The sequence below is a fragment of the Lingula anatina genome, unplaced genomic scaffold, assembly GCF_051362555.1.
Source record: "Lingula anatina isolate TDL-2025a unplaced genomic scaffold, LinAna3.0 unanchor82, whole genome shotgun sequence".
Classification (NCBI taxonomy): domain Eukaryota; kingdom Metazoa; phylum Brachiopoda; class Lingulata; order Lingulida; family Lingulidae; genus Lingula; species Lingula anatina.
Window position 1 is genome coordinate 4,566,991 of NW_028257603.1, and position 144,179 is coordinate 4,711,169.

The 144,179-nt window shown below is 39.9% G+C and overlaps 2 protein-coding genes and 1 long non-coding RNA gene across 3 annotated transcripts; 2 read left to right on the top strand and 1 right to left on the bottom strand.

The window, feature by feature from the left end:
• The first annotated feature begins 49,715 nt into the window (after positions 1 to 49,715).
• Positions 49,716 to 53,047, top strand: LOC147759252 (uncharacterized). The gene is made up of 2 exons (XM_086998606.1): positions 49,716 to 50,034; positions 50,293 to 53,047. The coding sequence occupies exons 1-2, from the start codon at positions 49,971 to 49,973 to the stop codon at positions 53,040 to 53,042; spliced, it is 2,814 nt and encodes a 937-aa protein (XP_086854732.1). The 5' UTR covers positions 49,716 to 49,970; the 3' UTR covers positions 53,043 to 53,047.
• Positions 53,048 to 114,870, top strand: LOC147759253 (uncharacterized). The gene is made up of 5 exons (XM_086998586.1): positions 53,048 to 53,689; positions 53,844 to 55,565; positions 109,772 to 109,896; positions 110,365 to 110,437; positions 114,301 to 114,870. Exons 1-5 carry the CDS (start codon positions 53,048 to 53,050, stop codon positions 114,868 to 114,870), a joined length of 3,132 nt encoding a protein of 1,043 aa, XP_086854712.1.
• A 5,013-nt stretch (positions 114,871 to 119,883) lies between these two features.
• On the bottom strand, positions 119,884 to 123,359 carry LOC147759254 (uncharacterized). Its single transcript, XR_015331610.1, has 2 exons — positions 121,941 to 123,359; positions 119,884 to 120,926 (listed from the first exon to the last, which is right to left on the bottom strand). It is a non-coding gene; the product is annotated as an uncharacterized LOC147759254 (long non-coding RNA).
• Positions 123,360 to 144,179: the final 20,820 nt, after the last annotated feature.

Here is a 144,179-nt window from a genome sequence, read left to right on the forward strand (position 1 = left end):
AATCGACCCGTGTCCGATTTTTCCAAAAAGTGACGAAAATCAATCTACCACACCTGTCATTCATAAAAAATGTGGAAACGCGCCCGGGTCACTTCATCAAGGCCCCCAATTCTAGCTTTAAAGATGATCCAAAAATAAGCTCTGAGAACAGAACATGAAAAGGGGGGGGGGGAGACAGAGTTTTTGCTCTATTTCTTCCTTAATGTTGACACCACCACTCTTCCAGCACTTTATTCTTACTACAAATGACCGAACACACCTACCTGACACTATAATGAAGAAAAAAAATTTTCATCCCTACCTGGCCAAAATTGAAGAACTCTCACAGTGCCGGCACTGTTCAAAATCACTCAAAATCACCAAAAATCGACCCGTCTCCGATTTTTCCAAAAAGTGACGAAAATCAATCTACCACACCTGTCATTCATAAAAAATGTGGAAACGCGCCCGGGTCACTTCATCAAGGCCCCCAATTCTAGCTTTAAAGATGATCCAAAAATAAGCTCTGAGAACAGAATCTGAGAGGGGGGGGGGAGACAGAGTTTTTGCTCTATTTCTTCCTTAATGTTGACACCACCACTCTTCCAGCACTTTATTCTTACTGCAAATGACCGAACACACCTACCTGACACTATAATGAAGAAAAAAAATTTTCATCCCTACCTGGCCAAAATTGAAGAACTCTCACAGTGCCGGCACTGTTCAAAATCACTCAAAATCACCAAAAATCGACCCGTCTCCGATTTTTCCAAAAAGTGACGAAAATCAATCTACCACACCTGTCATTCATAAAAAATGTGGAAACGCGCCCGGGTCACTTCATCAAGGCCCCCAATTCTAGCTTTAAAGATGATCCAAAAATAAGCTCTGAGAACAGAATCTGAGAGGGGGGGGAGACAGAGTTTTTGCTCTATTTCTTCCTTAATGTTGACACCACCACTCTTCCAGCACTTTATTCTTACTACAAATGACCGAACACACCTACCTGACACTATAATGAAGAAAAAAAATTTTCATCCCTACCTGGCCAAAATTGAAGAAATTTCACAGTGCCGGCACTGTTCAAAATCACTCAAAATCACCAAAAATCGACCTGTCTCCGATTTTTCCAAAAAGTGACGAAAATCAATCTACCACACCTGTCATTCATAAAAAATGTGGAAACGCGCCCGGGTCACTTCATCAAGGCCCCCAATTCTAGCTTTAAAGATGATCCAAAAATAAGCTCTGAGAACAGAATCTGAGGGGGGGGGGAGACAGAGTTTTTGCTCTATTTCTTCCTTAATGTTGACACCACCACTCTTCCAGCACTTTATTCTTACTACAAATGACCGAACACACCTACCTGACATTATAATGAAGAAAAAAAATTTTCATCCCTACCTGGCCAAAATTGAAGAACTCTCACAGTGCCGGCACTGTTCAAAATCACTCAAAATCACCAAAATTCGACCCGTCTCCGATTTTTCCAAAAAGTGACGAAAATCAATCTACCACACCTGTCATTCATAAAAAATGTGGAAACGCGCCCGGGTCACTTCATCAAGGCCCCCAATTCTAGCTTTAAAGATGATCCAAAAATAAGCTCTGAGAACAGAATCTGAGAGGGGGGGGGGGGAGACAGAGTTTTTGCTCTATTTCTTCCTTAATGTTGACACCACCACTCTTCCAGCACTTTATTCTTACTACAAATGACCGAAAACACCTACCTGACACTATAATGAAGAAAAAAAAATTTCATCCCTACCTGGCCAAAATTGAAGAAATCTCACAGTGCCGGCACTGTTCAAAATCACTCATAATCACCAAAAATCGACCTGTCTCCGATTTTTCCAAAAAGTGACGAAAATCAATCTACCACACCTGTCATTCATAAAAAATGTGGAAACGCGCCCGGGTCACTTCATCAAGGCCCCCAATTCTAGCTTTAAAGATGATCCAAAAATAAGCTCTGAGAACAGAATCTGAGGGGGGGGGGGGGGGGAGACAGAGTTTTTGCTCTATTTCTTCCTTAATGTTGACACCACCACTCTTCCAGCACTTTATTCTTACTACAAATGACCGAACACACCTACCTGACACTATAATGAAGAAAAAAAATTTTCATCCCTACCTGGCCAAAATTGAAGAACTCTCACAGTGCCGGCACTGTTCAAAATCACTCAAAATCACCAAAAATCGACCCGTCTCCGATTTTTCCAAAAAGTGACGAAAATCAATCTACCACACCTGTCATTCATAAAAAATGTGGAAACGCGCCCGGGTCACTTCATCAAGGCCCCCAATTCTAGCTTTAAAGATGATCCAAAAATAAGCTCTGAGAACAGAATCTGAGGGGGGGGGGGGAGACAGAGTTTTTGCTCTATTTCTTCCTTAATGTTGACACCACCACTCTTCCAGCACTTTATTCTTACTGCAAATGACCGAACACACCTACCTGACACTATAATGAAGAAAAAAAATTTTCATCCCTACCTGGCCAAAATTGAAGAACTCTCACAGTGCCGGCACTGTTCAAAATCACTCAAAATCACCAAAAATCGACCCGTCTCCGATTTTTCCAAAAAGTGACGAAAATCAATCTACCACACCTGTCATTCATAAAAAATGTGGAAACGCGCCCGGGTCACTTCATCAAGGCCCCCAATTCTAGCTTTAAAGATGATCCAAAAATAAGCTCTGAGAACAGAATCTGAGAGGGGGGGGGGGAGACAGAGTTTTTGCTCTATTTCTTCCTTAATGTTGACACCACCACTCTTCCAGCACTTTATTATTACTACAAATGACCGAACACACCTACCTGACACTATAATGAAGAAAAAAAATTTTCATCCCTACCTGGCCAAAATTGAAGAACTCTCACAGTGCCGGCACTGTTCAAAATCACTCAAAATCACCAAAAATCGACCCGTCTCCGATTTTTCCAAAAAGTGACGAAAATCAATCTACCACACCTGTCATTCATAAAAAATGTGGAAACGCGCCTGGGTCACTTCATCAAGGCCCCCAATTCTAGCTTTAAAGATGATCCAAAAATAAGCTCTGAGAACAGAATCTGAGGGGGGGGGGGAGACAGAGTTTTTGCTCTATTTCTTCCTTAATGTTGACACCACCATTCTTCCAGCACTTTATTCTTACTACAAATGACCGAACACACCTACCTGACACTATAATGAAGAAAAAAAATTTCATCCCTACCTGGCCAAAATTGAAGAACTCTCACAGTGCCGGCACTGTTCAAAATCACTCAAAATCACCAAAAATCGACCCGTCTCCGATTTTTCCAAAAAGTGACGAAAATCAATCTACCACACCTGTCATTCATAAAAAATGTGGAAACGCGCCCGGGTCACTTCATCAAGGCCCCCAATTCTAGCTTTAAAGATGATCCAAAAATAAGCTCTGAGAACAGAATCTGAGAGGGGGGGGGGGGGAGAGACAGAGTTTTTGCTCTATTTCTTCCTTAATGTTGACAACACCACTCTTCCAGCACTTTATTCTTACTACAAATGACCGAACACACCTACCTGACACTATAATGAGGAAAAAAAATTTTCATCCCTACCTGGCCAAAATTGAAGAACTCTCACAGTGCCGACACTGTTCAAAATCACTTAAAATCACCAAAAATCGACCCGTCTCCGATTTTTCCAAAAAGTGACGAAAATCAATCTACCACACCTGTCATTCATAAAAAATGTGGAAACGCGCCCGGGTCACTTCATCAAGGCCCCCAATTCTAGCTTTAAAGATGATCCAAAAATAAGCTCTGAGAACAGAATCTGAGAGTGGGGGGGAGACAGAGTTTTTGCTCTATTTCTTCCTTAATGTTGACACCACCACTCTTCCAGCACTTTATTCTTACTACAAATGACCGAACACACCTACCTGACACTATAATGAAGAAAAAAAATTTTCATCCCTACCTGGCCAAAATTGAAGAACTCTCACAGTGCCGGCACTGTTCAAAATCACTCAAAATCACCAAAAATTGACCCGTCTCTGATTTTTCCAAAAAGTGACGAAAATCAATCTACCACACCTGTCATTCATAAAAAATGTGGAAACGCGCCCGGGTCACTTCATCAAGGCCCCCAATTCTAGCTTTAAAGATGATCCAAAAATAAGCTCTGAGAACAGAATCTGAGAGGGGGGGGGGGGGGGGGGGAGACAGAGTTTTTGCTCTATTTCTTCCTTAATGTTAACACCACCACTCATCCAGCACTTTATTCTTACTACAAATGACCGAACACACCTACCTGACACTATAATGAAGAAAAAAAATTTTCATCCCTACCTGGCCAAAATTGAAGAAATCTCACAGTGCCGGCACTGTTCAAAATCACTCAAAATCACCAAAAATCGACCCGTGTCCGATTTTTCCAAAAAGTGACGAAAATCAATCTACCACACCTGTCATTCATAAAAAATGTGGAAACGCGCCAGGGTCACTTCATCAAGGCCCCCAATTCTAGCTTTAAAGATGATCCAAAAATAAGCTCTGAGAACAGAATCTGAGAGGGGGGGGAGGGAGACAGAGTTTTTACTCTATTTCTTCCTTAATGTTGACACCACCACTCTTCCAGCACTTTATTTTTACTACAAATGACCGAACACACCTACCTGACACTATAATGAAGAAAAAAAATTTTCATCCCTACCTGGCCAAAATTGAAGAACTCTCACAGTGCCGGCACTGTTCAAAATCACTCAAAATCACCAAAAATCGACCTGTCTCCGATTTTTCTAAAAAGTGACGAAAATCAATCTACCACACCTGTCATTCATAAAAAATGTGGAAACGCGCCCGGGTCACTTCATCAAGGCCCCCAATTCTAGCTTTAAAGATGATCCAAAAATAAGCTCTGAGAACAGAATCTGAGAGGGGGGGGGGGGAGACAGAGTTTTTGCTCTATTTCTTCCTTAATGTTGACACCACCACTCTTCCAGCACTTTATTCTTACTACAAATGACCGAACACACCTACCTGACACTATAATGAAGAAAAAAAATTTTCATCCCTACCTGGCCAAAATTGAAGAAACCTCACAGTGCCGGCACTGTTCAAAATCACTCAAAATCACCAAAAATCGACCCGTCTCCATTTTTCCAAAAAGTGACGAAAATCAATCTACCACACCTGTCATTCATAAAAAATGTGGAAACGCGCCCGGGTCACTTCATCAAGGCCCCCAATTCTAGCTTTAAAGATGATCCAAAAATAAGCTCTGAGAACAGAATCTGAGAGGGGGGGGGAGACAGAGTTTTTGCTCTATTTCTTCCTTAATGTTGACACCACCACTCTTCCAGCACTTTATTCTTACTACAAATGACCGAACACACCTACCTGACACTATAATGAAGAAAAAAAATTTTCATCCCTACCTGGCCAAAATTGAAGAAATCTCACAGTGCCGGCACTGTTCAAAATCACCAAAAATCGACCCGTCTCCGATTTTTCCAAAAAGTGACGAAAATCAATCTACCACACCTGTCATTCATAAAAAATGTGGAAACGCGCCCGGGTCACTTCATCAAGGCCCCCAATTCTAGCTTTAAAGATGATCCAAAAATAAGCTCTGAGAACAGAATCTGAGGGGGGGGGGGGGGGGGGAGACAGAGTTTTTGCTCTATTTCTTCCTTAATGTTGACACCACCACTCTTCCAGCACTTTATTCTTACTACAAATGACCGAACACACCTACCTGACACTATAATGAAGAAAAAAAATTTTCATCCCTACCTGGCCAAAATTGAAGAACTCTCACAGTGCCGGCACTGTTCAAAATCACTCAAAATCACCAAAAATCGACCCGTCTCCGATTTTTCCAAAAAGTGACGAAAATCAATCTACCACACCTGTCATTCATAAAAAATGTGGAAACGCGCCCGGGTCACTTCATCAAGGCCCCCAATTCTAGCTTTAAAGATGATCCAAAAATAAGCTCTGAGAACAGAATCTGAGGGGGGGGGGAGACAGAGTTTTTGCTCTATTTCTTCCTTAATGTTGACACCACCACTCTTCCAGCACTTTATTCTTACTGCAAATGACCGAACACACCTACCTGACACTATAATGAAGAAAAAAAATTTTCATCCCTACCTGGCCAAAATTGAAGAACTCTCACAGTGCCGGCACTGTTCAAAATCACTCAAAATCACCAAAAATCGACCCGTCTCCGATTTTTCCAAAAAGTGACGAAAATCAATCTACCACACCTGTCATTCATAAAAAATGTGGAAACGCGCCCGGGTCACTTCATCAAGGCCCCCAATTCTAGCTTTAAAGATGATCCAAAAATAAGCTCTGAGAACAGAATCTGAGAGGGGGGGGGGGGGAGACAGAGTTTTTGCTCTATTTCTTCCTTAATGTTGACACCACCACTCTTCCAGCACTTTATTCTTACTGCAAATGACCGAACACACCTACCTGACACTATAATGAAGAAAAAAAATTTTCATCCCTACCTGGCCAAAATTGAAGAACTCTCACAGTGCCGGCACTGTTCAAAATCACTCAAAATCACCAAAAATCGACCCGTCTCCGATTTTTCCAAAAAGTGATGAAAATCAATCTACCACACCTGTCATTCATAAAAAATGTGGAAACGCGCCCGGGTCACTTCATCAAGGCCCCCAATTCTAGCTTTAAAGATGATCCAAAAATAAGCTCTGAGAACAGAATCTGAGAGGGGGGGGGGAGACAGAGTTTTTGCTCTATTTCTTCCTTAATGTTGACACCACCACTCTTCCAGCACTTTATTCTTACTACAAATGACCGAACACACCTACCTGACACTATAATGAAGAAAAAAAATTTTCATCCCTACCTGGCCAAAATTGAAGAACTCTCACAGTGCCGGCACTGTTCAAAATCACTCAAAATCACCAAAAATCGACCCGTCTCCGATTTTTCCAAAAAGTGACGAAAATCAATCTACCACACCTGTCATTCATAAAAAATGTGGAAACGCGCCCGGGTCACTTCATCAAGGCCCCCAATTCTAGCTTTAAAGATGATCCAAAAATAAGCTCTGAGAACAGAATCTGAGAGGGGGGGGGGGAGACAGAGTTTTTGCTCTATTTCTTCCTTAATGTTGACACCACCACTCTTCCAGCACTTTATTCTTACTACAAATGACCGAACACACCTACCTGACACTATAATGAAGAAAAAAAATTTTCATCCCTACCTGGCCAAAATTGAAGAACTCTCACAGTGCCGGCACTGTTCAAAATCACTCAAAATCACCAAAAATTGACCCGTCTCTGATTTTTCCAAAAAGTGACGAAAATCAATCTACCACACCTGTCATTCATAAAAAATGTGGAAACGCGCCCGGGTCACTTCATCAAGGCCCCCAATTCTAGCTTTAAAGATGATCCAAAAATAAGCTCTGAGAACAGAATCTGAGAGGGGGGGGGGGGGAGACAGAGTTTTTGCTCTATTTCTTCCTTAATGTTAACACCACCACTCATCCAGCACTTTATTCTTACTACAAATGACCGAACACACCTACCTGACACTATAATGAAGAAAAAAAATTTTCATCCCTACCTGGTCAAAATTGAAGAAATCTCACAGTGCCGGCACTGTTCAAAATCACTCAAAATCACCAAAAATCGACCCGTGTCCGATTTTTCCAAAAAGTGACGAAAATCAATCTACCACACCTGTCATTCATAAAAAATGTGGAAACGCGCCCGGGTCACTTCATCAAGGCCCCCAATTCTAGCTTTAAAGATGATCCAAAAATAAGCTCTGAGAACAGAATCTGAGAGGGGGGGGAGGGAGACAGAGTTTTTACTCTATTTCTTCCTTAATGTTGACACCACCACTCTTCCAGCACTTTATTTTTACTACAAATGACCGAACACACCTACCTGACACTATAATGAAGAAAAAAAATTTTCATCCCTACCTGGCCAAAATTGAAGAACTCTCACAGTGCCGGCACTGTTCAAAATCACTCAAAATCACCAAAAATCGACCCGTCTCCGATTTTTCTAAAAAGTGACGAAAATCAATCTACCACACCTGTCATTCATAAAAAATGTGGAAACGCGCCCGGGTCACTTCATCAAGGCCCCCAATTCTAGCTTTAAAGATGATCCAAAAATAAGCTCTGAGAACAGAATCTGAGAGGGGGGGGGGGGAGACAGAGTTTTTGCTCTATTTCTTCCTTAATGTTGACACCACCACTCTTCCAGCACTTTATTCTTACTACAAATGACCGAACACACCTACCTGACACTATAATGAAGAAAAAAAATTTTCATCCCTACCTGGCCAAAATTGAAGAAACCTCACAGTGCCGGCACTGTTCAAAATCACTCAAAATCACCAAAAATCGACCCGTCTCCATTTTTCCAAAAAGTGACGAAAATCAATCTACCACACCTGTCATTCATAAAAAATGTGGAAACGCGCCCGGGTCACTTCATCAAGGCCCCCAATTCTAGCTTTAAAGATGATCCAAAAATAAGCTCTAAGAACAGAATCTGAGAGGGGGGGGGAGACAGAGTTTTTGCTCTATTTCTTCCTTAATGTTGACACCACCACTCTTCCAGCACTTTATTCTTACTACAAATGACCGAACACACCTACCTGACACTATAATGAAGAAAAAAAATTTTCATCCCTACCTGGCCAAAATTGAAGAAATCTCACAGTGCCGGCACTGTTCAAAATCACCAAAAATCGACCCGTCTCCGATTTTTCCAAAAAGTGACGAAAATCAATCTACCACACCTGTCATTCATAAAAAATGTGGAAACGCGCCCGGGTCACTTCATCAAAGCCCCCAATTCTAGCTTTAAAGATGATCCAAAAATAAGCTCTGAGAACAGAATCTGAGAGGGGGGGGAGGGAGACAGAGTTTTTACTCTATTTCTTCCTTAATGTTGACACCACCACTCTTCCAGCACTTTATTTTTACTACAAATGACCGAACACACCTACCTGACACTATAATGAAGAAAAAAAATTTTCATCCCTACCTGGCCAAAATTGAAGAACTCTCACAGTGCCGGCACTGTTCAAAATCACTCAAAATCACCAAAAATCGACCCGTCTCCGATTTTTCTAAAAAGTGACGAAAATCAATCTACCACACCTGTCATTCATAAAAAATGTGGAAACGCGCCCGGGTCACTTCATCAAGGCCCCCAATTCTAGCTTTAAAGATGATCCAAAAATAAGCTCTGAGAACAGAATCTGAGAGGGGGGGGGGGGGGGGGAGACAGAGTTTTTGCTCTATTTCTTCCTTAATGTTGACACCACCACTCTTCCAGCACTTTATTCTTACTACAAATGACCGAACACACCTACCTGACACTATAATGAAGAAAAAAATTTTTCATCCCTACCTGGCCAAAATTGAAGAAACCTCACAGTGCCGGCACTGTTCAAAATCACTCAAAATCACCAAAAATCGACCCGTCTCCGATTTTTCTAAAAAGTGACGAAAATCAATCTACCACACCTGTCATTCATAAAAAATGTGGAAACGCGCCCGGGTCACTTCATCAAGGCCCCCAATTCTAGCTTTAAAGATGATCCAAAAATAAGCTCTGAGAACAGAATCTGAGAGGGGGGGGGGGGGGGGGAGACAGAGTTTTTGCTCTATTTCTTCCTTAATGTTGACACCACCACTCTTCCAGCACTTTATTCTTACTACAAATGACCGAACACACCTACCTGACACTATAATGAAGAAAAAAATTTTTCATCCCTACCTGGCCAAAATTGAAGAAACCTCACAGTGCCGGCACTGTTCAAAATCACTCAAAATCACCAAAAATCGACACGTCTCCATTTTTCCAAAAAGTGACGAAAATCAATCTACCACACCTGTCATTCATAAAAAATGTGGAAACGCGCCCGGGTCACTTCATCAAGGCCCCCAATTCTAGCTTTAAAGATGATCCAAAAATAAGCTCTGAGAACAGAATCTGAGAGGGGGGGGGGAGACAGAGTTTTTGCTCTATTTCTTCCTTAATGTTGACACCACCACTCTTCCAGCACTTTATTCTTACTACAAATGACCGAACACACCTACCTGACACTATAATGAAGAAAAAAAATTTTCATCCCTACCTGGCCAAAATTGAAGAAATCTCACAGTGCCGGCACTGTTCAAAATCACCAAAAATCGACCCGTCTCCGATTTTTCCAAAAAGTGACGAAAATCAATCTACCACACCTGTCATTCATAAAAAATGTGGAAACGCGCCCGGGTCACTTCATCAAAGCCCCCAATTCTAGCTTTAAAGATGATCCAAAAATAAGCTCTGAGAACAGAATCTGAGAGGGGGGGGGGGGGAGACAGAGTTTTTGCTCTATTTCTTCCTTAACGTTGACACCACCACTCTTCCAGCACTTTATTCTTACTACAAATGACCGAACACACCTACCTGACACTATAATGAAGAAAAAAAATTTTCATCCCTACCTGGCCAAAATTGAAGAACTCTCACAGTGCTGGCACTGTTCAAAATCACTCAAAATCACCAAAAATCGACCCGTCTCCGATTTTTCCAAAAAGTGACGAAAATCAATCTACCACACCTGTCATTCATAAAAAATGTGGAAACGCGCCAGGGTCACTTCATCAAGGCCCCCAATTCTAGCTTTAAAGATGATCCAAAAATAAGCTCTGAGAACAGAATCTGAGAGGGGGGGGGAGACAGAGTTTTTGCTCTATTTCTTCCTTAATGTTGACACCACCACTCTTCAAGTACATTATTCTTACTACAAATGACCGAACACACCTACCTGACACTATAATGAAGAAAAAAAATTTTCATCCCTACCTGGCCAAAATTGAAGAAATCTCACAGTGCCGGCACTGTTCAAAATCACTCAAAATCACCAAAATTCGACCCGTCTCCGATTTTTCCAAAAAGTGACGAAAATCAATCTACCACACCTGTCATTCATAAAAAATGTGGAAACGCGCCCGGGTCACTTCATCAAGGCCCCCAATTCTAGCTTTAAAGATGATCCAAAAATAAGCTCTGAGAACAGAATCTGAGAGGGGGGGGGGGGAGACAGAGTTTTATCTCTATTTCTTCCTTAATGTTGACACCACCACTCTTCCAGCACTTTATTCTTACTACAAATGACCGAACACACCTACCTGACACTATAATGAAGAAAAAAAATTTTCATCCCTACCTGGCCAAAATTGAAGAAATCTCACAGTGCCGGCACTGTTCAAAATCACTCAAAATCACCAAAAATCGACCCGTCTCCGATTTTTCCAAAAAGTGACGAAAATCAATCTACCACACCTGTCATTCATAAAAAATGTGGAAACGCGCCAGGGTCACTTCATCAAGGCCCCCAATTCTAGCTTTAAAGATGATCCAAAAATAAGCTCTGAGAACAGAATCTGAGAGGGGGGGGGGAGACAGAGTTTTTGCTCTATTTCTTCCTTAATGTTGACACCACCACTCTTCAAGTACATTATTCTTACTACAAATGACCGAACACACCTACCTGACACTATAATGAAGAAAAAAAATTTTCATCCCTACCTGGCCAAAATTGAAGAAATCTCACAGTGCCGGCACTGTTCAAAATCACTCAAAATCACCAAAATTCGACCCGTCTCCGATTTTTCCAAAAAGTGACGAAAATCAATCTACCACACCTTTCATTCATAAAAAATGTGGAAACGCGCCCGGGTCACATCATCAAGGCCCCTAATTCTAGCTTTAAAGATGATCCAAAAAGCTCTGAGAACAGAATCTGAGAGGGGGGGGGAGACAGAGTTTTTGCTCTATTTCTTCCTTAATGTTGACACCACCACTCTTCCAGCACTTTATTCTTACTACAAATGACCGAACACACCTACCTGACACTATAATGAAGAAAAAAAATTTTCATCCCTACCTGGCCAAAATTGAAGAACTCTCACAGTGCTGGCACTGTTCAAAATCACTCAAAATCACCAAAAATCGACCCGTCTCCGATTTTTCCAAAAAGTGACGAAAATCAATCTACCACACCTGTCATTCATAAAAAATGTGGAAACGCGCCAGGGTCACTTCATCAAGGCCCCCAATTCTAGCTTTAAAGATGATCCAAAAATAAGCTCTGAGAACAGAATCTGAGAGGGGGGGGAGACAGAGTTTTTGCTCTATTTCTTCCTTAATGTTGACACCACCACTCTTCAAGTACATTATTCTTACTACAAATGACCGAACACACCTACCTGACACTATAATGAAGAAAAAAAATTTTCATCCCTACCTGGCCAAAATTGAAGAAATCTCACAGTGCCGGCACTGTTCAAAATCACTCAAAATCACCAAAATTCGACCCGTCTCCGATTTTTCCAAAAAGTGACGAAAATCAATCTACCACACCTGTCATTCATAAAAAATGTGGAAACGCGCCCGGGTCACTTCATCAAGGCCCCCAATTCTAGCTTTAAAGATGATCCAAAAATAAGCTCTGAGAACAGAATCTGAGAGGGGGGGGGGGAGACAGAGTTTTATCTCTATTTCTTCCTTAATGTTGACACCACCACTCTTCCAGCACTTTATTCTTACTACAAATGACCGAACACACCTACCTGACACTATAATGAAGAAAAAAATTTTCATCCCTACCTGGCCAAAATTGAAGAAATCTCACAGTGCCGGCACTGTTCAAAATCACTCAAAATCACCAAAAATCGACCTGTCTCCGATTTTTCCAAAAAGTGACGAAAATCAATCTACCACACCTGTCATTCATAAAAAATGTGGAAACGCGCCAGGGTCACTTCATCAAGGCCCCCAATTCTAGCTTTAAAGATGATCCAAAAATAAGCTCTGAGAACAGAATCTGAGAGGGGGGGGGGAGACAGAGTTTTTGCTCTATTTCTTCCTTAATGTTGACACCACCACTCTTCAAGTACATTATTCTTACTACAAATGACCGAACACACCTACCTGACACTATAATGAAGAAAAAAAATTTTCATCCCTACCTGGCCAAAATTGAAGAAATCTCACAGTGCCGGCACTGTTCAAAATCACTCAAAATCACCAAAATTCGACCCGTCTCCGATTTTTCCAAAAAGTGACGAAAATCAATCTACCACACCTTTCATTCATAAAAAATGTGGAAACGCGCCCGGGTCACATCATCAAGGCCCCTAATTCTAGCTTTAAAGATGATCCAAAAAGCTCTGAGAACAGAATCTGAGAGGGGGGGGGAGACAGAGTTTTTGCTCTATTTCTTCCTTAACGTTGACACCACCACTCTTCCAGCACTTTATTCTTACTACAAATGACCGAACACACCTACCTGACACTATAATGAAGAAAAAAAATTTTCATCCCTACCTGGCCAAAATTGAAGAACTCTCACAGTGCTGGCACTGTTCAAAATCACTCAAAATCACCAAAAATCGACCCGTCTCCGATTTTTCCAAAAAGTGACGAAAATCAATCTACCACACCTGTCATTCATAAAAAATGTGGAAACGCGCCCGGGTCACTTCATCAAGGCCCCCAATTCTAGCTTTAAAGATGATCCAAAAATAAGCTCTGAGAACAGAATCTGAGAGGGGGGGGGGGAGACAGAGTTTTTGCTCTATTTTTTCCTTAATGTGGACACCACCACTCTTCCAGCACTTTATTCTTACTACAAATGACCGAACATACCTACCTGACACTATAATGAAGAAAAAAAATTTTCATCCCTACCTGGCCAAAATTGAAGAAATCTCACAGTGCCGGCACTGTTCAAAATCACCAAAAATCGACCCGTGTCCGATTTTTCCAAAAAGTGACGAAAATCAATCTACCACACCTGTCATTCATAAAAAATGTGGAAACGCGCCCGGGTCACTTCATCAAGGCCCCCAATTCTAGCTTTAAAGATGATCCAAAAATAAGCTCTGAGAACAGAATCTGAGAGGGGGGGGGGGGAGACAGAGTTTTATCTCTATTTCTTCCTTAATGTTGACACCACCACTCTTCCAGCACTTTATTCTTACTACAAATTACCGAACACACCTACCTGACACTATAATGAAGAAAAAAAATTTTCATCCCTACCTGGCCAAAATTGAAGAAATCTCACAGTGCCGGCACTGTTCAAAATCACTCAAAATCACCAAAAATTGACCCGTCTCCGATTTTTCCAAAAAGTGACGAAAATCAATCTACCACACCTGTCATTCATAAAAAATGTGGAAACGCGCCAGGGTCACTTCATCAAGGCCCCCAATTCTAGCTTTAAAGATGATCCAAAAATAAGCTCTGAGAACAGAATCTGAGAGGGGGGGGGAGACAGAGTTTTTGCTCTATTTCTTCCTTAATGTTGACACCACCACTCTTCAAGCACATTATTCTTACTACAAATGACCGAACACACCTACCTGACACTATAATGAAGAAAAAAAATTTTCATCCCTACCTGGCCAAAATTGAAGAAATCTCACAGTGCCGGCACTGTTCAAAATCACTCAAAATCACCAAAAATCGACCCGTCTCCGATTTTTCCAAAAAATTGACGAAAATCAATCTACCACACCTGTCATTCATAAAAAATGTGGAAACGCGCCCGGGTCACTTCATCAAAGCCCCCAATTCTAGCTTTAAAGATGATCCAAAAATAAGCTCTGAGAACAGAATCTGAGAGGGGGGGGGGGGAAGATAGAGTTTTTGCTCTATTTCTTCCTTAATGTTGACACCACCACTCTTCCAGCACTTTATTCTAACTACAAATGACCGAACACACCTACCTGACACTATAATGAAGAAAAAAAATTTTCATCCCTACCTGGCCAAAATTGAAGAAATCTCACAGTGCCGGCACTGTTCAAAATCACTCAAAATCACCAAAATTCGACCCGTCTCCGATTTTTCCAAAAAGTGACGAAAATCAATCTACCACACCTGTCATTCATAAAAAATGTGGAAACGCGCCCGGGTCACATCATCAAGGCCCCTAATTCTAGCTTTAAAGATGATCCAAAAAGCTCTGAGAACAGAATCTGAGAGGGGGGGGGGAGACAGAGTTTTTGCTCTATTTCTTCCTTAATGTTGACACCACCACTCTTCCAGCACTTTATTCTTACTACAAATGACCGAACACACCTACCTGACACTATAATGAAGAAAAAAATTTTCATCCCTACCTGGCCAAATTTGAAGAAGTCTCACAGTGCCGGCACTGTTCAAAATCACTCAAAATCACCTAAAATTGACCCGTCTCCGATTTTTCCAAAAAGTGACGAAAATAAATCTACCACACCTGTCATTCATAAAAAATGTGGAAACGCGCCCGGGTCACTTCATCAAGGCCCCCAATTCTAGCTTTAAAGATGATCCAAAAATAAGCTCTGAGAACAGAATCTGAGAGGGGGGGGAGACAGAGTTTTTGCTCTATTTCTTCCTTAATGTTGACACCACCTCTCTTCCAGCACTTTATTCTTACTACAAATGACCGAACACACCTACCTGACACTATAATGAAGAAAAAAAATTTTCATCCCTACCTGGCCAAAATTGAAGAAATCTCACAGTGCCGGCACTGTTCAAAATCACTCAAAATCACCAAAAATCGACCCGTCTCCGATTTTTCCAAAAAGTGACGAAAATCAATCTACCACACCTGTCATTCATAAAAAATGTGGAAACGCGCCTGGGTCACTTCATCAAGGCCCCCAATTCTAGCTTTAAACATGATCCAAAAATAAGCTCTGAAAACAGAATCTGAGAGGGGGGGGGGGGGAGACAGAGTTTTTACTCTATTTCTTCCTTAATGTTGACACCACCACTCTTCCAGCACTTTATTCTTACTACAAATGACCGAACACACCTACCTGACACTATAATGAAGAAAAAAAATTTTCATCCCTACCTGGCCAAAATTGAAGAAATCTCACAGTGCCGGCACTGTTCAAAATCACTCAAAATCACCAAAAATCGACCCGTCTCCGATTTTTCCAAAAAGTGACGAAAATCAATCTACCACACCCGTCATTCATAAAAAATGTGGAAACGCGCCCGGGTCACTTCATCAAGGCCCCCAATTCTAGCTTTAAAGATGATCCAAAAATAAGCTCTGAGAACAGAATCTGAGAGGGGGGGGGAGACAGAGTTTTTGCTCTATTTCTTCCTTAATGTTGACACCACCACTCTTCCAGCACTTTATTCTTACTACAAATGACCGAACACACCTACCTGACACTATAATGAAGAAAAAAAATTTTCATCCCTACCTGGCCAAAATTGAAGAAATCTCACAGTGCCGGCACTGTTCAAAATCACTCAAAATCACCAAAAATCGACCCGTCTCCGATTTTTCCAAAAAGTGACGAAAATCAATCTACCACACCTGTCATTCATAAAAAATGAGGAAACGCGCCCGGGTCACTTCATCAAGGCCCCCAATTCTAGCTTTAAAGATGATCCAAAAATAAGCTCTGAGAACAGAATCTGAGAGGGGGGGGGGGAGACAGAGTTTTTGCTCTATTTCTTCCTTAATGTTGACACCAGCACTCTTCCAGCACTTTATTCTTACTTCAAATGACCGAACACACCTACCTGACACTATAATGAAGAAAAAAAATTTTCATCCCTACCTGGCCAAAATTGAAGAAATCTCACAGTGCCGGCACTGTTCAAAATCACTCAAAATCACCAAAAATCGACCCGTCTCCGATTTTTCCAAAAAGTGACGAAAATCAATCTACCACACCTGTCATTCATAAAAAATGTGGAAACGCGCCCGGGTCACTTCATCAAGGCCCCCAATTCTAGCTTTAAAGATGATCCAAAAATAAGCTCTGAGAACAGAATCTGAGAGGGGGGGGGGAGACAGAGTTTTTGCTCTATTTCTTCCTTAATGTTGACACCAGCACTCTTCCAGTACTTTATTCTTACTACAAATGACCGAACACACCTACCTGACACTATAATGAAGAAAAAAAATTTTCATCCCTACCTGGCCAAAATTGAAGAAATCTCACAGTGCCGGCACTGTTCAAAATCACTCAAAATCACCAAAAATCGACCCGTCTCCGATTTTTCCAAAAAGTGACGAAAATCAATCTACCACACCTGTCATTCATAAAAAATGTGGAAACGCGCCCGGGTCACTTCATCAAGGCCCCCAATTCTAGCTTTAAAGATGATCCAAAAATAAGCTCTGAGAACAGAATCTGAGAGGGGGGGGGGGGGAGACAGAGTTTTTGCTCTATTTCTTCCTTAATGTTGACACCACCACTCTTCCAGCACTTTATTCTTACTACAAATGACCGAACACACCTACCTGACACTATAATGAAGAAAAAAAATTTTCATCCCTACCTGGCCAAAATTGAAGAAATCTCACAGTGCCGGCACTGTTCAAAATCACTCAAAATCACCAAAAATCGACCCGTCTCCGATTTTTCCAAAAAGTGACGAAAATCAATCTACCACACCTATCATTCATAAAAAATGTGGAAACGCGCCCGGGTCACTTCATCAAGGCCCCCAATTCTAGCTTTAAAGATGATCCAAAAATAAGCTCTGAGAACAGAATCTGAGAGGGGGGGGGAGACAGAGTTTTTGCTCTATTTCTTCCTTAATGTTGACACCACCACTCTTCCAGCACTTTATTCTTACTACAAATGACCGAACACACCAATCTGACACTATAATGAAGAAAAAAAATTTTCATCCCTACCTGGCCAAAATTGAAGAAATCTCACAGTGCCGGCACTGTTCAAAATCACTCAAAATCACCAAAAATCGACCCGTCTCCGATTTTTCCAAAAAGTGACGAAAATCAATCTACCACACCTGTCATTCATAAAAAATGTGGAAACGCGCCCGGGTCACTTCATCAAGGCCCCCAATTCTAGCTTCAAAGATGATCCAAAAATAAGCTCTGAGAACAGAATCTGAGGGGGGGGGGGGGGGGAGACAGAGTTTTTGCTCTATTTCTTCCTTAATGTTGACACCACCACTCTTCCAGCACTTTATTCTTACTACAAATGACCGAACACACCTACCTGACATTATAATGAAGAAAAAAAATTTTCATCCCTACCTGGCCAAAATTGAAGAAATCTCACAGTGCCGGCACTGTTCAAAATCACTCAAAATCACCAAAAATCGACCCGTCTCCGATTTTTCCAAAAAGTGACGAAAATCAATCTACCACACCTGTCATTCATAAAAAATGTGGAAACGCGCCCGGGTCACTTCATCAAGGCCCCCAATTCTAGCTTTAAAGATGATCCAAAAATAAGCTCTGAGAACAGAATCTGAGAGGGGGGGGGGAGACAGAGTTTTTGCTCTATTTCTTCCTTAATGTTGACACCACCACTCTTCCAGCACTTTATTCTTACTACAAATGACCGAACACACCTACCTGACACTATAATGAAGAAAAAAAATTTTCATCCCTACCTGGCCAAAATTGAAGAAATCTCACAGTGCCGGCACTGTTCAAAATCACTCAAAATCACCAAAAATCGACCCGTCTCCGATTTTTCCAAAAAGTGACGAAAATCAATCTACCACACCTGTCATTCATAAAAAATGTGGAAACGCGCCCGGGTCACTTCATCAAGGCCCCCAATTCTAGCTTTAAAGATGTTCCAAAAATAAGCTCCGAGAACAGAATCTGAGAGGGGGGGGGGGAGACAGAGTTTTTGCTCTATTTCTTCCTTAATGTTGACACCACCACTCTTCCAGCACTTTATTCTTTCTACAAATGACCGAACACACCTACCTGACACTATAATGAAGAAAAAAAATTTTCATCCCTACCTGGCCAAAATTGAAGAAATCTCACAGTGCCGGCACTGTTCAAAATCACTCAAAATCACCAAAAATCGACCCGTCTCCGATTTTTCCAAAAAGTGACGAAAATCAATCTACCACACCTGTCATTCATAAAAAATGTGGAAACGCGCCCGGGTCACTTCATCAAGGCCCCCAATTCTAGCTTTAAAGATGATCCAAAAATAAGCTCTGAGAACAGAATCTGAGAGGGGGGGGGGGAGACAGAGTTTTTGCTCTATTTCTTCCTTAATGTTGACACCACCACTCTCCCAGCACTTTATTCTTACTACAAATGACCGAACACACCTACCTGACACTATAATGAAGAAAAAAAATTTTCATCCCTACCTGGCCAAAATTGAAGAAATCTCACAGTGCCGGCACTGTTCAAAATCACTCAAAATCACCAAAAATCGACCCGTCTCCGATTTTTCCAAAAAGTGACGAAAATCAATCTACCACACCTGTCATTCATAAAAAATGTGGAAACGCGCCCGGGTCACTTCATCAAGGCCCCCAATTCTAGCTTTAAAGATGATCCAAAAATAAGCTCTGAGAACAGAATCTGAGAGGGGGGGGGGAGACAGAGTTTTTGCTCTATTTCTTCCTTAATGTTGACACCACCACTCTTCCAGCACTTTATTCTTACTACAAATGACCGAACACACCTACCTGACACTATAATGAAGAAAAAAAATTTTCATCCCTACCTGGCCAAAATTGAAGAAATCTCACAGTGCCGGCACTGTTCAAAATCACTCAAAATCACCAAAAATCGACCCGTCTCCGATTTTTCCAAAAAGTGACGAAAATCAATCTACCACACCTGTCATTCATAAAAAATGTGGAAACGCGCCCGGGTCACTTCATCAAGGCCCCCAATTCTAGCTTTAAAGATGATACAAAAATAAGCTCTGAGAACAGAATCTGAGAGGGGGGGGGGAGACAGAGTTTTTGCTCTATTTCTTCCTTAATGTTGACACCACCACTCTTCCAGCACTTTATTCTTACTACAAATGACCGAACACACCTACCTGACACTATAATGAAGAAAAAAAATTTTCATCCCTACCGGGCCAAAATTGAAAAAATCTCACAGTGCCAGCACTGTTCAAAATCACTCAAAATCACCAAAAATCGACCCGTCTCCGATTTTTCCAAAAAGTGACGAAAATCAATCTACCACACCTGTCATTCATAAAAAATGTGGAAACACGCCCGGGTCACTTCATCAAGGCCCCCAATTCTAGCTTTAAAGATGATCCAAAAATAAGCTCTGAGAACAGAATCTGAGAGGGGGTGGGGGGGAGACAGAGTTTTTGCTCTATTTCTTCCTTAATGTTGACACCACCACTCTTCCAGCACTTTATTCTTACTACAAATGACCGAACACACCTACCTGACACTATAATGAAGAAAAAAAATTTTCATCCCTACCTGGCCAAAATTGAAGAAATCTCACAGTGCCGGCACTGTTCAAAATCACTCAAAATCACCAAAAATCGACCCGTCTCCGATTTTTCCAAAAAGTGACGAAAATCAATCTACCACACCTGTCATTCATAAAAAATGTGGAAACGCGCCCGGGTCACTTCATCAAGGCCCCCAATTCTAGCTTTAAAGATGATCCAAAAATAAGCTCTGAGAACAGAATCTGAGAGGGGGGGGGGGGGGAGACAGAGTTTTTGCTCTATTTCTTCCTTAATGTTGACACCACCACTCTTCCAGCACTTTATTCTTACTACAAATGACCGAACACACCTACCTGACACTATAATGAAGAAAAAAAATTTTCATCCCTACCTGGCCAAAATTGAAGAAATCTCACAGTGCCGGCACTGTTCAAAATCACTCAAAATCACCAAAAATCGACCCGTCTCCGATTTTTCCAAAAAGTGACGAAAATCAATCTACCACACCTGTCATTCATAAAAAATGTGGAAACGCGCCCGGGTCACTTCATCAAGGCCTCCAATTCTAGCTTTAAAGATGATCCAAAAATAAGCTCTGAGAACAGAATCTGAGAGGGGGGGGGGGGAGACAGAGTTTTTGCTCTATTTCTTCCTTAATGTTGACACCACCACTCTTCCAGCACTTTATTCTTACTACAAATGACCGAACACACCTATCTGACACTATAATGAAGAAAAAAAATTTTCATCCCTACCTGGCCAAAATTGAAGAAATCTCACAGTGCCGGCACTGTTCAAAATCACTCAAAATCACCAAAAATCGACCCGTCTCCGATTTTTCCAAAAAGTGACGAAAATCAATCTACCACACCTGTCATTCATAAAAAATGTGGAAACGCGCCCGGGTCACTTCATCAAGGCCCCCAATTCTAGCTTCAAAGATGATCCAAAAATAAGCTCTGAGAACAGAATGAGAGGGGGGGGGGGGAGACAGAGTTTTTGCTCTATTTCTTCCTTAATGTTGACACCACCACTCTTCCAGCACTTTATTCTTACTACAAATGACCGAACACACCTACCTGACATTATAATGAAGAAAAAAAATTTTCATCCCTACCTGGCCAAAATTGAAGAAATCTCACAGTGCCGGCACTGTTCAAAATCACTCAAAATCACCAAAAATCGACCCGTCTCCGATTTTTCCAAAAAATGACGAAAATCAATCTACCACACCTGTCATTCATAAAAAATGTGGAAACGCGCCCGGGTCACTTCATCAAGGCCCCCAATTCTAGCTTTAAAGATGATATAAAAATAAGCTCTGAGAACAGAATCTGAGAGGGGGGGGGGAGACAGAGTTTTTGCTCTATTTCTTCCTTAATGTTGACACCACCACTCTTCCAGCACTTTATTCTTACTACAAATGACCGAACAAACCTACCTGACACTATAATGAAGAAAAAAAATTTTTATCCCTACCTGGCCAAAATTGAAGAAATCTCACAGTGCCGGCACTGTTCAAAATCACTCAAAATCACCAAAAATCGACCTGTCTCCGATTTTTCCAAAAAGTGACGAAAATCAATCTACCACACCTGTCATTCATAAAAAATGTGGAAACGCGCCCGGGTCACTTCATCAAGGCCCCCAATTCTAGCTTTAAAGATGATCCAAAAATAAGCTCTGAGAACAGAATCTGAGAGGGGGGGGGGGGGAGACAGAGTTTTTGCTCTATTTCTTCCTTAATGTTGACACCACCACTCTTCCAGCACTTTATTCTTACTACAAATGACCGAACACACCTACCTGACACTATAATGAAGAAAAAAAAATTTTCATCCCTACCTGGCCAAAATTGAAGAAATCTCACAGTGCCGGCACTGTTCAAAATCACTCAAAATCACCAAAAATCGACCCGTCTCCGATTTTTCCAAAAAGTGACGAAAATCAATCTACCACACCTGTCATTCATAAAAAATGTGGAAACGCGCCCGGGTCACTTCATCAAGGCCCCCAATTCTAGCTTTAAAGATGATCCAAAAATAAGCTCTGAGAACAGAATCTGAGAGGGGGGGGGGAGACAGAGTTTTTGCTCTATTTCTTCCTTAATGTTGACACCACCACTCTTCCAGCACTTTATTCGTACTACAAATGACCGAACACACCTACCTGACACTATAATGAAGAAAAAAAAATTTTCATCCCTACCTGGCCAAAATTGAAGAAATCTCACAGTGCCGGCACTGTTCAAAATCACTCAAAATCACCAAAATTCGACCCGTCTCCGATTTTTCCAAAAAGTGACGAAAATCAATCTACCACACCTGTCATTCATAAAAAATGTGGAAACGCGCCCGGGTCACATCATCAAGGCCCCTAATTCTAGCTTTAAAGATGATCCAAAAAGCTCTGAGAACAGAATCTGAGAGGGGGGGGGAGACAGAGTTTTTGCTCTATTTCTTCCTTAATGTTGACACCACCACTCTTCCAGCACTTTATTCTTACTACAAATGACCGAACACACCTACCTGACACTATAATGAAGAAAAAAAATTTTCATCCCTACCTGGACAAATTTGAAGAAATCTCACAGTGCCGGCACTGTTCAAAATCACTCAAAATCACCAAAAATCGACCCGTCTCCGATTTTTCCAAAAAGTGACGAAAATCAATCTACCACACCTGTCATTCATAAAAAATGTGGAAACGCGCCCGGGTCACTTCATCAAGGCCCCCAATTCTAGCTTTAAAGATGATCCAAAAATAAGCTCTGAGAACAGAATCTGAGAGGGGGGGGGGGGGGAGACAGAGTTTTTGCTCTATTTCTTCCTTAATGTTGACACCACCACTCTTCCAGCACTTTATTCTTACTACAAATGACCGAACACACCTACCTGACACTATAATGAAGAAAAAAAATTTTCATCCCTACCTGGCCAAAATTGAAGAAATCTCACAGTGCCGGCACTGTTCAAAATCACTCAAAATCACCAAAAATCGACCCGTCTCCGATTTTTCCAAAAAGTGACGAAAATCAATCTACCACACCTGTCATTCATAAAAAATGTGGAAACGCGCCCGGGTCACTTCATCAAGGCCTCCAATTCTAGCTTTAAAGATGATCCAAAAATAAGCTCTGAGAACAGAATCTGAGAGGGGGGGGGGGGAGACAGAGTTTTTGCTCTATTTCTTCCTTAATGTTGACACCACCACTCTTCCAGCACTTTATTCTTACTACAAATGACCGAACACACCTATCTGACACTATAATGAAGAAAAAAAATTTTCATCCCTACCTGGCCAAAATTGAAGAAATCTCACAGTGCCGGCACTGTTCAAAATCACTCAAAATCACCAAAAATCGACCCGTCTCCGATTTTTCCAAAAAGTGACGAAAATCAATCTACCACACCTGTCATTCATAAAAAATGTGGAAACGCGCCCGGGTCACTTCATCAAGGCCCCCAATTCTAGCTTCAAAGATGATCCAAAAATAAGCTCTGAGAACAGAATGAGAGGGGGGGGGGGGAGACAGAGTTTTTGCTCTATTTCTTCCTTAATGTTGACACCACCACTCTTCCAGCACTTTATTCTTACTACAAATGACCGAACACACCTACCTGACATTATAATGAAGAAAAAAAATTTTCATCCCTACCTGGCCAAAATTGAAGAAATCTCACAGTGCCGGCACTGTTCAAAATCACTCAAAATCACCAAAAATCGACCCGTCTCCGATTTTTCCAAAAAATGACGAAAATCAATCTACCACACCTGTCATTCATAAAAAATGTGGAAACGCGCCCGGGTCACTTCATCAAGGCCCCCAATTCTAGCTTTAAAGATGATATAAAAATAAGCTCTGAGAACAGAATCTGAGAGGGGGGGGGGAGACAGAGTTTTTGCTCTATTTCTTCCTTAATGTTGACACCACCACTCTTCCAGCACTTTATTCTTACTACAAATGACCGAACAAACCTACCTGACACTATAATGAAGAAAAAAAATTTTTATCCCTACCTGGCCAAAATTGAAGAAATCTCACAGTGCCGGCACTGTTCAAAATCACTCAAAATCACCAAAAATCGACCTGTCTCCGATTTTTCCAAAAAGTGACGAAAATCAATCTACCACACCTGTCATTCATAAAAAATGTGGAAACGCGCCCGGGTCACTTCATCAAGGCCCCCAATTCTAGCTTTAAAGATGATCCAAAAATAAGCTCTGAGAACAGAATCTGAGAGGGGGGGGGGGGGGGAGACAGAGTTTTTGCTCTATTTCTTCCTTAATGTTGACACCACCACTCTTCCAGCACTTTATTCTTACTACAAATGACCGAACACACCTACCTGACACTATAATGAAGAAAAAAAAATTTTCATCCCTACCTGGCCAAAATTGAAGAAATCTCACAGTGCCGGCACTGTTCAAAATCACTCAAAATCACCAAAAATCGACCCGTCTCCGATTTTTCCAAAAAGTGACGAAAATCAATCTACCACACCTGTCATTCATAAAAAATGTGGAAACGCGCCCGGGTCACTTCATCAAGGCCCCCAATTCTAGCTTTAAAGATGATCCAAAAATAAGCTCTGAGAACAGAATCTGAGAGGGGGGGGGGAGACAGAGTTTTTGCTCTATTTCTTCCTTAATGTTGACACCACCACTCTTCCAGCACTTTATTCGTACTACAAATGACCGAACACACCTACCTGACACTATAATGAAGAAAAAAAAATTTTCATCCCTACCTGGCCAAAATTGAAGAAATCTCACAGTGCCGGCACTGTTCAAAATCACTCAAAATCACCAAAATTCGACCCGTCTCCGATTTTTCCAAAAAGTGACGAAAATCAATCTACCACACCTGTCATTCATAAAAAATGTGGAAACGCGCCCGGGTCACATCATCAAGGCCCCCAATTCTAGCTTTAAAGATGATCCAAAAAGCTCTGAGAACAGAATCTGAGAGGGGGGGGGAGACAGAGTTTTTGCTCTATTTCTTCCTTAATGTTGACACCACCACTCTTCCAGCACTTTATTCTTACTACAAATGACCGAACACACCTACCTGACACTATAATGAAGAAAAAAAATTTTCATCCCTACCTGGCCAAATTTGAAGAAATCTCACAGTGCCGGCACTGTTCAAAATCACTCAAAATCACCAAAAATCGACCCGTCTCCGATTTTTCCAAAAAGTGATGAAAATCAATCTACCACACCTGTCATTCATAAAAAATGTGGAAACGCGCCCGGGTCACTTCATCAAGGCCCCCAATTCTAGCTTTAAAGATGATCCAAAAATAAGCTCTGAGAACAGAATCTGAGAAGGGATGGGGGGGGAGACAGAGTTTTTGCTCTATTTCTTCCTTAATGTTGACACCACCACTCTTCCAGCACTTTATTCTTACTACAAATGACCGAACACACCTACCTGACACTATAATGAAGAAAAAAAATTTTCATCCCTACCTGGCCAAATTTGAAGAAATCTCACAGTGCCGGCACTGTTCAAAATCACTCAAAATCACCAAAAATCGACCCGTCTCCGATTTTTCCAAAAAGTGACGAAAATCAATCTACCACACCTGTCATTCATAAAAAATGTGGAAACGCGCCCGGGTCACTTCATCAAGGCCCCCAATTCTAGCTTTAAAGATGATCCAAAAATAAGCTCTGAGAACAGAATCTGAGAGGGGGGGGGGGGGGGAGACAGAGTTTTTGCTCTATTTCTTCCTTAATGTTGACACCACCACTCTTCCAGCACTTTATTCTTACTACAAATGACCGAACACACCTACCTGACACTATAATGAAGAAAAAAAATTTTCATCCCTACCTGGCCAAAATTGAAGAAATCTCACAGTGCCGGCACTGTTCAAAATCACTCAAAATCACCAAAAATCGACCCGTCTCCGATTTTTCCAAAAAGTGACGAAAATCAATCTACCACACCTGTCATTCATAAAAAATGTGGAAACGCGCCCGGGTCACTTCATCAAGGCCCCCAATTCTAGCTTTAAAGATGATCCAAAAATAAGCTCTGAGAACAGAATCTGAGAGGGGGGGGGGGAGACAGAGTTTTTGCTCTATTTCTTCCTTAATGTTGACACCACCACTCTTCCAGCACTTTATTCTTACTACAAATGACCGAACACACCTACCTGACACTATAATGAAGAAAAAAAATTTTCATCCCTACCTGGCCAAAATTGAAGAAATCTCACAGTGCCGGCACTGTTCAAAATCACTCAAAATCACCAAAAATCGACCCGTCTCCGATTTTTCCAAAAAGTGACAAAAATCAATCTACCACACCTGTCATTCATAAAAAATGTGGAAACGCGCCCGGGTCACTTCATCAAGGCCCCCAATTCTAGCTTTAAAGATGATCCAAAAATAAGCTCTGAGAACAGAATCTGAGAGGGGGGGGGGGAGACAGAGTTTTTGCTCTATTTCTTCCTTAATGTTGACACCACCACTCTTCCAGCACTTTATTCTTACTACAAATGACCGAACACACCTACCTGACACTATAATGAAGAAAAAAAATTTTCATCCCTACCTGGCCAAAATTGAAGAAATCTCACAGTGCCGGCACTGTTCAAAATCACTCAAAATCACCAAAAATCGACCCGTCTCCGATTTTTCCAAAAAGTGACGAAAATCAATCTACCACACCTGTCATTCATAAAAAATGTGGAAACGCGCCCGGGTCACTTCATCAAGGCCCCCAATTCTAGCTTTAAAGATGATCCAAAAATAAGCTCTGAGAACAGAATCTGAGAGGGGGGGGGGGGAGACAGAGTTTTTGCTCTATTTCTTCCTTAATGTTGACACCACCACTCTTCCGGCACTTTATTCTTACTACAAATGACCGAACACACCTACCTGACACTATAATGAAGAAAAAAAATTTTCATCCCTACCTGGCCAAAATTGAAGAAATCTCACAGTGCCGGCACTGTTCAAAATCACTCAAAATCACCAAAAATCGACCCGTCTCCGATTTTTCCAAAAAGTGACGAAAATCAATCTACCACACCTGTCATTCATAAAAAATGTGGAAACGCGCCCGAGTCACTTCATCAAGGCCCCCAATTCTAGCTTTAAAGATGATCCAAAAATAAGCTCTGAGAACAGAATCTGAGAGGGGGGGGGGAGACAGAGTTTTTGCTCTATTTCTTCCTTAATGTTGACACCACCACTCTTCCAGCACTTTATTCTTACTACAAATGACCGAACACACCTATCTGACACTATAATGAAGAAAAAAAATTTTCATCCCTACCTGGCCAAAATTGAAGAAATCTCACAGTGCCGGCACTGTTCAAAATCACTCAAAATCACCAAAAATCGACCCGTCTCCGATTTTTCCAAAAAGTGACGAAAATCAATCTACCACACCTGTCATTCATAAAAAATGTGGAAACGCGCCCGGGTCACTTCATCAAGGCCCCCAATTCTAGCTTCAAAGATGATCCAAAAATAAGCTCTGAGAACAGAATGAGAGGGGGGGGGGGGGAGACAGAGTTTTTGCTCTATTTCTTCCTTAATGTTGACACCACCACTCTTCCAGCACTTTATTCTTACTACAAATGACCGAACACACCTACCTGACATTATAATGAAGAAAAAAAATTTTCATCCCTACCTGGCCAAAATTGAAGAAATCTCACAGTGCCGGCACTGTTCAAAATCACTCAAAATCACCAAAAATCGACCCGTCTCCGATTTTTCCAAAAAATGACGAAAATCAATCTACCACACCTGTCATTCATAAAAAATGTGGAAACGCGCCCGGGTCACTTCATCAAGGCCCCCAATTCTAGCTTTAAAGATGATATAAAAATAAGCTCTGAGAACAGAATCTGAGAGGGGGGGGGGAGACAGAGTTTTTGCTCTATTTCTTCCTTAATGTTGACACCACCACTCTTCCAGCACTTTATTCTTACTACAAATGACCGAACAAACCTACCTGACACTATAATGAAGAAAAAAAATTTTTATCCCTACCTGGCCAAAATTGAAGAAATCTCACAGTGCCGGCACTGTTCAAAATCACTCAAAATCACCAAAAATCGACCTGTCTCCGATTTTTCCAAAAAGTGACGAAAATCAATCTACCACACCTGTCATTCATAAAAAATGTGGAAACGCGCCCGGGTCACTTCATCAAGGCCCCCAATTCTAGCTTTAAAGATGATCCAAAAATAAGCTCTGAGAACAGAATCTGAGAGGGGGGGGGGGGGGAGACAGAGTTTTTGCTCTATTTCTTCCTTAATGTTGACACCACCACTCTTCCAGCACTTTATTCTTACTACAAATGACCGAACACACCTACCTGACACTATAATGAAGAAAAAAAAATTTTCATCCCTACCTTATTCTTACTACAAATGACCGAACACACCTACCTGACACTATAATGAAGAAAAAAAATTTTCATCCCTACCTGGCCAAAATTGAAGAAATCTCACAGTGCCGGCACTGTTCAAAATCACTCAAAATCACCAAAAATCGACCCGTCTCCGATTTTTCCAAAAAGTGACGAAAATCAATCTACCACACCTGTCATTCATAAAAAATGTGGAAACGCGCCCGGGTCACTTCATCAAGGCCCCCAATTCTAGCTTTAAAGATGATCCAAAAATAAGCTCTGAGAACAGAATCTGAGAGGGGGGGGGGGAGACAGAGTTTTTGCTCTATTTCTTCCTTAATGTTGACACCACCACTCTTCCAGCACTTTATTCTTACTACAAATGACCGAACACACCTACCTGACACTATAATGAAGAAAAAAAATTTTCATCCCTACCTGGCCAAAATTGAAGAAATCTCACAGTGCCGGCACTGTTCAAAATCACTCAAAATCACCAAAAATCGACCCGTCTCCGATTTTTCCAAAAAGTGACGAAAATCAATCTACCACACCTGTCATTCATAAAAAATGTGGAAACGCGCCCGGGTCACTTCATCAAGGCCCCCAATTCTAGCTTTAAAGATGATCCAAAAATAAGCTCTGAGAACAGAATCTGAGAGGGGGGGGGGGAGACAGAGTTTTTGCTCTATTTCTTCCTTAATGTTGACACCACCACTCTTCCAGCACTTTATTCTTACTACAAATGACCGAACACACCTACCTGACACTATAATGAAGAAAAAAAATTTTCATCCCTACCTGGCCAAAATTGAAGAAATCTCACAGTGCCGGCACTGTTCAAAATCACTCAAAATCACCAAAAATCGACCCGTCTCCGATTTTTCCAAAAAGTGACGAAAATCAATCTACCACACCTGTCATTCATAAAAAATGTGGAAACGCGCCCGGGTCACTTCATCAAGGCCCCCAATTCTAGCTTTAAAGATGATCCAAAAATAAGCTCTGAGAACAGAATCTGAGAGGGGGGGGGGAGACAGAGTTTTTGCTCTATTTCTTCCTTAATGTTGACACCACCACTCTTCCAGCACTTTATTCTTACTACAAATGACCGAACACACCTACCTGACACTATAATGAAGAAAAAAAATTTTCATCCCTACCTGGCCAAAATTGAAGAAATCTCACAGTGCCGGCACTGTTCAAAATCACTCAAAATCACCAAAAATCGACCCGTCTCCGATTTTTCCAAAAAGTGACGAAAATCAATCTACCACACCTGTCATTCATAAAAAATGTGGAAACGCGCCCGGGTCACTTCATCAAGGCCCCCAATTCTAGCTTTAAAGATGATCCAAAAATAAGCTCTGAGAACAGAATCTGAGAGGGGGGGGGGGGAGACAGAGTTTTTGCTCTATTTCTTCCTTAATGTTGACACCACCACTCTTCCAGCACTTTATTCTTACTACAAATGACCGAACACACCTACCTGACACTATAATGAAGAAAAAAAATTTTCATCCCTACCTGGCCAAAATTGAAGAAATCTCACAGTGCCGGCACTGTTCAAAATCACTCAAAATCACCAAAAATCGACCCGTCTCCGATTTTTCCAAAAAGTGACGAAAATCAATCTACCACACCTGTCATTCATAAAAAATGTGGAAACGCGCCCGGGTCACTTCATCAAGGCCCCCAATTCTAGCTTTAAAGATGATCCAAAAATAAGCTCTGAGAACAGAATCTGAGAGGGGGGGGGGGGAGACAGAGTTTTTGCTCTATTTCTTCCTTAATGTTGACACCACCACTCTTCCAGCACTTTATTCTTACTACAAATGACCGAACACACCTACCTGACACTATAATGAAGAAAAAAAATTTTCATCCCTACCTGGCCAAAATTGAAGAAATCTCACAGTGCCGGCACTGTTCAAAATCACTCAAAATCACCAAAAATCGACCCGTCTCCGATTTTTCCAAAAAGTGACGAAAATCAATCTACCACACCTGTCATTCATAAAAAATGTGGAAACGCGCCCGGGTCACTTCATCAAGGCCCCCAATTCTAGCTTTAAAGATGATCCAAAAATAAGCTCTGAGAACAGAATCTGAGAGGGGGGGGGGGAGACAGAGTTTTTGCTCTATTTCTTCCTTAATGTTGACACCACCACTCTTCCAGCACTTTATTCTTACTACAAATGACCGAACACACCTACCTGACACTATAATGAAGAAAAAAAATTTTCATCCCTACCTGGCCAAAATTGAAGAAATCTCACAGTGCCGGCACTGTTCAAAATCACTCAAAATCACCAAAAATCGACCCGTCTCCGATTTTTCCAAAAAGTGACGAAAATCAATCTACCACACCTGTCATTCATAAAAAATGTGGAAACGCGCCCGGGTCACTTCATCAAGGCCCCCAATTCTAGCTTTAAAGATGATCCAAAAATAAGCTCTGAGAACAGAATCTGAGAGGGGGGGGGGGAGACAGAGTTTTTGCTCTATTTCTTCCTTAATGTTGACACCACCACTCTTCCAGCACTTTATTCTTACTACAAATGACCGAACACACCTACCTGACACTATAATGAAGAAAAAAAATTTTCATCCCTACCTGGCCAAAATTGAAGAAATCTCACAGTGCCGGCACTGTTCAAAATCACTCAAAATCACCAAAAATCGACCCGTCTCCGATTTTTCCAAAAAGTGACGAAAATCAATCTACCACACCTGTCATTCATAAAAAATGTGGAAACGCGCCCGGGTCACTTCATCAAGGCCCCCAATTCTAGCTTTAAAGATGATCCAAAAATAAGCTCTGAGAACAGAATCTGAGAGGGGGGGGGGGAGACAGAGTTTTTGCTCTATTTCTTCCTTAATGTTGACACCACCACTCTTCCAGCACTTTATTCTTACTACAAATGACCGAACACACCTACCTGACACTATAATGAAGAAAAAAAATTTTCATCCCTACCTGGCCAAAATTGAAGAAATCTCACAGTGCCGGCACTGTTCAAAATCACTCAAAATCACCAAAAATCGACCCGTCTCCGATTTTTCCAAAAAGTGACGAAAATCAATCTACCACACCTGTCATTCATAAAAAATGTGGAAACGCGCCCGGGTCACTTCATCAAGGCCCCCAATTCTAGCTTTAAAGATGATCCAAAAATAAGCTCTGAGAACAGAATCTGAGAGGGGGGGGGGGAGACAGAGTTTTTACTCTATTTCTTCCTTAATGTTGACACCACCACTCTTCCAGCACTTTATTCTTACTACAAATGACCGAACACACCTACCTGACACTATAATGAAGAAAAAAAATTTTCATCCCTACCTGGCCAAAATTGAAGAAATCTCACAGTGCCGGCACTGTTCAAAATCACTCAAAATCACCAAAAATCGACCCGTCTCCGATTTTTCCAAAAAGTGACGAAAATCAATCTACCACACCTGTCATTCATAAAAAATGTGGAAACGCGCCCGGGTCACTTCATCAAGGCCCCCAATTCTAGCTTTAAAGATGATCCAAAAATAAGCTCTGAGAACAGAATCTGAGAGGGGGGGGGGGAGACAGAGTTTTTGCTCTATTTCTTCCTTAATGTTGACACCACCACTCTTCCAGCACTTTATTCTTACTACAAATGACCGAACACACCTACCTGACACTATAATGAAGAAAAAAAATTTTCATCCCTACCTGGCCAAAATTGAAGAAATCTCACAGTGCCGGCACTGTTCAAAATCACTCAAAATCACCAAAAATCGACCCGTCTCCGATTTTTCCAAAAAGTGACGAAAATCAATCTACCACACCTGTCATTCATAAAAAATGTGGAAACGCGCCCGGGTCACTTCATCAAGGCCCCCAATTCTAGCTTTAAAGATGATCCAAAAATAAGCTCTGAGAACAGAATCTGAGAGGGGGGGGGGGAGACAGAGTTTTTGCTCTATTTCTTCCTTAATGTTGACACCACCACTCTTCCAGCACTTTATTCTTACTACAAATGACCGAACACACCTACCTGACACTATAATGAAGAAAAAAAATTTTCATCCCTACCTGGCCAAAATTGAAGAAATCTCACAGTGCCGGCACTGTTCAAAATCACTCAAAATCACCAAAAATCGACCCGTCTCCGATTTTTCCAAAAAGTGACGAAAATCAATCTACCACACCTGTCATTCATAAAAAATGTGGAAACGCGCCCGGGTCACTTCATCAAGGCCCCCAATTCTAGCTTTAAAGATGATCCAAAAATAAGCTCTGAGAACAGAATCTGAGAGGGGGGGGGGGGAGACAGAGTTTTTGCTCTATTTCTTCCTTAATGTTGACACCACCACTCTTCCAGCACTTTATTCTTACTACAAATGACCGAACACACCTACCTGACACTATAATGAAGAAAAAAAATTTTCATCCCTACCTGGCCAAAATTGAAGAAATCTCACAGTGCCGGCACTGTTCAAAATCACTCAAAATCACCAAAAATCGACCCGTCTCCGATTTTTCCAAAAAGTGACGAAAATCAATCTACCACACCTGTCATTCATAAAAAATGTGGAAACGCGCCCGGGTCACTTCATCAAGGCCCCCAATTCTAGCTTTAAAGATGATCCAAAAATAAGCTCTGAGAACAGAATCTGAGAGGGGGGGGGGGGAGACAGAGTTTTTGCTCTATTTCTTCCTTAATGTTGACACCACCACTCTTCCAGCACTTTATTCTTACTACAAATGACCGAACACACCTACCTGACACTATAATGAAGAAAAAAAATTTTCATCCCTACCTGGCCAAAATTGAAGAAATCTCACAGTGCCGGCACTGTTCAAAATCACTCAAAATCACCAAAAATCGACCCGTCTCCGATTTTTCCAAAAAGTGACGAAAATCAATCTACCACACCTGTCATTCATAAAAAATGTGGAAACGCGCCCGGGTCACTTCATCAAGGCCCCCAATTCTAGCTTTAAAGATGATCCAAAAATAAGCTCTGAGAACAGAATCTGAGAGGGGGGGGGGGGAGACAGAGTTTTTGCTCTATTTCTTCCTTAATGTTGACACCACCACTCTTCCAGCACTTTATTCTTACTACAAATGACCGAACACACCTACCTGACACTATAATGAAGAAAAAAAATTTTCATCCCTACCTGGCCAAAATTGAAGAAATCTCACAGTGCCGGCACTGTTCAAAATCACTCAAAATCACCAAAAATCGACCCGTCTCCGATTTTTCCAAAAAGTGACGAAAATCAATCTACCACACCTGTCATTCATAAAAAATGTGGAAACGCGCCCGGGTCACTTCATCAAGGCCCCCAATTCTAGCTTTAAAGATGATCCAAAAATAAGCTCTGAGAACAGAATCTGAGAGGGGGGGGGGGAGACAGAGTTTTTGCTCTATTTCTTCCTTAATGTTGACACCACCACTCTTCCAGCACTTTATTCTTACTACAAATGACCGAACACACCTACCTGACACTATAATGAAGAAAAAAAATTTTCATCCCTACCTGGCCAAAATTGAAGAAATCTCACAGTGCCGGCACTGTTCAAAATCACTCAAAATCACCAAAAATCGACCCGTCTCCGATTTTTCCAAAAAGTGACGAAAATCAATCTACCACACCTGTCATTCATAAAAAATGTGGAAACGCGCCCGGGTCACTTCATCAAGGCCCCCAATTCTAGCTTTAAAGATGATCCAAAAATAAGCTCTGAGAACAGAATCTGAGAGGGGGGGGGGGAGACAGAGTTTTTGCTCTATTTCTTCCTTAATGTTGACACCACCACTCTTCCAGCACTTTATTCTTACTACAAATGACCGAACACACCTACCTGACACTATAATGAAGAAAAAAAATTTTCATCCCTACCTGGCCAAAATTGAAGAAATCTCACAGTGCCGGCACTGTTCAAAATCACTCAAAATCACCAAAAATCGACCCGTCTCCGATTTTTCCAAAAAGTGACGAAAATCAATCTACCACACCTGTCATTCATAAAAAATGTGGAAACGCGCCCGGGTCACTTCATCAAGGCCCCCAATTCTAGCTTTAAAGATGATCCAAAAATAAGCTCTGAGAACAGAATCTGAGAGGGGGGGGGGGAGACAGAGTTTTTGCTCTATTTCTTCCTTAATGTTGACACCACCACTCTTCCAGCACTTTATTCTTACTACAAATGACCGAACACACCTACCTGACACTATAATGAAGAAAAAAAATTTTCATCCCTACCTGGCCAAAATTGAAGAAATCTCACAGTGCCGGCACTGTTCAAAATCACTCAAAATCACCAAAAATCGACCCGTCTCCGATTTTTCCAAAAAGTGACGAAAATCAATCTACCACACCTGTCATTCATAAAAAATGTGGAAACGCGCCCGGGTCACTTCATCAAGGCCCCCAATTCTAGCTTTAAAGATGATCCAAAAATAAGCTCTGAGAACAGAATCTGAGAGGGGGGGGGGGGGAGACAGAGTTTTTGCTCTATTTCTTCCTTAATGTTGACACCACCACTCTTCCAGCACTTTATTCTTACTACAAATGACCGAACACACCTACCTGACACTATAATGAAGAAAAAAAATTTTCATCCCTACCTGGCCAAAATTGAAGAAATCTCACAGTGCCGGCACTGTTCAAAATCACTCAAAATCACCAAAAATCGACCCGTCTCCGATTTTTCCAAAAAGTGACGAAAATCAATCTACCACACCTGTCATTCATAAAAAATGTGGAAACGCGCCCGGGTCACTTCATCAAGGCCCCCAATTCTAGCTTTAAAGATGATCCAAAAATAAGCTCTGAGAACAGAATCTGAGAGGGGGGGGGGGGAGACAGAGTTTTTGCTCTATTTCTTCCTTAATGTTGACACCACCACTCTTCCAGCACTTTATTCTTACTACAAATGACCGAACACACCTACCTGACACTATAATGAAGAAAAAAAATTTTCATCCCTACCTGGCCAAAATTGAAGAAATCTCACAGTGCCGGCACTGTTCAAAATCACTCAAAATCACCAAAAATCGACCCGTCTCCGATTTTTCCAAAAAGTGACGAAAATCAATCTACCACACCTGTCATTCATAAAAAATGTGGAAACGCGCCCGGGTCACTTCATCAAGGCCCCCAATTCTAGCTTTAAAGATGATCCAAAAATAAGCTCTGAGAACAGAATCTGAGAGGGGGGGGGGGGAGACAGAGTTTTTGCTCTATTTCTTCCTTAATGTTGACACCACCACTCTTCCAGCACTTTATTCTTACTACAAATGACCGAACACACCTACCTGACACTATAATGAAGAAAAAAAATTTTCATCCCTACCTGGCCAAAATTGAAGAAATCTCACAGTGCTGGCACTGTTCAAAATCACTCAAAATCACCAAAAATCGACCCGTCTCCGATTTTTCCAAAAAGTGACGAAAATCAATCTACCACACCTGTCATTCATAAAAAATGTGGAAACGCGCCCGGGTCACTTCATCAAGGCCCCCAATTCTAGCTTTAAAGATGATCCAAAAATAAGCTCTGAGAACAGAATCTGAGAGGGGGGGGGGAGACAGAGTTTTTGCTCTATTTCTTCCTTAATGTTGACACCACCACTCTTCCAGCACTTTATTCTTACTACAAATGACCGAACACACCTACCTGACACTATAATGAAGAAAAAAAATTTTCATCCCTACCTGGCCAAAATTGAAGAAATCTCACAGTGCTGGCACTGTTCAAAATCACTCAAAATCACCAAAAATCGACCCGTCTCCGATTTTTCCAAAAAGTGACGAAAATCAATCTACCACACCTGTCATTCATAAAAAATGTGGAAACGCGCCCGGGTCACTTCATCAAGGCCCCCAATTCTAGCTTTAAAGATGATCCAAAAATAAGCTCTGAGAACAGAATCTGAGAGGGGGGGGGGGAGACAGAGTTTTTGCTCTATTTCTTCCTTAATGTTGACACCACCACTCTTCCAGCACTTTATTCTTACTACAAATGACCGAACACACCTACCTGACACTATAATGAAGAAAAAAAATTTTCATCCCTACCTGGCCAAAATTGAAGAAATCTCACAGTGCTGGCACTGTTCAAAATCACTCAAAATCACCAAAAATCGACCCGTCTCCGATTTTTCCAAAAAGTGACGAAAATCAATCTACCACACCTGTCATTCATAAAAAATGTGGAAACGCGCCCGGGTCACTTCATCAAGGCCCCCAATTCTAGCTTTAAAGATGATCCAAAAATAAGCTCTGAGAACAGAATCTGAGAGGGGGGGGGGGAGACAGAGTTTTTGCTCTATTTCTTCCTTAATGTTGACACCACCACTCTTCCAGCACTTTATTCTTACTACAAATGACCGAACACACCTACCTGACACTATAATGAAGAAAAAAAATTTTCATCCCTACCTGGCCAAAATTGAAGAAATCTCACAGTGCTGGCACTGTTCAAAATCACTCAAAATCACCAAAAATCGACCCGTCTCCGATTTTTCCAAAAAGTGACGAAAATCAATCTACCACACCTGTCATTCATAAAAAATGTGGAAACGCGCCCGGGTCACTTCATCAAGGCCCCCAATTCTAGCTTTAAAGATGATCCAAAAATAAGCTCTGAGAACAGAATCTGAGAGGGGGGGGGGAGACAGAGTTTTTGCTCTATTTCTTCCTTAATGTTGACACCACCACTCTTCCAGCACTTTATTCTTACTACAAATGACCGAACACACCTACCTGACACTATAATGAAGAAAAAAAATTTTCATCCCTACCTGGCCAAAATTGAAGAAATCTCACAGTGCTGGCACTGTTCAAAATCACTCAAAATCACCAAAAATCGACCCGTCTCCGATTTTTCCAAAAAGTGACGAAAATCAATCTACCACACCTGTCATTCATAAAAAATGTGGAAACGCGCCCGGGTCACTTCATCAAGGCCCCCAATTCTAGCTTTAAAGATGATCCAAAAATAAGCTCTGAGAACAGAATCTGAGAGGGGGGGGGGGAGACAGAGTTTTTGCTCTATTTCTTCCTTAATGTTGACACCACCACTCTTCCAGCACTTTATTCTTACTACAAATGACCGAACACACCTACCTGACACTATAATGAAGAAAAAAAATTTTCATCCCTACCTGGCCAAAATTGAAGAAATCTCACAGTGCTGGCACTGTTCAAAATCACTCAAAATCACCAAAAATCGACCCGTCTCCGATTTTTCCAAAAAGTGACGAAAATCAATCTACCACACCTGTCATTCATAAAAAATGTGGAAACGCGCCCGGGTCACTTCATCAAGGCCCCCAATTCTAGCTTTAAAGATGATCCAAAAATAAGCTCTGAGAACAGAATCTGAGAGGGGGGGGGGAGACAGAGTTTTTGCTCTATTTCTTCCTTAATGTTGACACCACCACTCTTCCAGCACTTTATTCTTACTACAAATGACCGAACACACCTACCTGACACTATAATGAAGAAAAAAAATTTTCATCCCTACCTGGCCAATTACGGACTGTTATAGACGAATGAAGTTCTGCGTGAAAAATTAGTGATTGTTTTCAGTTTTTTTCCTGACAATTTTTTGTGTGTTGCTAGTGGTTAATTTGGTGTCAAGTACCAGGTTGGGGCCTAAATTGCTTCTTATTTTTGGGCGAGACCTGGCTCAGTGCTGTACAGTTTCGAACATCTGGCGGAGGGAGCTTACGACTGTGAGCAGTGCAGTGGTTTGTTTACAAACAAGAGAATGCACATGTTCAATTACAGTACTGCCGGTATGAAAAGCAACTTTTTGACACTTAGGTTTTGTGGCATTGGGAGTTACGTCAGTGAGTCTGCTGTCTATGAGAATAGGAAATGTTTCACCAAAATATTCTGTTCATGCAGTTTTGCAGGAATTTTTTAGTGCGGCCGTCAATATCTCCGGAGCTACAAAGCTGAATGACTTCTCACTGAATGCAGCTCGATAGAATTAGTCCCAAAAACATCTTTCATAAAATTTATAATTCTACAGAAATAGGGAGATTTTTTGCTCTGTTTAATAATTACATGAAAACTTATGTGGCGAAGGGAGTCACCGGGGTGTTTTGTCATGGGAATTAAAAAAATTATGCATTTATGCTCCTCTCTGTACAAACCTATGTACTTTTTGGAGTAGAATTGCAGTAGGCTATTCTGCAAATATGCTCCCGCCGCTTTGCTACTTCGATACTACTGCATTTTCGTGCGGGTAACTAAAAAGAAATATGTAATTATTAAAGGTGGGGGTGCAAATGTGTGTGCCTAGATACACAGCAGCTAAGAAATTCCTTAACCCGGGACATCTGTTATCACCTTGCCTTGGTCAACTACTAGAGGTAAAAATGTGCAGACGCAAGACCCAAACTACCATCCTACTACCTACTACTAACTAACCAGACTAATTTCCTATAAACTAAGCGTTGATGTATTACCAAAAAGTTAATACCACCACTAAAACAAACCATTTGCTACATAAATACAATTAATTATCTTAATTGAAGTTTGGTGGTTTCCGTTGTTATCATGATGTGTCAAACAATCAGTTTGAAAAAGAAACTGATTGTTGAAGAAATTTGCCCGTAGCTCCTTATTATTAGGCCTCACATTTTAGAATAAATTACATTTATGTACTAATATTAGGATTTAAAACAAACTCTAAGTGCAAGAATCACACTGCGACACACCAGTTTGGAACTCTTTCTTTACCAGAACAGTCTCCGAGTGGAATGAACGAAGTGACCAACAAGTTACTGCTGAAACTGTGGAAGGCTTTAGATGAAAGATGTTTCCCATGCGCTCCCTCTTCCCGTCTATCATATACCAGCAGTTTTTTTTAAGATACAGATAGGTACCATGTGGCGGATCCAGGGGCGGATCCAGGAATATTTTAAGGGGGCGGGCCGACCCCGCCCCCCCCCCTCCCTGTACAGACAGCTTGTTCAAAATATACTATAAGAGAATGTTTACAACTGCTGATTCCCTGTGTTTACAGATCACGAAATTAATATGCGCCAGCAGGGCCATATCACCGTCGTTATTCGGATATTGATTTGTTCTTGATTTGTTTGAGCTTCTTTGTTCAGGCGAGGGTGAGGACCACTGCTAAGTCCATTCCTGATCCCAAATTAAGCGATATTGAAAACTCTGTTTCTGAGTGAGTGTCTTTTAAATGTGCTTAAATATCTCCAATAGATCTTATCAAACATATTTATATACAGGTACATGTATATACAGCATTGGTCAAAAAGGTTGTCCCACCCCCATTTCCATGTACTTTTATTTACAAATGATACGCCTCACAGCTGTGAACTGTTTGAAATAGTTCTTTTTATCACGGATACCGTGTCTAACATGATTAATGGTTAAAAAAATAAAAAATAGTGGTGAAAATATACATATTTTATACCATTTAGTAAAATTTATAAGAGGTACCCCCTCAAATCGACTGTTTCACTGTTACTTCTACAGATGTAAAGAAATGTCTATAAAATTGAAAAGGTTCCATCAAATGTCACCAAATTCACACACAATTAGCATTAGGGTGTGCTCGTTAAAGATCACGTGCCTAACAGCGTGTGCGTCTACCGCGTACTGCAATTATCTCCTGTAGACGGCGCGACAAGCCTTCAACATGGGTAACAATTCTGTTATGTGGGATATTGTCCCATTCATCCTAAAGAGCGTGGCGGAATTGGTCAAGATTATTTAGGAATTGGTTCTCCTCTGCAATGCACATTCCAATTTATGCCACAGGTGCTCAGTAGGATTAATATCAGGACTCAAAGACGGTTGTCCCATCCTCAGAGCCCTGTGTTTCTGCAACAAATCGTTTGCCAGACGAGAGCTGTGAGCAAGTGCGTCGTCACAATGAAGCCAGTAGTATCCCTGAAGTCACCTCTTGCAAATGGAATGAGATTTCTGTTGAGAATGTTACATCAAAATGCCCCTGTTACGTTTTGTTCCAAAAGGAACAATGTACTAATACCATGGGCTTGGAATGTTCTCCAAATGCGGATTGATCTAACTCCTCAGGCGATATTATCCTGCACGCACCCTTCCAAGAGGCATTTTTTAACATGTCTATGGACCCTCTTTGACCATCGATGGGATACAAGAAATAATTTGATTCTGCATCAAAATCAACTTCCTTCCAGTGATGGATGGCCAGGTTCAGGTGCCTGTGGGATCACTGAACGTAGCATTCTCAGCTGATATCTCATTCCATCTTCAAGAACTGACTTTGGGGTTAACTTCAGGCTTTATCATGACTGCACACTTGCTCACACCTCTCGCCTGGCAACTGTTTGTTGAAGAAACATAATGGTCTAAGGATGGAACCACCATCTTTGAGCCCTGATATCAAACTTACTAATCAACTGTGACATGTATTGGAGTGTGCAATGCAAAGGAGAACCAACCCCATAAAAACGTGGACCAACTCCCCCAACTTGTTTGAGAAGAAGAATACAATATCCCACAAAACAGAATTGTAACCCGAGTTGAAGGCTTGTCGCGCCGTCTACAGGAAATAATTGCAGTACGCGGTAGACGCACACGCTGTTAGGCACGTGATCTTTAATGAGCACACCCTAATGCTAATTGTGTGTGAATTTGGTGACATTTGATGGCGTCTTTTTAATTTTATAGTCATTTCTTTACATCTTTAGAAGTCACAGTGAAACAGTCGATTTGAGGGGGTACCTCTTATAAATTTTACTAAATGGTATAAAATATGTATATTTTCACCACTATTTTGTATTTTTTTAAACCATTAATCATGTTAGACACGGTATACGTAATAAAAAACACTATTTCTAACAATTAACAGCTGTTAGGTGATCATTTGTAAATAAAAGTACATGGAAATGGGGGTGGGACAACCTTTTTGACCAATGCTGTATAAGGGTTGCTTTGCATTCTTTGCATTTGAAAAAGGGCACATACTTTAATAACATTATTACAATAATCTATTTTAATTTTGATAAAAAAACTTAATCAAAAACTTTATTGCAAATGTGTTATTTAAACTTTATGGATTAAATGGATTAATCTAAAATTTTAACTAAATGCGTGTTTTGTTTCTATATCAAGTGTACCCATGTCCACAAGTAGAAGCGGTGGATGGAAGCAGTGGTTCTGATGTTCTGGTTGTGACCAGTAGGCCTAAACCACAGCAGGGACTTAATTGCTATAAAGCAGACCGACATACATCTCTAAACAGATGGAACTTATATTGTCTTTCATTAAATAACATAGAGCTTTACATTTAAAGGCAAGACACACTTTGAGAAGGAGTAAGATGAAAATAACATGGGTTGGCATCCTAAAATATAATTTGAGTATGATTTATTACCCTCTATTCCTTTGGAAATTGTATATATATATATATATATATATATATATATATATATATATATATATATATATATATATATATATATATATATATCAACAAAAGGAACATGAACAATTTTATTTCTTAGAGGGGGGGGGGTACCTATTCAGCTGATAGCAGTGAAAATCCATGCCAAGTCTGGTCGATCAATGTAGACCTGTGGTGTCTATAGGAATGTGCCCTAAATCCCACCAAGTGTTGTTTTAGGAATTATCGCACCACATACTTATGATGTCCGTGTTTCGATATATCCCATTTATTCATAGTTGATGGCAGAATGGACAGCCCAGGACATAGTGCACAATATTGCGCGAGCAGGGGATGTGTTGGAAGCAGAAGTTGTAAGGAAGAAAGAAACCAAGCTGAGTAGCTCTGTAATGGAGAAGGAAGGGTTTGTCAGGGCTATGGATTTCCTGAAAAAAAAAAGGAATCAGTGCAACAGAAGTGGTCAAAGATGCCCTTGTTGCACACTTAAGTACAAAGTGCTGTTTAGGTCTTACTTTAATAATTAGAAAGCAAATTTAGTATGTGAAATGTATCTACATGTATGTGATTATTTACTTGCAATTCTTGCTATTTTTTTGTTATATCTCTCTATATATTTAGCTAAATTTTTCTTATTTCAGAAAAAAAAATGAATCGGGATAAAACATTCGTGGGACATTTGGCATGGGGCAAAAATCTTGGAAAGAAGATAATCACTGTGAGTAGATATGCATGAGAACAACACAAACTATTGCACCATTTTCCATATCTTCAGGTAGAAAAAATAAATGAGTTTTTTCCATCATGGACATTTTCCTTTTTAATAGAGTTATGCATTAAGAATTAAATAGCTGTCTTGCAATTTTATATTTTAGGCTGAACAGACAAGGAGGACAAGAGATCTGGTTGCATGGACCAAAGGCATATTACACTCTCACTTTTGGGAATGTGAGCAAGACCACAGATAATATTTGTTGAGATAATTCTGCAGTTTAGTGTTGTGTTTATTTATTTATTCACCATTTAGATATTGCTCCGGCATCTCAAACTTTTTTAAATCAACGGAAAGAATTCTTTTTTTTTTTTTGGTACTTTCGTTTGGCCTTTCTTCAGCACCGTTTATTTTTAGTAAAATACTTAGACGTTTAGTTGGGTATTGGAGAAAAATGGAATCCCCATTGTTGTTTATTTAGATGACGGTATTGTGTCTGAAAATTCTCTAGAAAAATATATTACATTTAAAACTACATTCTAAAAAAATTAAAATGGATCTGTTTAAAGCAGATTTTGTTTTAAACATTGAAAAAAGTAAATTAGAACCAGTCAACAAATTGGAATGGTTGGGGATTATTTGGGACATGGAAGTAAGGGGATTGTTTATTCCCGAAAGAAGGCTTTCTACATGTACTAGTAATACTCTGTGTCTTTTAGACGAATTGGTTTCAGATTTACCGTATATAACAGCTATAAAATTGGCGAGGGTTACAGGTAAAATTATTTCTGTTTTATTATTATGTCTCCATTGATTGGAAATGTATCTAGATAAATAACTAGAGGAAGTATTGGGATTTTAATATTAATATTAAAGACGAATGTCTTGCATTAAAGAATTAATTTTTGGAAAGACAATTTAGTTTTCTTTTTTTTTTTTTAAATGAGAAAAGTCTACGTGTACAAAGCTTGCCTAGTAAGTTAAAAACGGTCTATTCAGATGCCAGAAAACCCGGTTTGGGACCATTTGTTTTAAATACGAATAAGTTTTTCATATTTAAAGGGATTTAAAGTAGATGAATAATTGGTCATCTGTTTATAGAATTTAAAACTCACTTTCTTCGAAGGAGAGATAAACAGACGATCACTGGATCATTGATATAATGGAGATGGCTTTGTTTATGTATTTCTTAGACCGATTTTGATGAATTTTTCAGGAACTGTACGAAGTGGGCCAAGGAAGAGATGATTATTTTTTGGTGGTGATCCGGATCAATAATCAATCAAAAATCAATAATAATAAAAAATCGCTGCCTTGGCGGAGGTCTGCGCTCTAGTTATCAATGGGTTATCGATACAACATGCTGTAATGGAGTTCTGCAACATTGAAGGAAGGAATGGAAAAAATGGCCATTAGGATCACAATCATTGATCAATGACAGTTAACATGGACATGATTATTGTCCAGGATGAACAGAGATTATGGGAACGATTGCTAGAGTTTTGTTTTCAAAAATTTTCTTTTTTTCCTTTTTCATGTTTTCTTGATAATGCTATCCTCCAAGACGTGGAGGTTACAAGCAATAAAAGTTTGAAGGCTTTAGCAGATTCATTACCAGATGTCATTTTGAAGTCAAGAGCAGACAACACAGTGAGATAATATTCTTTCGGCTTCCAAAAATGGCTTGAACGGTGTAATACGATCGGTGTGACCTCTTTCTTTACAGCGAAAGACTCGATTGTTGCTTTTTATCTTCAAAATTTGTCACAAACTTGTAATTATTCTGATGGGTTTAGACATCTTTTTACACTTTAAAATGGTTTCATGGTACAGCCAACTGTAAGAAAAATCCGAAATTGCGAGTCAAAATTCGTTATTGCAGTGAAGGAAGCATCTCAGAGACGGAAAGATCATAGAGTAACAAAAAAGGAACCTGTAACTGCTAAGCACATTTCTCAATTGGTTACTAATTTTATGAGTTCTGAAGTCACTTTGAAGGATCTCCGAGTACTTTCCGTTTGTTTGATTTCATATGCTGGATTCTAATGCAGGGACTAAAGACAGACTGTTTAAGAAACACGGTAGATGGCGATCTGAAAACACAAAAGACGGTTATGTTAACCCTCAAGTGACCGAGTGGGGTCATTTACGACCCCAGCCATATGATTTAATGTGCCATCTCTTTATTTTTTATTCGAATTTTCTTTCCTTGCATGAGTTTGTCAGTCTACTAATCCTACACACTTTCACAGTTTTTTGTAGGGATCAATCAATTAGTATGGTGTATACATCACAAACTCTTGTGGGGTCATTTATGACCCCAAAGAGAAGCATTGGCTTTTAAATATTAGTCTTTAAATTTTATTCAAATGTTTTGCCCAAGCAACACTGACAGGGAAATGTCACATGCATGTGCTTCATGCAACCAGCCAGTGTGCCCAAAACATAGGCACAAATAAGTGGTTTGTGAAGATTGTGCTTGAAGTGTTACTAACAGTGCATCGCTGAATCTAATTTCAGTAGCTTTGTTGGAACGTGTTCTCATAATTGGGTCTCTCATTTTGACGGTTACAATTTTCGGGTATTTTGGAAATATAAAGAATTCTGTCAACATCATATTATACATATATTAACAAATTGTTTGTGTGGATTTTGTTTTATACAAAGATGTGGTAGTAACATACATGTAGGTTGATTGAATGTGTTCTGAGTAGTATGACTTCCTTACCAGCATTAGGGTATTCCCTACTCAGTAAGTCAGCTAATTATTCTTATTGCAGTTAGTAGGATGCTATCTCAACATAAGTCAAAATATTTTTACTCAAAGTAATTTTGTAATGTACTTTTTTCATTTAGTGTGGCAAATAAAAAGAGAAATATTTCTGCAAGTAGAAACTGACAAGGACTGTCTAAATACCGGTGTAATGTTGTTCTTAAAATCTGTGCTTGGTTATTCCATGCAATAAAAGTATTATTACCGAATACTTATTACATTAGATCATTATAAAATACTTGTCTTAAATCCTGGGAGTAGTATAGGTGTGATAAACCATCAACAGCCTTTTATAATAAGGATCCCTGTATAGAGCATAATGGGGTCACAGATGACCCCACTTGGTCATTTCAGTCGGTAAAATAGCTTGGTCTCTTGAGGGTTAAGGATACTGTCGAAGAAAGATTATTAGTTTTTTAAAAATTTGGGAATTTAATTTTTTTTACTTGTCTTCCTCTTTTTTTTGCTATTTCAAATGTTTTACTTCAGTTTGGCTTCTGTGGCAAGTACTACAAGTTTTAATTGTTGCTTTTTATTTATTTGAATCAAGAGTGAAGAGATTGCAAATTATTTATGAAATTGAATAGATAAATAAGAACATAATATTAATTTGTTTCACATTGCGCTCCTTCACACACACCCCCTCCCTTCTCTTGGGTACTTTTCCTTCTCTCTGTAATGTTTACGATCTTTTGTGAATACGACCAGTGTTAAAAAAGGTAAATTTATTAGTATCTCTAAAATCTTAAATTGATAACTTCAATAACTTCCCTTAATCATGGTTATTTTTATTTAACTTTGACCACGGACCCGCAGAATCTTCGAGCGGGCCAGTTTATGTCTATTACTTACAATCGACAGCCAGGGGGGCGTACAATACAATATATTTCATCCTACGCAAAGCTACTCCCCGAATGTATGAGCATCATCATTTACTTGTTATACCTATCTTCATTGCTATTTTTAGTTTTTGATTTAATATAAACTAGTTGTCCTAGAAAAATATTATGTATGGTGACAAATAGGTCTACGCGGGTAATAGCCTTGTCACAATAGTAAAATAATATTCCATAATTTCGCCGTTCTTTGAGACCAATTTCCACAGCAACTCCTCAAATGTGCCATGCACTGTACCAGTTGTAATTTGCATAAGAAAAAGTCGCGCATCGCAGTGCAAGCTATGCTCCTGGTTGGTCACTGGATAGCTAGACCCTGTAAGAAGACGACCTGCATTCATTGGTGGTTGGAAGGGTATCACGTGATACGTCAAAAGATGCGCACGCACGTCAGTCATTTGACGTTTTGCCGTCGAAGAGTAAACATCGAAAGTGAGCTCCCGGCGACGTCTTCCTGCGTCTTCGTCCAGTAAAGCATTGGCGCAACTGTGTGCGATGCATTGTTTATTGGGGCATTTGCGTAACGTTACGCCGACTTTGTTTCATTATGTATAAATGTATATAAATATAAATATGGATGCTACAAACTAATAATGAAACACTTGAAAAAATGTGCAATTTATGATCAACAAACCGACGAGTAGAGTTGTAAAATGTCACCGTGGCATAGGTATCACATCTCTGTCAGTGTGTAGGCCTACTATCCTATATACCTGTAGTGACTGTAGCTTGGGCAGAGTAAAATTTGCTGGCAATGTTGATTTGTTATTGACTTTAATTTTTCTGTGTATAATTGATAATTTCTTGTTTGAATAAGAATAATAATTAACTCTAGAAATTAAAATAGTAAATTATGACAAGTTGATAATTCAGATAACTATAAGAAAGGGCATGTGACAAAGTTTTTTTTTTTTTTTTTTTTTTTTTTTTTGTGGAAAGTAAGCTTGACCAAAGTTTAAGGCAAAGAAAATGTAAAATGACAAAATTATCATAAACAAATGGAAGAACTTTGATATGATTATAAACTTTTTATTTCACATATTTCATAAAAACATAATTAACAGTATATTTTATTTCTTACATTTTTCTTATAAATTTTATAACTCATTTAACTATTCACAAAATATTGAAATAATATAATAATACTTTTTAAATGATTTAAAAGGGTGACAACCTACAAATACATACATAGCACAGGCAAGACTGAAATCCTGATAGAATTCAGATTACTTTAAATTCGTCTTAGTCAGATTTTAATATCACTTTTTTTAAAACTATAAAATATGCCTTGAATTTCAAGTTAGTTTGCTAGATGCGTACATTACTCAGAGTGAGAAATCATGGTAAATGCATATAATAAGAGACAGAAAATGTAATGTATTATCAACATTTACAAATCCTCATATCTGACAGAAATCACAATAAACGAAGTTTTTCCAAGATCTGCAGTATTTAATTTTCTCCAAGTTCATGAGACTTACTACTCACTTTACTTAATTAATCAAAACTTAACTTACAAAAGATGAGGGGAATTCTCTATGCAGATAATACAATATTTGATATTGTGACAAACTACTAATTTAACATTTGATGACTGAGTAATTAAAAAGCAATCATGTTTATTACAATGTCACACTCCATGAAGGCACAGATTTTGGAAATAACAAACATCATTCCTGTTATCTCAAGTCTCTAATTTCAGCTACAATCCATAGGCGGTATCCCATTATGAGGTTATAAGCTGTTTCCATTCCCTGAAATTAAAAAGCAGTAAATGTTTTATATTTGATATTATTATTATTTAACTGGATAAGGCTTCAACTTTTTAGGTAACCTGTTACCATTATACTTAAATATGATTTCAATTTTTATGATAGTAAGATTAAAATGAAAGTTTAGGCAAAACAAACACAGAACATGTTTTTGTCAATGTTAACGAAATAGATGAGCAATGGAAACATAAGTCACAAGTTTACAACTATGGTATTCCGATGAATTACTTCTCACCTTTATAGTGCACAGCATTTCAAAAATAAAAATTGTAGTCCATGCTGAAAAAGATATGAGACTTATCATCAGTATTAAAAAAAAATGTTTATTTGATATGTACTTGAGCCAATTACTGTATGTGGCATAAAAGAGTGCTATTATATGGAGCTACAGTTGAGATATAATAGGCTCTTGTACATCATACACAGTGAATGACAAGTAGTTGTAACTGACTAATACCATGACTAGCCCTTCAACAGTTGTAGGAATGTGCTTGTATAGTGATCAGAATATACAAGTGCAATTATGCTGTTGTTATACATGTAAATGCTGGATAACCAAAACAGTACTTTGGCATGCACTATATACAGCCTATAATTCTCAAGATCCTGGGGTGCCATTGGGTGCCATAGGCTCTTTTTGCTAACCAATATCTAAGCAACATTTCTGACAATTTTGAAAATAATTGTCCGATTGCTTTTTCAGATATTTGATTTGAAAGACGGGGTCTGCGTGATCCAAAATTCACTCAAACAAAAATGGCCGTAATTTGCCATGGCACTGCATTGTCTATATATCCCAAGACCCAGGGGTGCTGTCAGTTGCAGGCTACATATTATGTAAAAAGGTACACGAAAAACGTCAGATTAAGATTTGGAAAAAATCTACCGTTTACTTTTTCAGATATATGCTTTTTAATGAGGGAGTTTAACATTATAAAGACGCATTCCTACAAAAATGGTCGTAATTGGGTATGAAGGTGTAAGTGCCAGATTCCATGTTTTATATAAACAAGGTGTAAGTACAGATTCCTTGTTTTAGCTATAACAGTTATGAGTAGTTTTCATTACTTGTGTGAGTAGCGCGCTTATTTGAATGCTTCTCGGTCATAACGCTACCAGAATCCGTACAAGAAGGGTCTCTCCTGCAGCTAACCGTATTTCCCAACGTAGTATAGTGTATTGTAAGAGAAGGGAGAAATCATAATGTAAGTGTTTATACTGTCAAGTGTGTATTTATAAGTTTTTTGTATAAATTATAAAGGTGAAAAAATAGGTATATAAGATAGAGCACCTGGTAGGGTGTGGTAATTAATATGAAGTACGATAAAAGATAATATGAGAGCGCATTGGTTTAATTATCAACTGCAAAACCCTTCCTGTAATTCAGTATATAACGTTTTAATTATGATTATTGCATTATAAGGTAAACTTCATATCATTTCTGTTTACTGTATAGATATAGCAAATTTCAAGTCTCGTTATATATAACCGAATTAATGTAATGTAATGTTCCATATATCTAGTAAAATTATACTTAGGCCTATGTATTTGATGCATAAGTATTTATATAGTTTCCTTTATTTATTTATTCATTTTATTTATTTATTGTTTTGTTTGTTTTTTTTTTTAGATTATGTACCTTGCTTGCTTGCTTGCTTGCTTGCTGTCATGCTGACATGCTGACCTGCTGACTAGTCCATTTAATGTACCGACATAAGCGATGTGAATGGTTACTGAACTGAACGTTTAAAAATAAAGCATGAGTAACATAAACTCTCCAATGTCTCAACGATTTCACACTAGTACATAATAACAGCCATGGATGCAGGTGGAGACCGGGACTATCGTCAAGAATTAAAGCACAGTCGTGCCGCCTTTAAAGGTGAATGTACTAAAAAAGAAAACATCATAAATGAACTTATTTTGGACTCTGCTCATGTAAATATTGTACAGAAAGCATTGAATGACTTTTGTGTTTCAATAGACCGATTTAGAGAGGCACATTTTAAATACTTCAATTTGCTTAATACCCAAGAAGAAAAAGAAGGAGCAGAAAAATATTTAGACCAGGCAGAGGAAAATTTTAGTAAAGTTCAACGCCGTACATCTTTATATATCTCCAAATTCCCTTTCCATGAAGACGATGCTGTCTCCTGCTCTAGTAAAAGTTCAAGATCAACCACCAACAGTGAAAGATCTACAAGAGCTGCGGCAAAAAGGGCAGTTTTAGAAGAAGAGGCGAAGGCATTAAAAGAAAAACAGAAAATTGAAGAAGAAGAATTTCGACTAAAGCAAAGGAAGGAATCGCTGCGTATTCAGACTGCAATTAAAAAAGCGGAAGCAGAGCTGAAAACATGGGCACCGTTGAAAACCATTAATGTAGATGCCTGGGTAGATAACCTCTCCCACCACGGTATGATGAATGTAGAGGCTCCTGAATTTATTCCCCGAGACAGCCATGTACATCCGATCGATGCAGAAGCACCAACGTTCACTCCGAGCACCAAGACCATTCCCCGAGGACCTATGACTGATGTAGAAGCACCGACACCAACTCCTTACGCCAGGGCCATTCCCCGAGAACCCACAACTGATGTGACAACGGCGATCACTCCCCAGGCCGGAGCAATTCCCAGAGGCAGTCCTTTACCCCCCACTGGCGTAGAAGTACCAGCGCGTGCACCTCAGACTAGTGGCATTCCTGGAAGCAGTCATCTACTCCACACTGATGCTCTCCTAGCTGCGTTGTCCTTACCTCAGCCAGAAGTGCCAAAGTTTGCTGGTGACTTAACTGAGTATAGGGTTTTCTTGGCTGCTTTTGATACTCGTATTGCTTCTCGTGCAGCATCTTCATCTGACAAATTGTATTACCTTGATCAGTTACTGATAGGTGAGCCCAAAGATATCATCAGTAGTTGTTTTTATTTAGAGGATGGGTATCAACAAGCCCGTATGTTGCTTGACAAAGAATATGGTGATCCATATAAAACTGCTATGATGTATTTGAATAAAGTGAATGAGTTGCCATCTGTAAAACAAGATGATCATGTTGGTCTAAAGAAATTGGCTTTGTCATTAACAAAGTGTTCTTATGCAATGCAGCATTTATCTTACCTCAGTGTGTTAAATCACCCACCCAATATGATAAATGTAGTTAAGAAACTGCCTTTTTATTTGCAAAATAAATGGCGAGAGCATGTAGTTAAGTTGAGGCAACATCAACAAAGGGTTGTTCAGTTTTCAGATCTTGTCTCCTTTGTATCATCAGCGTCTGAAGTAGCCAACGACCCAGTGTTTGGTAAAGGGACCATCTCTACAAAGTCTTCAAAGCCTCCAACAAGTAAGTTCAACCAAAAAGTGTCCAGTTTGGCAACGACCGTTTCTGACGTCACTACCGCGCAACCTTGTTGTCCACTTTGCCAAGGACGTCATGACCTTGAGAACTGTCAGACATTTTCATCTAAGAGTATCGATGACAAGAGAGCATTTCTGATGGATAAACGCCTCTGTTTTGGATGTTTTGGACGAGACCACGTGTCAAAGGGCTGCACCAAGAAACGCCGATGTCATAAGTGTCAGAAATTGCATCCAACTTCACTCCATGTTGAAGGTTTTCGGCCCCGACGACAACCTGCTGTCCAATCGCATTCTCTCACAGCTCAAGCTAATACACAGCTGACCGATGGTGCTACTGTGTCTTCCTGCGTTACCACAGTGTCTGCAGACCGTATTTTTCATGCAATTCTCCCAGTGAAGATCCACCAGAAAGGTAGTAGCACTGTTATGAATGCATACTGTTTTTATGATAATGGAAGTAGTGGTTGTTTTATTACAGAAGGATTATTCCGCCAACTTGATGCCTCGGGTGTAACTACTCGTCTCCAGCTTAAGACTATGTCTGGAAGCAGCTGTTTTCAAAGCAATGCGGTGGAAAATCTGGTGATTACAGATAGTAATGGTGATAATGCCATTGAACTGCCACGAACTTTCACAAGAGATGATATTCCAATCACCAAAGATCAGATACCTACGCCAGATATCGTCAGAAGGTGGGATCACCTCAAAAGTGTTGCTCAGGAAATACCAGAATTGCAAGAAAATGTGGACTTGTCTATCTTGATTGGAAACAATTGCCCACTAGCCTTGGAGCCGCTTGGAGCGATACCTTCTTCAAATGGAGGCCCGTATGCAGTGTTACTTAGACACGGTTGGACAGTACATGGACCGTTAACCGCCGATACTAGGGACCACATTACATGCAATCGTATACAGGTGGAGGAAGTCCACAAGGAGATAATGTCCCCGGCTACTGCAATGCACATGATGGAGCTCGATTTTTGTGAGCATAAGCCATCATATCCTGATGAGAAAGGAATGTCACCAGAGGACAAACGTTTCTTACAGATTGCAGAAGACGGTGTTGTTTTTGAGAATGGTCATTATACTTTGCCCTTACCTTTCAGATCCAGTGAAGTGTCACTTCCTAATAACCGATCACAAGCAGTACAGAGGGCATTGTGGCAAAAGAGGAAGATGATGAAAAACGAAACTTACCGTGTAGATTACGTAGCATTTGTTTCAAATATTTTGGAGCGTGGTTATGCAGAGCGTGTTCCTCTTTATGATGTCTCAGCACAGGGCCAAGTATGGTACTTACCTCATCACGGTATATACAATCCAAACAAACCGGGGAAAATTAGAGTAGTGTTTGATGCAAGTGCCAAGTTTCAAGGGACAAGCCTGAATGATCACTTATTACAAGGACCGGATCTGGCCAACAACTTAGTGGGAGTTCTTTGTAGGTTCCGTCAGCATCAAACCGCATTCATTGCCGATATAGAATCCATGTTTTTTCAGGTCCGGGTTCCATTAGAACAAAGAAGTTTATGAGATTCATGTGGTGGGAAAACGGTGACTTGAACAGCGACTTGCAAGAATATCAGATGAGCGTTCATCTTTTTGGTGCTGTCTCCTCTCCTAGTGTTGCCAATTTTGTTCTGAAGAAAATTGGGGCTGAAGCAGAAAATTCTGAAGTGAGTAAAACTCTTCTCAGAAATTTCTATGTAGACGACTGTATTAAATCTGTGAAGTCTACCTATGACGCCATCAGACTGGTAGATGATCTTCAGAAAACCTGTGCAAGCGGAGGATTCCATCTTACCAAGTTTGCCAGCAATAGCATTGAAGTTATGGACTCTATACCCAAGGCTGAGCATTCCAAAGAAATATCCTCAATTGATATCCATTATGATGAGCTACCAATCACAAAGACGCTTGGGGTACAATGGAACATTGAGACAGATCAGTTTGAGTTTTCCATACAGCTAAAAGCCAAACCATCAACTAGAAGGGGGATTCTCTCCGTCATTTCTTTGCTTTATGACCCACTTGGTTTTGTGGCTCCGGTGATATTGCCAGCGAAGAAAATACTACAGGATCTTTGTCGTGACGGAAATGTAGGATGGGATGATGATGTACCAGAGAAGTTTCAAGAAAGGTGGAGCAAATGGTCATCTTCGATATTAGCATTAGAAAATGTAAAAATAAACCGCTGTTTCAAACTTTCAGACTGTCTCCCACATGGTGAAGTGCAGCTCCATGTCTTCTCAGATGCCAGCTTCTATGGTTATGGATCAGTTGCCTACCTTCGATGTAAGGATTATGCAGGAAACATAAATGTTTTCTTTGTAGCAGGAAAAGCTCGACTCGCACCCATCAAGACTATGTCAACTCGAACTTACCGCTGCAGTTACCTCAGTGCGACTAGCCAAAATGATAGAGAGAGAAATTGAGGAAGACTTGAAAGTGTTTTACCATACCGACTCCACTACTGTACTTCGCTACATAGCCAATGAGAAGAAGCGATTCCCAGTGTTTGTGGCAAATAGAATTCAACTGATACGCGATTTTTCCAGTGTAGAGCAGTGGCGTTACGTACCGTCATCAAATAATAGTGCAGACGAAGCCTCTAGAGGTTTATCAGCGGATGAGTTGAGTGACAGTGCAAGGTGGTTGACTGGTCCCGAGTTTCTGTATACCGAGGAAGATACATGGCCGGCAAGCCCACTAAATTCTCAGATGCAAGACCAATCAGAATCGGATGATGAGATCCAACATACAGCGTGTTTTGCATTGAGCAGTGATGAAGAAGATTCTTTCTTTCAGCTTGTGAATCACTACTCAAGTTGGTATAAATTGTGCAAAGCAGTTGCTATCTACGGAAAATTTGTTCAGTGGTTGTGCAAAAGAGAGAAGTCTAAGACGAGTTTCTCTCCGGTGATTACGTCCGAGGATATTGCCCAATCGGAGACCACAGTCATACGTTGGCTACATTGGCGCAGTTACAAAGACGAGATTACCCAACTTACCTCAGCTGATGCAGATCAAACACGGAGCCGGGCAAAGACGGTAAACAAGACCAGCAACCTTTACAAGTTGGATCCAATTGTTGACAATGGTATCTTAAGAGTGGGTGGAAGATTACAGCGAGCAAATCTAACAGAAGAAACGAAACATCCAATCATACTACCTAAAAAGGGCCATGTTACTACTCTTATAATACGCCAAGAACACGAACGTCTGGGGCATGCAGGTCGAAATCACGTACTCTCAAGCCTTCGTACGAAATATTGGATTATAAGTGGAAATGCTGCTGTGCGTTCTTTGCTGGTTTCTTGTGTTAAGTGCCGACGTCTCACTGGTCCAGTGGAACAGCAGAGAATGGCCAACTTACCTAGTTGTAGAGTAGATGAAACGCTTCCTCCGTTTAGCAGATCAGGCGTGGACTGTTTTGGACCCTTTGTCGTAAAAGACGGAAGGAAAGAAGTCAAACGATACGGGGTACTCTTTACTTGCTTGTCTAGTCGGGCAGTACACATAGAAGTTGCTATGAACCTTGAAACGGACACTTTCCTTAACGTGCTTCGAAGATTCATTGCGCGCCGAGGAAATGTTAGAGAGTTGTGGAGCGACAACGGAACAAATTTTGTTGGAGCTCACAAAGAACTTAAACAAGCTCTTCAGAACATGAAACATGATGTCATTCAAGATAATATGTGTCGAGTAGGCATTGATTGGCATTTTAACCCTCCTGCAGCAAGTAACATGGGTGGGTCATGGGAACGCATGATACGGTCTGTTAGGAAAGTTCTCACGGGTCTTTTACAAGAACATGGAACCCAGCTCGACACTGACTCCTTTCACACTCTCCTCTGTGAAGTAGAAGCGATCATCAACTCGAGACCACTGACGACAGTCTCCATGGATCCGCGTGATGAAGATTCTCTAACTCCGAATCACATTTTGACGCTCAGATCACGGGTTACCGTTCCGCCTCCAGGTGTATTCCAGAGAGAAGATGTGTATCTTCGCAAACGTTGGCGACGAGTACAGTACCTTGCGAATGTGTTCTGGGCAAGATGGAAAAGAGAGTTTCTACTGAATTTGCAAAGTCGTACAAAATGGATGAAACATCGTCGAAATCTAGCGATCGGCGATGTAGTTATTATTCGAGAAGAAAATGTGCCGCGTTGTGAGTGGCGCATGGGTCGTGTTAAAGAGGTAGAGATGGACTCTGAAGGTTATGTTAGAGCAGTACTGCTTAAAACACAAAGTGTAGATATCCGTAGACCTTCTAACAAGTTGGTTCTTTTAGTTCCAAATGAACATTAGACGGGAGATTTGAAGTAACTAGTTAATTTCAGTAAGATATTATTTTGTTTTGTTTTAAGGGCACTTAGAATATTTTGTTTTGTAGATAAATAAGTACAACTTATTCAGTATAACTTATTTATGGAACCGGGTATGTAAGTGCCAGATTCCATGTTTTATATAAACAAGGTGTAAGTACAGATTCCTTGTTTTAGCTATAACAGTTATGAGTAGTTTTCATTACTTGTGTGAGTAGCGCGCTTATTTGAATGCTTCTCGGTCATAACGCTACCAGAATCCGTACAAGAAGGGTCTCTCCTGCAGCTAACCGTATTTCCCAACGTAGTATAGTGTATTGTAACAGTTCAAAGGGAGAAATCATAATGTAAGTGTTTATACTGTCAAGTGTGTATTTATAAGTTTTTTGTATAAATTATAAAGGTGAAAAAATAGGTATATAAGATAGAGCACCTGGTAGGGTGTGGTAATTAATATGAAGTACGATAAAAGATAATATGAGAGCGCATTGGTTTAATTATCAACTGCAAAACCCTTCCTGTAATTCAGTATATAACGTTTTAATTATGATTATTGCATTATAAGGTAAACTTCATATCATTTCTGTTTACTGTATAGATATAGCAAATTTCAAGTCTCGTTATATATAACCGAATTAATGTAATGTAATGTTCCATATATCTAGTAAAATTATACTTAGGCCTATGTATTTGATGCATAAGTATTTATATAGTTTCCTTTATTTATTTATTCATTTTATTTATTTATTGTTTTGTTTGTTTTTTTTTAGATTATGTACCTTGCTTGCTTGCTTGCTTGCTTGCTGTCATGCTGACATGCTGACCTGCTGACTAGTCCATTTAATGTACCGACATAAGCGATGTGAATGGTTACTGAACTGAACGTTTAAAAATAAAGCATGAGTAACATAAACTCTCCAATGTCTCAACGATTTCACAGAAGGATTATACCGTCTATATCTCTAAAGATCCAGGGGTGCCATCAGGTGCCATCGGCACTTTTTGTCAACAAATAAATGAGCAACATTACTGAAAAGTTGAAAAAAAATCGTCCGAGTGCTTTCCGAGATATTTCACTTGAAAGAAGGCTTGTGGTGTGAAAACTTCAGTTTACAATTGTCAAACTACATATGAAGCTATGCCTAGTTTAAATTGTCATAAAAACATAAACAGACCAAACACTTGAAAATCACTTCACATGAGTTAAGTTGAGATGGTACTGATCGTTGTAAATAGTAAAATGCTTTTAAAATACCCACCAAATTTATGTGCATGCCTCCTAAATAAACGATCCTCCCCGGTGCGTCGAACGTGTCATTTTGTTTACCTATAACGGAGTGTAAAATTCCTGCTTTTTTCATTGGCTCCCGAAAATCACGTGATACCCTTCCACCCACCACTGACCTGCATTGAAAGTTTTCAAGTGGGTCGAGTCCATTCGATTTGAGGGGTGACAGGTGGGACGAGTCCATTCCATTTGAGGGGTGACAGGTGGGGCGAGTCCATTTCATCTTAGGGGTGACAGGTGGGGCGAGTCCATTTCATCCGAGGGGTGACAGGTGGGGCGAGTCCATTTCATCTTAGGGGTGACAGGTGGGGCGAGTCCATTCCATCTGAGGGGTGACAGGTGGGACGAGTCCATTCCATTTGAGGGGTGACAGGTGGGGCGAGTCCATTCGATTTGAGGGGTGACAGGTGGGGCGAGTCCATTCCATTTGAGGGGTGACAGGTGGGACGAGTCCATTCGATTTAAGGGGTGACAGGTGGGACGAGTCCATTCGATTTGAGGGGTGACAGGTGGGGCGAGTCCATTCCATTTGAGGGGTGACAGGTGGGACAAGTCCATTCGATTTGAGGGGTGACAGGTGGGGCGAGCCCATTTCTTTATATCAAAGGATCAATTTATTTTAATTATGATTTTAATGAGACATTTTCAAACATATCAGAATATGCAGTTCTAAGTTTTGGGTGGAGGAGCAAATTTCATTGTTCCCATTTCAAAAGTGTGTCAAGATCTCTTATATTTCCGTTTTAATTTAAAATTGAAGTGTTCGTCTGATGAGAAGGTCGTGAAATTTGAAACAATTTTCTCTAGCAAACCAAAAACCTTAGAATATGGACTTATATTAAATTAAGAAAATTTTATCTGGGAGGATGAACTAATTTATAAATAGATATTAAAAAACCCGTCTCACTATAAAAAATGTAGGACAGATTTTTAAAAAAGCAATATCGTAAATTCATACAAATTGTATTTATAAATGTGGGCTGTTGGAAATCCTGTAGATGTATTCTTAAAATGCTCTCAATTATTTACAAAATACTGGGCATATTAACAAAACTTTTAATCCTTTCGATTTACGACATCCTCTGTTACTGGAGAAATCATCAATCCCAAACACAATGCTTACAGATCAGTTTTAGCAGATTTAATTAGAAAGTGCTCAAACAATAATATCTTTACAATTTTACCCCTAACCCTCTTTTATTATTATTATTAATATTTTATCATCATTTCATATGGAAGTGAATAAGAAAACAAGGAATGACAAACGTATTTATTCAATTTTAAAACAAAAGATGCATGGATGTGCGTAGGGTTCCAGAGGGTGAATGACAGGCTTGGTTGCCTGCAGCCAGGTGCCGTGCAGTTCTCAGTATCTCAGTGGACTTCTGAAATGAGAAAGTAATGTTAACAATATCTGACTTGTCCATAGTTCAGGCTCAGATAGCACCCCAAAAAAACAATCGATTCTATGTTGCCTAACGCCACATTTAAGACCTGAAGTTAGTAATAAAGATATTTCAGATATCTTGCTTTGAAAAAAAAAAATTGAAAACACTCCTCTAGTTTGTGTAGGTTATCACTATTTATTTATTTTACCTACTATATAAAGTTGTAATATCTAAAATCGCTTTGCATCACGCGTTTGGGAACCATATTTCGCTTTAGAATAAATCATTTCCCCGTGTTTCAACACTGCTTACAAGCATTTTACAGGTACATGTATAATAAAATTAACAAACCTACTAAAACTGACTATCGTTCATGGGGCACGCTTGTCTTAGGATCAAAAGCTCGGAACTGTGACAACTACGGTACCATCATGTAAATATGTCCGTGATCTTTGTGGTAATATGCCCATTTACTAATTTGCTAAATAATATTTTGAGTGGCATAACAGAAACGACAGGCGACAGCGACAACAAAGAGTAGTAACATACCCGTAAATACTCGTCGCAAATTTCTTTGCATTTTTCTACTCTCTTTCTATCAACTGACATACGATACTGAAGAAAAAGTGCTACTTACGAAACATGCATTTGCTTCTACGCCTCATACGACTGCGTTGCGACTGCACCCGCACGTTGAACATTGCGTCTTCACCTAGCTGTGTCCTACTGCCTACTGAGCATTCGGAAATACAGCTCGCACTACGATGAGCAAGTAACTGTTATGCAAATTACAGACAGGCATGGCTCATTTCAGGCGAGGGACTGTGGTTGAAACTGTTCACGAATGTTCACGGTCTAATACATGTACATGGCGGATAAAGAGGGAGTGTCAGGGGGGATCCAGACCCCCTCCTCCCTTCGATTTCTGATAAAAAATTACACCCAAAATCTATAGCTGAATAATAGTTATAAACCGTATCAAATGGAGATATTTTCCCTCTAAAACACCCTTTTTCGTGGCCCTCGAGCGTGCCCCAGACATAACTCCAAAGGGGTGAGGGTCGGCCTTGCACTCCGAGGCCTTGTCAATCCGTAAAAAAAACACCACCACCCTTCCAAAAAATCCTGGATCCGCCCCAGATGTACATGTGGATTTGACTTATTCATTCACACATTAATTGATCAATAAGACCACGGGCGCTAATATACATGTATATTCCATAATACTGTAAAATGTATTCATAAATTACTGTTGTACGCGCACCGATACTCCCCCTCGTCGTTATACAATTTTCATACATAACTGTCATTGTAACTCAACGATATTATATTTAAAATAGGCCATGTAAATTTGAAAAGCTGTCGCTAGGATCGAGGCCTACCAATGAAATCTAAATATTTTCAAGAACTTTTACTGGGCATAAATACGATTTAACCCGATTTATCAAAAGCCTATTGCCACCTCTATATCTCGACTTTTCAATAAGAAACTAGGTAGCATCTAAAAGCTTAAAGCTTCAAAAATTTTGAGACCATAACAGAGTCAGCCAAGGGCACGTTTCGGTGCCACATTTGATTACGTCATGATGGATATTTACAGGTGAAGGACCAGAACAGTCTGTCGGAAACAATATAGAAACAAGGAGTCTGTTGTAACTCATTGGTAGAAATAAGAGACTGAATTTGATCTGAGGACCAGGATAGATCCGTAAATGACGCGTGTCCCATTCACTGTTCCTGAATTCTAAAATCTAGAGTAAAAATATGTACTTAAGCATTGTAGCAGGACGTAAACCAATCCACTTCAAGAGGACCCCATATCTTATCAAAATGTGAGAATAATTCTTTAGAAATACCCCAATTGTCAACATCCACACTTCTACTTATATAATCTGCATGGGTATTCTCTTCTCTCAGTATCCTTTCATTTCTATTGAATAACTCCATTAGAAGAAAAACATCTAAAATAATAGGTTGTAATTTACTCCTCATGCTACTTTTTTCTTTAATGTTTACAACATCTTTGCTATCAGAAAACCACTTCAATCTCAAAACACTCAACGTGTTTGCCATGGAGAACAGGACCCTGAAAACAGCTATCAGTTCTCTGTAAGTAGAGCTCTCCGTCGCTTCGTCAGCTGACCATTCCCCGCAACACACCCTTTTAGGTGTCTCAACAAAATGTCCTCTAAACCCAGTACTACTAGCATCAGAATAAACTACCTTATTGCACTGAGGTGAAAACTGTAAAATTCTGATTTACTACACCAAGGTCTAATTTGACTGCATGCTTTCACACACATTTTCTGATTCTAAGAAAAAGCACTTGAAATAACCATGCTAATATAATTTGTCATTAGTTGCGTTACACTTCCCAACACATGAGACATAGTATAATCCGACCGACATAGCCAGACCTCTGCTCACTTTCGTGCGAATATAATGTCAGATCTCTTAGCACTTGCTAATCTAATATCAAGAACTTTGATTTCCCCAATACTAATATCTATTTCGATGCCTATAAATGCCAGACTCTGTACCTACGACCAAATAGTATTCTCATATATTTACATAAAACCTGACTTAGCAATATCATCTTTGATCTCAGCACCCTGATGCTCCAATCTATCTATGTTACTGCAGTACCACAGACCGTCATCCAATTACATCGAACCATTCTTTGATTAATTGCCAAGTCAATTTTGAAAAAAATATTAAGTGCTAATGATAACCCAAATGGAAGAACTAAGAATCAAAAATAAATCTGCTGATCTTGAATTTTCCATGAAAAACCTCAATAATCCGTATGAGGATAATAGATATCTAGATGTTGATTAGCTGAATCAAATTTAATCAACCAACCACACAGTTTCATAAACATAAGAGCCGTTCTCAAATGTCCGTAACTACCAGACTGCTTACAGACATGTTTGTTTACTTCTCGTACATCTAAAATCAATCTATTTTTTTCACTGCTATGCACTGCTTCTGTTTAAGGGTTATCAACAATTGGTTGTTTGCTACACCTTTTAATCAAACGCATCTTTTTCAATCCAAGAATAGCTTTTTAACAAAAAACTTATTTTTCAATGGTGAAAGCTGTTATCTTTCCTCATCCCACAGGGTGTTGCTATAAACGGAAATTTATAACCATTTTTATCAAGTCTAGAATAAAAAATGAATACCCTACTTCTTCCCAAAAACTTAAATTGGTTCTTAACCTACTTTTCACGGGTATGAATTTCTGATTTTGCTCATGTTCATAATTATGCAACTCTTGATTGAAACTAACGCACTCATACATGTACCGGGTACTTATCTATTTTTCAATGCTTCCGCCTTCTTCCCCATTCCAGATGTTCCCTTATCTCTGGGGTTGGACTCTGGTAGAATAACTTTCCCCTCTGTAAGTTGGTCACTCAAGCATGAAATGGCCCTTTCCTCAACAAGCTAAGCAAAGTCACGACCCGCTGCTGCGATAAAGACTTCTCCGCTGAGAAGTATCGCCCACCACACCTATCGGTCGGTCTGCTGATATAACCTTATTTTTTTGGCTCCCTTTTTGTTTTCTTTTATTTTCTTTGTAGCTCTCTCGCTCTCAGAATCACAAGCAAGAGGATTAACAGTATGTTCCTTAACAGTGTCGAAAGTGTCAGCAATTCTGATAAGTTTGTTTCTCTTGCCAAGACTGTAAGGCACTGTCAGTTTGTTCACCACAATAATCTTATTTTCAAATACTGTTGAGTCAAATTGCTGGTGATTACCTTCTATTTTCCAAGATAAATATTGTCGACTTTCAGTTTTTACCGGCTTCGGCATTAAATGTAGGCAGTCTATGGTCGAAATAGTCTTTCGTCTCTTTCTTTTTACTTTCCATTTTTTTCATTACATCAGCCAAGGAAAAGTGTTCGCCTCCACTGGACTCATCAACCATGTCGTCTACGGAGTCGTAATCATAAGCGTGTTAACAGTACCGTGTCAATCGCCTAAATGACACGAAAACTCCCCTACATCAATCCCGCCCTCTTCTGGCGTGTCATAACCAGAGAGAAATTAATTTCACTTTAATTCCTCTCGTCAACCGATTGAAATTATATTTCTATTGACTCGCTACATCGAGCTGGACGTGACGCAGTTAAGGTGGTACAGGACAAAAGATTTGTGCCAGTGGTGGATTTAGGAGGGTCGGTGGGGGCGGGGGGGGGGGGGAGTTTCGACCCCGACTGAATTTTTATAAATATAATGTACATTTTTTTTAGAAAATCGAACTCCCCTACACTCGATAAAGTCAGGTTTGCTTATTTCTCAAATTCGTTCCAAGGGTTCGTTACTACTCCACTCGTTTAATTCAATACATCAGGTGATGGTCGTCGGCGTAACACTGATTACTGTCTCATAAACAAAGGTGGCTGACCGTGATTCTTACTTCGCGTTAAAGGGTAGGTACTTTAATATTTATAAAACTTAAGTTTAAAGCTTAAATGCACAAACTATGACACAAATGCCAAATATGTAATTAACCTGTGTCCACCGAGGTCCATTGGTAGTTGCAGTGGCGGATTGGGAGGGGGGGGGTCAGGGGGTCCTGACCTCCTCCCCTTCAGTTTCTAAAAATAATCACACCGATGGTCCCCTTATGAAATAAGTATTTTCTCTAGCCGAATCATAGTTCTAAAAAGTACCAAATAGCACCGTTCGCCCTCTAAGATAAGGGTCGGTTTTGCATCCGTGGACCCCCCTTTAAATAATCCTGGTCCCGCCCCTGGGTTGGTCGCCCTTGTAACCTACAGCAGGTAAGTGATTCTTGCTATTGTCTGTTTTTGATAATCGCGTAAGATATCAATCAAGTTGTTGTATTTGTAGCGGCAAAAGGTTTCAATCTAACGCTCTTAATGGCTAAAATTAATCTGCAAACCACGTGCACTTAGTGCAACTGGAAATTTTAAAAGGTGGCGATTTTATCATGAGCCGCGCAACTTTGCAACTTTTCTATCTCCAAAACTAGCAGAGATATGCCCATAATCACTATTGAACTTGAATAGGCAGTCATATGCTGACAATCTGTGTTCTTGAAATTGAGCTTTGACCTACTTTTTGCCATGAACTGCACTTCACAAATTTGAATTTAAACTTTTACTTTTCCTCATGATTTTGTTTTAAATGGTAATTTTCAACAAAACTATTTAGAACTTTTGCTTACTGCATGTAGAGCTTGTCAAGCACAACACTGGAGGTGGTGTCCCTTTTTTCACTTTTCTATACGAATGAGCTTACTCCAGCTGGTGGTACAATACCCTCAGGCGGTATCACCTCTCTGATCCTCTAGTTTTCATGGTTTTTCAAATTCATGCTTCATTTGACAAGATAAAGTGGCGTAATAAACAAAGCATTTTGTCCTGTCACACAAGTATGTTATTGCTTTTTAACCTCATTCACGGATCGTTGTGGAAATGAAATTAGGGGGTGTGAAAAATACATGGTTACCTAGAAATTCAGTGTTCAGACCAGGCTTTCACTTACTGCCTACCAGCTTGCTGCTTACTTTTTTAGTTTTTCTTACATTTTAGTTAAACATGTTTCAAACAACAAAAGCTCTAGATATTATAAAGGTTTGACAAACATTTTATTTCGAAACTTGTACATGTACCAGTTAAGTTTCCGTTTTGCTGATTATGTGACCATCTCCATAAATAGAATAGGCCTGCATTGGTGCACATGGACGCGGTCGCAAATTACAGTGGAATGCTTTTTTTTTCGAACAAAATTAATACACATTGCTAAGTTTAACTAGAAAAACAAATATATAAATGGGCATTCAAGGTGTGTTTACATTATCGCTAGTAGAGTCCGAATTACTGGTTGCCTATGTGTGGACGAAAACCGCAGTGAGCCATCCTGAAGTATGTATAATTTCTTTATTTAGTATTCTTTACTGAGAAATGGACCATGTAATGCTAAATGCCATCGAACTTTCAGCTGCCTTCAAATAGTGCCTCTACCCCCTACATCTAAACAGCCATACCCGAGTATGTCGTGAGATCATCTTAGATGTAGTCTGACAAGCGACTTTGCGGCATAAATCTTGCATTACTAATCATCATGCATCGTTATTTTATTTGATTTAATTTTAATGAATATTAATTCAATTAATTAATTCAATGTTAAAAATGAACCGTTCCGTCCACGTAGAAGCGGGGTCAATAAAAACTAACCACCTAGTCTTCGAAATCCTGGATTCGCCCCTGAGAGCTGTTCGTTATTGATTTCTTAATAACGATCTTGCTGCATACTGGCAATAAACACAATCGGATTTGTCATCTATTTTTAAGGATTTATGATGTTACATTCAAGTTGTAATTTTTTCTGTCCTAGATTTCTATTACAAACAGAACCGTAAAGAAAAAACAGTAATTTAAGCGCATTATACTGTAGGTGTTCAGTCACTGAACCACTGAGTGGTTCCTACAATCGCCCAAGGACAGCGTAAATTGTAGAATCTCACATTTCCAGGAGGACAAAGGCGGCAATTTCTCGCTTAAACAATTTTTTTTTTTTTGTTGTTGTTGTTTCAATTTCTTTTACGAATAGAGTGGCCCCTGAAGAAAAGATTACGTCGTCTTTGCTATCTTCTGTTAAAAACATACTTTTAGTAAAATAATTAATAAACAAATCAAGAAGAAGATGCACATATTGTATACAGTAACCACTGTTGAAGAACGAAGTGAAGTATACAGATATTTCTTAATAATCACAAAGCCGAGCTGCATACATATTAGATCGACTATGTACTTTGTTACTAAGCAGACCAACTTTAGTAATTCCCTTAGTTTTCCACAATATTTCTAATGAAATGTGTCACTTTTGGGTCCCAAGAGGGTGGTGCACTTTCGGAAAAATAGTATTTCGAGAGTTTTTAGATCAATCATTGTGTTTTGTTGGTAGCAGTTTTAACCAATTGCAAAGGCTGTGAGAGAGTATCGTGGCAGCTGGAGCTTTAAGATGCGGGTGAGGTCGATGGAGTGTAAGGGGTAGTATAGGCCTATCGGTGCGAGGGAGTAATGGTGCGGAGGAGTATCAGTGCTGAGACGGAAAGGGATCATTCACAATAATTGTCTAAACATATCAACATCTCATCATTAAATCCCCAAAGTGCATCTTTATAGTACTTCAAAAAGCTCCTCAGGGGTTTGAGGTTGGGGAGGGGGATGGAAAAATATTTTTTTAATTCACAAGAAATATTTAAAAAAAAAAAAAATAACAATTTACTTGTGGATGGCTAGAAAAAACAAAACACACCTTCCTGACATCATTATTTTAATTATTTTAAAAAGACCCAAATTTCATCTTTATATTATTTCAAAAAGCTCCCCAGGGGCTTGAGAGTGGGAGCTGGAATTTCATCCCGTGGGAGTTCCAAGTCTCACGAAGAAAATGCTAATATGTGAAAAAAAATATTTTGAAAATAATAATAATAATAAATAATAATAATGATGATAATTAAATAAATAAATAACTCTCAGAAAAAGAATGCAATCAGTTCAGTTTTCTAACTCAAGCTGTATTTCAGTCCAATTTACCTTTTCTGTAAGATTGAGATCCATGAGTAACATGGTTTTACTTAAATTGTCATCAGTGTTCAAAATGGGGTTTCTTTAACTTTGACAAAATCAGCCCAGATCATCATGTGAAATGTGATTTATGTGAAATGTGTTCAAAATAAGCATTAAAACCTGTCTTTATAGATATTGGTGTTTGCTTTTAAAATCTCATTTGAGGCAGGAGTGGGGCATCCAGACAAAGTTGTTCATTTAACTAATATGCTGACAAAATCACATTACCTCATAAAGACCCAAAATAACAACATTGTGCTTTTAACCCAAAACTTGGGAAATCTGCCAAATTTGCGTAAGCACCCTCAAGTGGAAATAGCAAAAAAAAAAAAATAATAAATAAATAAATAAATAAATAAATAATGATAATAATTAATCAATGAATGTTCATTCATTTCTCATTATTGCCAAAATACAAAATGTGGAAATCTTTTCAGAGTTTTTGTTCACAAGGAAGTATCAGTTCATAAAAAATGCACACTCAAAGTTAATTAAGCCTTCTCTAATAATTGCAATAGTCGTTTTTCTAATTTCCAAAAAGAGATTTCAACATGATTTTAATGCATGGACTTATGGCTGTTTTTTCTTTTTAACTTCCAGATTAAGCTGCTGGTTTGTACTTTCTATACCAAGGGTTTGAAGACCCACTATGCAAGTACCAGAACCTGCTATAGACAGTTGTCTTGGAGCCTCCAGAACACTTGCAATCCATACCCCTATCATCAAGGGGTCATTTCTTCGATGACATGCTGCGGCGTGGGGCGAGTACCTTAAAGACTTTGATGCTTTTGGACCTTTAATATATTGTCCATACTGACTTACATCATACTAGTCCTTGGAAGGCTTGGAATACTTGATTTGACCCTTTGACACCGGTTTGCAAAGCTAAGACCATTTCTTTTTAATTTGACTGATGACTTGTAAAGCACTCTTCAAACTCTTTGGTGCTCCTGTGCTGTAAGTAACAGGATTCGTTTGATAGCACAGGCAAGGTGTCTCGGGAACAGTAATGGCTGCTGAAATTGCTGGAATAAAAAAGACAGACAAACTGAAAACTTTTGTTCTAAGTTTTAAAAAACTGATACGGTAATTATTTTTAAAAAGGACTATGTATATAGGAAAGGCATCATAAAATTCGATAAATTAAAGATAAAATAATAATATAGCAGGAATCTGTATAAATAGTTTTTGCTCTATTTCTTCCATAATGTTGACACCACCACTCTTCCAGCACTTTATTCTTACTACAAATGACCGAACATACCTACCTGACACTATAATGAAGAAAAAAAAATTTCATCCCTACCTGGCCAAAATTGAAGAAATCTCACAGTGCCGGCACTGTTCAAAATCACTCAAAATCACCAAAAATCGACCCGTCTCCGATTTTTCCAAAAAGTGACGAAAATCAATCTACCACACCTGTCATTCATAAAAAATGTGGAAACGCGCCCGGGTCACTTCATCAAGGCCCCCAATTCTAGCTTTAAAGATGATCCAAAAATAAGCTCTGAGAACAGAATCTGAGAGGGGGGGGGGGAGACAGAGTTTTTGCTCTATTTCTTCCTTAATGTTGACACCACCACTCTTCCAGCACTTTATTCTTACTACAAATGACCGAACACACCTACCTGACACTATAATGAAGAAAAAAAATTTTCATCCCTACCTGGCCAAAATTGAAGAAATCTCACAGTGCCGGCACTGTTCAAAATCACTCAAAATCACCAAAAATCGACCCGTCTCCGATTTTTCCAAAAAGTGACGAAAATCAATCTACCACACCTGTCATTCATAAAAAATGTGGAAACGCGCCCGGGTCACTTCATCAAGGCCCCCAATTCTAGCTTTAAAGATGATCCAAAAATAAGCTCTGAGAACAGAATCTGAGAGGGGGGGGGGGGGAGACAGAGTTTTTGCTCTATTTCTTCCTTAATGTTGACACCACCACTCTTCCAGCACTTTATTCTTACTACAAATGACCGAACACACCTACCTGACACTATAATGAAGAAAAAAAATTTTCATCCCTACCTGGCCAAAATTGAAGAAATCTCACAGTGCCGGCACTGTTCAAAATCACTCAAAATCACCAAAAATCGACCCGTCTCCGATTTTTCCAAAAAGTGACGAAAATCAATCTACCACACCTGTCATTCATAAAAAATGTGGAAACGCGCCCGGGTCACTTCATCAAGGCCCCCAATTCTAGCTTTAAAGATGATCCAAAAATAAGCTCTGAGAACAGAATCTGAGAGGGGGGGGGGGGGAGACAGAGTTTTTGCTCTATTTCTTCCTTAATGTTGACACCACCACTCTTCCAGCACTTTATTCTTACTACAAATGACCGAACACACCTACCTGACACTATAATGAAGAAAAAAAATTTTCATCCCTACCTGGCCAAAATTGAAGAAATCTCACAGTGCCGGCACTGTTCAAAATCACTCAAAATCACCAAAAATCGACCCGTCTCCGATTTTTCCAAAAAGTGACGAAAATCAATCTACCACACCTGTCATTCATAAAAAATGTGGAAACGCGCCCGGGTCACTTCATCAAGGCCCCCAATTCTAGCTTTAAAGATGATCCAAAAATAAGCTCTGAGAACAGAATCTGAGAGGGGGGGGGGGGGAGACAGAGTTTTTGCTCTATTTCTTCCTTAATGTTGACACCACCACTCTTCCAGCACTTTATTCTTACTACAAATGACCGAACACACCTACCTGACACTATATGAAGAAAAAAAATTTTCATCCCTACCTGGCCAAAATTGAAGAAATCTCACAGTGCCGGCACTGTTCAAAATCACTCAAAATCACCAAAAATCGACCCGTCTCCGATTTTTCCAAAAAGTGACGAAAATCAATCTACCACACCTGTCATTCATAAAAAATGTGGAAACGCGCCCGGGTCACTTCATCAAGGCCCCCAATTCTAGCTTTAAAGATGATCCAAAAATAAGCTCTGAGAACAGAATCTGAGAGGGGGGGGGGGGGGGAGATAGAGTTTTTGCTCTATTTCTTCCTTAATGTTGACACCACCACTCTTCCAGCACTTTATTCTTACTACAAATGACCGAACACACCTACCTGACACTATAATGAAGAAAAAAAATTTTCATCCCTACCTGGCCAAAATTGAAGAAATCTCACAGTGCCGGCACTGTTCAAAATCACTCAAAATCACCAAAAATCGACCCGTCTCCGATTTTTCCAAAAAGTGACGAAAATCAATCTACCACACCTGTCATTCATAAAAAATGTGGAAACGCACCCGGGTCACTTCATCAAGGCCCCCAATTCTAGCTTTAAAGATGATCCAAAAATAAGCTCTGAGAACAGAATCTGAGAGGGGGGGGGGGGGGGGGAGACAGAGTTTTTGCTCTATTTCTTCCTTAATGTTGACACCACCACTCTTCCAGCACTTTATTCTTACTACAAATGACCGAACACACCTACCTGACACTATAATGAAGAAAAAAAATTTTCATCCCTACCTGGCCAAAATTGAAGAAATCTCACAGTGCCGGCACTGTTCAAAATCACTCAAAATCACCAAAAATCGACCCGTCTCCGATTTTTCCAAAAAGTGACGAAAATCAATCTACCACACCTGTCATTCATAAAAAATGTGGAAACGCGCCCGGGTCACTTCATCAAGGCCCCCAATTCTAGCTTTAAAGATGATCCAAAAATAAGCTCTGAGAACAGAATCTGAGAGGGGGGGGGGGGGAGACAGAGTTTTTGCTCTATTTCTTCCTTAATGTTGACACCACCACTCTTCCAGCACTTTATTCTTACTACAAATGACCCAACACACCTACCTGACACTATAATGAAGAAAAAAAATTTTCATCCCTACCTGGCCAAAATTGAAGAAATCTCACAGTGCCGGCACTGTTCAAAATCACTCAAAATCACCAAAAATCGACCCGTCTCCGATTTTTCCAAAAAGTGACGAAAATCAATCTACCACACCTGTCATTCATAAAAAATGTGGAAACGCGCCCGGGTCACTTCATCAAGGCCCCCAATTCTAGCTTTAAAGATGATCCAAAAATAAGCTCTGAGAACAGAATCTGAGAGGGGGGGGGGGGAGACAGAGTTTTTGCTCTATTTCTTCCTTAATGTTGACACCACCACTCTTCCAGCACTTTATTCTTACTACAAATGACCGAACACACCTACCTGACACTATAATGAAGAAAAAAAATTTTCATCCCTACCTGGCCAAAATTGAAGAAATCTCACAGTGCCGGCACTGTTCAAAATCACTCAAAATCACCAAAAATCGACCCGTCTCCGATTTTTCCAAAAAGTGACGAAAATCAATCTACCACACCTGTCATTCATAAAAAATGTGGAAACGCGCCCGGGTCACTTCATCAAGGCCCCCAATTCTAGCTTTAAAGATGATCCAAAAATAAGCTCTGAGAACAGAATCTGAGAGGGGGGGGGGGGAGACAGAGTTTTTGCTCTATTTCTTCCTTAATGTTGACACCACCACTCTTCCAGCACTTTATTCTTACTACAAATGACCGAACACACCTACCTGACACTATAATGAAGAAAAAAAATTTTCATCCCTACCTGGCCAAAATTGAAGAAATCTCACAGTGCCGGCACTGTTCAAAATCACTCAAAATCACCAAAAATCGACCCGTCTCCGACTTTTCCAAAAAGTGACGAAAATCAATCTACCACACCTGTCATTCATAAAATATGTGGAAACGCGCCCGGGTCACTTCATCAAGGCCCCCAATTCTAGCTTTAAAGATGATCCAAAAATAAGCTCTGAGAACAGAATCTGAGAGGGGGGGGGGGGAGACAGAGTTTTTGCTCTATTTCTTCCTTAATGTTGACACCACCACTCTTCCAGCACTTTATTCTTACTACAAATGACCGAACACACCTACCTGACACTATAATGAAGAAAAAAAATTTTCATCCCTACCTGGCCAAAATTGAAGAAATCTCACAGTGCCGGCACTGTTCAAAATCACTCAAAATCACCAAAAATCGACCCGTCTCCGATTTTTCCAAAAAGTGACGAAAATCAATCTACCACACCTGTCATTCATAAAAAATGTGGAAACGCGCCCGGGTCACTTCATCAAGGCCCCCAATTCTAGCTTTAAAGATGATCCAAAAATAAGCTCTGAGAACAGAATCTGAGAGGGGGGGGGGGAGACAGAGTTTTTGCTCTATTTCTTCCTTAATGTTGACACCACCACTCTTCCAGCACTTTATTCTTACTACAAATGACCGAACACACCTACCTGACACTATAATGAAGAAAAAAAATTTTCATCCCTACCTGGCCAAAATTGAAGAAATCTCACAGTGCCGGCACTGTTCAAAATCACTCAAAATCACCAAAAATCGACCCGTCTCCGACTTTTCCAAAAAGTGACGAAAATCAATCTACCACACCTGTCATTCATAAAATATGTGGAAACGCGCCCGGGTCACTTCATCAAGGCCCCCAATTCTAGCTTTAAAGATGATCCAAAAATAAGCTCTGAGAACAGAATCTGAGAGGGGGGGGGGGAGACAGAGTTTTTGCTCTATTTCTTCCTTAATGTTGACACCACCACTCTTCCAGCACTTTATTCTTACTACAAATGACCGAACACACCTACCTGACACTATAATGAAGAAAAAAAATTTTCATCCCTACCTGGCCAAAATTGAAGAAATCTCACAGTGCCGGCACTGTTCAAAATCACTCAAAATCACCAAAAATCGACCCGTCTCCGATTTTTCCAAAAAGTGACGAAAATCAATCTACCACACCTGTCATTCATAAAAAATGTGGAAACGCGCCCGGGTCACTTCATCAAGGCCCCCAATTCTAGCTTTAAAGATGATCCAAAAATAAGCTCTGAGAACAGAATCTGAGAGGGGGGGGGGGGGGGAGACAGAGTTTTTGCTCTATTTCTTCCTTAATGTTGACACCACCACTCTTCCAGCACTTTATTCTTACTACAAATGACCGAACACACCTACCTGACACTATAATGAAGAAAAAAAATTTTCATCCCTACCTGGCCAAAATTGAAGAAATCTCACAGTGCCGGCACTGTTCAAAATCACTCAAAATCACCAATAATCGACCCGTCTCCGATTTTTCCAAAAAGTGACGAAAATCAATCTACCACACCTGTCATTCATAAAAAATGTGGAAACGCGCCCGGGTCACTTCATCAAGGCCCCCAATTCTAGCTTTAAAGATGATCCAAAAATAAGCTCTGAGAACAGAATCTGAGAGGGGGGGGGGGGAGACAGAGTTTTTGCTCTATTTCTTCCTTAATGTTGACACCACCACTCTTCCAGCACTTTATTCTTACTACAAATGACCGAACACACCTACCTGACACAATAATGAAGAAAAAAAATTTTCATCCCTACCTGGCCAAAATTGAAGAAATCTCACAGTGCCGGCACTGTTCAAAATCACTCAAAATCACCAAAAATCGACCCGTCTCCGATTTTTCCAAAAAGTGACGAAAATCAATCTACCACACCTGTCATTCATAAAAAATGTGGAAACGCGCCCGGGTCACTTCATCAAGGCCCCCAATTCTAGCTTTAAAGATGATCCAAAAATAAGCTCTGAGAACAGAATCTGAGGGGGGGGGGGGGGGGAGACAGAGTTTTTGCTCTATTTCTTCCTTAATGTTGACACCACCACTCTTCCAGCACTTTATTCTTACTACAAATGACCGAACACACCTACCTGACACTATAATGAAGAAAAAAAATTTTCATCCCTACCTGGCCAAAATTGAAGAAATCTCACAGTGCCGGCACTGTTCAAAATCACTCAAAATCACCAAAAATCGACCCGTCTCCGATTTTTCCAAAAAGTGACGAAAATCAATCTACCACACCTGTCATTCATAAAAAATGTGGAAACGCGCCCGGGTCACTTCATCAAGGCCCCCAATTCTAGCTTTAAAGATGATCCAAAAATAAGCTCTGAGAACAGAATCTGAGAGGGGGGGGGGGGGAGACAGAGTTTTTGCTCTATTTCTTCCTTAATGTTGACACCACCACTCTTCCAGCACTTTATTCTTACTACAAATGACCGAACACACCTACCTGACACTATAATGAAGAAAAAAAATTTTCATCCCTACCTGGCCAAAATTGAAGAAATCTCACAGTGCCGGCACTGTTCAAAATCACTCAAAATCACCAAAAATCGACCCGTCTCCGATTTTTCCAAAAAGTGACGAAAATCAATCTACCACACCTGTCATTCATAAAAAATGTGGAAACGCGCCCGGGTCACTTCATCAAGGCCCCCAATTCTAGCTTTAAAGATGATCCAAAAATAAGCTCTGAGAACAGAATCTGAGAGGGGGGGGGGGGAGACAGAGTTTTTGCTCTATTTCTTCCTTAATGTTGACACCACCACTCTTATAGCACTTTATTCTTACTACAAATGACCGAACACACCTACCTGACACTATAATGAAGAAAAAAAATTTTCATCCCTACCTGGCCAAAATTGAAGAAATCTCACAGTGCCGGCACTGTTCAAAATCACTCAAAATCACCAATAATCGACCCGTCTCCGATTTTTCCAAAAAGTGACGAAAATCAATCTACCACACCTGTCATTCATAAAAAATGTGGAAACGCGCCCGGGTCACTTCATCAAGGCCCCCAATTCTAGCTTTAAAGATGATCCAAAAATAAGCTCTGAGAACAGAATCTGAGAGGGGGGGGGGGAGACAGAGTTTTTGCTCTATTTCTTCCTTAATGTTGACACCACCACTCTTCCAGCACTTTATTCTTACTACAAATGACCGAACACACCTACCTGACACTATAATGAAGAAAAAAAATTTTCATCCCTACCTGGCCAAAATTGAAGAAATCTCACAGTGCCGGCACTGTTCAAAATCACTCAAAATCACCAAAAATCGACCCGTCTCCGATTTTTCCAAAAAGTGACGAAAATCAATCTACCACACCTGTCATTCATAAAAAATGTGGAAACGCGCCCGGGTCACTTCATCAAGGCCCCCAATTCTAGCTTTAAAGATGATCCAAAAATAAGCTCTGAGAACAGAATCTGAGAGGGGGGGGGGGGAGACAGAGTTTTTGCTCTATTTCTTCCTTAATGTTGACACCACCACTCTTCCAGCACTTTATTCTTACTACAAATGACCGAACACACCTACCTGACACTATAATGAAGAAAAAAAATTTTCATCCCTACCTGGCCAAAATTGAAGAAATCTCACAGTGCCGGCACTGTTCAAAATCACTCAAAATCACCAAAAATCGACCCGTCTCCGATTTTTCCAAAAAGTGACGAAAATCAATCTACCACACCTGTCATTCATAAAAAATGTGGAAACGCGCCTGGGTCACTTCATCAAGGCCCCCAATTCTAGCTTTAAAGATGATCCAAAAATAAGCTCTGAGAACAGAATCTGAGAGGGGGGGGGGAGAGACAGAGTTTTTGCTCTATTTCTTCCTTAATGTTGACACCACCACTCTTCCAGCACTTTATTCTTACTACAAATGACCGAACACACCTACCTGACACTATAATGAAGAAAAAAATTTTCATCCCTACCTGGCCAAAATTGAAGAAATCTCACAGTGCCGGCACTGTTCAAAATCACTCAAAATCACCAAAAATCGACCCGTCTCCGATTTTTCCAAAAAGTGACCAAAATCAATCTACCACACCTGTCATTCATAAAAAATGTGGAAACGCGCCCGGGTCACTTCATCAAGGCCCCCAATTCTAGCTTTAAAGATGATCCAAAAATAAGCTCTGAGAACAGAATCTGAGAGGGGGGGGGGAGACAGAGTTTTTGCTCTATTTCTTCCTTAATGTTGACACCACCACTCTTCCAGCACTTTATTCTTACTACAAATGACCGAACACACCTACCTGACACTATAATGAAGAAAAAAAATTTTCATCCCTACCTGGCCAAAATTGAAGAAATCTCACAGTGCCGGCACTGTTCAAAATCACTCAAAATCACCAAAAATTGACCCGTCTCCGATTTTTCCAAAAAGTGACGAAAATCAATCTACCACACCTGTCATTCATAAAAAATGTGGAAACGCGCCCGGGTCAATTCATCAAGGCCCCCAATTCTAGCTTTAAAGATGATCCAAAAATAAGCTCTGAGAACAGAATCTGAGAGGGGGGGGGGAGACAGAGTTTTTGCTCTATTTCTTCCTTAATGTTGACACCACCACTCTTCCAGCACTTTATTCTTACTACAAATGACCGAACACACCTACCTGACACTATAATGAAGAAAAAAAAATTTTCATCCCTACCTGGCCAAAATTGAAGAAATCTCACAGTGCCGGCACTGTTCAAAATCACTCAAAATCACCAAAAATCGACCCGTCTCCGATTTTTCCAAAAAGTGACCAAAATCAATCTACCACACCTGTCATTCATAAAAAATGTGGAAACGCGCCCGGGTCACTTCATCAAGGCCCCCAATTCTAGCTTTAAAGATGATCCAAAAATAAGCTCTGAGAACAGAATCTGAGAGGGGGGGGGAGACAGAGTTTTTGCTCTATTTCTTCCTTAATGTTGACACCACCACTCTTCCAGCACTTTATTCTTACTACAAATGACCGAACACACCTACCTGACACTATAATGAAGAAAAAAAATTTTCATCCCTACCTGGCCAAAATTGAAGAAATCTCACAGTGCCGGCACTGTTCAAAATCACTCAAAATCACCAAAAATTGACCCGTCTCCGATTTTTCCAAAAAGTGACGAAAATCAATCTACCACACCTGTCATTCATAAAAAATGTGGAAACGCGCCCGGGTCAATTCATCAAGGCTCCAATTCTAGCTTTAAAGATGATCCAAAAATAAGCTCTGAGAACAGAATCTGAGAGGGGGGGGGGGGGAGATAGAGTTTTTGCTCTATTTCTTCCTTAATGTTGACACCACCACTCTTCCAGCACTTTATTCTTACTACAAATGACCGAACACACCTACCTGACACTATAATGAAGAAAAAAAATTTTCATCCCTACCTGGCCAAAACTGAAGAAATCTCACAGTGCCGGCACTGTTCAAAATCACTCAAAATCACCAAAAATCGACCCGTCTCCGATTTTTCCAAAAAGTGACGAAAATCAATCTACCACACCTGTCATTCATTAAAAATGTGGAAACGCGCCCGGGTCACTTCATCAAGGCCCCCAATTCTAGCTTTAAAGATGATCCAAAAATAAGCTCTGAGAACAGAATCTGAGAGGGGGGGGGGGGAGACAGAGTTTTTGCTCTATTTCTTCCTTAATGTTGACACCACTACTCTTCCAGCACTTTATTCTTACTACAAATGACCGAACACACCTACCTGACACTATAATGAAGAAAAAAAAATTTTCATCCCTACCTGGCCAAAATTGAAGAAATCTCACAGTGCCGGCACTGTTCAAAATCACTCAAAATCACCAAAAATCGACCCGTCTCCGATTTTTCCAAAAAGTGACCAAAATCAATCTACCACACCTGTCATTCATAAAAAATGTGGAAACGCGCCCGGGTCACTTCATCAAGGCCCCCAATTCTAGCTTTAAAGATGATCCAAAAATAAGCTCTGAGAACAGAATCTGAGAGGGGGGGGGGGAGACAGAGTTTTTGCTCTATATCTTCCTAAATGTTGACACCACCACTCTTCCAGCACTTTATTCTTACTACAAATGACCGAACACACCTACCTGACACTATAATGAAGAAAAAAAATTTCATCCCTACCTGGCCAAAATTGAAGAAATCTCACAGTGCCGGCACTGTTCAAAATCACTCAAAATCACCAAAAATCGACCCGTCTCCGATTTTTCCAAAAAGTGACGAAAATCAATCTACCACACCTGTCATTCATAAAAAATGTGGAAACGCGCCCGGGTCACTTCATCAAGGCCCCCAATTCTAGCTTTAAAGATGATCCAAAAATAAGCTCTGAGAACAGAATCTGAGAGGGGGGGGGGGGGAGACAGAGTTTTTGCTCTATTTCTTCCTTAATGTTGACACCACCACTCTTCCAGCACTTTATTCTTACTACAAATGACCGAACACACCTACCTGACACTATAATGAAGAAAAAAAATTTTCATCCCTACCTGGCCAAAATTGAAGAAATCTCACAGTGCCGGCACTGTTCAAAATCACTCAAAATCACCAAAAATCGACCCGTCTCCGATTTTTCCAAAAAGTGACAAAAATCAATCTACCACACCTGTCATTCATAAAAAATGTGGAAACGCGCCCGGGTCACTTCATCAAGGCCCCCAATTCTAGCTTTAAAGATGATCCAAAAATAAGCTCTGAGAACAGAATCTGAGAGGGGGGGGGGGGGAGACAGAGTTTTTGCTCTATTTCTTCCTTAATGTTGACACCACCACTCTTCCAGCACTTTATTCTTACTACAAATGACCGAACACACCTACCTGACACTATAATGAAGAAAAAAAAATTTCATCCCTACCTGGCCAAAATTGAAGAAATCTCACAGTGCCGGCACTGTTCAAAATCACTCAAAATCACCAAAAATCGACCCGTCTCCGATTTTTCCAAAAAGTGACGAAAATCAATCTACCACACCTGTCATTCATAAAAAATGTGGAAACGCGCCCGGGTCACTTCATCAAGGCCCCCAATTCTAGCTTTAAAGATGATCCAAAAATAAGCTCTGAGAACAGAATCTGAGAGGGGGGGGGGGGGAGACAGAGTTTTTGCTCTATTTCTTCCTTAATGTTGACACCACCACTCTTCCAGCACTTTATTCTTACTACAAATGACCGAACACACCTACCTGACACTATAATGAAGAAAAAAAATTTTCATCCCTACCTGGCCAAAATTGAAGAAATCTCACAGTGCCGGCACTGTTCAAAATCACTCAAAATCACCAAAAATCGACCCGTCTCCGATTTTTCCAAAAAGTGACGAAAATCAATCTAACACACCTGTCATTCATAAAAAATGTGGAAACGCGCCGGGGTCACTTCATCAAGGCCCCCAATTCTAGCTTTAAAGATGATCCAAAAATAAGCTCTGAGAACAGAATCTGAGAGGGGGGGGGGGGGGGAGACAGAGTTTTTGCTCTATTTCTTCCTTAATGTTGACACCACCACTCTTCCAGCACTTTATTCTTACTACAAATGACCGAACACACCTACCTGACACTATAATGAAGAAAAAAAATTTTCATCCCTACCTGGCCAAAATTGAAGAAATCTCACAGTGCCGGCACTGTTCAAAATCACTCAAAATCACCAAAAATCGACCCGTCTCCGATTTTTCCAAAAAGTGACGAAAATCAATCTACCACACCTGTCATTCATAAAAAATGTGGAAACGCGCCCGGGTCACTTCATCAAGGCCCCCAATTCTAGCTTTAAAGATGATCCAAAAATAAGCTCTGAGAACAGAATCTGAGAGGGGGGGGGGGAGACAGAGTTTTTGCTCTATTTCTTCCTTAATGTTGACACCACCACTCTTCCAGCACTTTATTCTTACTACAAATGACCGAACACACCTACCTGACACTATAATGAAGAAAAAAAATTTTCATCCCTACCTGGCCAAAATTGAAGAAATCTCACAGTGCCGGCACTGTTCAAAATCACTCAAAATCACCAAAAATCGACCCGTCTCCGATTTTTCCAAAAAGTGACGAAAATCAATCTACCACACCTGTCATTCATAAAAAATGTGGAAACGCGCCCGGGTCACTTCATCAAGGCCCCCAATTCTAGCTTTAAAGATGATCCAAAAATAAGCTCTGAGAACAGAATCTGAGAGGGGGGGGGGGGAGACCGAGTTTTTGCTCTATTTCTTCCTTAATGTTGACACCACCACTCTTCCAGCACTTTATTCTTACTACAAATGACCGAACACACCTACCTGACACTATAATGAAGAAAAAAAAATTTTCATCCCCACCTGGCCAAAATTGAAGAAATCTCACAGTGCCGGCACTGTTCAAAATCACTCAAAATCACCAAAAATCGACCCGTCTCCGATTTTTCCAAAAAGTGACGAAAATCAATCTACCACACCTGTCATTCATAAAAAATGTGGAAACGCGCCCGGGTCACTTCATCAAGGCCCCCAATTCTAGCTTTAAAGATGATCCAAAAATAAGCTCTGAGAACAGAATCTGAGAGGGGGGGGGGGGGGGGGGAGACAGAGTTTTTGCTCTATTTCTTCCTTAATGTTGACACCACCACTCTTCCAGCACTTTATTCTTACTACAAATGACCGAACACACCTACCTGACACTATAATGAAGAAAAAAAATTTTCATCCCTACCTGGCCAAAATTGAAGAAATCTCACAGTGCCGGCACTGTTCAAAATCACTCAAAATCACCAAAAATCGACCCGTCTCCGATTTTTCCAAAAAGTGACCAAAATCAATCTACCACACCTGTCATTCATAAAAAATGTGGAAACGCGCCCGGGTCACTTCATCAAGGCCCCCAATTCTAGCTTTAAAGATGATCCAAAAATAAGCTCTGAGAACAGAATCTGAGAGGGGGGGGGGGGGGAGACAGAGTTTTTGCTCTATTTCTTCCTTAATGTTGACACCACCACTCTTCCAGCACTTTATTCTTACTACAAATGACCGAACACACCTACCTGACACTATAATGAAGAAAAAAAATTTTCATCCCTACCTGGCCAAAATTGAAGAAATCTCACAGTGCCGGCACTGTTCAAAATCACTCAAAATCACCAAAAATCGACCCGTCTCCGATTTTTCCAAAAAGTGACGAAAATCAATCTACCACACCTGTCATTCATAAAAAATGTGGAAACGCGCCCGGGTCACTTCATCAAGGCCCCCAATTCTAGCTTTAAAGATGATCCAAAAATAAGCTCTGAGAACAGAATCTGAGGGGGGGGGGGGGAGACAGAGTTTTTGCTCTATTTCTTCCTTAATGTTGACACCACCACTCTTCCAGCACTTTATTCTTACTACAAATGACCGAACACACCTACCTGACACTATAATGAAGAAAAAAAATTTTCATCCCTACCTGGCCAAAATTGAAGAAATCTCACAGTGCCGGCACTGTTCAAAATCACTCAAAATCACCAAAAATCGACCCGTCTCCGATTTTTCCAAAAAGTGACGAAAATCAATCTACCACACCTGTCATTCATAAAAAATGTGGAAACGCGCCCGGGTCACTTCATCAAGGCCCCCAATTCTAGCTTTAAAGATGATCCAAAAATAAGCTCTGAGAACAGAATCTGAGAGGGGGGGGGGGAGACAGAGTTTTTGCTCTATTTCTTCCTTAATGTTGACACCACCACTCTTCCAGCACTTTATTCTTACTACAAATGACCGAACACACCTACCTGACACTATAATGAAGAAAAAAAATTTTCATCCCTACCTGGCCAAAATTGAAGAAATCTCACAGTGCCGGCACTGTTCAAAATCACTCAAAATCACCAAAAATCGACCCGTCTCCGATTTTTCCAAAAAGTGACGAAAATCAATCTACCACACCTGTCATTCATAAAAAATGTGGAAACGCGCCCGGGTCACTTCATCAAGGCCCCCAATTCTAGCTTTAAAGATGATCCAAAAATAAGCTCTGAGAACAGAATCTGAGAGGGGGGGGGGGGGGAGACAGAGTTTTTGCTCTATTTCTTCCTTAATGTTGACACCACCACTCTTCCAGCACTTTATTCTTACTACAAATGACCGAACACACCTACCTGACACTATAATGAAGAAAAAAAATTTTCATCCCTACCTGGCCAAAATTGAAGAAATCTCACAGTGCCGGCACTGTTCAAAATCACTCAAAATCACCAAAAATCGACCCGTCTCCGATTTTTCCAAAAAGTGACGAAAATCAATCTACCACACCTGTCATTCATAAAAAATGTGGAAACGCGCCCGGGTCACTTCATCAAGGCCCCCAATTCTAGCTTTAAAGATGATCCAAAAATAAGCTCTGAGAACAGAATCTGAGAGGGGGGGGGGGAGACAGAGTTTTTGCTCTATTTCTTCCTTAATGTTGACACCACCACTCTTCCAGCACTTTATTCTTACTACAAATGACCGAACACACCTACCTGACACTATAATGAAGAAAAAAAAATTTCATCCCTACCTGGCCAAAATTGAAGAAATCTCACAGTGCCGGCACTGTTCAAAATCACTCAAAATCACCAAAAATCGACCCGTCTCCGATTTTTCCAAAAAGTGACGAAAATCAATCTACCACACCTGTCATTCATAAAAAATGTGGAAACGCGCCCGGGTCACTTCATCAAGGCCCCCAATTCTAGCTTTAAAGATGATCCAAAAATAAGCTCTGAGAACAGAATCTGAGAGGGGGGGGGAGACAGAGTTTTTGCTCTATTTCTTCCTTAATGTTGACACCACCACTCTTCCAGCACTTTATTCTTACTACAAATGACCGAACACACCTACCTGACACTATAATGAAGAAAAAAAATTTTCATCCCTACCTGGCCAAAATTGAAGAAATCTCACAGTGCCGGCACTGTTCAAAATCACTCAAAATCACCAAAAATCGACCCGTCTCCGATTTTTCCAAAAAGTGACGAAAATCAATCTACCACACCTGTCATTCATAAAAAATGTGGAAACGCGCCCGGGTCACTTCATCAAGGCCCCCAATTCTAGCTTTAAAGATGATCCAAAAATAAGCTCTGAGAACAGAATCTGAGAGGGGGGGGGGGGAGACAGAGTTTTTGCTCTATTTCTTCCTTAATGTTGACACCACCACTCTTCCAGCACTTTATTCTTACTACAAATGACCGAACACACCTACCTGACACTATAATGAAGAAAAAAAATTTTCATCCCTACCTGGCCAAAATTGAAGAAATCTCACAGTGCCGGCACTGTTCAAAATCACTCAAAATCACCAAAATTCGACCCGTCTCCGATTTTTCCAAAAAGTGACGAAAATCAATCTACCACACCTGTCATTCATAAAAAATGTGGAAACGCGCCCGGGTCACATCATCAAGGCCCCTAATTCTAGCTTTAAAGATGATCCAAAAAGCTCTGAGAACAGAATCTGAGAGGGGGGGGGGAGACAGAGTTTTTGCTCTATTTCTTCCTTAATGTTGACACCACCACTCTTCCAGCACTTTATTCTTACTACAAATGACCGAACACACCTACCTGACACTATAATGAAGAAAAAAAATTTTCATCCCTACCTGGCCAAAATTGAAGAAATCTCACAGTGCCGGCACTGTTCAAAATCACTCAAAATCACCAAAAATCGACCTGTCTCCGATTTTTCCAAAAAGTGACGAAAATCAATCTACTACACCTGTCATTCATAAAAAATGTGGAAACGCACCCGGGTCACTTCATCAAGGCCCCCAATTCTAGCTTTAAAGATGATCCAAAAATAAGCTCTGAGAACAGAATCTGAGAGGGGGGGGGGGGAGACAGAGTTTTTGCTCTATTTCTTCCTTAATGTTGACACCACCACTCTTCCAGCACTTTATTCTTACTACAAATGACCGAACACACCTACCTGACACTATAATGAAGAAAAAAAATTTTCATCCCTACCTGGCCAAAATTGAAGAAATCTCACAGTGCCGGCACTGTTCAAAATCACTCAAAATCACCAAAAATCGACCCGTCTCCGATTTTTCCAAAAAGTGACGAAAATCAATCTACCACACCTGTCATTCATAAAAAATGTGGAAACGCGCCCGGGTCACTTCATCAAGGCCCCCAATTCTAGCTTTAAAGATGATCCAAAAATAAGCTCTGAGAACAGAATCTGAGAGGGGGGGGGGGGGAGACAGAGTTTTTGCTCTATTTCTTCCTTAATGTTGACACCACCACTCTTCCAGCACTTTATTCTTACTACAAATGACCGAACACACCTACCTGACACTATAATGAAGAAAAAAAATTTTCATCCCTACCTGGCCAAAATTGAAGAAATCTCACAGTGCCGGCACTGTTCAAAATCACTCAAAATCACCAAAAATCGACCCGTCTCCGATTTTTCCAAAAAGTGACGAAAATCAATCTACCACACCTGTCATTCATAAAAAATGTGGAAACGCGCCCGGGTCACTTCATCAAGGCCCCCAATTCTAGCTTTAAAGATGATCCAAAAATAAGCTCTGAGAACAGAATCTGAGAGGGGGGGGGGGGAGACAGAGTTTTTGCTCTATTTCTTCCTTAATGTTGACACCACCACTCTTCCAGCACTTTATTCTTACTACAAATGACCGAACACACCTACCTGACACTATAATGAAGAAAAAAAATTTTCATCCCTACCTGGCCAAAATTGAAGAAATCTCACAGTGCCGGCACTGTTCAAAATCACTCAAGATCACCAAAAATCGACCCGTCTCCGATTTTTCCAAAAAGTGACGAAAATCAATCTACCACACCTGTCATTCATAAAAAATGTGGAAACGCGCCCGGGTCACTTCATCAAGGCCCCCAATTCTAGCTTTAAAGATGATCCAAAAATAAGCTCTGAGAACAGAATCTGAGAGGGGGGGGAGACAGAGTTTTTGCTCTATTTCTTCCTTAATGTTGACACCACCACTCTTCCAGCACTTTATTCTTACTACAAATGACCGAACACACCTACCTGACACTATAATGAAGAAAAAAAATTTTCATCCCTACCTGGCCAAAATTGAAGAAATCTCACAGTGCCGGCACTGTTCAAAATCACTCAAAATCACCAAAAATCGACCCGTCTCCGATTTTTCCAAAAAGTGACGAAAATAAATCTACCACACCTGTCATTCATAAAAAATGTGGAAACGCGCCCGGGTCACTTCATCAAGGCCCCCAATTCTAGCTTTAAAGATGATCCAAAAATAAGCTCTGAGAACAGAATCTGAGAGGGGGGGGGGGAGACAGAGTTTTTGCTCTATTTCTTCCTTAATGTTGACACCACCACTCTTCCAGCACTTTATTCTTACTACAAATGACCGAACACACCTACCTGACACTATAATGAAGAAAAAAAATTTTCATCCCTACCTGGCCAAAATTGAAGAAATCTCACAGTGCCGGCACTGTTCAAAATCACTCAAAATCACCAAAAATCGACCACACCTGTCATTCATAAAAAATGTGGAAACGCGCCCGGGTCACTTCATCAAGGCCCCCAATTCTAGCTTTAAAGATGATCCAAAAATAAGCTCTGAGAACAGAATCTGAGGGGGGGGGGGGAGACAGAGTTTTTGCTCTATTTCTTCCTTAATGTTGACACCACCACTCTTCCAGCACTTTATTCTTACTACAAATGACCGAACACACCTACCTGACACTATAATGAAGAAAAAAAATTTTCATCCCTACCTGGCCAAAATTGAAGAAATCTCACAGTGCAGGCACTGTTCAAAATCACTCAAAATCACCAAAAATCGACCCGTCTCCGATTTTTCCAAAAAGTGACGAAAATCAATCTACCACACCTGTCATTCATAAAAAATGTGGAAACGCGCCCGGGTCACTTCATCAAGGCCCCCAATTCTAGCTTTAAAGATGACCAAAAATAAGCTCTGAGAACAGAATCTGAGAGGGGGGGGGGGGGAGACAGAGTTTTTGCTCTATTTCTTCCTTAATGTTGACACCACCACTCTTCCAGCACTTTATTCTTACTACAAATGACCGAACACACCTACCTGACACTATAATGAAGAAAAAAAATTTTCATCCCTACCTGGCCAAAATTGAAGAAATCTCACAGTGCCGGCACTGGTCAAAATCACTCAAAATCACCAAAAATCGACCCGTCTCCGATTTTTCCAAAAAGTGACGAAAATCAATCTACCACACCTGTCATTCATAAAAAATGTGGAAACGCGCCCGGGTCACTTCATCAAGGCCCCCAATTCTAGCTTTAAAGATGATCCAAAAATAAGCTCTGAGAACAGAATCTGAGAGGGGGGGGGGGGGGAGACAGAGTTTTTGCTCTATTTCTTCCTTAATGTTGACACCACCACTCTTCCAGCACTTTATTCTTACTACAAATGACCGAACACACCTACCTGACACATTAATGAAGAAAAAAAATTTTCATCCCTACCTGGCCAAAATTGAAGAAATCTCACAGTGCCGGCACTGTTCAAAATCACTCAAAATCACCAAAAATCGACCCGTCTCCGATTTTTCCAAAAAGTGACGAAAATCAATCTACCACACCTGTCATTCATAAAAAATGTGGAAACGCGCCCGGGTCACTTCATCAAGGCCCCCAATTCTAGCTTTAAAGATGATCCAAAAATAAGCTCTGAGAACAGAATCTGAGAGGGGGGGGGGGAGACAGAGTTTTTGCTCTATTTCTTCCTTAATGTTGACACCACCACTCTTCCAGCACTTTATTCTTACTACAAATGACCGAACACACCTACCTGACACTATAATGAAGAAAAAAAATTTTCATCCCTACCTGGCCAAAATTGAAGAAATCTCACAGTGCCGGCACTGTTCAAAATCACTCAAAATCACCAAAAATCGACCCGTCTCCGATTTTTCCAAAAAGTGACGAAAATCAATCTACCACACCTGTCATTCATAAAAAATGTGGAAACGCGCCCGGGTCACTTCATCAAGGCCCCCAATTCTAGCTTTAAAGATGATCCAAAAATAAGCTCTGAGAACAGAATCTGAGAGGGGGGGGGAGACAGAGTTTTTGCTCTATTTCTTCCTTAATGTTGACACCACCACTCTTCCAGCACTTTATTCTTACTACAAATGACCGAACACACCTACCTGACACTATAATGAAGAAAAAAATTTTCATCCCTACCTGGCCAAAATTGAAGAAATCTCACAGTGCCGGCACTGTTCAAAATCACTCAAAATCACCAAAAATCGACCCGTCTCCGATTTTTCCAAAAAGTGACGAAAATCAATCTACCACACCTGTCATTCATAAAAAATGTGGAAACGCGCCCGGGTCACTTCATCAAGGCCCCCAATTCTAGCTTTAAAGATGATCCAAAAATAAGCTCTGAGAACAGAATCTGAGAGGGGGGGGGGAGACAGAGTTTTTGCTCTATTTCTTCCTTAATGTTGACACCACCACTCTTCCAGCACTTTATTCTTACTACAAATGACCGAACACACCTACCTGACACTATAATGAAGAAAAAAAATTTTCATCCCTACCTGGCCAAAATTGAAGAAATCTCACAGTGCCGGCACTGTTCAAAATCACTCAAAATCACCAAAAATCGACCCGTCTCCGATTTTTCCAAAAAGTGACGAAAATCAATCTACCACACCTGTCATTCATAAAAAATGTGGAAACGCGCCCGGGTCACTTCATCAAGGCCCCCAATTCTAGCTTTAAAGATGATCCAAAAATAAGCTCTGAGAACAGAATCTGAGAGGGGGGGGGAGACAGAGTTTTTGCTCTATTTCTTCCTTAATGTTGACACCACCACTCTTCCAGCACTTTATTCTTACTACAAATGACCGAACACACCTACCTGACACTATAATGAAGAAAAAAAATTTTCATCCCTACCTGGCCAAAATTGAAGAAATCTCACAGTGCCGGCACTGTTCAAAATCACTCAAAATCACCAAAAATCGACCACACCTGTCATTCATAAAAAATGTGGAAACGCGCCCGGGTCACTTCATCAAGGCCCCCAATTCTAGCTTTAAAGATGATCCAAAAATAAGCTCTGAGAACAGAATCTGAGGGGGGGGGGGGAGACAGAGTTTTTGCTCTATTTCTTCCTTAATGTTGACACCACCACTCTTCCAGCACTTTATTCTTACTACAAATAACCGAACACACCTACCTGACACTATAATGAAGAAAAAAAAATTTCATCCCTACCTGGCCAAAATTGAAGAAATCTCACAGTGCCGGCACTGTTCAAAATCACTCAAAATCACCAAAAATCGACCCGTCTCCGATTTTTCCAAAAAGTGACGAAAATCAATCTACCACACCTGTCATTCATAAAAAATGTGGAAACGCGCCCGGGTCACTTCATCAAGGCCCCCAATTCTAGCTTTAAAGATGATCCAAAAATAAGCTCTGAGAACAGAATCTGAGAGGGGGGGGGGAGACAGAGTTTTTGCTCTATTTCTTCCTTAATGTTGACACCACCACTCTTCCAGCACTTTATTCTTACTACAAATGACCGAACACACCTACCTGACACTATAATGAAGAAAAAAAATTTTCATCCCTACCTGGCCAAAATTGAAGAAATCTCACAGTGCCGGCTCTGTTCAAAATCACTCAAAATCACCAAAAATCGACCTGTCTCCGATTTTTCCAAAAAGTGACGAAAATCAATCTACTACACCTGTCATTCATAAAAAATGTGGAAACGCACCCGGGTCACTTCATCAAGGCCCCCAATTCTAGCTTTAAAGATGATCCAAAAATAAGCTCTGAGAACAGAATCTGAGAGGGGGGGGGGGGGGAGACAGAGTTTTTGCTCTATTTCTTCCTTAATGTTGACACCACCACTCTTCCAGCACTTTATTCTTACTACAAATGACCGAACACACCTACCTGACACTATAATGAAGAAAAAAAATTTTCATCCCTACCTGGCCAAAATTGAAGAAATCTCACAGTGCCGGCACTGTTCAAAATCACTCAAAATCACCAAAATTCGACCCGTCTCCGATTTTTCCAAAAAGTGACGAAAATCAATCTACCACACCTGTCATTCATAAAAAATGTGGAAACGCGCCCGGGTCACATCATCAAGGCCCCTAATTCTAGCTTTAAAGATGATCCAAAAAGCTCTGAGAACAGAATCTGAGAGGGGGGGGGAGACAGAGTTTTTGCTCTATTTCTTCCTTAATGTTGACACCACCACTCTTCCAGCACTTTATTCTTACTACAAATGACCGAACACACCTACCTGACACTATAATGAAGAAAAAAAATTTTCATCCCTACCTGGCCAAAATTGAAGAAATCTCACAGTGCCGGCACTGTTCAAAATCACTCAAAATCACCAAAATTCGACCCGTCTCCGATTTTTCCAAAAAGTGACGAAAATCAATCTACCACACCTGTCATTCATAAAAAATGTGGAAACGCGCCCGGGTCACATCATCAAGGCCCCTAATTCTAGCTTTAAAGATGATCCAAAAAGCTCTGAGAACAGAATCTGAGAGGGGGGGGGAGACAGAGTTTTTGCTCTATTTCTTCCTTAATGTTGACACCACCACTCTTCCAGCACTTTATTCTTACTACAAATGACCGAACACACCTACCTGACACTATAATGAAGAAAAAAAATTTTCATCCCTACCTGGCCAAAATTGAAGAAATCTCACAGTGCCGGCACTGTTCAAAATCACTCAAAATCACCAAAAATCGACCTGTCTCCGATTTTTCCAAAAAGTGACGAAAATCAATCTACTACACCTGTCATTCATAAAAAATGTGGAAACGCACCCGGGTCACTTCATCAAGGCCCCCAATTCTAGCTTTAAAGATGATCCAAAAATAAGCTCTGAGAACAGAATCTGAGAGGGGGGGGGGGGGGAGACAGAGTTTTTGCTCTATTTCTTCCTTAATGTTGACACCACCACTCTTCCAGCACTTTATTCTTACTACAAATGACCGAACACACCTACCTGACACTATAATGAAGAAAAAAAATTTTCATCCCTACCTGGCCAAAATTGAAGAAATCTCACAGTGCCGGCACTGTTCAAAATCACTCAAAATCACCAAAAATCGACCACACCTGTCATTCATAAAAAATGTGGAAACGCGCCCGGGTCACTTCATCAAGGCCCCCAATTCTAGCTTTAAAGATGATCCAAAAATAAGCTCTGAGAACAGAATCTGAGGGGGGGGGGGAGACAGAGTTTTTGCTCTATTTCTTCCTTAATGTTGACACCACCACTCTTCCAGCACTTTATTCTTACTACAAAAGACCGAACACACCTACCTGACACTATAATGAAGAAAAAAAATTTTCATCCCTACCTGGCCAAAATTGAAGAAATCTCACAGTGCCGGCACTGTTCAAAATCACTCAAAATCACCAAAAATCGACCACACCTGTCATTCATAAAAAATGTGGAAACGCGCCCGGGTCACTTCATCAAGGCCCCCAATTCTAGCTTTAAAGATGATCCAAAAATAAGCTCTGAGAACAGAATCTGAGAGGGGGGGGAGACAGAGTTTTTGCTCTATTTCTTCCTTAATGTTGACACCACCACTCTTCCAGCACTTTATTCTTACTACAAATGACCGAACACACCTACCTGACACTATAATGAAGAAAAAAAATTTTCATCCCTACCTGGCCAAAATTGAAGAAATCTCACAGTGCCGGCACTGTTCAAAATCACTCAAAATCACCAAAAATCGACCCGTCTCCGATTTTTCCAAAAAGTGACGAAAATCAATCTACCACACCTGTCATTCATAAAAAATGTGGAAACGCGCCCGGGTCACTTCATCAAGGCCCCCAATTCTAGCTTTAAAGATGATCCAAAAATAAGCTCTGAGAACAGAATCTGAGAGGGGGGGGAGACAGAGTTTTTGCTCTATTTCTTCCTTAATGTTGACACCACCACTCTTCCAGCACTTTATTCTTACTACAAATGACCGAACACACCTACCTGACACTATAATGAAGAAAAAAAATTTTCATCCCTACCTGGCCAAAATTGAAGAAATCTCACAGTGCCGGCACTGTTCAAAATCACTCAAAATCACCAAAAATCGACCCGTCTCCGATTTTTCCAAAAAGTGACCAAAATCAATCTACCACACCTGTCATTCATAAAAAATGTGGAAACGCGCCCGGGTCACTTCATCAAGGCCCCCAATTCTAGCTTAAAAGATGATCCAAAAATAAGCTCTGAGAACAGAATCTGAGAGGGGGGGGGGGGAGACAGAGTTTTTGCTCTATTTCTTCCTTAATGTTGACACCACCACTCTTCCAGCACTTTATTCTTACTACAAATGACCGAACACACCTACCTGACACTATAATGAAGAAAAAAAATTTTCATCCCTACCTGGCCAAAATTGAAGAAATCTCACAGTGCCGGCACTGTTCAAAATCACTCAAAATCACCAAAAATCGACCACACCTGTCATTCATAAAAAATGTGGAAACGCGCCCGGGTCACTTCATCAAGGCCCCCAATTCTAGCTTTAAAGATGATCCAAAAATAAGCTCTGAGAACAGAATCTGAGAGGGGGGGGGGGGGGGGGAGACAGAGTTTTTGCTCTATTTCTTCCTTAATGTTGACACCACCACTCTTCCAGCACTTTATTCTTACTACAAATGACCGAACACACCTACCTGACACTATAATGAAGAAAAAAAATTTTCATCCCTACCTGGCCAAAATTGAAGAAATCTCACAGTGCCGGCACTGTTCAAAATCACTCAAAATCACCAAAAATCGACCTGTCTCCGATTTTTCCAAAAAGTGACGAAAATCAATCTACCACACCTGTCATTCATAAAAAAATGTGGAAACGCGCCCGGGTCACTTCATCAAGGCCCCCAATTCTAGCTTTAAAGATGATCCAAAAATAAGCTCTGAGAACAGAATCTGAGAGGGGGGGGGGGGGGGAGACAGAGTTTTTGCTCTATTTCTTCCTTAATGTTGACACCACCACTCTTCCAGCACTTTATTCTTACTACAAATGACCGAACACACCTACCTGACACTATAATGAAGAAAAAAAATTTTCATCCCTACCTGGCCAAAATTGAAGAAATCTCACAGTGCCGGCACTGTTCAAAATCACTCAAAATCACCAAAAATCGACCCGTCTCCGATTTTTCCAAAAAGTGACGAAAATCAATCTACCACACCTGTCATTCATAAAAAATGTGGAAACGCGCCCGGGTCACTTCATCAAGGCCCCCAATTCTAGCTTTAAAGATGATCCAAAAATAAGCTCTGAGAACAGAATCTGAGAGGGGGGGGGAGACAGAGTTTTTGCTCTATTTCTTCCTTAATGTTGACACCACCACTCTTCCAGCACTTTATTCTTACTACAAATGACCGAACACACCTACCTGACACTATAATGAAGAAAAAAAATTTTCATCCCTACCTGGCCAAAATTGAAGAAATCTCACAGTGCCGGCACTGTTCAAAATCACTCAAAATCACCAAAAATCGACCCGTCTCCGATTTTTCCAAAAAGTGACGAAAATCAATCTACCACACCTGTCATTCATAAAAAATGTGGAAACGCGCCCGGGTCACTTCATCAAGGCCCCCAATTCTAGCTTTAAAGATGATCCAAAAATAAGCTCTGAGAACAGAATCTGAGAGGGGGGGGGAGACAGAGTTTTTGCTCTATTTCTTCCTTAATGTTGACACCACCACTCTTCCAGCACTTTATTCTTACTACAAATGACCGAACACACCTACCTGACACTATAATGAAGAAAAAAAATTTTCATCCCTACCTGGCCAAAATTGAAGAAATCTCACAGTGCCGGCACTGTTCAAAATCACTCAAAATCACCAAAAATCGACCCGTCTCCGATTTTTCCAAAAAGTGACGAAAATCAATCTACCACACCTGTCATTCATAAAAAATGTGGAAACGCGCCCGGGTCACTTCATCAAGGCCCCCAATTCTAGCTTTAAAGATGATCCAAAAATAAGCTCTGAGAACAGAATCTGAGAGGGGGGGGGAGACAGAGTTTTTGCTCTATTTCTTCCTTAATGTTGACACCACCACTCTTCCAGCACTTTATTCTTACTACAAATGACCGAACACACCTACCTGACACTATAATGAAGAAAAAAAATTTTCATCCCTACCTGGCCAAAATTGAAGAAATCTCACAGTGCCGGCACTGTTCAAAATCACTCAAAATCACCAAAATTCGACCCGTCTCCGATTTTTCCAAAAAGTGACGAAAATCAATCTACCACACCTGTCATTCTTAAAAAATGTGGAAACGCGCCCGGGTCACTTCATCAAGGCCCCCAATTCTAGCTTTAAAGATGATCCAAAAATAAGCTCTGAGAACAGAATCTGAGAGGGGGGGGGGAGACAGAGTTTTTGCTCTATTTCTTCCTTAATGTTGACACCACCACTCTTCCAGCACTTTATTCTTACTACAAATGACCGAACACACCTACCTGACACTATAATGAAGAAAAAAAATTTTCATCCCTACCTGGCCAAAATTGAAGAAATCTCACAGTGCCGGCACTGTTCAAAATCACTCAAAATCACCAAAAATCGACCACACCTGTCATTCATAAAAAATGTGGAAACGCGCCCGGGTCACTTCATCAAGGCCCCCAATTCTAGCTTTAAAGATGATCCAAAAATAAGCTCTGAGAACAGAATCTTAGAGGGGGGGGAGACAGAGTTTTTGCTCTATTTCTTCCTTAATGTTGACACCACCACTCTTCCAGCACTTTATTCTTACTACAAATGACCGAACACACCTACCTGACACTATAATGAAGAAAAAAAATTTTCATCCCTACCTGGCCAAAATTGAAGAAATCTCACAGTGCCGGCACTGTTCAAAATCACTCAAAATCACCAAAAATCGACCCGTCTCCGATTTTTCCAAAAAGTGACGAAAATCAATCTACCACACCTGTCATTCATAAAAAATGTGGAAACGCGCCCGGGTCACTTCATCAAGGCCCCCAATTCTAGCTTTAAAGATGATCCAAAAATAAGCTCTGAGAACAGAATCTGAGAGGGGGGGGGGGGAGACAGAGTTTTTGCTCTATTTCTTCCTTAATGTTGACACCACCACTCTTCCAGCACTTTATTCTTACTACAAATGACCGAACACACCTACCTGACACTATAATGAAGAAAAAAAATTTTCATCCCTACCTGGCCAAAATTGAAGAAATCTCACAGTGCCGGCACTGTTCAAAATCACTCAAAATCACCAAAAATCGACCCGTCTCCGATTTTTCCAAAAAGTGACGAAAATCAATCTACCACACCTGTCATTCATAAAAAATGTGGAAACGCGCCCGGGTCACTTCATCAAGGCCCCCAATTCTAGCTTTAAAGATGATCCAAAAATAAGCTCTGAGAACAGAATCTGAGAGGGGGGGGGGGGGGGAGACAGAGTTTTTGCTCTATTTCTTCCTTAATGTTGACACCACCACTCTTCCAGCACTTTATTCTTACTACAAATGACCGAACACACCTACCTGACACTATAATGAAGAAAAAAAATTTTCATCCCTACCTGGCCAAAATTGAAGAAATCTCACAGTGCCGGCACTGTTCAAAATCACTCAAAATCACCAAAAATCGACCCGTCTCCGATTTTTCCAAAAAGTGACGAAAATCAATCTACCACACCTGTCATTCATAAAAAATGTGGAAACGCGCCCGGGTCACTTCATCAAGGCCCCCAATTCTAGCTTTAAAGATGATCCAAAAATAAGCTCTGACTACAGAATCTGAGAGGGGGGGGAGACAGAGTTTTTGCTCTATTTCTTCCTTAATGTTGACACCACCACTCTTCCAGCACTTTATTCTTACTACAAATGACCGAACACACCTACCTGACACTATAATGAAGAAAAAAAATTTTCATCCCTACCTGGCCAAAATTGAAGAAATCTCACAGTGCCGGCACTGTTCAAAATCACTCAAAATCACCAAAAATCGACCCGTCTCCGATTTTTCCAAAAAGTGACGAAAATCAATCTACCACACCTGTCATTCATAAAAAATGTGGAAACGCGCCCGGGTCACTTCATCAAGGCCCCCAATTCTAGCTTTAAAGATGATCCAAAAATAAGCTCTGAGAACAGAATCTGAGAGGGGGGGGGGAGACAGAGTTTTTGCTCTATTTCTTCCTTAATGTTGACACCACCACTCTTCCAGCACTTTATTCTTACTACAAATGACCGAACACACCTACCTGACACTATAATGAAGAAAAAAAATTTTCATCCCTACCTGGCCAAAATTGAAGAAATCTCACAGTGCCGGCACTGTTCAAAATCACTCAAAATCACCAAAAATCGACCACACCTGTCATTCATAAAAAATGTGGAAACGCGCCCGGGTCACTTCATCAAGGCCCCCAATTCTAGCTTTAAAGATGATCCAAAAATAAGCTCTGAGAACAGAATCTGAGAGGGGGGGGGAGACAGAGTTTTTGCTCTATTTCTTCCTTAATGTTGACACCACCACTCTTCCAGCACTTTATTCTTACTACAAATGACCGAACACACCTACCTGACACTATAATGAAGAAAAAAAATTTTCATCCCTACCTGGCCAAAATTGAAGAAATCTCACAGTGCCGGCACTGTTCAAAATCACTCAAAATCACCAAAAATCGACCCGTCTCCGATTTTTCCAAAAAGTGACGAAAATCAATCTACCACACCTGTCATTCATAAAAAATGTGGAAACGCGCCCGGGTCACTTCATCAAGGCCCCCAATTCTAGCTTTAAAGATGATCCAAAAATAAGCTCTGAGAACAGAATCTGAGAGGGGGGGGAGACAGAGTTTTTGCTCTATTTCTTCCTTAATGTTGACACCACCACTCTTCCAGCACTTTATTCTTACTACAAATGACCGAACACACCTACCTGACACTATAATGAAGAAAAAAAATTTTCATCCCTACCTGGCCAAAATTGAAGAAATCTCACAGTGCCGGCACTGTTCAAAATCACTCAAAATCACCAAAAATCGACCCGTCTCCGATTTTTCCAAAAAGTGACGAAAATCAATCTACCACACCTGTCATTCATAAAAAATGTGGAAACGCGCCCGGGTCACTTCATCAAGGCCCCCAATTCTAGCTTTAAAGATGATCCAAAAATAAGCTCTGAGAACAGAATCTGAGAGGGGGGGGGGAGACAGAGTTTTTGCTCTATTTCTTCCTTAATGTTGACACCACCACTCTTCCAGCACTTTATTCTTACTACAAATAACCGAACACACCTACCTGACACTATAATGAAGAAAAAAAATTTTCATCCCTACCTGGCCAAAATTGAAGAAATCTCACAGTGCCGGCACTGTTCAAAATCACTCAAAATCACCAAAAATCGACCCGTCTCCGATTTTTCCAAAAAGTGACGAAATTCAATCTACCACACCTGTCATTCATAAAAAATGTGGAAACGCGCCCGGGTCACTTCATCAAGGCCCCCAATTCTAGCTTTAAAGATGATCCAAAAATAAGCTCTGAGAACAGAATCTGAGAGGGGGGGAGACAGAGTTTTTGCTCTATTTCTTCCTTAATGTTGACACCACCACTCTTCCAGCACTTTATTCTTACTACAAATGACAGAACACACCTACCTGACACTATAATGAAGAAAAAAAATTTTCATCCCTACCTGGCCAAAATTGAAGAAATCTCACAGTGCCGGCACTGTTCAAAATCACTCAAAATCACCAAAAATCGACCCGTCTCCGATTTTTCCAAAAAGTGACGAAAATCAATCTACCACACCTGTCATTCATAAAAAATGTGGAAACGCGCCCGGGTCACTTCATCAAGGCCCCCAATTCTAGCTTTAAAGATGATCCAAAAATAAGCTCTGAGAACAGAATCTGAGAGGGGGGGAGACAGAGTTTTTGCTCTATTTCTTCCTTAATGTTGACACCACCACTCTTCCAGCACTTTATTCTTACTACAAATGACAGAACACACCTACCTGACACTATAATGAAGAAAAAAAAATTTCATCCCTACCTGGCCAAAATTGAAGAAATCTCACAGTGCCGGCACTGTTCAAAATCACTCAAAATCACCAAAAATCGACCCGTCTCCGATTTTTCCAAAAAGTGACGAAAATCAATCTACCACACCTGTCATTCATAAAAAATGTGGAAACGCGCCCGGGTCACTTCATCAAGGCCCCCAATTCTAGCTTTAAAGATGATCCAAAAATAAGCTCTGAGAACAGAATCTGAGAGGGGGGGGGGGGGAGACAGAGTTTTTGCTCTATTTCTTCCTTAATGTTGACACCACCACTCTTCCAGCACTTTATTCTTACTACAAATGACCGAACACACCTACCTGACACTATAATGAAGAAAAAAAATTTTCATCCCTACCTGGCCAAAATTGAAGAAATCTCACAGTGCTGGCACTGTTCAAAATCACTCAAAATCACCAAAAATCGACCCGTCTCCGATTTTTCCAAAAAGTGACGAAAATCAATCTACCACACCTGTCATTCATAAAAAATGTGGAAACGCGCCCGGGTCACTTCATCAAGGCCCCCAATTCTAGCTTTAAAGATGATCCAAAAATAAGCTCTGAGAACAGAATCTGAGAGGGGGGGGGGGAGACAGAGTTTTTGCTCTATTTCTTCCTTAATGTTGACACCACCACTCTTCCAGCACTTTATTCTTACTACAAATGACCGAACACACCTACCTGACACTATAATGAAGAAAAAAAATTTTCATCCCTACCTGGCCAAAATTGAAGAAATCTCACAGTGCCGGCACTGTTCAAAATCACTCAAAATCACCAAAAATCGACCCGTCTCCGATTTTTCCAAAAAGTGACGAAAATCAATCTACCACACCTGTCATTCATAAAAAATGTGGAAACGCGCCCGGGTCACTTCATCAAGGCCCCCAATTCTAGCTTTAAAGATGATCCAAAAATAAGCTCTGAGAACAGAATCTGAGAGGGGGGGGGAGACAGAGTTTTTGCTCTATTTCTTCCTTAATGTTGACACCACCACTCTTCCAGCACTTTATTCTTACTACAAATGACCGAACACACCTACCTGACACTATAATGAAGAAAAAAAATTTTCATCCCTACCTGGCCAAAATTGAAGAAATCTCACAGTGCCGGCACTGTTCAAAATCACTCAAAATCACCAAAAATCGACCCGTCTCCGATTTTTCCAAAAAGTGACGAAAATCAATCTACCACACCTGTCATTCATAAAAAATGTGGAAACGCGCCCGGGTCACTTCATCAAGGCCCCCAATTCTAGCTTTAAAGATGATCCAAAAATAAGCTCTGAGAACAGAATCTGAGAGGGGGGGGGGAGACAGAGTTTTTGCTCTATTTCTTCCTTAATGTTGACACCACCACTCTTCCAGCACTTTATTCTTACTACAAATAACCGAACACACCTACCTGACACTATAATGAAGAAAAAAAATTTTCATCCCTACCTGGCCAAAATTGAAGAAATCTCACAGTGCCGGCACTGTTCAAAATCACTCAAAATCACCAAAAATCGACCCGTCTCCGATTTTTCCAAAAAGTGACGAAATTCAATCTACCACACCTGTCATTCATAAAAAATGTGGAAACGCGCCCGGGTCACTTCATCAAGGCCCCCAATTCTAGCTTTAAAGATGATCCAAAAATAAGCTCTGAGAACAGAATCTGAGAGGGGGGAGACAGAGTTTTTGCTCTATTTCTTCCTTAATGTTGACACCACCACTCTTCCAGCACTTTATTCTTACTACAAATGACAGAACACACCTACCTGACACTATAATGAAGAAAAAAAATTTTCATCCCTACCTGGCCAAAATTGAAGAAATCTCACAGTGCCGGCACTGTTCAAAATCACTCAAAATCACCAAAAATCGACCCGTCTCCGATTTTTCCAAAAAGTGACGAAAATCAATCTACCACACCTGTCATTCATAAAAAATGTGGAAACGCGCCCGGGTCACTTCATCAAGGCCCCCAATTCTAGCTTTAAAGATGATCCAAAAATAAGCTCTGAGAACAGAATCTGAGAGGGGGGGAGACAGAGTTTTTGCTCTATTTCTTCCTTAATGTTGACACCACCACTCTTCCAGCACTTTATTCTTACTACAAATGACAGAACACACCTACCTGACACTATAATGAAGAAAAAAAATTTTCATCCCTACCTGGCCAAAATTGAAGAAATCTCACAGTGCCGGCACTGTTCAAAATCACTCAAAATCACCAAAAATCGACCCGTCTCCGATTTTTCCAAAAAGTGACGAAAATCAATCTACCACACCTGTCATTCATAAAAAATGTGGAAACGCGCCCGGGTCACTTCATCAAGGCCCCCAATTCTAGCTTTAAAGATGATCCAAAAATAAGCTCTGAGAACAGAATCTGAGAGGGGGGGGGGGGGAGACAGAGTTTTTGCTCTATTTCTTCCTTAATGTTGACACCACCACTCTTCCAGCACTTTATTCTTACTACAAATGACCGAACACACCTACCTGACACTATAATGAAGAAAAAAAATTTTCATCCCTACCTGGCCAAAATTGAAGAAATCTCACAGTGCTGGCACTGTTCAAAATCACTCAAAATCACCAAAAATCGACCCGTCTCCGATTTTTCCAAAAAGTGACGAAAATCAATCTACCACACCTGTCATTCATAAAAAATGTGGAAACGCGCCCGGGTCACTTCATCAAGGCCCCCAATTCTAGCTTTAAAGATGATCCAAAAATAAGCTCTGAGAACAGAATCTGAGAGGGGGGGAGACAGAGTTTTTGCTCTATTTCTTCCTTAATGTTGACACCACCACTCTTCCAGCACTTTATTCTTACTACAAATGACAGAACACACCTACCTGACACTATAATGAAGAAAAAAAAATTTCATCCCTACCTGGCCAAAATTGAAGAAATCTCACAGTGCCGGCACTGTTCAAAATCACTCAAAATCACCAAAAATCGACCCGTCTCCGATTTTTCCAAAAAGTGACGAAAATCAATCTACCACACCTGTCATTCATAAAAAATGTGGAAACGCGCCCGGGTCACTTCATCAAGGCCCCCAATTCTAGCTTTAAAGATGATCCAAAAATAAGCTCTGAGAACAGAATCTGAGAGGGGGGGGGGGGAGACAGAGTTTTTGCTCTATTTCTTCCTTAATGTTGACACCACCACTCTTCCAGCACTTTATTCTTACTACAAATGACCGAACACACCTACCTGACACTATAATGAAGAAAAAAAATTTTCATCCCTACCTGGCCAAAATTGAAGAAATCTCACAGTGCCGGCACTGTTCAAAATCACTCAAAATCACCAAAAATCGACCACACCTGTCATTCATAAAAAATGTGGAAACGCGCCCGGGTCACTTCATCAAGGCCCCCAATTCTAGCTTTAAAGATGATCCAAAAATAAGCTCTGAGAACAGAATCTGAGAGGGGGGGGGAGACAGAGTTTTTGCTCTATTTCTTCCTTAATGTTGACACCACCACTCTTCCAGCACTTTATTCTTACTACAAATGAACGAACACACCTACCTGACACTATAATGAAGAAAAAAACTTTTCATCCCTACCTGGCCAAAATTGAAGAAATCTCACAGTGCCGGCACTGTTCAAAATCACTCAAAATCACCAAAAATCGACCCGTCTCCGATTTTTCCAAAAAGTGACGAAAATCAATCTACCACACCTGTCATTCATAAAAAATGTGGAAACGCGCCCGGGTCACTTCATCAAGGCCCCCAATTCTAGCTTTAAAGATGATCCAAAAATAAGCTCTGAGAACAGAATCTGAGAGGGGGGGGGAGACAGAGTTTTTGCTCTATTTCTTCCTTAATGTTGACACCACCACTCTTCCAGCACTTTATTCTTACTACAAATGACCGAACACACCTACCTGACACTATAATGAAGAAAAAAAATTTTCATCCCTACCTGGCCAAAATTGAAGAAATCTCACAGTGCCGGCACTGTTCAAAATCACTCAAAATCACCAAAAATCGACCCGTCTCCGATTTTTCCAAAAAGTGACGAAAATCAATCTACCACACCTGTCATTCATAAAAAATGTGGAAACGCGCCCGGGTCACTTCATCAAGGCCCCCAATTCTAGCTTTAAAGATGATCCAAAAATAAGCTCTGAGAACAGAATCTGAGAGGGGGGGGGGAGACAGAGTTTTTGCTCTATTTCTTCCTTAATGTTGACACCACCACTCTTCCAGCACTTTATTCTTACTACAAATAACCGAACACACCTACCTGACACTATAATGAAGAAAAAAAATTTTCATCCCTACCTGGCCAAAATTGAAGAAATCTCACAGTGCCGGCACTGTTCAAAATCACTCAAAATCACCAAAAATCGACCCGTCTCCGATTTTTCCAAAAAGTGACGAAAATCAATCTACCACACCTGTCATTCATAAAAAATGTGGAAACGCGCCCGGGTCACTTCATCAAGGCCCCCAATTCTAGCTTTAAAGATGATCCAAAAATAAGCTCTGAGAACAGAATCTGAGAGGGGGGGAGACAGAGTTTTTGCTCTATTTCTTCCTTAATGTTGACACCACCACTCTTCCAGCACTTTATTCTTACTACAAATGACAGAACACACCTACCTGACACTATAATGAAGAAAAAAAATTTTCATCCCTACCTGGCCAAAATTGAAGAAATCTCACAGTGCCGGCACTGTTCAAAATCACTCAAAATCACCAAAAATCGACCCGTCTCCGATTTTTCCAAAAAGTGACGAAAATCAATCTACCACACCTGTCATTCATAAAAAATGTGGAAACGCGCCCGGGTCACTTCATCAAGGCCCCCAATTCTAGCTTTAAAGATGATCCAAAAATAAGCTCTGAGAACAGAATCTGAGAGGGGGGGGAGACAGAGTTTTTGCTCTATTTCTTCCTTAATGTTGACACCACCACTCTTCCAGCACTTTATTCTTACTACAAATGACAGAACACACCTACCTGACACTATAATGAAGAAAAAAAAATTTCATCCCTACCTGGCCAAAATTGAAGAAATCTCACAGTGCCGGCACTGTTCAAAATCACTCAAAATCACCAAAAATCGACCCGTCTCCGATTTTTCCAAAAAGTGACGAAAATCAATCTACCACACCTGTCATTCATAAAAAATGTGGAAACGCGCCCGGGTCACTTCATCAAGGCCCCCAATTCTAGCTTTAAAGATGATCCAAAAATAAGCTCTGAGAACAGAATCTGAGAGGGGGGGGGGGGGGAGACAGAGTTTTTGCTCTATTTCTTCCTTAATGTTGACACCACCACTCTTCCAGCACTTTATTCTTACTACAAATGACCGAACACACCTACCTGACACTATAATGAAGAAAAAAAATTTTCATCCCTACCTGGCCAAAATTGAAGAAATCTCACAGTGCTGGCACTGTTCAAAATCACTCAAAATCACCAAAAATCGACCCGTCTCCGATTTTTCCAAAAAGTGACGAAAATCAATCTACCACACCTGTCATTCATAAAAAATGTGGAAACGCGCCCGGGTCACTTCATCAAGGCCCCCAATTCTAGCTTTAAAGATGATCCAAAAATAAGCTCTGAGAACAGAATCTGAGAGGGGGGGGGGGGGAGACAGAGTTTTTGCTCTATTTCTTCCTTAATGTTGACACCACCACTCTTCCAGCACTTTATTCTTACTACAAATGACCGAACACACCTACCTGACACTATAATGAAGAAAAAAAATTTTCATCCCTACCTGGCCAAAATTGAAGAAATCTCACAGTGCCGGCACTGTTCAAAATCACTCAAAATCACCAAAAATCGACCCGTCTCCGATTTTTCCAAAAAGTGACGAAAATCAATCTACCACACCTGTCATTCATAAAAAATGTGGAAACGCGCCCGGGTCACTTCATCAAGGCCCCCAATTCTAGCTTTAAAGATGATCCAAAAATAAGCTCTGAGAACAGAATCTGAGAGGGGGGGGGAGACAGAGTTTTTGCTCTATTTCTTCCTTAATGTTGACACCACCACTCTTCCAGCACTTTATTCTTACTACAAATGACCGAACACACCTACCTGACACTATAATGAAGAAAAAAAATTTTCATCCCTACCTGGCCAAAATTGAAGAAATCTCACAGTGCCGGCACTGTTCAAAATCACTCAAAATCACCAAAAATCGACCCGTCTCCGATTTTTCCAAAAAGTGACGAAAATCAATCTACCACACCTGTCATTCATAAAAAATGTGGAAACGCGCCCGGGTCACTTCATCAAGGCCCCCAATTCTAGCTTTAAAGATGATCCAAAAATAAGCTCTGAGAACAGAATCTGAGAGGGGGGGGGGAGACAGAGTTTTTGCTCTATTTCTTCCTTAATGTTGACACCACCACTCTTCCAGCACTTTATTCTTACTACAAATAACCGAACACACCTACCTGACACTATAATGAAGAAAAAAAATTTTCATCCCTACCTGGCCAAAATTGAAGAAATCTCACAGTGCCGGCACTGTTCAAAATCACTCAAAATCACCAAAAATCGACCCGTCTCCGATTTTTCCAAAAAGTGACGAAATTCAATCTACCACACCTGTCATTCATAAAAAATGTGGAAACGCGCCCGGGTCACTTCATCAAGGCCCCCAATTCTAGCTTTAAAGATGATCCAAAAATAAGCTCTGAGAACAGAATCTGAGAGGGGGGGAGACAGAGTTTTTGCTCTATTTCTTCCTTAATGTTGACACCACCACTCTTCCAGCACTTTATTCTTACTACAAATGACAGAACACACCTACCTGACACTATAATGAAGAAAAAAAATTTTCATCCCTACCTGGCCAAAATTGAAGAAATCTCACAGTGCCGGCACTGTTCAAAATCACTCAAAATCACCAAAAATCGACCCGTCTCCGATTTTTCCAAAAAGTGACGAAAATCAATCTACCACACCTGTCATTCATAAAAAATGTGGAAACGCGCCCGGGTCACTTCATCAAGGCCCCCAATTCTAGCTTTAAAGATGATCCAAAAATAAGCTCTGAGAACAGAATCTGAGAGGGGGGGAGACAGAGTTTTTGCTCTATTTCTTCCTTAATGTTGACACCACCACTCTTCCAGCACTTTATTCTTACTACAAATGACAGAACACACCTACCTGACACTATAATGAAGAAAAAAAAATTTCATCCCTACCTGGCCAAAATTGAAGAAATCTCACAGTGCCGGCACTGTTCAAAATCACTCAAAATCACCAAAAATCGACCCGTCTCCGATTTTTCCAAAAAGTGACGAAAATCAATCTACCACACCTGTCATTCATAAAAAATGTGGAAACGCGCCCGGGTCACTTCATCAAGGCCCCCAATTCTAGCTTTAAAGATGATCCAAAAATAAGCTCTGAGAACAGAATCTGAGAGGGGGGGGGGGGGAGACAGAGTTTTTGCTCTATTTCTTCCTTAATGTTGACACCACCACTCTTCCAGCACTTTATTCTTACTACAAATGACCGAACACACCTACCTGACACTATAATGAAGAAAAAAAATTTTCATCCCTACCTGGCCAAAATTGAAGAAATCTCACAGTGCTGGCACTGTTCAAAATCACTCAAAATCACCAAAAATCGACCCGTCTCCGATTTTTCCAAAAAGTGACGAAAATCAATCTACCACACCTGTCATTCATAAAAAATGTGGAAACGCGCCCGGGTCACTTCATCAAGGCCCCCAATTCTAGCTTTAAAGATGATCCAAAAATAAGCTCTGAGAACAGAATCTGAGAGGGGGGGGGGGAGACAGAGTTTTTGCTCTATTTCTTCCTTAATGTTGACACCACCACTCTTCCAGCACTTTATTCTTACTACAAATGACCGAACACACCTACCTGACACTATAATGAAGAAAAAAAATTTTCATCCCTACCTGGCCAAAATTGAAGAAATCTCACAGTGCTGGCACTGTTCAAAATCACTCAAAATCACCAAAAATCGACCCGTCTCCGATTTTTCCAAAAAGTGACGAAAATCAATCTACCACACCTGTCATTCATAAAAAATGTGGAAACGCGCCCGGGTCACTTCATCAAGGCCCCCAATTCTAGCTTTAAAGATGATCCAAAAATAAGCTCTGAGAACAGAATCTGAGAGGGGGGGGGGAGACAGAGTTTTTGCTCTATTTCTTCCTTAATGTTGACACCACCACTCTTCCAGCACTTTATTCTTACTACAAATGACAGAACACACCTACCTGACACTATAATGAAGAAAAAAAATTTTCATCCCTACCTGGCCAAAATTGAAGAAATCTCACAGTGCCGGCACTGTTCAAAATCACTCAAAATCACCAAAAATCGACCCGTCTCCGATTTTTCCAAAAAGTGACGAAAATCAATCTACCACACCTGTCATTCATAAAAAATGTGGAAACGCGCCCGGGTCACTTCATCAAGGCCCCCAATTCTAGCTTTAAAGATGATCCAAAAATAAGCTCTGAGAACAGAATCTGAGAGGGGGGGAGACAGAGTTTTTGCTCTATTTCTTCCTTAATGTTGACACCACCACTCTTCCAGCACTTTATTCTTACTACAAATGACAGAACACACCTACCTGACACTATAATGAAGAAAAAAAAATTTCATCCCTACCTGGCCAAAATTGAAGAAATCTCACAGTGCCGGCACTGTTCAAAATCACTCAAAATCACCAAAAATCGACCCGTCTCCGATTTTTCCAAAAAGTGACGAAAATCAATCTACCACACCTGTCATTCATAAAAAATGTGGAAACGCGCCCGGGTCACTTCATCAAGGCCCCCAATTCTAGCTTTAAAGATGATCCAAAAATAAGCTCTGAGAACAGAATCTGAGAGGGGGGGGGGGGGGAGACAGAGTTTTTGCTCTATTTCTTCCTTAATGTTGACACCACCACTCTTCCAGCACTTTATTCTTACTACAAATGACCGAACACACCTACCTGACACTATAATGAAGAAAAAAAATTTTCATCCCTACCTGGCCAAAATTGAAGAAATCTCACAGTGCTGGCACTGTTCAAAATCACTCAAAATCACCAAAAATCGACCCGTCTCCGATTTTTCCAAAAAGTGACGAAAATCAATCTACCACACCTGTCATTCATAAAAAATGTGGAAACGCGCCCGGGTCACTTCATCAAGGCCCCCAATTCTAGCTTTAAAGATGATCCAAAAATAAGCTCTGAGAACAGAATCTGAGAGGGGGGGGGGGAGACAGAGTTTTTGCTCTATTTCTTCCTTAATGTTGACACCACCACTCTTCCAGCACTTTATTCTTACTACAAATGACCGAACACACCTACCTGACACTATAATGAAGAAAAAAAATTTTCATCCCTACCTGGCCAAAATTGAAGAAATCTCACAGTGCTGGCACTGTTCAAAATCACTCAAAATCACCAAAAATCGACCCGTCTCCGATTTTTCCAAAAAGTGATGAAAATCAATCTACCACACCTGTCATTCATAAAAAATGTGGAAACGCGCCCGGGTCACTTCATCAAGGCCCCCAATTCTAGCTTTAAAGATGATCCAAAAATAAGCTCTGAGAACAGAATCTGAGAGGGGGGGGGGAGACAGAGTTTTTGCTCTATTTCTTCCTTAATGTTGACACCACCACTCTTCCAGCACTTTATTCTTACTACAAATGACCGAACACACCTACCTGACACTATAATGAAGAAAAAAAATTTTCATCCCTACCTGGCCAATTACGGACTGTTATAGACGAATGAAGTTCTGCGTGAAAAATTAGTGATTGTTTTCAGTTTTTTTCCTGACAATTTTTTGTGTGTTGCTAGTGGTTAATTTGGTGTCAAGTACCAGGTTGGGGCCTAAATTGCTTCTTATTTTTGGGCGAGACCTGGCTCAGTGCTGTACAGTTTCGAACATCTGGCGGAGGGAGCTTACGACTGTGAGCAGTGCAGTGGTTTGTTTACAAACAAGAGAATGCACATGTTCAATTACAGTACTGCCGGTATGAAAAGCAACTTTTTGACACTTACGTTTTGTGGCATTGGGAGTTACGTCAGTGAGTCTGCTGTCTATGAGAATAGGAAATGTTTCACCAAAATATTCTGTTCATGCAGTTTTGCAGGAATTTTTTAGTGCGGCCGTCAATATCTCCGGAGCTACAAAGCTGAATGACTTCTCACTGAATGCAGCTCGATAGAATTAGTCCCAAAAACATCTTTCATAAAATTTATAATTCTACAGAAATAGGGAGATTTTTTGCTCTGTTTAATAATTACATGAAAACTTATGTGGCGAAGGGAGTCACCGGGGTGTTTTGTCATGGGAATTAAAAAAATTATGCATTTATGCTCCTCTCTGTACAAACCTATGTACTTTTTGGAGTAGAATTGCAGTAGGCTATTCTGCAAATATGCTCCCGCCGCTTTGCTACTTCGATACTACTGCATTTTCGTGCGGGTAACTAAAAAGAAATATGTAATTATTAAAGGTGGGGGTGCAAATGTGTGTGCCTAGATACACAGCAGCTAAGAAATTCCTTAACCCGGGACATCTGTTATCACCTTGCCTTGGTCAACTACTAGAGGTAAAAATGTGCAGACGCAAGACCCAAACTACCATCCTACTACCTACTACTAACTAACCAGACTAATTTCCTATAAACTAAGCGTTGATGTATTACCAAAAAGTTAATACCACCACTAAAACAAACCATTTGCTACATAAATACAATTAATTATCTTAATTGAAGTTTGGTGGTTTCCGTTGTTATCATGATGTGTCAAACAATCAGTTTGAAAAAGAAACTGATTGTTGAAGAAATTTGCCCGTAGCTCCTTATTATTAGGCCTCACATTTTAGAATAAATTACATTTATGTACTAATATTAGGATTTAAAACAAACTCTAAGTGCAAGAATCACACTGCGACACACCAGTTTGGAACTCTTTCTTTACCAGAACAGTCTCCGAGTGGAATGAACGAAGTGACCAACAAGTTACTGCTGAAACTGTGGAAGGCTTTAGATCCGGCCTACACCGTCATTTCCCATGCGCTCCCTCTTCCCGTCTATCATATACCAGCAGTTTTTTTTAAGATACAGATAGGTACCATGTGGCGGATCCAGGGGCGGATCCAGGAATATTTTAAGGGGGCGGGCCGACCCCGCCCCCCCCCCCCCTCCCTGTACAGACAGCTTGTTCAAAATATACTATAAGAGAATGTTTACAACTGCTGATTCCCTGTGTTTACAGATCACGAAATTAATATGCGCCAGCAGGGCCATATCACCGTCGTTATTCGGATATTGATTTGTTCTTGATTTGTTTGAGCTTCTTTGTTCAGGCGAGGGTGAGGACCACTGCTAAGTCCATTCCTGATCCCAAATTAAGCGATATTGAAAACTCTGTTTCTGAGTGAGTGTCTTTTAAATGTGCTTAAATATCTCCAATAGATCTTATCAAACATATTTATATACAGGTACATGTATATACAGCATTGGTCAAAAAGGTTGTCCCACCCCCATTTCCATGTACTTTTATTTACAAATGATACGCCTCACAGCTGTGAACTGTTTGAAATAGTTCTTTTTATCACGGATACCGTGTCTAACATGATTAATGGTTAAAAAAATAAAAAATAGTGGTGAAAATATACATATTTTATACCATTTAGTAAAATTTATAAGAGGTACCCCCTCAAATCGACTGTTTCACTGTTACTTCTACAGATGTAAAGAAATGTCTATAAAATTGAAAAGGTTCCATCAAATGTCACCAAATTCACACACAATTAGCATTAGGGTGTGCTCGTTAAAGATCACGTGCCTAACAGCGTGTGCGTCTACCGCGTACTGCAATTATCTCCTGTAGACGGCGCGACAAGCCTTCAACATGGGTAACAATTCTGTTATGTGGGATATTGTCCCATTCATCCTAAAGAGCGTGGCGGAATTGGTCAAGATTATTTAGGAATTGGTTCTCCTCTGCAATGCACATTCCAATTTATGCCACAGGTGCTCAGTAGGATTAATATCAGGACTCAAAGACGGTTGTCCCATCCTCAGAGCCCTGTGTTTCTGCAACAAATCGTTTGCCAGACGAGAGCTGTGAGCAAGTGCGTCGTCACAATGAAGCCAGTAGTATCCCTGAAGTCACCTCTTGCAAATGGAATGAGATTTCTGTTGAGAATGTTACATCAAAATGCCCCTGTTACGTTTTGTTCCAAAAGGAACAATGTACTAATACCATGGGCTTGGAATGTTCTCCAAATGCGGATTGATCTAACACCTCAGGCGATATTATCCTGCACGCACCCTTCCAAGAGGCATTTTTTAACATGTCTATGGACCCTCTTTGACCATCGATGGGATACAAGAAATAATTTGATTCTGCATCAAAATCAACTTCCTTCCAGTGATGGATGGCCAGGTTCAGGTGCCTGTGGGATCACTGAACGTAGCATTCTCAGCTGATATCTCATTCCATCTTCAAGAACTGACTTTGGGGTTAACTTCAGGCTTTATCATGACTGCACACTTGCTCACACCTCTCGCCTGGCAACTGTTTGTTGAAGAAACATAATGGTCTAAGGATGGAACCACCATCTTTGAGCCCTGATATCAAACTTACTAATCAACTGTGACATGTATTGGAGTGTGCAATGCAAAGGAGAACCAACCCCATAAAAACGTGGACCAACTCCCCCAACTTGTTTGAGAAGAAGAATACAATATCCCACAAAACAGAATTGTAACCCGAGTTGAAGGCTTGTCGCGCCGTCTACAGGAAATAATTGCAGTACGCGGTAGACGCACACGCTGTTAGGCACGTGATCTTTAATGAGCACACCCTAATGCTAATTGTGTGTGAATTTGGTGACATTTGATGGCGTCTTTTTAATTTTATAGTCATTTCTTTACATCTTTAGAAGTCACAGTGAAACAGTCGATTTGAGGGGGTACCTCTTATAAATTTTACTAAATGGTATAAAATATGTATATTTTCACCACTATTTTGTATTTTTTTAAACCATTAATCATGTTAGACACGGTATACGTAATAAAAAACACTATTTCTAACAATTAACAGCTGTTAGGTGATCATTTGTAAATAAAAGTACATGGAAATGGGGGTGGGACAACCTTTTTGACCAATGCTGTATAAGGGTTGCTTTGCATTCTTTGCATTTGAAAAAGGGCACATACTTTAATAACATTATTACAATAATCTATTTTAATTTTGATAAAAAAACTTAATCAAAAACTTTATTGCAAATGTGTTATTTAAACTTTATGGATTAAATGGATTAATCTAAAATTTTAACTAAATGCGTGTTTTGTTTCTATATCAAGTGTACCCATGTCCACAAGTAGAAGCGGTGGATGGAAGCAGTGGTTCTGATGTTCTGGTTGTGACCAGTAGGCCTAAACCACAGCAGGGACTTAATTGCTATAAAGCAGACCGACATACATCTCTAAACAGATGGAACTTATATTGTCTTTCATTAAATAACATAGAGCTTTACATTTAAAGGCAAGACACACTTTGAGAAGGAGTAAGATGAAAATAACATGGGTTGGCATCCTAAAATATAATTTGAGTATGACTTATTACCCTCTATTCCTTTGGAAATTATATATATATATATATATATATATATATATATATATATATATATATATATATATATATATATATATATATATATATATATCAACAAAAGGAACATGAACAATTTTATTTCTTAGAGGGGGGGGGTACCTATTCAGCTGATAGCAGTGAAAATCCATGCCAAGTCTGGTCGATCAATGTAGACCTGTGGTGTCTATAGGAATGTGCCCTAAATCCCACCAAGTGTTGTTTTAGGAATTATCGCACCACATACTTATGATGTCCGTGTTTCGATATATCCCATTTATTCATAGTTGATGGCAGAATGGACAGCCCAGGACATAGTGCACAATATTGCGCGAGCAGGGGATGTGTTGGAAGCAGAAGTTGTAAGGAAGAAAGAAACCAAGCTGAGTAGCTCTGTAATGGAGAAGGAAGGGTTTGTCAGGGCTATGGATTTCCTGAAAAAAAAAGGAATCAGTGCAACAGAAGTGGTCAAAGATGCCCTTGTTGCACACTTAAGTACAAAGTGCTGTTTAGGTCTTACTTTAATAATTAGAAAGCAAATTTAGTATGTGAAATGTATCTACATGTATGTGATTATTTACTTGCAATTCTTGCTATTTTTTTGTTATATCTCTCTATATATTTAGCTAAATTTTTCTTATTTCAGAAAAAAAAATGAATCGGGATAAAACATTCGTGGGACATTTGGCATGGGGCAAAAATCTTGGAAAGAAGATAATCACTGTGAGTAGATATGCATGAGAACAACACAAACTATTGCACCATTTTCCATATCTTCAGGTAGAAAAAATAAATGAGTTTTTTCCATCATGGACATTTTCCTTTTTAATAGAGTTATGCATTAAGAATTAAATAGCTGTCTTGCAATTTTATATTTTAGGCTGAACAGACAAGGAGGACAAGAGATCTGGTTGCATGGACCAAAGGCATATTACACTCTCACTTTTGGGAATGTGAGCAAGACCACAGATAATATTTGTTGAGATAATTCTGCAGTTTAGTGTTGTGTTTATTTATTTATTCACCATTTAGATATTGCTCCGGCATCTCAAACTTTTTTAAATCAACGGAAAGAATTCTTTTTTTTTTTTGGTACTTTCGTTTGGCCTTTCTTCAGCACCGTTTATTTTTAGTAAAATACTTAGACGTTTAGTTGGGTATTGGAGAAAAATGGAATCCCCATTGTTGTTTATTTAGATGACGGTATTGTGTCTGAAAATTCTCTAGAAAAATATATTACATTTAAAACTACATTCTAAAAAAATTAAAATGGATCTGTTTAAAGCAGATTTTGTTTTAAACATTGAAAAAAGTAAATTAGAACCAGTCAACAAATTGGAATGGTTGGGGATTATTTGGGACATGGAAGTAAGGGGATTGTTTATTCCCGAAAGAAGGCTTTCTACATGTACTAGTAATACTCTGTGTCTTTTAGACGAATTGGTTTCAGATTTACCGTATATAACAGCTATAAAATTGGCGAGGGTTACAGGTAAAATTATTTCTGTTTTATTATTATGTCTCCATTGATTGGAAATGTATCTAGATAAATAACTAGAGGAAGTATTGGGATTTTAATATTAATATTAAAGACGAATGTCTTGCATTAAAGAATTAATTTTTGGAAAGACAATTTAGTTTTCTTTTTTTTTTTTTTAATGAGAAAAGTCTACGTGTACAAAGCTTGCCTAGTAAGTTAAAAACGGTCTATTCAGATGCCAGAAAACCCGGTTTGGGACCATTTGTTTTAAATACGAATAAGTTTTTCATATTTAAAGGGATTTAAAGTAGATGAATAATTGGTCATCTGTTTATAGAATTTAAAACTCACTTTCTTCGAAGGAGAGATAAACAGACGATCACTGGATCATTGATATAATGGAGATGGCTTTGTTTATGTATTTCTTAGACCGATTTTGATGAATTTTTCAGGAACTGTACGAAGTGGGCCAAGGAAGAGATGATTATTTTTTGGTGGTGATCCGGATCAATAATCAATCAAAAATCAATAATAATAAAAAATCGCTGCCTTGGCGGAGGTCTGCGCTCTAGTTATCAATGGGTTATCGATACAACATGCTGTAATGGAGTTCTGCAACATTGAAGGAAGGAATGGAAAAAATGGCCATTAGGATCACAATCATTGATCAATGACAGTTAACATGGACATGATTATTGTCCAGGATGAACAGAGATTATGGGAACGATTGCTAGAGTTTTGTTTTCAAAAATTTTCTTTTTTTCCTTTTTCATGTTTTCTTGATAATGCTATCCTCCAAGACGTGGAGGTTACAAGCAATAAAAGTTTGAAGGCTTTAGCAGATTCATTACCAGATGTCATTTTGAAGTCAAGAGCAGACAACACAGTGAGATAATATTCTTTCGGCTTCCAAAAATGGCTTGAACGGTGTAATACGATCGGTGTGACCTCTTTCTTTACAGCGAAAGACTCGATTGTTGCTTTTTATCTTCAAAATTTGTCACAAACTTGTAATTATTCTGATGGGTTTAGACATCTTTTTACACTTTAAAATGGTTTCATGGTACAGCCAACTGTAAGAAAAATCCGAAATTGCGAGTCAAAATTCGTTATTGCAGTGAAGGAAGCATCTCAGAGACGGAAAGATCATAGAGTAACAAAAAAGGAACCTGTAACTGCTAAGCACATTTCTCAATTGGTTACTAATTTTATGAGTTCTGAAGTCACTTTGAAGGATCTCCGAGTACTTTCCGTTTGTTTGATTTCATATGCTGGATTCTAATGCAGGGACTAAAGACAGACTGTTTAAGAAACACGGTAGATGGCGATCTGAAAACACAAAAGACGGTTATGTTAACCCTCAAGTGACCAAGTGGGGTCATTTACGACCCCAGCCATATGATTTAATGTGCCATCTCTTTATTTTTTATTCGAATTTTCTTTCCTTGCATGAGTTTGTCAGTCTACTAATCCTACACACTTTCACAGTTTTTTGTAGGGATCAATCAATTAGTATGGTGTATACATCACAAACTCTTGTGGGGTCATTTATGACCCCAAAGAGAAGCATTGGCTTTTAAATATTAGTCTTTAAATTTTATTCAAATGTTTTGCCCAAGCAACACTGACAGGGAAATGTCACATGCATGTGCTTCATGCAACCAGCCAGTGTGCCCAAAACATAGGCACAAATAAGTGGTTTGTGAAGATTGTGCTTGAAGTGTTACTAACAGTGCATCGCTGAATCTAATTTCAGTAGCTTTGTTGGAACGTGTTCTCATAATTGGGTCTCTCATTTTGACGGTTACAATTTTCGGGTATTTTGGAAATATAAAGAATTCTGTCAACATCATATTATACATATATTAACAAATTGTTTGTGTGGATTTTGTTTTATACAAAGATGTGGTAGTAACATACATGTAGGTTGATTGAATGTGTTCTGAGTAGTATGACTTCCTTACCAGCATTAGGGTATTCCCTACTCAGTAAGTCAGCTAATTATTCTTATTGCAGTTAGTAGGATGCTATCTCAACATAAGTCAAAATATTTTTACTCAAAGTAATTTTGTAATGTACTTTTTTCATTTAGTGTGGCAAATAAAAAGAGAAATATTTCTGCAAGTAGAAACTGACAAGGACTGTCTAAATACCGGTGTAATGTTGTTCTTAAAATCTGTGCTTGGTTATTCCATGCAATAAAAGTATTATTACCGAATACTTATTACATTAGATCATTATAAAATACTTGTCTTAAATCCTGGGAGTAGTATAGGTGTGATAAACCATCAACAGCCTTTTATAATAAGGATCCCTGTATAGAGCATAATGGGGTCACAGATGACCCCACTTGGTCATTTCAGTCGGTAAAATAGCTTGGTCTCTTGAGGGTTAAGGATACTGTCGAAGAAAGATTATTAGTTTTTTAAAAATTTGGGAATTTAATTTTTTTTTACTTGTCTTCCTCTTTTTTTTTGCTATTTCAAATGTTTTACTTCAGTTTGGCTTCTGTGGCAAGTACTACAAGTTTTAATTGTTGCTTTTTATTTATTTGAATCAAGAGTGAAGAGATTGCAAATTATTTATGAAATTGAATAGATAAATAAGAACATAATATTAATTTGTTTCACATTGCGCTCCTTCACACACACCCCCTCCCTTCTCTTGGGTACTGTTAAGGGATGCTCCCTCTTATTGATACTTGTTATATAATAAACGCTCCCAGAGCACTTCCGGTTCAGTTATATCCACGTGTTTGACTTATTCCATTAACATGGTGTCAGAATTTCGTGCTCACGTCTACATAAGCTGAAGACACGATTTCTAAAGTGGTCAAGAACTAAGTTAAAGGACCAGAGAAACAGAAGGTATGTGTGATACAAAGAAGAAATCTGTTGATCATACGATTTTATGGATGAAAAGTGGAACCGACTGAACAGAAATTCAGGCATCGGAAGTCGATAATAAAAAAACTCTGGTGATTAGTGAAAGACATATATTCATGAGTTTTTTTTAGAAGTTACAAACGGGACAGATTTAACAAGCAAATACTGTTGATTGTGACCTTAAAGTAGAACTGCAGAAGCTGTGTATTTGTTACATAGATTAATCATGTCTACCAGTACTAGTACACCCCCAGTTACCCCTGCAACAGCGAATTTGTTACCTCCGCCACAACCTATGGACGTGAAGGGACATTGTGCAACTAACTGGCAATTTTTTAGAGACACATGGAAGAATTATGAAATTGCAACAGAACTAAATCTTAAGTCGGAAGAGATAAGAGTAGCTACCTTACTTACGGTCATGGGCAAAGACTGTTTTCAAATATTTCAGAATTTAGCCCTGAGTGATGATGATCGCAAGGACTCTAAAATAATACTGGAAGCTTTGACAAATCATTTTGAGCCACAACGCAACATTGTTTATGAGAGATACGTGTTTAATACTTGTACACAAGAGCCCAGTGAAGGGATTGATGCCTATGTGAACAGGCTGCGGAAACTCAGTGCCACTTGCAAGTATGGAACGCTTTTAGATGAAATGATCAGAGACCGTATTGTGATAGGGGTGAGAGACTCTGTTGTCCGGGCTAGATTGTTGCGTGAAAAGGACCTTACATTAGCAAAGTGTATTGACACGTGTCGTGCGAGTGAAATGACGACGCAGCAACTTAAAGCCATAGATGGTGAGGTTGAAACTGTGCATGCTGTGAAACCAAAAATGAAAAAAGCCGGGACAAAGATGAAGACGGCAGTATCTGAACACAAGACAGACAAGAAAGGAGAGCAAAAACAGAAGAGCCATTCGGATTGTAGCTACTGCGGGACGCAACATCCCAAGCGTCAATGCCCAGCATGGGGTCGCCGCTGTAAGAAGTGTGGACGACTAAATCATTTTTGCTAGCATGTGTAGGTCACAAGGGGCCAAAGTCCACCAAGTCGATAATTCTGATCCTGAAGATAGCGACTCCGAATCGTCAGTATTCACAGTTAAAACCGGCAGGACCACATATCTTGTTGAACCATCAGTCCAATACAAGAGAAGCAGCTCTTGGATGCCACAAGTATTCCAATTAGACAATGGAGCAGGTGTAAACTGTTTGAGATATGAGAATTGCTGTCGCATAATGAGCACTAATGAGCCAGTCTTGAAGAAAAGCAGCAAGAGACTAACCTCATACAGTGGTAACCGTGTTGAGAATATGGGGCAGGTGACACTTAACATGAGAATAAACAACCGTGAAGAATACGTAAAGTTTCATGTAGTGAAAAATGTCACTTGTTCGTTACTCAATGGAGAGACATCAGAGAGATTTGGTCTGATGAAGATAAAGAGAGATGTTCTCATCAACGTTGTTAGCACGGAACTGTCAGAGGATGATATCTTCGCCAAGTATAATGATGTGTTTAGTGGTTTAGGTGACCTAGGAGAATACCACATTGAGCTGGACCCTAAGGTTATACCAAAACAAGACTCACCAAGGTCCGTACCAGTAGCTTTGAGAAAAGAGCTAAAAGAAAAGCTGGCGAGCATGGTGAAACAAGGCATCATTGAGAGGGTAAATCAGCCAACGGATTGGATAAGCTCGATGGTGGCGGTGAGGAAGCCAGGCAAGTTAAGAATATGCCTAGACCCAAAAGAACTCAACAAAGCTGTAAAGATTCCAAAATTCAAACTTCCAACCTTGGAGGAAGTAAGTGCAAACTTGACTAATGCAAAAGTATTTAGCGTTATAGATGCTAGAGATGGTTTCCTTCAGGTGAGATTAGATGAGGAGTCCAGCCTTCTTACGACATTCAATACGCCATTTGGCAGGTATCGTTGGCGACGTTTACCATTCGGCATCTCATCAGCCCCGGAAGAGTTCCAGAGGCGAGTTATAGACCTACTGGACGGTCTTGACGGAGTCCAGACCATCGCAGACGACATCCTGGTGTATGGTAAAGGAGATACCTCTGAGGAAGCGATCAAGAATCATGACGAAAATATGATAGCACTATTAGAGAGATGTCGTGAGAGGAACTTCAAAATGAACAAGACTAAGCTTCGATTCAAATTGAACTCAGTTACTTATCACGGGCACGTGATCTCAGATGAAGGTTTGAAAGCAGATCCATTGAAGGTGCAGGCCATAGTAGAAATGGAAAGGCCGGAGAACGCTAAAGCGGTGAAAAGACTAATTGGCATGGTGAATTACCTGGCCAAGTTCTGCCCTCATTTATCAACAGTGAGCGAACCACTGAGACGCTTGACGACTGAAGATGCACCCTTTATATGGTCAGATCAGCATGAGCAGACGTTCTGTACATTGAAACAAATGTTGACAATGACCCCAGTTTTGAGATACTATAGCCTAACAGAGGAAGTTACAGTAGAAGCCGATAGCAGCGATTACGGGTTAGGTGCAGTCTTACTGCAAGCTGGACAACCTGTAGCTTTTGCATCAAGGGCATTGTCCAAAACAGAGCGCAACTATTCTCAGATGGAAAAAGAATGTTTGGCCATAACATTTGCATGTAACCGTTTCGATCAGTATCTCCATGGCCGAGACTATATCACAGTACTCACGGATCACCAAAACCTAGAGACAATATTCAAGAAACCAATCTTGGCTGCCCCAAAGCGACTTCAACGCATGCGCCTCAGGCTACAGAAATACCATATTGAGGTGAAGTACCAGCGTGGTAAAAAGATGTATATCTCTGATGCATTATCTAGAGCAACTGCGTCCAAGTCAGTAACTACCAAGGAGAACTCAGATTACGAGATTTACACAGTAGAATCCGAGCAGAAGTTGGCCAAAGAAGTCGAGGAGATTGATTACTCGCAGTACAACAATGTGTCCGATGAGTCTCTGGAGCAAGTAAAGACTCATACACTTCGGGATGACGCTATGCAGTCACTGCTGATCCTAGTCATGGAAGGATGGCCTAGTGACAAAACTCAAGTTCCCCTGTTATGCCGTGAATACTGGCCATATAGAGACGAGTTATCCTGTCAAGATGGCATCCTCTATCGAGGCACCAGAGTAGTAATTCCTACTATCTTACGTAAACAGATGCTGGAGAGAGTCCATGCAACTCATCAAGGAACAGAGACAGCTATACGTAAAGCTAGAGATGCGATTTTCTGGCCTCAGATCAGCAATGACATTCGCAATGTGGTAGCAACTTGCAACGTCTGTCAGGAAAATCAGCCTCGCCAACAGAAAGAGCCAATGCATTCTCAGCCTATACCCAAGGAGCGATTTGAAATCGTCAGCAGTGATTTATTTTCCATTCAAGGGGAACATTATTTGCTGCTTGTAGATCATTTCTCAAAGTACTGGGAGATCACTCAACTCAGTGACACTACTTCAGAAGCAGTGATCAATGAATTGAAGCAGCAGTTTGCTCGACATGGCATTCCAAAGCTGTTTATCTCTGACAACGGGCCTCAATATCAGTGTCAGCAATTCCGAGAGTTCACCGAGGCGTGGAAGATTAACCATCATACATCATCTCCCCACCACCCCAGTGGTAACGGCACAGCTGAGGCAGCTGTTAAAGTGGCAAAGACCCTGATTAAGAGAACAAAACAAGACGGTACCGATTTGTGGTTAGCAGTTTTAGAGCACAGAAACACGCCAGCCGCAGACAACACGGGGAGTGCAGCACAAAAGTTGATGAGTAGGCGCACTAGATCGCTCATTCCCATACGCTGTGACAAGCTAGAGCCAATAGTAGTACCAAAAGACCAGGTATTTCAGAAACAAGTAAACCAGAAGAGAATAGCAAAGAAGTGTTATGACAAAGGAAGCAAGGAACTGCCTCCTCTGGTTATCGGACAGCCTGTGCGTACCAATCTAAGGCCGCAATCGTCAGTCTCATGGTCTGCTGGCAGAATAGTGGAGAAACTCGCCCCTCGATCCTATCTAGTGGAGCAAGACAACAAAATTTACCGCAGGAACCGTAGTCACCTCAGACCTAGTCGAGAGGTCACCACTCCAAACCAATCCCGGGGGACAGTAGCTGCAGAAACACCAGAGGTACCGATTAAACCCACTGACGTTACCAGCGAACCAATTATGATACCCAGTCCCATAAAGTCAACTCCCAGTACGCCGTGCAAAACTACACCTCCACCACAGAGCAGTGAAGAGGAGGTCCATACCACTCGGTTCGGTAGACTCTTGAAGAAGCCAAAATACTTAGGAGATTATGTTGTGTATTCTAAGTGATGGGTCAGAATAATACCCATGGCAGAAAAGGGTGAGAGGCAGTCTACCTCAATGACCCCATTGTAAAATAGTAGTTTGTTTTTTAGTTATAGTATATTGTTTTGAGTAGTGCTCCATATTACAAAGTCAGGACAATATAAACCAGAAAGTGACTTAAGTTGATCTTAGAACATAATTAAACATATGATATGGACTTGTTCAGATTAAAAAAAAAAAAAAAAAAAAAAAAAAAAAAAAAAAAACATTTACACTGTTTCAAGTTATTGTGTTTATTTTGAAATGTTGACTAGTTCGTGATTATTATAGTTGTTTTTTGTTTTTTTTTTCTTTTTTTTATGGGAAAAGGATGATGTTAAGGGATGCTCCCTCTTATTGATACTTGTTATATAATAAACGCTCCCAGAGCACTTCCGGTTCAGTTATATCCACGTGTTTGACTTATTCCATTAACAGGTACTTTTCCTTCTCTCTGTAATGTTTACGATCTTTTGTGAATACGACCAGTGTTAAAAAAGGTAAATTTATTAGTATCTCTAAAATCTTAAATTGATAACTTCAATAACTTCCCTTAATCATGGTTATTTTTATTTAACTTTGACCACGGACCCGCAGAATCTTCGAGCGGGCCAGTTTATGTCTATTACTTACAATCGACAGCCAGGGGGGCGTACAATACAATATATTTCATCCTACGCAAAGCTACTCCCCGAATGTATGAGCATCATCATTTACTTGTTATACCTATCTTCATTGCTATTTTTAGTTTTTGATTTAATATAAACTAGTTGTCCTAGAAAAATATTATGTATGGTGACAAATAGGTCTACGCGGGTAATAGCCTTGTCACAATAGTAAAATAATATTCCATAATTTCGCCGTTCTTTGAGACCAATTTCCACAGCAACTCCTCAAATGTGCCATGCACTGTACCAGTTGTAATTTGCATAAGAAAAAGTCGCGCATCGCAGTGCAAGCTATGCTCCTGGTTGGTCACTGGATAGCTAGACCCTGTAAGAAGACGACCTGCATTCATTGGTGGTTGGAAGGGTATCACGTGATACGTCAAAAGATGCGCACGCACGTCAGTCATTTGACGTTTTGCCGTCGAAGAGTAAACATCGAAAGTGAGCTCCCGGCGACGTCTTCCTGCGTCTTCGTCCAGTAAAGCATTGGCGCAACTGTGTGCGATGCATTGTTTATTGGGGCATTTGCGTAACGTTACGCCGACTTTGTTTCATTATGTATAAATGTATATAAATATAAATATGGATGCTACAAACTAATAATGAAACACTTGAAAAAATGTGCAATTTATGATCAACAAACCGACGAGTAGAGTTGTAAAATGTCACCGTGGCATAGGTATCACATCTCTGTCAGTGTGTAGGCCTACTATCCTATATACCTGTAGTGACTGTAGCTTGGGCAGAGTAAAATTTGCTGGCAATGTTGATTTGTTATTGACTTTAATTTTTCTGTGTATAATTGATAATTTCTTGTTTGAATAAGAATAATAATTAACTCTAGAAATTAAAATAGTAAATTATGACAAGTTGATAATTCAGATAACTATAAGAAAGGGCATGTGACAAAGTTTTTTTTTTTTTTTTTTTTTTTTTTGTGGAAAGTAAGCTTGACCAAAGTTTAAGGCAAAGAAAATGTAAAATGACAAAATTATCATAAACAAATGGAAGAACTTTGATATGATTATAAACTTTTTATTTCACATATTTCATAAAAACATAATTAACAGTATATTTTATTTCTTACATTTTTCTTATAAATTTTATAACTCATTTAACTATTCACAAAATATTGAAATAATATAATAATACTTTTTAAATGATTTAAAAGGGTGACAACCTACAAATACATACATAGCACAGGCAAGACTGAAATCCTGATAGAATTCAGATTACTTTAAATTCGTCTTAGTCAGATTTTAATATCACTTTTTTTAAAACTATAAAATATGCCTTGAATTTCAAGTTAGTTTGCTAGATGCGTACATTACTCAGAGTGAGAAATCATGGTAAATGCATATAATAAGAGACAGAAAATGTAATGTATTATCAACATTTACAAATCCTCATATCTGACAGAAATCACAATAAACGAAGTTTTTCCAAGATCTGCAGTATTTAATTTTCTCCAAGTTCATGAGACTTACTACTCACTTTACTTAATTAATCAAAACTTAACTTACAAAAGATGAGGGGAATTCTCTATGCAGATAATACAATATTTGATATTGTGACAAACTACTAATTTAACATTTGATGACTGAGTAATTAAAAAGCAATCATGTTTATTACAATGTCACACTCCATGAAGGCACAGATTTTGGAAATAACAAACATCATTCCTGTTATCTCAAGTCTCTAATTTCAGCTACAATCCATAGGCGGTATCCCATTATGAGGTTATAAGCTGTTTCCATTCCCTGAAATTAAAAAGCAGTAAATGTTTTATATTTGATATTATTATTATTTAACTGGATAAGGCTTCAACTTTTTAGGTAACCTGTTACCATTATACTTAAATATGATTTCAATTTTTATGATAGTAAGATTAAAATGAAAGTTTAGGCAAAACAAACACAGAACATGTTTTTGTCAATGTTAACGAAATAGATGAGCAATGGAAACATAAGTCACAAGTTTACAACTATGGTATTCCGATGAATTACTTCTCACCTTTATAGTGCACAGCATTTCAAAAATAAAAATTGTAGTCCATGCTGAAAAAGATATGAGACTTATCATCAGTATTAAAAAAAAATGTTTATTTGATATGTACTTGAGCCAATTACTGTATGTGGCATAAAAGAGTGCTATTATATGGAGCTACAGTTGAGATATAATAGGCTCTTGTACATCATACACAGTGAATGACAAGTAGTTGTAACTGACTAATACCATGACTAGCCCTTCAACAGTTGTAGGAATGTGCTTGTATAGTGATCAGAATATACAAGTGCAATTATGCTGTTGTTATACATGTAAATGCTGGATAACCAAAACAGTACTTTGGCATGCACTATATACAGCCTATAATTCTCAAGATCCTGGGGTGCCATTGGGTGCCATAGGCTCTTTTTGCTAACCAATATCTAAGCAACATTTCTGACAATTTTGAAAATAATTGTCCGATTGCTTTTTCAGATATTTGATTTGAAAGACGGGGTCTGCGTGATCCAAAATTCACTCAAACAAAAATGGCCGTAATTTGCCATGGCACTGCATTGTCTATATATCCCAAGACCCAGGGGTGCTGTCAGTTGCAGGCTACATATTATGTAAAAAGGTACACGAAAAACGTCAGATTAAGATTTGGAAAAAATCTACCGTTTACTTTTTCAGATATATGCTTTTTAATGAGGGAGTTTAACATTATAAAGACGCATTCCTACAAAAATGGTCGTAATTGGGTATGAAGGATTATACCGTCTATATCTCTAAAGATCCAGGGGTGCCATCGGGTGCCATCGGCACTTTTTGTCAACAAATAAATGAGCAACATTACTGAAAAGTTGAAAAAAAATCGTCCGAGTGCTTTTCGAGATATTTCACTTGAAAGAAGGCTTGTGGTGTGAAAACTTCAGTTTACAATTGTCAAACTACATATGAAGCTATGCCTAGTTTAAATTGTCATAAAAACATAAACAGACCAAACACTTGAAAATCACTTCACATGAGTTAAGTTGAGATGGTACTGATCGTTGTAAATAGTAAAATGCTTTTAAAATACCCACCAAATTTATGTGCATGCCTCCTAAATAAACGATCCTCCCCGGTGCGTCGAACGTGCCATTTTGTTTACCTATAACGGAGTGTAAAATTCCTGCTTTTTTCATTGGCTCCCGAAAATCACGTGATACCCTTCCACCCACCACTGACCTGCATTGAAAGTTTTCAAGTGGGTCGAGTCCATTCGATTTGAGGGGTGACAGGTGGGACGAGTCCATTCCATTTGAGGGGTGACAGGTGGGGCGAGTCCATTTCATCTTAGGGGTGACAGGTGGGGCGAGTCCATTTCATCCGAGGGGTGACAGGTGGGGCGAGTCCATTTCATCTTAGGGGTGACAGGTGGGGCGAGTCCATTCCATCTGAGGGGTGACAGGTGGGACGAGTCCATTCCATTTGAGGGGTGACAGGTGGGGCGAGTCCATTCGATTTGAGGGGTGACAGGTGGGGCGAGTCCATTCCATTTGAGGGGTGACAGGTGGGACGAGTCCATTCGATTTAAGGGGTGACAGGTGGGACGAGTCCATTCGATTTGAGGGGTGACAGGTGGGGCGAGTCCATTCCATTTGAGGGGTGACAGGTGGGACAAGTCCATTCGATTTGAGGGGTGACAGGTGGGGCGAGCCCATTTCTTTATATCAAAGGATCAATTTATTTTAATTATGATTTTAATGAGACATTTTCAAACATATCAGAATATGCAGTTCTAAGTTTTGGGTGGAGGAGCAAATTTCATTGTTCCCATTTCAAAAGTGTGTCAAGATCTCTTATATTTCCGTTTTAATTTAAAATTGAAGTGTTCGTCTGATGAGAAGGTCGTGAAATTTGAAACAATTTTCTCTAGCAAACCAAAAACCTTAGAATATGGACTTATATTAAATTAAGAAAATTTTATCTGGGAGGATGAACTAATTTATAAATAGATATTAAAAAACCCGTCTCACTATAAAAAATGTAGGACAGATTTTTAAAAAAGCAATATCGTAAATTCATACAAATTGTATTTATAAATGTGGGCTGTTGGAAATCCTGTAGATGTATTCTTAAAATGCTCTCAATTATTTACAAAATACTGGGCATATTAACAAAACTTTTAATCCTTTCGATTTACGACATCCTCTGTTACTGGAGAAATCATCAATCCCAAACACAATGCTTACAGATCAGTTTTAGCAGATTTAATTAGAAAGTGCTCAAACAATAATATCTTTACAATTTTACCCCTAACCCTCTTTTATTATTATTATTAATATTTTATCATCATTTCATATGGAAGTGAATAAGAAAACAAGGAATGACAAACGTATTTATTCAATTTTAAAACAAAAGATGCATGGATGTGCGTAGGGTTCCAGAGGGTGAATGACAGGCTTGGTTGCCTGCAGCCAGGTGCCGTGCAGTTCTCAGTATCTCAGTGGACTTCTGAAATGAGAAAGTAATGTTAACAATATCTGACTTGTCCATAGTTCAGGCTCAGATAGCACCCCAAAAAAGCAATCGATTCTATGTTGCCTAACGCCACATTTAAGACCTGAAGTTAGTAATAAAGATATTTCAGATATCTTGCTTTGAAAAAAAAAATTGAAAACACTCCTCTAGTTTGTGTAGGTTATCACTATTTATTTATTTTACCTACTATATAAAGTTGTAATATCTAAAATCGCTTTGCATCACGCGTTTGGGAACCATATTTCGCTTTGGAATAAATCATTTCCCCGTGTTTCAACACTGCTTACAAGCATTTTACAGGTACATGTATAATAAAATTAACAAACCTACTAAAACTGACTATCGTTCATGGGGCACGCTTGTCTTAGGATCAAAAGCTCGGAACTGTGACAACTACGGTACCATCATGTAAATATGTCCGTGATCTTTGTGGTAATATGCCCATTTACTAATTTGCTAAATAATATTTTGAGTGGCATAACAGAAACGACAGGCGACAGCGACAACAAAGAGTAGTAACATACCCGTAAATACTCGTCGCAAATTTCTTTGCATTTTTCTACTCTCTTTCTATCAACTGACATACGATACTGAAGAAAAAGTGCTACTTACGAAACATGCATTTGCTTCTACGCCTCATACGACTGCGTTGCGACTGCACCCGCACGTTGAACATTGCGTCTTCACCTAGCTGTGTCCTACTGCCTACTGAGCATTCGGAAATACAGCTCGCACTACGATGAGCAAGTAACTGTTATGCAAATTACAGACAGGCATGGCTCATTTCAGGCGAGGGACTGTGGTTGAAACTGTTCACGAATGTTCACGGTCTAATACATGTACATGGCGGATAAAGAGGGAGTGTCAGGGGGGATCCAGACCCCCTCCTCCCTTCGATTTCTGATAAAAAATTACACCCAAAATCTATAGCTGAATAATAGTTATAAACCGTATCAAATGGAGATATTTTCCCTCTAAAACACCCTTTTTCGTGGCCCTCGAGCGTGCCCCAGACATAACTCCAAAGGGGTGAGGGTCGGCCTTGCACTCCGAGGCCTTGTCAATCCGTAAAAAAAACACCACCACCCTTCCAAAAAATCCTGGATCCGCCCCAGATGTACATGTGGATTTGACTTATTCATTCACACATTAATTGATCAATAAGACCACGGGCGCTAATATACATGTATATTCCATAATACTGTAAAATGTATTCATAAATTACTGTTGTACGCGCACCGATACTCCCCCTCGTCGTTATACAATTTTCATACATAACTGTCATTGTAACTCAACGATATTATATTTAAAATAGGCCATGTAAATTTGAAAAGCTGTCGCTAGGATCGAGGCCTACCAATGAAATCTAAATATTTTCAAGAACTTTTACTGGGCATAAATACGATTTAACCCGATTTATCAAAAGCCAATTGCCACCTCTATATCTCGACTTTTCAATAAGAAACTAGGTAGCATCTAAAAGCTTAAAGCTTCAAAAATTTTGAGACCATAACAGAGTCAGCCAAGGGCACGTTTCGGTGCCACATTTGATTACGTCATGATGGATATTTACAGGTGAAGGACCAGAACAGTCTGTCGGAAACAATATAGAAACAAGGAGTCTGTTGTAACTCATTGGTAGAAATAAGAGACTGAATTTGATCTGAGGACCAGGATAGATCCGTAAATGACGCGTGTCCCATTCACTGTTCCTGAATTCTAAAATCTAGAGTAAAAATATGTACTTAAGCATTGTAGCAGGACGTAAACCAATCCACTTCAAGAGGACCCCATATCTTATCAAAATGTGAGAATAATTCTTTAGAAATACCCCAATTGTCAACATCCACACTTCTACTTATATAATCTGCATGGGTATTCTCTTCTCTCAGTATCCTTTCATTTCTATTGAATAACTCCATTAGAAGAAAAACATCTAAAATAATAGGTTGTAATTTACTCCTCATGCTACTTTTTTCTTTAATGTTTACAACATCTTTGCTATCAGAAAACCACTTCAATCTCAAAACACTCAACGTGTTTGCCATGGAGAACAGGACCCTGAAAACAGCTATCAGTTCTCTGTAAGTAGAGCTCTCCGTCGCTTCGTCAGCTGACCATTCCCCGCAACACACCCTTTTAGGTGTCTCCACACAATGTCCTCTAAACCCAGTACTACTAGCATCAGAATAAACTACCTTATTGCACTGAGGTGAAAACTGTAAAATTCTGATTTACTACACCAAGGTCTAATTTGACTGCATGCTTTCACACACATTTTCTGATTCTAAGAAAAAGCACTTGAAATAACCATGCTAATATAATTTGTCATTAGTTGCGTTACACTTCCCAACACATGAGACATAGTATAATCCGACCGACATAGCCAGACCTCTGCTCACTTTCGTGCGAATATAATGTCAGATCTCTTAGCACTTGCTAATCTAATATCAAGAACTTTGATTTCCCCAATACTAATATCTATTTCGATGCCTATAAATGCCAGACTCTGTACCTACGACCAAATAGTATTCTCATATATTTACATAAAACCTGACTTAGCAATATCATCTTTGATCTCAGCACCCTGATGCTCCAATCTATCTATGTTACTGCAGTACCACAGACCGTCATCCAATTACATCGAACCATTCTTTGATTAATTGCCAAGTCAATTTTGAAAAAAATATTAAGTGCTAATGATAACCCAAATGGAAGAACTAAGAATCAAAAATAAATCTGCTGATCTTGAATTTTCCATGAAAAACCTCAATAATCCGTATGAGGATAATAGATATCTAGATGTTGATTAGCTGAATCAAATTTAATCAACCAACCACACAGTTTCATAAACATAAGAGCCGTTCTCAAATGTCCGTAACTACCAGACTGCTTACAGACATGTTTGTTTACTTCTCGTACATCTAAAATCAATCTATTTTTTTCACTGCTATGCACTGCTTCTGTTTAAGGGTTATCAACAATTGGTTGTTTGCTACACCTTTTAATCAAACGCATCTTTTTCAATCCAAGAATAGCTTTTTAACAAAAAACTTATTTTTCAATGGTGAAAGCTGTTATCTTTCCTCATCCCACAGGGTGTTGCTATAAACGGAAATTTATAACCATTTTTATCAAGTCTAGAATAAAAAATGAATACCCTACTTCTTCCCAAAAACTTAAATTGGTTCTTAACCTACTTTTCACGGGTATGAATTTCTGATTTTGCTCATGTTCATAATTATGCAACTCTTGATTGAAACTAACGCACTCATACATGTACCGGGTACTTATCTATTTTTCAATGCTTCCGCCTTCTTCCCCATTCCAGATGTTCCCTTATCTCTGGGGTTGGACTCTGGTAGAATAACTTTCCCCTCTGTAAGTTGGTCACTCAAGCATGAAATGGCCCTTTCCTCAACAAGCTAAGCAAAGTCACGACCCGCTGCTGCGATAAAGACTTCTCCGCTGAGAAGTATCGCCCACCACACCTATCGGTCGGTCTGCTGATATAACCTTATTTTTTTGGCTCCCTTTTTGTTTTCTTTTATTTTCTTTGTAGCTCTCTCGCTCTCAGAATCACAAGCAAGAGGATTAACAGTATGTTCCTTAACAGTGTCGAAAGTGTCAGCAATTCTGATAAGTTTGTTTCTCTTGCCAAGACTGTAAGGCACTGTCAGTTTGTTCACCACAATAATCTTATTTTCAAATACTGTTGAGTCAAATTGCTGGTGATTACCTTCTATTTTCCAAGATAAATATTGTCGACTTTCAGTTTTTACCGGCTTCGGCATTAAATGTAGGCAGTCTATGGTCGAAATAGTCTTTCGTCTCTTTCTTTTTACTTTCCATTTTTTTCATTACATCAGCCAAGGAAAAGTGTTCGCCTCCACTGGACTCATCAACCATGTCATCTACGGAGTCGTAATCATAAGCGTGTTAACAGTACCGTGTCAATCGCCTAAATGACACGAAAACTCCCCTACATCAATCCCGCCCTCTTCTGGCGTGTCATAACCAGAGAGAAATTAATTTCACTTTAATTCCTCTCGTCAACCGATTGAAATTATATTTCTATTGACTCGCTACATCGAGCTGGACGTGACGCAGTTAAGGTGGTACAGGACAAAAGATTTGTGCCAGTGGTGGATTTAGGAGGGTCGGTGGGGGCGGGGGGGGGGGGAGTTTCGACCCCGACTGAATTTTTATAAATATAATGTACATTTTTTTTAGAAAATCGAACTCCCCTACACTCGATAAAGTCAGGTTTGCTTATTTCTCAAATTCGTTCCAAGGGTTCGTTACTACTCCACTCGTTTAATTCAATACATCAGGTGATGGTCGTCGGCGTAACACTGATTACTGTCTCATAAACAAAGGTGGCTGACCGTGATTCTTACTTCGCGTTAAAGGGTAGGTACTTTAATATTTATAAAACTTAAGTTTAAAGCTTAAATGCACAAACTATGACACAAATGCCAAATATGTAATTAACCTGTGTCCACCGAGGTCCATTGGTAGTTGCAGTGGCGGATTGGGAGGGGGGGGGTCAGGGGGTCCTGACCTCCTCCCCTTCAGTTTCTAAAAATAATCACACCGATGGTCCCCTTATGAAATAAGTATTTTCTCTAGCCGAATCATAGTTCTAAAAAGTACCAAATAGCACCGTTCGCCCTCTAAGATAAGGGTCGGTTTTGCATCCGTGGACCCCCCTTCAAATAATCCTGGTCCCGCCCCTGGGTTGGTCGCCCTTGTAACCTACAGCAGGTAAGTGATTCTTGCTATTGTCTGTTTTTGATAATCGCCTAAGATATCAATCAAGTTGTTGTATTTGTAGCGGCAAAAGGTTTCAATCTAACGCTCTTAATGGCTAAAATTAATCTGCAAACCACGTGCACTTAGTGCAACTGGAAATTTTAAAAGGTGGCGATTTTATCATGAGCCGCGCAACTTTGCAACTTTTCTATCTCCAAAACTAGCAGAGATATGCCCATAATCACTATTGAACTTGAATAGGCAGTCATATGCTGACAATCTGTGTTCTTGAAATTGAGCTTTGACCTACTTTTTGCCATGAACTGCACTTCACAAATTTGAATTTAAACTTTTACTTTTCCTCATGATTTTGTTTTAAATGGTAATTTTCAACAAAACTATTTAGAACTTTTGCTTACTGCATGTAGAGCTTGTCAAGCACAACACTGGAGGTGGTGTCCCTTTTTTCACTTTTCTATACGAATGAGCTTACTCCAGCTGGTGGTACAATACCCTCAGGCGGTATCACCTCTCTGATCCTCTAGTTTTCATGGTTTTTCAAATTCATGCTTCATTTGACAAGATAAAGTGGCGTAATAAACAAAGCATTTTGTCCTGTCACACAAGTATGTTATTGCTTTTTAACCTCATTCACGGATCGTTGTGGAAATGAAATTAGGGGGTGTGAAAAATACATGGTTACCTAGAAATTCAGTGTTCAGACCAGGCTTTCACTTACTGCCTACCAGCTTGCTGCTTACTTTTTTAGTTTTTCTTACATTTTAGTTAAACATGTTTCAAACAACAAAAGCTCTAGATATTATAAAGGTTTGACAAACATTTTATTTCGAAACTTGTACATGTACCAGTTAAGTTTCCGTTTTGCTGATTATGTGACCATCTCCATAAATAGAATAGGCCTGCATTGGTGCTCATGGACGCGGTCGCAAATTACAGTGGAATGCTTTTTTTTTCGAACAAAATTAATACACATTGCTAAGTTTAACTAGAAAAACAAATATATAAATGGGCATTCAAGGTGTGTTTACATTATCGCTAGTAGAGTCCGAATTACTGGTTGCCTATGTGTGGACGAAAACCGCAGTGAGCCATCCTGAAGTATGTATAATTTCTTTATTTAGTATTCTTTACTGAGAAATGGACCATGTAATGCTAAATGCCATCGAACTTTCAGCTGCCTTCAAATAGTGCCTCTACCCCCTACATCTAAACAGCCATACCCGAGTATGTCGTGAGATCATCTTAGATGTAGTCTGACAAGCGACTTTGCGGCATAAATCTTGCATTACTAATCATCATGCATCGTTATTTTATTTGATTTAATTTTAATGAATATTAATTCAATTAATTAATTCAATGTTAAAAATGAACCGTTCCGTCCACGTAGAAGCGGGGTCAATAAAAACTAACCACCTAGTCTTCGAAATCCTGGATTCGCCCCTGAGAGCTGTTCGTTATTGATTTCTTAATAACGATCTTGCTGCATACTGGCAATAAACACAATCGGATTTGTCATCTATTTTTAAGGATTTATGATGTTACATTCAAGTTGTAATTTTTTCTGTCCTAGATTTCTATTACAAACAGAACCGTAAAGAAAAAACAGTAATTTAAGCGCATTATACTGTAGGTGTTCAGTCACTGAACCACTGAGTGGTTCCTACAATCGCCCAAGGACAGCGTAAATTGTAGAATCTCACATTTCCAGGAGGACAAAGGCGGCAATTTCTCGCTTAAACAATTTTTTTTTTTGTTGTTGTTGTTTCAATTTCTTTTACGAATAGAGTGGCCCCTGAAGAAAAGATTACGTCGTCTTTGCTATCTTCTGTTAAAAACATACTTTTAGTAAAATAATTAATAAACAAATCAAGAAGAAGATGCACATATTGTATACAGTAACCACTGTTGAAGAACGAAGTGAAGTATACAGATATTTCTTAATAATCACAAAGCCGAGCTGCATACATATTAGATCGACTATGTACTTTGTTACTAAGCAGACCAACTTTAGTAATTCCCTTAGTTTTCCACAATATTTCTAATGAAATGTGTCACTTTTGGGTCCCAAGAGGGTGGTGCACTTTCGGAAAAATAGTATTTCGAGAGTTTTTAGATCAATCATTGTGTTTTGTTGGTAGCAGTTTTAACCAATTGCAAAGGCTGTGAGAGAGTATCGTGGCAGCTGGAGCTTTAAGATGCGGGTGAGGTCGATGGAGTGTAAGGGGTAGTATAGGCCTATCGGTGCGAGGGAGTAATGGTGCGGAGGAGTATCAGTGCTGAGACGGAAAGGGATCATTCACAATAATTGTCTAAACATATCAACATCTCATCATTAAATCCCCAAAGTGCATCTTTATAGTACTTCAAAAAGCTCCTCAGGGGTTTGAGGTTGGGGAGGGGGATGGAAAAATATTTTTTTAATTCACAAGAAATATTAAAAAAAAAAAAAAAAAACAATTTACCTGTGGATGGCTAGAAAAAACAAAACACACCTTCCTGACATCATTATTTTAATTATTTTAAAAAGACCCAAATTTCATCTTTATATTATTTCAAAAAGCTCCCCAGGGGCTTGAGAGTGGGAGCTGGAATTTCATCCCGTGGGAGTTCCAAGTCTCACGAAGAAAATGCTAATATGTGAAAAAAAATATTTTGAAAATAATAATAATAATAAATAATAATAATGATGATAATTAAATAAATAAATAACTCTCAGAAAAAGAATGCAATCAGTTCAGTTTTCTAACTCAAGCTGTATTTCAGTCCAATTTACCTTTTCTGTAAGATTGAGATCCATGAGTAACATGGTTTTACTTAAATTGTCATCAGTGTTCAAAATGGGGTTTCTTTAACTTTGACAAAATCAGCCCAGATCATCATGTGAAATGTGATTTATGTGAAATGTGTTCAAAATAAGCATTAAAACCTGTCTTTATAGATATTGATGTTTGCTTTTAAAATCTCATTTGAGGCAGGAGTGGGGCATCCAGACAAAGTTGTTCATTTAACTAATATGCTGACAAAATCACATTACCTCATAAAGACCCAAAATAACAACATTGTGCTTTTAACCCAAAACTTGGGAAATCTGCCAAATTTGCGTAAGCACCCTCAAGTGGAAATAGCAAAAAAAAAAAATAATAAATAAATAAATAAATAAATAAATAATGATAATAATTAATCAATGAATGTTCATTCATTTCTCATTATTGCCAAAATACAAAATGTGGAAATCTTTTCAGAGTTTTTGTTCACAAGGAAGTATCAGTTCATAAAAAATGCACACTCAAAGTTAATTAAGCCTTCTCTAATAATTGCAATAGTCGTTTTTCTAATTTCCAAAAAGAGATTTCAACATGATTTTAATGCATGGACTTATGGCTGTTTTTTCTTTTTAACTTCCAGATTAAGCTGCTGGTTTGTACTTTCTATACCAAGGGTTTGAAGACCCACTATGCAAGTACCAGAACCTGCTATAGACAGTTGTCTTGGAGCCTCCAGAACACTTGCAATCCATACCCCTATCATCAAGGGGTCATTTCTTCGATGACATGCTGCGGCGTGGGGCGAGTACCTTAAAGACTTTGATGCTTTTGGACCTTTAATATATTGTCCATACTGACTTACATCATACTAGTCCTTGGAAGGCTTGGAATACTTGATTTGACCCTTTGACACCGGTTTGCAAAGCTAAGACCATTTCTTTTTAATTTGACTGATGACTTGTAAAGCACTCTTCAAACTCTTTGGTGCTCCTGTGCTGTAAGTAACAGGATTCGTTTGATAGCACAGGCAAGGTGTCTCGGGAACAGTAATGGCTGCTGAAATTGCTGGAATAAAAAAGACAGACAAACTGAAAACTTTTGTTCTAAGTTTTAAAAAACTGATACGGTAATTATTTTTAAAAAGGACTATGTATATAGGAAAGGCATCATAAAATTCGATAAATTAAAGATAAAATAATAATATAGCAGGAATCTGTATAAATAGTTTTTGCTCTATTTCTTCCATAATGTTGACACCACCACTCTTCCAGCACTTTATTCTTACTACAAATGACCGAACACACTTACCTGACACTATAATGAAGAAAAAAAATTTTCATCCCTACCTGGCCAAAATTGAAGAAATCTCACAGTGCCGGCACTGTTCAAAATCACTCAAAATCACCAAAAATCGACCCGTCTCCGATTTTTCCAAAAAGTGACGAAAATCAATCTACCACACCTGTCATTCATAAAAAATGTGGAAACGCGCCCGGGTCACTTCATCAAGGCCCCCAATTCTAGCTTTAAAGATGATCCAAAAATAAGCTCTGAGAACAGAATCTGAGAGGGGGGGGGGGGGGAGACAGAGTTTTTGCTCTATTTCTTCCTTAATGTTGACACCACCACTCTTCCAGCACTTTATTCTTACTACAAATGACCGAACACACCTACCTGACACTATAATGAAGAAAAAAAATTTTCATCCCTACCTGGCCAAAATTGAAGAAATCTCACAGTGCCGGCACTGTTCAAAATCACTCAAAATCACCAAAAATCGACCCGTCTCCGATTTTTCCAAAAAGTGACGAAAATCAATCTACCACACCTGTCATTCATAAAAAATGTGGAAACGCGCCCGGGTCACTTCATCAAGGCCCCCAATTCTAGCTTTAAAGATGATCCAAAAATAAGCTCTGAGAACAGAATCTGAGAGGGGGGGGGGGGGGGAGACAGAGTTTTTGCTCTATTTCTTCCTTAATGTTGACACCACCACTCTTCCAGCATTTTATTCTTACTACAAATGACCGAACACACCTACCTGACACTATAATGAAGAAAAAAAATTTTCATCCCTACCTGGCCAAAATTGAAGAAATCTCACAGTGCCGGCACTGTTCAAAATCACTCAAAATCACCAAAAATCGACCCGTCTCCGATTTTTCCAAAAAGTGACGAAAATCAATCTACCACACCTGTCATTCATAAAAAATGTGGAAACGCACCCGGGTCACTTCATCAAGGCCCCCAATTCTAGCTTTAAAGATGATCCAAAAATAAGCTCTGAGAACAGAATCTGAGAGGGGGGGGGGGGAGACAGAGTTTTTGCTCTATTTCTTCCTTAATGTTGACACCACCACTCTTCCAGCACTTTATTCTTACTACAAATGACCGAACACACCTACCTGACACTATAATGAAGAAAAAAAATTTTCATCCCTACCTGGCCAAAATTGAAGAAATCTCACAGTGCCGGCACTGTTCAAAATCACTCAAAATCACCAAAAATCGACCCGTCTCCGATTTTTCCAAAAAGTGACGAAAATCAATCTACCACACCTGTCATTCATAAAAAATGTGGAAACGCGCCCGGGTCACTTCATCAAGGCCCCCAATTCTAGCTTTAAAGATGATCCAAAAATAAGCTCTGAGAACAGAATCTGAGAGGGGGGGGGGGGAGACAGAGTTTTTGCTCTATTTCTTCCTTAATGTTGACACCACCACTCTTCCAGCACTTTATTCTTACTACAAATGACCGAACACACCTACCTGACACTATAATGAAGAAAAAAAATTTTCATCCCTACCTGGCCAAAATTGAAGAAATCTCACAGTGCCGGCACTGTTCAAAATCACTCAAAATCACCAAAAATCGACCCGTCTCCGATTTTTCCAAAAAGTGACGAAAATCAATCTACCACACCTGTCATTCATAAAAAATGTGGAAACGCGCCCGGGTCACTTCATCAAGGCCCCCAATTCTAGCTTTAAAGATGATCCAAAAATAAGCTCTGCGAACAGAATCTGAGAGGGGGGGGGGGGAGACAGAGTTTTTGCTCTATTTCTTCCTTAATGTTGACACCACCACTCTTCCAGCACTTTATTCTTACTACAAATGACCGAACACACCTACCTGACACTATAATGAAGAAAAAAAATTTTCATCCCTACCTGGCCAAAATTGAAGAAATCTCACAGTGCCGGCACTGTTCAAAATCACTCAAAATCACCAAAAATCGACCCGTCTCCGATTTTTCCAAAAAGTGACGAAAATCAATCTACCACACCTGTCATTCATAAAAAATGTGGAAACGCGCCCGGGTCACTTCATCAAGGCCCCCAATTCTAGCTTTAAAGATGATCCAAAAATAAGCTCTGAGAACAGAATCTGAGAGGGGGGGGGGGGGGGGGTGACAGAGTTTTTGCTCTATTTCTTCCTTAATGTTGACACCACCACTCTTCCAGCACTTTATTCTTACTACAAATGACCGAACACACCTACCTGACACTATAATGAAGAAAAAAAATTTTCATCCCTACCTGGCCAAAATTGAAGAAATCTCACAGTGCCGGCACTGTTCAAAATCACTCAAAATCACCAAAAATCGACCCGTCTCCGACTTTTCCAAAAAGTGACGAAAATCAATCTACCACACCTGTCATTCATAAAATATGTGGAAACGCGCCCGGGTCACTTCATCAAGGCCCCCAATTCTAGCTTTAAAGATGATCCAAAAATAAGCTCTGAGAACAGAATCTGAGAGGGGGGGGGGGGGAGACAGAGTTTTTGCTCTATTTCTTCCTTAATGTTGACACCACCACTCTTCCAGCACTTTATTCTTACTACAAATGACCGAACACACCTACCTGACACTATAATGAAGAAAAAAAATTTTCATCCCTACCTGGCCAAAATTGAAGAAATCTCACAGTGCCGGCACTGTTCAAAATCACTCAAAATCACCAAAAATCGACCCGTCTCCGATTTTTCCAAAAAGTGACGAAAATCAATCTACCACACCTGTCATTCATAAAAAATGTGGAAACGCGCCCGGGTCACTTCATCAAGGCCCCCAATTCTAGCTTTAAAGATGATCCAAAAATAAGCTCTGAGAACAGAATCTGAGAGGGGGGGGGGGGGAGACAGAGTTTTTGCTCTATTTCTTCCTTAATGTTGACACCACCACTCTTCCAGCACTTTATTCTTACTACAAATGACCGAACACACCTACCTGACACTATAATGAAGAAAAAAAATTTTCATCCCTACCTGGCCAAAATTGAAGAAATCTCACAGTGCCGGCACTGTTCAAAATCACTCAAAATCACCAAAAATCGACCCGTCTCCGATTTTTCCAAAAAGTGACGAAAATCAATCTACCACACCTGTCATTCATAAAAAATGTGGAAACGCGCCCGGGTCACTTCATCAAGGCCCAAAATTCTAGCTTTAAAGATGATCCAAAAATAAGCTCTGAGAACAGAATCTGAGAGGGGGGGGGGAGACAGAGTTTTTGCTCTATTTCTTCCTTAATGTTGACACCACCACTCTTCCAGCACTTTATTCTTACTACAAATGACCGAACACACCTACCTGACACTATAATGAAGAAAAAAAATTTTCATCCCTACCTGGCCAAAATTGAAGAAATCTCACAGTGCCGGCACTGTTCAAAATCACTCAAAATCACCAAAAATCGACCCGTCTCCGATTTTTCCAAAAAGTGACGAAAATCAATCTACCACACCTGTCATTCATAAAAAATGTGGAAACGCGCCCGGGTCACTTCATCAAGGCCCCCAATTCTAGCTTTAAAGATGATCCAAAAATAAGCTCTGAGAACAGAATCTGAGAGGGGGGGGGGGGGGGGGAGACAGAGTTTTTGCTCTATTTCTTCCTTAATGTTGACACCACCACTCTTCCAGCACTTTATTCTTACTACAAATGACCGAACACACCTACCTGACACTATAATGAAGAAAAAAAATTTTCATCCCTACCTGGCCAAAATTGAAGAAATCTCACAGTGCCGGCACTGTTCAAAATCACTCAAAATCACCAATAATCGACCCGTCTCCGATTTTTCCAAAAAGTGACGAAAATCAATCTACCACACCTGTCATTCATAAAAAATGAAGAAACGCGCCCGGGTCACTTCATCAAGGCCCCCAATTCTAGCTTTAAAGATGATCCAAAAATAAGCTCTGAGAACAGAATCTGAGAGGGGGGGGGGGAGACAGAGTTTTTGCTCTATTTCTTCCTTAATGTTGACACCACCACTCTTCCAGCACTTTATTCTTACTACAAATGACCGAACACACCTACCTGACACTATAATGAAGAAAAAAAATTTTCATCCCTACCTGGCCAAAATTGAAGAAATCTCACAGTGCCGGCACTGTTCAAAATCACTCAAAATCACCAAAAATCGACCCGTCTCCGATTTTTCCAAAAAGTGACGAAAATCAATCTACCACACCTGTCATTCATAAAAAATGTGGAAACGCGCCCGGGTCACTTCATCAAGGCCCACAATTCTAGCTTTAAAGATGATCCAAAAATAAGCTCTGAGAACAGAATCTGAGAGGGGGGGGGGGGAGACAGAGTTTTTGCTCTATTTCTTCCTTAATGTTGACACCACCACTCTTCCAGCACTTTATTCTTACTACAAATGACCGAACACACCTACCTGACACTATAATGAAGAAAAAAAATTTTTCATCCCTACCTGGCCAAAATTGAAGAAATCTCACAGTGCCGGCACTGTTCAAAATCACTCAAAATCACCAAAAATCGACCCGTCTCCGATTTTTCCAAAAAGTGACGAAAATCAATCTACCACACCTGTCATTCATAAAAAATGTGGAAACGCGCCCGGGTCACTTCATCAAGGCCCCCAATTCTAGCTTTAAAGATGATCCAAAAATAAGCTCTGAGAACAGAATTTGAGAGGGGGGGGGGGGGGAGACAGAGTTTTTGCTCTATTTCTTCCTTAATGTTGACACCACCACTCTTCCAGCACTTTATTCTTACTACAAATGACCGAACACACCTACCTGACACTATAATGAAGAAAAAAAATTTTCATCCCTACCTGGCCAAAATTGAAGAAATCTCACAGTGCCGGCACTGTTCAAAATCACTCAAAATCACCAAAAATCGACCCGTCTCCGATTTTTCCAAAAAGTGACGAAAATCAATCTACCACACCTGTCATTCATAAAAAATGTGGAAACGCGCCCGGGTCACTTCAACAAGGCCCCCAATTCTAGCTTTAAAGATGATCCAAAAATAAGCTCTGAGAACAGAATCTGAGAGGGGGGGGGGGAGACAGAGTTTTTGCTCTATTTCTTCCTTAATGTTGACACCACCACTCTTCCAGCACTTTATTCTTACTACAAATGACCGAACACACCTACCTGACACTATAATGAAGAAAAAAAATTTTCATCCCTACCTGGCCAAAATTGAAGAAATCTCACAGTGCCGGCACTGTTCAAAATCACTCAAAATCACCAAAAATCGACCCGTCTCCGATTTTTCCAAAAAGTGACGAAAATCAATCTACCACACCTGTCATTCATAAAAAATGTGGAAACGCGCCCGGGTCACTTCATCAAGGCCCCCAATTCTAGCTTTAAAGATGATCCAAAAATAAGCTCTGAGAACAGAATCTGAGAGGGGGGGGGGGGGAGACAGAGTTTTTGCTCTATTTCTTCCTTAATGTTGACACCACCACTCTTCCAGCACTTTATTCTTACTACAAATGACCGAACACACCTACCTGACACTATAATGAAGAAAAAAAATTTTCATCCCTACCTGGCCAAAATTGAAGAAATCTCACAGTGCCGGCACTGTTCAAAATCACTCAAAATCACTAAAAATCGACCCGTCTCCGATTTTTCCAAAAAGTGACGAAAATCAATCTACCACACCTGTCATTCATAAAAAATGTGGAAACGCGCCCGGGTCACTTCATCAAGGCCCCCAATTCTAGCTTTAAAGATGATCCAAAAATAAGCTCTGAGAACAGAATCTGAGAGGGGGGGGGGGGGGAGACAGAGTTTTTGCTCTATTTCTTCCTTAATGTTGACACCACCACTCTTCCAGCACTTTATTCTTACTACAAATGACCGAACACACCTACCTGACACTATAATGAAGAAAAAAAATTTTCATCCCTACCTGGCCAAAATTGAAGAAATCTCACAGTGCCGGCACTGTTCAAAATCACTCAAAATCACCAAAAATCGACCCGTCTCCGACTTTTCCAAAAAGTGACGAAAATCAATCTACCACACCTGTCATTCATAAAAAATGTGGAAACGCGCCCGGGTCACTTCATCAAGGCCCCCAATTCTAGCTTTAAAGATGATCCAAAAATAAGCTCTGAGAACAGAATCTGAGATGGGGGGGGGGAGACAGAGTTTTTGCTCTATTTCTTCCTTAATGTTGACACCACCACTCTTCCAGCACTTTATTCTTACTACAAATGACCGAACACACCTACCTGACACTATAATGAAGAAAAAAAATTTTCATCCCTACCTGGCCAAAATTGAAGAAATCTCACAGTGCCGGCACTGTTCAAAATCACTCAAAATCACCAAAAATCGACCTGTCTCCGATTTTTCCAAAAAGTGACGAAAATCAATCTACCACACCTGTCATTCATAAAAAATGTGGAAACGCGCCCGGGTCACTTCATCAAGGCCCCCAATTCTAGCTTTAAAGATGATCCAAAAATAAGCTCTGAGAACAGAATCTGAGAGGGGGGGGGGAGACAGAGTTTTTGCTCTATTTCTTCCTTAATGTTGACACCACCACTCTTCCAGCACTTTATTCTTACTACAAATGACCGAACACACCTACCTGACACTATAATGAAGAAAAAAAATTTTCATCCCTACCTGGCCAAAATTGAAGAAATCTCACAGTGCCGGCACTGTTCAAAATCACTCAAAATCACCAAAAATCGACCCGTCTCCGATTTTTCTAAAAAGTGACGAAAATCAATCTACCACACCTGTCATTCATAAAAAATGTGGAAACGCGCCCGGGTCACTTCATCAAGGCCCCCAATTCTAGCTTTAAAGATGATCCAAAAATAAGCTCTGAGAACAGAATCTGAGAGGGGGGGGGGGGGGGAGACAGAGTTTTTGCTCTATTTCTTCCTTAATGTTGACACCACCACTCTTCCAGCACTTTATTCTTACTACAAATGACCGAACACACCTACCTGACACTATAATGAAGAAAAAAAATTTTCATCCCTACCTGGCCAAAATTGAAGAAATCTCACAGTGCCGGCACTGTTCAAAATCACTCAAAATCACCAAAAATCGACCCGTCTCCGATTTTTCCAAAAAGTGACGAAAATCAATCTACCACACCTGTCATTCATAAAAAATGTGGAAACGCGCCCGGGTCACTTCATCAAGGCCCCCAATTCTAGCTTTAAAGATGATCCAAAAATAAGCTCTGAGAACAGAATCTGAGAGGGGGGGGGGGGAGACAGAGTTTTTGCTCTATTTCTTCCTTAATGTTGACACCACCACTCTTCCAGCACTTTATTCTTACTACAAATGACCGAACACACCTACCTGACACTATAATGAAGAAAAAAAATTTTCATCCCTACCTGGCCAAAATTGAAGAAATCTCACAGTGCCGGCACTGTTCAAAATCACTCAAAATCACCAAAAATCGACCCGTCTCCGATTTTTCCAAAAAGTGACGAAAATCAATCTACCACACCTGTCATTCATAAAAAATGTGGAAACGCGCCCGGGTCACTTCATCAAGGCCCCCAATTCTAGCTTTAAAGATGATCCAAAAATAAGCTCTGAGAACAGAATCTGAGAGTGGGGGGGGGGGGAGACAGAGTTTTTGCTCTATTTCTTCCATAATGTTGACACCACCACTCTTCCAGCACTTTATTCTTACTACAAATGACCGAACACACCTACCTGACACTATAATGAAGAAAAAAAATTTTCATCCCTACCTGGCCAAAATTGAAGAAATCTCACAGTGCCGGCACTGTTCAAAATCACTCAAAATCACCAAAAATCGACCCGTCTCCGATTTTTCCAAAAAGTGACGAAAATCAATCTACCACACCTGTCATTCATAAAAAATGTGGAAACGCGCCCGGGTCACTTCATCAAGGCCCCCAATTCTAGCTTTAAAGATGATCCAAAAATAAGCTCTGAGAACAGAATCTGAGAGGGGGGGGGGGGAGACAGAGTTTTTGCTCTATTTCTTCCTTAATGTTGACACCACCACTCTTCCAGCACTTTATTCTTACTACAAATGACCGAACACACCTACCTGACACTATAATTAAGAAAAAGAATTTTCATCCCTACCTGGCCAAAATTGAAGAAATCTCACAGTGCCGGCACTGTTCAAAATCACTCAAAATCACCAAAAATCGACCCGTCTCCGATTTTTCCAAAAAGTGACGAAAATCAATCTACCACACCTGTCATTCATAAAAAATGTGGAAACGCGCCCGGGTCACTTCATCAAGGCCCCCAATTCTAGCTTTAAAGATGATCCAAAAATAAGCTCTGAGAACAGAATCTGAGAGGGGGGGGGGGGGGGGAGACAGAGTTTTTGCTCTATTTCTTCCTTAATGTTGACACCACCACTCTTCCAGCACTTTATTCTTACTACAAATGACCGAACACACCTACCTGACACTATAACGAAGAAAAAAAATTTTCATCCCTACCTGGCCAAAATTGAAGAAATCTCACAGTGCCGGCACTGTTCAAAATCACTCAAAATCACCAAAAATCGACCCATCTCCGATTTTTCCAAAAAGTGACGAAAATCAATCTACCACACCTGTCATTCATAAAAAATGTGGAAATGCGCCCGGGTCACTTCATCAAGGCCCCCAATTCTAGCTTTAAAGATGATCCAAAAATAAGCTCTGAGAACAGAATCTGAGAGGGGGGGGGGGAGACAGAGTTTTTGCTCTATTTCTTCCTTAATGTTGACACCACCACTCTTCCAGCACTTTATTCTTACTACAAATGACCGAACACACCTACCTGACACTATAATGAAGAAAAAAAATTTTCATCCCTACCTGGCCAAAATTGAAGAAATCTCACAGTGCCGGCACTGTTCAAAATCACTCAAAATCACCAAAAATCGACCCGTCTCCGATTTTTCCAAAAAGTGACGAAAATCAATCTACCACACCTGTCATTCATAAAAAATGTGGAAACGCGCCCGGGTCACTTCATCAAGGCCCCCAATTCTAGCTTTAAAGATGATCCAAAAATAAGCTCTGCGAACAGAATCTGAGAGGGGGGGGGGGAGACAGAGTTTTTGCTCTATTTCTTCCTTAATGTTGACACCACCACGCTTCCAGCACTTTATTCTTACTACAAATGACCGAACACACCTACCTGACACTATAATGAAGAAAAAAAATTTTCATCAGTACCTGGCCAAAATTGAAGAAATCTCACAGTGCCGGCACTGTTCAAAATCACTCAAAATCACCAAAAATCGACCTGTCTCCGATTTTTCCAAAAAGTGACGAAAATCAATCTACCACACCTGTCATTCATAAAAAATGTGGAAACGCGCCCGGGTCACTTCATCAAGGCCCCCAATTCTAGCTTTAAAGATGATCCAAAAATAAGCTCTGAGAACAGAATCTGAGAGGGGGGGGGGGAGACAGAGTTTTTGCTCTATTTCTTCCTTAATGTTGACACCACCACTCTTCCAGCACTTTATTCTTACTACAAATGACCGAACACACCTACCTGACACTATAATGAAGAAAAAAAATTTTCATCCCTACCTGGCCAAAATTGAAGAAATCTCACAGTGCCGGCACTGTTCAAAATCACTCAAAATCACCAAAAATCGACCCGTCTCCGACTTTTCCAAAAAGTGACGAAAATCAATCTACCACACCTGTCATTCATAAAAAATGTGGAAACGCGCCCGGGTCACTTCATCAAGGCCCCCAATTCTAGCTTTAAAGATGATCCAAAAATAAGCTCTGAGAACAGAATCTGAGATGGGGGGGGGGAGACAGAGTTTTTGCTCTATTTCTTCCTTAATGTTGACACCACCACTCTTCCAGCACTTTATTCTTACTACAAATGACCGAACACACCTACCTGACACTATAATGAAGAAAAAAAATTTTCATCCCTACCTGGCCAAAATTGAAGAAATCTCACAGTGCCGGCACTGTTCAAAATCACTCAAAATCACCAAAAATCGACCCGTCTCCGATTTTTCCAAAAAGTGACGAAAATCAATCTACCACACCTGTCATTCATAAAAAATGTGGAAACGCGCCCGGGTCACTTCATCAAGGCCCCCAATTCTAGCTTTAAAGATGATCCAAAAATAAGCTCTGAGAACAGAATCTGAGAGGGGGGGGGGGGGAGACAGAGTTTTTGCTCTATTTCTTCCTTAATGTTGACACCACCACTCTTCCAGCACTTTATTCTTACTACAAATGACCGAACACACCTACCTGACACTATAATGAAGAAAAAAAATTTTCATCCCTACCTGGCCAAAATTGAAGAAATCTCACAGTGCCGGCACTGTTCAAAATCACTCAAAATCACCAAAAATCGACCCGTCTCCGATTTTTCCAAAAAGTGACGAAAATCAATCTACCACACCTGTCATTCATAAAAAATGTGGAAACGCGCCCGGGTCACTTCAACAAGGCCCCCAATTCTAGCTTTAAAGATGATCCAAAAATAAGCTCTGAGAACAGAATCTGAGAGGGGGGGGGGGAGACAGAGTTTTTGCTCTATTTCTTCCTTAATGTTGACACCACCACTCTTCCAGCACTTTATTCTTACTACAAATGACCGAACACACCTACCTGACACTATAATGAAGAAAAAAAATTTTCATCCCTACCTGGCCAAAATTGAAGAAATCTCACAGTGCCGGCACTGTTCAAAATCACTCAAAATCACCAAAAATCGACCCGTCTCCGATTTTTCCAAAAAGTGACGAAAATCAATCTACCACACCTGTCATTCATAAAAAATGTGGAAACGCGCCCGGGTCACTTCATCAAGGCCCCCAATTCTAGCTTTAAAGATGATCCAAAAATAAGCTCTGAGAACAGAATCTGAGAGGGGGGGGGGGGGAGACAGAGTTTTTGCTCTATTTCTTCCTTAATGTTGACACCACCACTCTTCCAGCACTTTATTCTTACTACAAATGACCGAACACACCTACCTGACACTATAATGAAGAAAAAAAATTTTCATCCCTACCTGGCCAAAATTGAAGAAATCTCACAGTGCCGGCACTGTTCAAAATCACTCAAAATCACTTAAAATCGACCCGTCTCCGATTTTTCCAAAAAGTGACGAAAATCAATCTACCACACCTGTCATTCATAAAAAATGTGGAAACGCGCCCGAGTCACTTCATCAAGGCCCCCAATTCTAGCTTTAAAGATGATCCAAAAATAAGCTCTGAGAACAGAATCTGAGAGGGGGGGGGGGGGGGGAGACAGAGTTTTTGCTCTATTTCTTCCTTAATGTTGACACCACCACTCTTCCAGCACTTTATTCTTACTACAAATGACCGAACACACCTACCTGACACTATAATGAAGAAAAAAAATTTTCATCCCTACCTGGCCAAAATTGAAGAAATCTCACAGTGCCGGCACTGTTCAAAATCACTCAAAATCACCAAAAATCGACCCGTCTCCGACTTTTCCAAAAAGTGACGAAAATCAATCTACCACACCTGTCATTCATAAAAAATGTGGAAACGCGCCCGGGTCACTTCATCAAGGCCCCCAATTCTAGCTTTAAAGATGATCCAAAAATAAGCTCTGAGAACAGAATCTGAGATGGGGGGGGGGGAGACAGAGTTTTTGCTCTATTTCTTCCTTAATGTTGACACCACCACTCTTCCAGCACTTTATTCTTACTACAAATGACCGAACACACCTACCTGACACTATAATGAAGAAAAAAAATTTTCATCCCTACCTGGCCAAAATTGAAGAAATCTCACAGTGCCGGCACTGTTCAAAATCACTCAAAATCACCAAAAATCGACCCGTCTCCGATTTTTCCAAAAAGTGACGAAAATCAATCTACCACACCTGTCATTCATAAAAAATGTGGAAACGCGCCCGGGTCACTTCATCAAGGCCCCCAATTCTAGCTTTAAAGATGATCCAAAAATAAGCTCTGAGAACAGAATCTGAGAGGGGGGGGGAGACA

Coding starts and splice junctions, on each gene's coding strand:
- LOC147759252 (XM_086998606.1), top strand. CDS start 49,971: ATGGATGCAGGTGGAGACCGGGACTATCGTCAAGAATTAAAGCACAGT. Junction 50,035..50,292: donor CAGTCGTGCCGCCTTTAAAG/GTGAATGTACTA, acceptor CTTTCCATGAAG/ACGATGCTGTCTCCTGCTCT.
- LOC147759253 (XM_086998586.1), top strand. CDS start 53,048: ATGTGGTGGGAAAACGGTGACTTGAACAGCGACTTGCAAGAATATCAG. Junction 53,690..53,843: donor CGATATTAGCATTAGAAAAT/GTAAAAATAAAC, acceptor TTTTCTTTGTAG/CAGGAAAAGCTCGACTCGCA. Junction 55,566..109,771: donor ACCTTGCGAATGTGTTCTGG/GCAAGATGGAAA, acceptor ATTTATTCATAG/TTGATGGCAGAATGGACAGC.